This window comes from Tachypleus tridentatus, chromosome 8, assembly GCF_004210375.1.
Source record: "Tachypleus tridentatus isolate NWPU-2018 chromosome 8, ASM421037v1, whole genome shotgun sequence".
NCBI lineage: Eukaryota > Metazoa > Arthropoda > Merostomata > Xiphosura > Limulidae > Tachypleus > Tachypleus tridentatus.
In genome coordinates, this window is record NC_134832.1 from 47850071 (window position 1) to 47975195 (window position 125125).

The following is a 125125-nucleotide window of genomic DNA, read 5'->3' on the forward strand; positions in this document are numbered from 1 at the left end:
CCGATACTGCTCCAGGGTAGCTCAGCGGTAAGTCTGAAAGCTTATAACTCTAAAAATTGTTTTAGTATCCGCACTAGTTATAGCATTGTTTGTCCACAATGTAGCTTCGTGCTTAAAAACAGACAAGCTAAAAATATTTCTCAACGAGGATTTGCTAAAAGTTTATTTACTTGTAATTTTTATCGCAAAGCTACACAATGGGCTAATTTTGCTCTGCCCAACGCCAGGAACCGATTCCAGACCTTGGCGTTGTTAGTCCAAAATCTTACCGTTGGTCTGCCAGAAGTCATCTGTTATTACAGGAACTTTAGGGCCTGGCATGCCTTGGAAGTTAGGGCGAAAGACTCGTAATATGCGGGTCGCAGGTTCGAACCATGTCACCGAACATGCTCACCCTTTCAGACGTGAGGGTGTTATTATTTATCGGCCTATCCCACTTTCCGTTGGTAGAAAAGCGAAAGAAGAGCTGGTGGTGGGTGGTATTTCTTAGCTGCTTTTCCTCCAGTCCTCCATTTCTAAATCATTGGTAGAAAAGCGAAAGAAGAGCTGGTGGTGGGTGGTATTTCTTAGCTGCTTTTCCTCCATTTCTAAATCAGGAAAAGCTAGCACGGCTAACTTTCTATCTTTGTTTTACAGAAATAAATGGACGAATGTATTCTAATCATCTTTGCCGTATTTCATTTAAAGTTAAACAATATTTTCTTTTTCACTTAGGCCCGGGATGGACAAGCGTGTTAAGGCGTGCGACTCGTTATCTGAGGGTCGCGGGTTCACATCCCCGTTGCGCCAAACATGCTCGCCCTTTCAGCTTTATAATGTGACGGTCAATACCACTATTCGTTGGTAAAAGAGTAGCCCAAGAGTTGGCGGTGGGTGGTGATGACTAGCTGCCTTCCCTCTAGTCTTACACTGCTAAATTAGGGACGGCTAGCGTAGATAGCCCTCGAGTAGCTTTGCGAGAAATTAAAAAAAAAAACCTTTTTCACTTAATCTACAGAGCAACAAAGGTTTATTTTACGTTTAAAAAATAATTAAATTTCAACCCAAGTGAAAATGCGTAATTAAGAGGTTTATATAAAAAAGTGCATCATTGAAACTAGTTGGGTGTGAAACGAATGAAATTCTAGAAAGAATCCTGAAGACCTTCAAGAGAACACGTAAATATGTTTCATATTTTGCACATTTAAAGGTGATGTTCAAAAGTTTCGCCTTTTCTGAAAAATTGGTTTCACTTGACCTAATGAAAAGACCAGAGCTGGTCCGTAATGGCCAGGAGGTTAGGGCAAATGACTCGTAATCTGAAAGTCGTGCGTTCGAAACCCGTCACACCAAACATGCTTGCCCTTACAACCATGTGGACGTTATAATGTGACGTTCAATCCCACTATTCGTCAGTAAAATGTAGCTCAAGAGTTGGCGGTAAGTGGTAATGTTTGATTGTTTTTGAATTTCCCGCAGAGCTACACGAGGGCTATCTGCGCTAGCCGTCCCTAATTCACCATGCTGGACCAAGTGGTAATGACTAGCTGCTTTCCCTCTTGTCTTACACTGCTAGACTAAGGACGGCTAGCTTTGCGCAACATATACAAACAAATAAATGAACAATACCTGATTTTTGTTTTAAAGCACCAGATGTTTCGGGTCGTTTATTTTGATTCTCATTTATATTTTATTGTTATAAATAAAGAGACACAAGGTAATACTCACTAATTATATTTTATTTTTTTATTTATGTGGGATATTAGTACATATGTTTGTTGAGCCAGTACGACAACAGGTATGTAAAAATGGTTAAACCGTTTCAACACCCAGCTCCAAACGATACCATTCAAGGGTATGGGCTGACATTGCCCGCGATTGTATATCGCCCATAAAACCAGTCAAACATGAAATTAAAACTAAATACAGAATGAAACCTTTATAAGGTTCCGGTTTTCACCGTTTCATAAACGTTGGAGTAGTGTCACCACTCGTATTATCAACACGTGTGTAGATACTTAGCCGTATGGGCGTACAGTCGCGTAAACCCGTTAGATAAAGTTCAGTAACGTGAACTTGTTAAATATATAACCGTATGGGCGTACAATCCAGTACATTTGTCAGATACTTAGCCGTATGGGCGTACAACATGTAATCTTTTTTTGATACGTTACCTTATAGCTGTACATTTAAGTAAATTTGTTAGATACGTATCTCTATAGGCGTACAGTCAGGTAAACTTGTTACATATATAACCGTATGGGCTTAGAATCATGTAACCTTGTCAGCTACATGACCGTATAGGCTTAGAATCATGTTAGCTTCACGTATCCCATTCGTTGATGATGATTTATTGTCTCTTAGTTTTTAAAAGAAACCGATTTCGGTTTGAGACTAGATGTTAAAGAAATCTCTCTGATAACACTGTACCAAACCACATAATAAACAAATCAACCAGAACTAATATTAGTTTGTTAAACGATAGACATTTATCGTTCGGCTATTCCTGATATAAGTTCATCATATGGATTCGACCGTACATCTAGGACTCAAAAACCGATTTGACAGTTTCGTGTATCTCTTGTAAAGTGTTTAATAAAATCAGTTTATTCAAAAATAACTTCGAACTAGTTTTTAACATGCAAAAAATCGCTTTTATAGTATTTCTATGTGTAATTAACGCAATAAAAATCTATCAAGTCAAATAATTAGGGTAAGGTAAATCGGGTATCTGTGTTATACGCCTCTAAGACATTGTTTAAGAGTGTCGATACATAACAATGAAAAACTGGCGAGAACAAGCTATTTAAAACCTACGAGTTTTCTAGAAATATTTATGTAACTTTTCCACCTATTAAAAATTCAATGTTTATAGCACTTACCCCCAGGAGCTTGATCAAACCCACCTTGAACATAGCGACACAGCACGACAGAAGAGACTAGATAATATGATAGAGAAAAGAACTATACTGGGAAACAGATCTTCCTTGCGCATCTCCCACGTGGGCTACAGAACTTAGCCCCCCCTCTCCTCTGAATTTATACAACAGGTGGGGGGCAGAATCAAATTAACAAACTAACGAGTTTTTCTCACTAAAACAACGGTGAAATTAAAAAAGGTTTTGAACTATTACTTAGAGGATTATTTATTTTACTATCGAGCAAGAAACAAACAACGATGAATACAGACAAAAAGATAAAGAAACTTACATAACTTAACTGAAACTTTAACGTGAGTTAAAGACCCCACTAGTACAGCGGTATGTCTCCGGAATTACAACGCTAAAATCAGGGGTTCGATTCCCCGCAGTGGGCTCAGCAGATAGCCCAATGTGGCTTTGCTATAAGAAAACACATTATGAACTAAAAAGGTTTAAAAATGTGTTTTTTTATTTGTGATTAATTTTAAGATAGTTCAAAATATTTCAAAGCTAAAATCCCTGATTCCTCTCAGGGGGACACAGTGTAGATAAATTAGTATGTAGCTTTACAGTATAAAATTAATAATAACAGCAAAAGAACATTGTTAATCATGGATAACAGCAAAAGAACATTGTTAATGAAGGATAACAGCAACACAACATCGTTAATCGTGGATAACAGCAACACAACATCGTTAATCGTGGATAACAGCAACGCAACATCGTTAATCAAGGATAACAACAACACAACATCGTTAATCATGGATAACAGCAACACAACATCGTTAATCAAGGATAACAACAACACAACATCGTTAATCATGGATAACAGCAACACATTGTTAATCATGGATAACAACAACACAACATCGTTAATCATGGATAACAGCAACACATCGTTAATCATGGATAACAGCAACACAACATTGTTAATCATGGTAGCCACTTAACCTCCGACGTCACCATTACCGTGCCATAATGAAATGTTCTAATAATGTCCAGAGGAACACGATCAGGTGATTGGTTTACCTGGACTGTGAGTACAGGAATTCATGACCTGTTGTCTCAAGCACGCACACCGCAATTTGGGACCGAGAATCTGCTGTATGATGGGTAGTCAAATCTCAGTATTTACTCAGATAACAGTAGCTCAGAAGTTGGCAATGTGTACTGTTGACTCGCTGCCTTCCCTCTAGTCTTACACTGCTAAATTAGGGACGGCGTCAGAAGTTGGCAATGTGTACCGTTGACTAGCTGCCTTCCCTCTGGTCTTACACTGCTGAATTAGGGACGGCGTCAGAAGTTGGCAATGTGTACTGATGACTAGCTGCCTTCCCTCTAGTCTTACACTGCTAAATTAGGGACGGCGTCAGAAGTTGGCAATGTGTACCGTTGACTAGCTGCCTTCCCTCTAGTCTTACACTGCTAAATTAGGGACGGCGTCAGAAGTTGGCAATGTGTACTGATGACTAGCTGCCTTCCCTCTAGTCTTACACTGCTAAATTAGGGACGGCTAGCACAGATAGCCCTCGAGTAGCTTTGTGCGAAATTCACAAACAAACAAACAATAAATACTGGGAAAGGTTTTATGCAGATAGAACATTTTTAAGCACAAATGGCTATCTGTACTCTGCCCACCACCAGGAAGACGTCCAGAAACATACCACTGTGCCCCTGGGGGGCTTACTGTACACCCAAATATTTTCAATAAAACGTTTATAATATATATATACTTTTTGTTTTTTTATTGCACTCCATCCACAGTGACAAAATGACATGTCTACGGACTTACAACACTAGAAACCGGGTTTCGATACCCGTGGTGAGCAGCGTACAGATATCCCCTTATGCAGATAACTTTGTACTTAAATAAAAAAAACAAATACTTTTTTATTTATTATTAAACCGAGTTTCAATAAAAAGCATGTTTCTGAATTTCGCGCAAAGCTACACGAAGGCTGTCTGCGTTAGCCGTCCCTAATTTAGCAGTGTAAGACTAGAGGGAAGGCAGCTAGTCATCACCACCCACCGCCAATTCTTGGGCTACTATTTTACCAACGAAGATGGGGATTGACCGTCACATTATAACACATTCACGGCTGAAAGGACGATCATCTTTGGTGCGACCGGGATTCGAACCCGCGACACTCAGATTATTATTTGAATGTTTGAGCCCACCTGGCTATGCCGGGCTCGATACAAAGAAACAAATACCTTTTATTTATTTATTATTAAAATAATCAAACCAGATTTTTACGAACTTGACACCAAACAGTTAAGACTATTTTTTATAACTGTCATATTCATAATATCTCTAAACAATTCTACATACTTATACATATTTAATATTTCAAATAAATCCTTTATAGAGTTTGTTTTACATTATTAATATAGAAAGGCATGGCATGGCCAGACGGTTAAGGCGCTCGACTCATAATCCGGGGTCGCGGGTTCGAATCCCCATTACACCAGAGATACTCGACCTTTCAGCAGTAGGGACGTTATAATGTGATGGTCAATATTCCATTATTCGTTGGTAAAAGAGCAGCCCAAGAGTTGGCGGTGATGACTAGCTGCCTTCCCTCTAGTCTTACACTGCTAGATTAGGGACAGCTAGTGCAGATAACCCTCGCGCAGCTTTGCGCGAAATTAAAAAAAACAAACAAAACAATTAATATAAAAATAAAAGTAACTGGAAATGTTCTCCCACTTAAAATTAATTAAAATTATTATAATAATGTTTTTTTCATAATCTACAGTATCAAACCTATAATTGTAAAATGCTGGATGCAAAAAACAACTTATTGTCTCATACAGTGTATGACTCAATATTTCGTTATATATAGATGTACAGTCTTAGCCAAATTGTTAATATGCTGTTCAATACTGATGGTATTGTCTACATGTATGCAGTAGTTATTGAGTAAATAAATCCCCAAATAATAACAGAGAAAACAATATCTTTCGAAACAGATCAATGCTTTGTTCAGACAATTTCTCTGTAGTTGATGTAGAGTCATACCTCGTCACGTGTTAGAGGTATAAAACATGAAATTGTTCGATTGTGAAGAAGTGGTATGAATCAAACGAAAATTATCAATACAGTAGGGTACCCCTAGTATACTGTATTCAGAATCCTGAAACGTTGTTGTTTCAGGGTATTCTACTAGTCGACGTCGAAAACTACAAAACAGCGTGTCAACTTACAGTCAGGATACTTGTGACATGTCATCAATTCAGATTAGTCCTGTTTGTTGCTTGTTAAAGCTGATGGTCGGATTCGTTTTTGTCGTTTGCTTGGAGAACACATGAGGAAAGACTGTATTTCCCATACGGAACACACAGGAGGTGGTGCAGTATATGTTTCGGCAGCTTTTCATTATGGTGAAAACTCCTCTTCATTTCCTCCAAGGAAACGTCATTGGCGCCTTCTACGGGCATCACATAGAGACAATATTTCTACCATATACTGGGGCAAGGTTTAACAATAACTATGTGTTCCAGGATGACAATGCCAATGTCCAAAGTGCGCTTATTGTACAAAGTATTTCGAACAGGAGAATGTTACAAAATTTCCATGTCTAGCAACGTCTGCAAGTTGTCATCCTATTCAAAACTGTTGGACAGACTGAGCAGGAAAACTGCTGACCATGGCCTTAAACAAGCTACTGTAGCTGAGTTGTAACGCCTTCTAGTGACGAGTTGGAATAAAATCACGGTGTATTACATCACTATTCTCATCTGCAGATGTCATGTGGCCTGTCATATATTAGTAGAGTATGAAGACGACCAACCAAATACTGGATGTTTAATATGAACTGAATTATACATCTTTCTACAGGCGTCTGATAAAATTGTTTGTTGTTCTAATAAATCATTTACGTGTAATATATTCTTATTATAAAAACAACATATATGGGTGTTTAATATAACACTTATTTCTCAGTATGACACTGTTTACGTATCTGTATTCTATCTTATTAATAAGTTCTTCTTTGATACAAAATATATGAACATTTTGGTCAAGATTCTATATGTATATATAAATATATAGAGATAACAAAATTGTTCTTGCAGACAAGAAATAAGTAATGTGACGTAATATAATTTGTTTTATTCATGAAGATAAAGAATGATCTGTTCGTGGTACATGCTAATTTAGAGTACAGTACCTATATGTCACTTATCTTAACACATATAGTAATTGTTCGATACACAGTACTTATATGTCACTTATCTTAACACATATAGTAATTGTTCGATACACAGTACCTATATGTCACTTATCTTAACACATATAGTAATTGTTCGATACACAGTACCTATATGTCACTTATCTTAACACATATAGTAATTGTTCGATACACAGTACCTATATGTCACTTATCTTAACACATGCAGTAATTGTTCGATACACAGTACCTATGTGTCACTTATCTTAACACATTTAGTAATTGTTCGATACACAGTAGCTATGTGTCACTTATCTTAACACATATAGTAATTGTTCGATACACAGTACCTATATGTCACTTATCTTAACACATATAGTAATTGTTCGATACACAGTACGTTAATGTCACTTATCTTAACACATATAGTGATTGTTCGATACACAGTACGTTAATGTCACTTATCTTAACACATACAGTAATTGTTCGATACACAGTACCTATGTGTCACTTATCTTAACACATACAGTAATTGTTCGATACACAGTACCTATATGTCACTTATCTTAACACATATAGTAATTGTTCGACGCACAGTACCTATATGTCACTTATCTTAACACATATAGTAATTGTTCGACGCACAGTACCTATATGTCACTTATCTTAATACATATAGTAATTGTTCGATGTATAGTACCTATATGTCACTTATCTTAACACATATAGTAGTTGTTCGATACACAATGGTCTCTTGTCTTAATGCGTATTTTTAAAGGGAACCACTTGACTAAAGAAAAAACAAAACCAAACCACGATGAAACTGAACATATTTCTTCTAGCGTTAATAATGCAATAAACAAAAATTTGTTAACCCATCTGGCCATGCCGGGCCATCTAAGATGCAAGCATTTTTGGTGGGATAGAGATTCGAACTCGCAACTCTCGAAAGACGGAGTCGAGTGCCTTAATCACCTGGCTATGTCGGGCCAACAAAAATGGACGATTGAAATTAGAAAGTAGCTACTGATAAAAATATGTGAATATTACAGAAGAAAAAGACTAAAACAAATTTTAATGTTTGCCGATTTAGAGATTCGAGCTCTAATGATTTTCTTCACTGATGTTGTACTGTTATTCAACATTTGGGGGCCATTTTTTTATTTAGCATAAGATGTGCCCTTCACTGTGATGAAAAATACGAAAAACCAATGTTATAAAACGAGTGACTGGTCGTTAGAGTGTTTGACTCGCAATAGATGGGTTATTGGTTCGAATCCCGTCACCGAACATACTCACCTTTCAGCTGTGGGTGCGTCATAATGTGACGGCCAATGAAATTTTTCACTGTAAAAGTGTATCCCTAGAGTCGGCCGTGAGTGACGTTAACTAGCTAAGCCTATTAAGCCTGTAAATTAGAGACGGCGTAGATAGCTCTTGAGTAGCTTTGCGCGAAATTCTAAACAACAAAAGAAAATACTTACTCATAAAAAGAGATGTCCCATGAAGTGTGAAACAGCTCTTTATACGGTGCATGGTCCACGTGATCAGGTAAGAGACCATTAACGCTCGAACGTAGTTATTAAAAATTTCGAACTGCTGATGAGAAGAAAAACAACCAGTGGACAGAATTTGCCATTAGGCGGCTGCTTTTAATCAAATAAGAAAATTAATAGTTACAGTTATAAATACTCTAAGGTGAAAGTTCGGAGCGTGTCCAGAGGACTTTGGACTTTTCAATCCACGGCAATTATGCTAACCACGAGGCCACGATCGACTTGTCGGCAAAAAAAAACAAAACTATTGCACGTTGATATGGTACTGTTTGGACATTCTAACTGTGAAGCTGAAGTGACATATAACTGTGATAACACCAGTAATTTGAAAGTCTTGGAAATAAACAACACCATAATAATAACACTTATTCACAGGATTCTATGTGTCAAATAAATTCAGTATATTTGTTTGTTTGTTTGTTTGGGAATTCCCCAAAAAGCTACTCGAGAGCTATCTGTGCTAGCCGTCCCTAATTTAGCAGTGTAAGACTAGAGGGAAGGTAGCTAGTCATCACCACCCACCGCCAACTCTTGGGCTACTCTTTTACCAACGAATAATGGGATTGAGCGTCACATTATAACGCCCCCACGGCTGGGAGGGCGAGCATGTTTGGCGAGACGCGGGCACGAACCAGCGACACTCGGATTACGAGTCGCACGCATTACGCGCTTGGCCATGCCAGGCCCAAGTTCAGTATAACACTCCTTTACAAGTTCAGTGTAACACTCCTTTATAATTTCAGTATAACACCCCTTTATAAGTTCAGTGTAACACTCCTTTATAAGTTCAGTGCAACACTCCTTGATAAGTTCAGTGTAACACTCCCTGATAAGTTCAGTGTAACACTCCTTTATAAGTTCAGTGTAACACTCCTTTATAAGTTCAGTGTAACACTCCTTGATAAGATCAGTGTAACACTCCTTCATAAATTCAGTGTAACACTCCTTCATAAGTTCAGTGCAACACTCCTTTATAAATTCAGTGTAACACTCCTTTATAAGTTCAGTGTAACACTCCTTTATAAGTTCAGAGTAACACTCCTTTATAAGTTCAGAATAACACTCCTTTATAAGTTCAGTATAACACTCCTTTATAAGTTCAGTGCAAAACTCCTTTATAAGTTCAGTGTAACACTCCTTTATAAGTTCAGAATAACACTCCTTTATAAGTTCAGTGCAACACTCCTTTATAAGTTCAGAATAACACTCCTTTGGAAGTTCAGTGTAACACTCCTTTATAAGTTCAGTGCAACACTCCTTTATAAGTTCAGTATAACACTCGTTTATAAGTTCAGTGTAACACTCCTTCATAAGTTCAGTGTAACACTCCTTCATAAGTTCAGTATCACACTCCTTCATAAGTTCAGTATAACACTCCTTTATAAGTTCAGTGCAACACTCCTTTACAAGTTCAGTGTAACACTCCTTCAGAAGTTCAGTGTAACACTCCTTCATAAGTTCAGTATCATACTCCTTTATAAGTTCAATATAACACTCCTTTATAAGTTCAGTGTAACACTCCTTTATAAGTTCAGTGTAACACTCCTTTACAAGTTCAGTGTAACACTCCTTTATAAGTTCAGTATAACACTCCTTTATAAGTTCAATGTAACACTCCTTTCTAAGTTCAGTGTAACACTCCTTTATAAGTTCAGTGTAACACTCCTTTATAAGTTCAGTGTAACACTCCTTTATAAGTTCAGTGTAACACTCGTTTATAAGTTCAGTATAACACTCGTTTATAAGTTCAGTGTAACACTCCTTCATAAGTTCAGTGTAACACTCCTTATAAGTTCAGTGTAACACTCCTTCATAAGTTCAGTATCACACTCCTTTATAAGTTCAGTGTAACACTAATTTATAAGTTCAGTGTAACACTCCTTTACAAGTTCAGTGTAACACTCCTTTATAAGTTCAGTGTAACACTCCTTTACAAGTTCAGTGTAACACTCCTTGATAAGTTCAGTGTAACACTCCTTGATAAGTTCAGTGTAACACTCCTTCATAAGTTCAATATCACACTCCTTTATAAGTTCAGTGTAACACTCCTTTATAAGTTCAGTATAACACTCCTTTATAAGTTCAGTGTAACACTCCTTGATAAGTTCAGTGTAACACTCCTTCATAAGTTCAATATCACACTCCTTCATAAGTTCAATATCACACTCCTTTATAAGTTCAGTATAACAATCCTTTATAAGTTCAGTGTAACACTCCTTTATAAGTTCAGTATAACACTCCTTTATAAGTTCAGTATAACACTCCTTTAATATTTCACAATACGAGTAAACTTTACAACATAATTATTCTTTCTGTCACATTGGTTTTTATTCGTGAACAAAACATTTAGATAAACATTATAAACACAAATATTTCATAACACATATGACATTTGACTGTATCTAATCATATGTTACATTTAGTTTTAAAAAAGAATAGTTACCCTAACCGACTGTAATTTATCACACGTTTCAACCTATGGCCTGCCAAGACGATCTTTGAATTTGAGGTGTAATAACAAGTCTAATCACTTGTCTTAGTAAATATTAACAAGTGATAACAACAGACTAATCCCTTATCTTACTATATTGACAACTGATAACAACAGTCTAATCACTTGTCTTACCACATATTAACAACTGATAATAACAGTCTAATCGTTTGTCTTACCACATATTAACAACTGATAACAACAGTCTAATCACTTGTCTTACTACATATTAACAAGTGATAACTACAGTCTAATCACTTGTTTTAGTAAATATTAACATGTGATAACTACAGTCTAATCACTTGTCTTAGTAAATATTAACAAGTGATAACAGCAGTCTAATCACTTGTTTTAGTAAATATTAACAACTGATAACAGCAGTCTAATCACATGTCTTACCACATATTACCAACTGATAACAACAGTCTAATCACTTGTCTTACTATATTGACAACTGATAACAACAGTCTGATCACTTGTCTTACCACATATAAACAACTGATAACAACAGTCTCAACACTTGTCTTACTACATATTAACAACTGATAACAAGAGTCTAATCCCTTATCTTACCAAATATTAACAAGTGATAACTACAGTCTAATCACTTGTCTTAGTAAATATTAACAAGTGATAACTACAGTCTAATCACTTGTTTTAGTAAATATTAACAACTGATAACAGCAGTCTAATCACATGTCTTACCACATATTACCAACTGATAACAACAGTCTAATCACTTGTCTTACTATATTGACAACTGATAACAACAGTCTGATCACTTGTCTTACCACATATAAACAACTGATAACAACAGTCTCAACACTTGTCTTACTACATATTAACAACTGATAACAAGAGTCTAATCCCTTATCTTACCACATATTAACAACTGATAACAACAGTCTAATCACTTGTCTTACCACATATTTACAACTGATAACATTTGTCTAATCGCTTATCTTACCAAATAATAACAACTGATAACAATAGTCTAATCACTTGTCTTACCACATATTCACAACTGATAACAACAGTCTAATCCCTTATCTTACTACATATTAACAACTGATAACAACAATCTAATCCTTTATCTTACTACATATTAACAACTGATAACAACAGTCTAATCCCTTATCATACCACATATTAACAACTGATAACAACAGTCTAATCACTTGTCTTACCACATATTAACAACTGACAAGAACAGTCTAATCAATTGTCTTACTACATATTAAAAACTGATAACAAGAGTCTAATCACTTGTCTTACCACATATTAACAACTGATAACAACAGTCTAATCCCTTATCTTACCACATATTAACAACTGATAACAACAGTCTAATCAATTGTCTTATCACATATTAACAACTGATAACAACAGTCTAATCACTTGTCTTACTATATTAAAAACTGATAACAACAGTCTAATAACTCGTCTTACTACATATTAACAACTGATAACAAGAGTCTAATCCCTTATCTTACCACATATTGACAACTGATAACAACAGTCTAATCGCTTATCTTACCACATATTAACAACTGATAAGAACAGTCTAATCAATTGTCTTACTACATATTAAAAACTGATAACAAGAGTCTAATCCCTTATCTTACCACATATTAACAACTGATAACAACAGTCTAATCAACTGTCTTACCACATATTAACAACTGATAACAACAGTCTAATCACTTGTCTTACTATATTAAGAACTGATAACAACAGTCTAATAACTCGTCTTACTACATATTAACAACTGATAACAACAGTCTAATCGCTTATCTTACCACATATTAACAACTGATAACAACAGTCTAATCCCTTATCTTACCACATATTAACAACTGATAACAACAGTCTAATCAGTTGTCTCACCACATATTAACAACTGATAACAACAGACTAATCATTTGTGTTACTATATTAATAACTGATAACAACAGTCTAATCACTTGTTTTAGTGCATATTAACAACTGATAACAACAGTCTAATCACTTGTCTTACGACATATTAACAACTGATAAAAACAGTCTAATCACTTGTCTTACTACATATTAACAACTGAAATAGTCTAATCGCTTGTCTTACAATATACTAACAACTGATAAGAACAGTCTAATCACTTATCTTACCACATATTAATAACTGATAACAACAGTCTAATCACTTGTCTTACTATATTGAGAACTGATAACAACAGTCTAATCACTTGTCTTACTATATTGACAACTGATAACAACAGTCTAATCACTTGTCTTACTACATATTAACAACTGATAACAACAGTTTAATCACTTGTCTTACCACATATTAACAACTGATAACAACAGTTTAATCACTTGTCTTACCACATATTAACAACTGATAACTACAGTCTAATCACTTGTTTTACTAAATATTAACAAGTGATAACAGCAGTCTAATCACTTGTCTTACCACATATTAACAACTGATAACAACAGTCTAATCCCTTGTCTTACTTCATATTAACAGCTGATAACAACTGTCTAATCACTTGTCTTACCACATATTAACAACTGATAACAACAGTCTAATCCCTTATCTTACCACATATTAACAACTGATACCAAGAGTCTAATCGCTTATCTTACTACATATTAACAACTGATAACAACAGTCCAATCCCTTATCTTACCACATATTAACAACTGATAACAACAGTCTAATCACTTGTCTTACCACATATTAACAACTGATAACAACAGACTAATCCCTTATCTTACTATATTGACAACTGATAACAACAGTCTAATTACTTGTCTTACCACATATTAACAACTGATAATAACAGTCTAATCGTTTGTCTTACCACATATTAACAACTGATAACAACAGTCTAATCACTTGTCTTACTATATTAACAACTGATAACAACAGTCTAATCACTTGTCTTACCATATATTAACAACTGATAACATTAGTCTAATCACTTGTCTTACCACATATTAACAACTGATAACAATAGTCTAATCACTTGTCTTACCACATATTAACAACTGATAACAACAGTCTAATCACTTGTCTCACTAGACATTAACAACTGATAATAACAGTCTAATCACTTGTCTTACCACATATTAAGAACTGATAACAATAGTCTAATCACTTGGCTTACCAGATATTAACAACTGATAACAACAGTCTAATCACTTGTCTTACCACATATTAACAACTGATAACAATAGTCTAATCACTTGTCTTACCACATATTAACAACAGATAACAATAGTCTAATCACTTGTCTTACTACATATTAACAACTGATAACAACAGTCTAATTACTTCTCTTACTACATATTAACAACTGATAACAACAGTCTAATCACTTCTCTTACTACATATTAACAACTGATAACAACAGTCTAATCCCTTATCTTAACACATATTAACAACTGATAACAACAGTCTGATCTCTTATCTTATCACATATTAACAACTGATAACAAGTCTGATCACTTGTCTTAGTACATATTAACAACTGATAACAATAGTCTAATTGCTTGTCTTACTCTACATATTAACAACTGATAACAATAGTCTAATTGCTTGTCTTACTCTACATATTAACAACTGATAACAACATTCTGACCACTTTACGTGTTACAAATTTAATAACACGTACAAATTTAGCAGTATTTAAACTGAATGTACCAGCACATGTTTGGGCAACAAAGGACTGTAATTTGATATTTAGCTGCACCATATCGGCTCTGAATTTATTTGTTTTTCCATTCCAAATACTCATCTCATAGAATCATCATCTCTGGAGCAATTTGAGGTCTGATGACAGTTTTCGACTCAGGAGATCGAATCCCTTTTTATATAATAGATTAATTAATTCTATTCTTGACTAACATAATTTCAGTTTGAAGGTAAGCTGTTATAGACCTCGGTGACTTGTTATACCTAGACCACAAAAATATAGTTAATAAAAACGAAAGAAAGGTTACTTGTTGTTTACATCTGTTTTTCTATATTCGCTTTCAAATGGAGAAAATTAATCTATTTTAGAATTTTTAATTTGTTTTAGTTTTTGAAATAATAATGTTTTAATGATATTATCATCAACAAAGTTATCATTTTTATGATTTGTAGGTAATTTGTTTTTTTCGGATATGTTAAGATAGTTTCTTGGTTTGAAATTCGCACAAAGCTAATCGATGGCTATCTGTCCCTAATTTAGCAGTGTAAGACTACAGGGAATGCAGCTAGTCATCACCACCCACTGCCAAATCTTGGGCTACTTTTTTTACCAACGAATAGTGGGATTCACCGTCACGTTATAATGCTCCCACGGCTAAAAGGGTGGGCATATTTGGTGTGATGGGGATTCGAACCCGCAACGCTCGGATTCCGAGTCGAATGCCTAACCCTTTTTAAACTTTCTCCATGCTATTATTGAATGTAAAAGAAAAATGTAATTAAATCAGTCGATATTCTAATAAAATTATAATTTACAAATACATTATATTTAATCTAATTTGGATTTGTCAGTGTTTCAACTAAGCTAATATAACAGGAAGGAAAAGTGAATGTTTGTACTTAAGGCTACGAAACAATAGAATTCACAAGTTGATGGTTGCCTTCAGTCCCTCAGGAATTAAAGTGTTCTCAGTTGGCAGCAGACAAGTTGCTGATAGCCGATGCTAGAAATGGTCAAGGCATGCGAGTCCTCAGTCTTATGACTGGTAACACCAGTTGGCAGCAGACAAGTTGCTGATAGCCGATGCTAGAAATGGTCAAGGCATGCGAGTCCTCAGTCTTATGACTGGTAACACCAGTTGGCAGCAGAGAAGTTGCTGATAGCCGATGCTAGAAATGGTCAAGAAGGCATGCGAGTCCTCAGTCTTATGACTGGTAACACCAGTTGGCAGCAGAGAAGTTGCTGATAGCCGATGCTAGAAATGGTCAAGAAGGCATGCGAGTCCTCAGTCTTATGACTGGTAACACCAGTTGGCAGCAGACAAGTTGCTGATAGCCGATGCTAGAAGAGTCAGTTTGTTCTGAGAAGAGAGAGAATTGTTTGTAGCTTGGTTTGTACAGTTTAAAAATTGTTTAAATTGTTCATTTTAAGACAACTCCTTTCCGATATGGACAGATGGCTGAAGAAACATGCATCACACACGAATACCTCAAGTGACGCATAAATTCAGCTTAGTTCCAGTGAATCTGAGGTTAGTGAAAATAATATGTCAGTTATATATGTTTAAGTGACATGCAGTCTGGTGCCAATGAAAAGAAAGACCCATTGGACTCGACAGTATTGTGATGAGTGTTTGAAGTTTTATAAGTGGTTGTTTTGTTTTTTTCTAATTTCGCACAAAGCTACTCGAGGGCTATCTGCGCGAGCCGTCCCTAATTTAGGGGTGTAAGACTAGAGGGAAAACAGCTAGTCATCACCATCCACCGCCAACTCTTGGGCTACTCTTAAATAAATATTTAAAGTAAGCAAGTGGAAATAAAGTTCCAAATCTAAAACACCTGCAAAAATAAAGTAAAATTACCATTACTTTTACAAACCATCTCTCCAAATAATTGCGGGATATTTCAGTAAGGAAGCACTTTTAGTAGTGGTAGTAATAGTGCCATCAGTAACACTTCGTTTTACTATGAAATTAGGCTTAGCGTTAACAAGTACTGGTAATAGTGCCATCAGTAACACTTCGTTTTACTATGAAATTAGGCTTAGCGTTAACAAGTACTGGTAATAGTGCCATCAGTAACACTTCGTTTTACTATGAAATTAGGCTTAGCGTTAACAAGTACTGGTAATAGTGCCATCAGTAACACTTCGTTTTACTATGAAATTAGGCTTAGTGTTAACAAGTACTGGTAATAGTGCCATCAGTAACACTTCGTTTTACTATGAAATTAGGCTTAGTATTAACAAGTATTAGTACATTAGTAAGGAAGCATATTTTGCTAATATAATAGGTAGGTAAACAACTATTAATAGGCATAAGAAAAGTTTTATTGATAGTAGAACATATTACGTGTTTTGACAGAAGACTTATGTCTTATTCGGGCATAATAAGAAATACAAGGTTTGTGTGACAAAATATCAGCAAAGATCAAGGGTATGAATTATCGTTTGCTTACTTGTTATCAACTGTAGGATATCAGATATAGTTTGTTTGGTCTTTGTTCCTATTAAAGTAGATGAGTTTATGAGCTCACAACGCAAAATACGGGTCTTTATTCCTCGCAGTTAACAGAGAGCGTGTAGTTTTGCACTAAAACAAGCAAACAAAACACAGTAAAACAAAATATTTTTGCCTTGCAAATACAATTATATCTTAAAGCTCTTGAAGAGTTCTACCCCTTCTAACAAAATAAGAAAGAAATTCGTTGTATTTTTATCATTTTAAATAACTGTTTGTTTCTGAGTCTCGCGCAAAGCTACAGAAGGGTTACCTGCGCTAGTCGCCCCTCATTTAGCATTGTAAAACAAGACGGAAGGTAGCCAATCATCATCACTCACTGCCAACTCTTGGGCTACTCTTTTACCAACGAATAGTAGGATTGATCGTCACAATATAATGCCCTCACGACTGAAAGGACGAGCACGTTTGGTGTGACGGGGTTTCGAAACTGCGACCCTCAGATTACAAGCCGAGAGCCCTGACCACCAGGCCATGTCAGGTCTTTTAAATAATAATAATAAAATACTGAAGTTACTGTCCGAGAAATAATGTATCAAGAGCTCGAATACTCGGTGGAACTCCATGGTAACTGATGAAAGTGTATTAAGTCGAAACGTTTATAAGAATTTTATTGTTTTGTGGTTTCCTACAATTTAACGGGAAACTTGTTTTCAGGAGCTCTGGATTACTAAAAAACACATCAGTGACATTTATGGAGTTAATCTGGATTATCTTACAAGTTACTTATCTTTGACCACTGTCACACCTATCACTGATGTTGCTGATAGCCGATGCTAGAAATGGTCAAGAAGGGATGCGAGTCCTCAAGTCTTAGAAATTTGGCGGATTCGTGTTCTGGCGCTTTTTCTCAGTCACATGATACTCAACATAATTATAATTAACATATTTCCTCATTACAATGAGTGACAGAAAATATGTTACTAACAGTAAGTAATACTAGACGCATATTAACGCAGACTAGCGCACAATTGCAAATGCAAAACACTTATAAATTAAACGTGTGCATTACAGCGAAGACGCCTTTCTGGGCTTCCAAACAAAGCATTTCGTTTCATCAGGAACACTCAGGATTTAGCACTTCAATGACCATTTTATGTAACAAGTGGCAGGGATCTGGTCTGAGCATTCCTTTAAAATAGGATAAAAAGATATTAAAGTCATGACAGCGTTTTAACACGTACCTCATATAGAATGTGAACATAAACATACTTATCTATATAACTGTTTGGAATTTCTTTCGCGAAAACCTACCACGAGAGATATCTGCACTAGCTGTCCATAGTTTAGCAGTGAAAGACTAGAGGGAAGGTAGCTAGTCATCATTGCCCTCCGCCAACCCTTGGGCTACTCTTTTACCAAGGAATAGTGGAATTGACCGTCACATCATCATAATAATACTACTATACAATAATAATAATAATATATAAATGAAAGAAACCTATGGTAAACATATCACATTAGCCCAAGCAACGTTATTAAATAGATGTACAAAAAAAACAGCATAAAAACTACCGCAGGTCTTTTAAAATAACATACTATTCTTCATTTGAATGATAAGAAATATTAACTCTTCGATAAATATTCTGAAACAAAAACCATGAAACGTTATTTTCACTGGGATAGTTACAGTGTTGCTATTGTTTTACCACCACATCTGGACATTTACATATGGTACTTATGTCCACTCAATGTTTTAAACCTTCCATATTAACAAAAAAAAAAAAAAAACGGCCAAGCATGGTCAGGTGTGTTAAGGTTTCCGACTTGTAATCTGAGGGTCGCGGGTTCGAATTCCCTTCTCACCAAACATACTCGTCCTTTCATCCGTGAGTGCGTTATAATGTTACGATCAATCCCGCTATTCGTTGGTACAAGAGTTGGCGGTTGGTGGTGATGACCAGCTGCCTTCCCTCTAGTCTTACACTACTAAATTATCGACTGCTAGCGCAGATAAGCCCTCGTGTAGCTCTGCGCAAAATTCAAAAACAAACAAACCCTAATTGTGAACTGGGACAGAATCCTGAGGTTACCCATACAACATTGTTTCAGCTACTCTAACTGGATAATGAGACGTAACATTTATCCTTACAATACACCTACAGTCCTAAAGAAGGGTTGTCGTGGTTGTTGAGGCAACAGATACTTAGATCCACAGTCTGGAATGGTAAGGACCAAGATACGACCATCATCTTTATAACAAAACCATTTGCCCAAAGTGTGGTGTACTACTACTATCATATTTTATTTGCAGTAATGTGATTTAAACAAACGTCATAAAGTCCTGCCCACACTATAAACATTGTGTATGAAGTTATCTTGAGATAAGCCGACTTAGTAATAGCTGTGGTGTTTTGTTACTGTACATTTTACCAAGTTTCTTGCTGTTTGTTTGTTTTCTGAACTTCACGCAAAGCTCCATGAGGGCTATCTGTGCTAACTGTCTCTAATTTAGCAGTGCAAAACTAAAGGGAAGGCAGCTAGTCATCACCACTCATTGTCAACTCTTGGGTTACTCTTTTACCAATGAACAGTGGGATTGACCATCACATTATAATGCCCTCATGGTTGAATATGTTTGGTGTAAGGGTGATTCGAACCCACAACTCTCAGATTATGAGTCGAATGCCTTAACCCACCTGGCCATACTGGGGCCCTTACTTGCTGTACAAATGATCCAATAACTACACCTTTCAATTTAAGTCTTACATGATTGTGTCAGCTGACTCTCAAATCCACAAAAAATTCAAATTATAAACAAGGAAATTTTATTTACATCTCAAAGAAAATCTTTTTTTCTACAATAAAAACTATAGAATTTACTCATATAAAAAAAAAACAACTAGTTTTCGGAAATAATTATTAAATCACAAATGTTTTCATTTATTTAAATCCAAACATGATTAGCAAGTGAACAAAGATATGAAACTGTTTTTTTTAAATTTACATACACACATCTTAAAACCTAAGTTCGAATATTCATTTCAAAGTGATATAATAATGTAATTATGAATTATTAACAATATATGGTATGAATGTGTCTCATTCCATCAGCTCTGAAAGTCTCAAAAGCATAAGCTACTGACAAGGAAGAGCATAGCAAAATAAATTAGAAAAAATAAACAGTGAAGTGTATTTTTTGTGAGTTCTTAATATCCAGTAGACGTACAAGAGCTGATTGTCTACCAAAAGATAAGCTGTTGAACTTTGGTTTTTACTTGTTATACACATATACCAACACAATCTTACACCTCACGAGAAACATCAATCCAGTTTTTAACAAAATTCTGAAGTCACATCACAAGATATTTTCTATAAACTATACCAAGCAGTACAAACTGTTTTCCAATAGATCATTTAATAATAAAAAGTTAAAAAACAAACACTCAAAACATAATAAATTCATGTACATTTATGTTCATCTACAGGTTTGTAAAATCAGTCAAATTACATAGTAAGTCTCCTGTTTTACACATATCATTAAATATAATAATTTAAAAACTTCAAGTCTCCACTAGGGTAATTTGAATTCTTTCTGAAATAATACTACAACCTCATACAAGTGCAATCTTATGGAGTGTGGTGGCTTCTCCAGTTGATTTATCTTGGATTACTCCTGATAAAAGACATCTCATTTGATAGTTTTGTTTCAAAAAAAGTTGTCGTCTAACCAGTATCTTGGACAATGATTACAGAATGGGTTCTCTTACTTTCAAACTATAAAGATAAACAAAATACAACCTTGTACGACCCACTCAGCACAAAGGGGACAATATTTTGATATATGGTTAATAAATACATAAGTAGATTCATTTAGTTCAAAACTAAAGTGGGACTCTCACTACCGAAAGTTTATTCAATGTAATACCTACTGTTCGTGCACCAGACTTGCAGAACCTGGAGGGCCAGGTCTTTAGGTACCCAACAGGACAGAAAAGAACAAGTCATGATGCCACCTTTTGCATGCATATGGTACAAGTTATGAGTGGACAAGTGCAGTTCTTTGGAAAAAGAGGAAAGATTAGCTGAGATATAAAGAATTTTTAAAATAAATTTTATACATTTTACTTCAAAATGAAAATTTAATTACTGTTTAATATCTAAACAACACACGTGTACAAAAATATGTATATGTAAGTATAGAAGCAATTAATGTACACCGGTGAAATAACTTCACAATTCTATGTCCTCTACTACCCTCACCACCTTCAAATATTTGAGCTTTCACCATATACCCCTCACTTGGTATACAACCACATCAATATCAGAAAAAAATAGTTTAAATAAATTCATATAAATTATATTTTTGAAACTACAGTTTACCTATTCAAATTTAGGACTAACGCTAAACAAGGAATTTTAAAAATCATATACGTACACACAATACAAATTTATTATCTTTTCAGATACCTAGGGCTACCTCCTGGAAATATTACCATATGTTGAAACCTGCTCACAAATGAGACTGAACATCTTTCACTTGTATAGATATACATTCTTCATGTACGGGTTTAAAACCAAACTTTTCAATACTATATAATGTATGTTTAAAATCAAACACAAATGTTACTTCTGAAAATAATATACATACATTTTCCTGAATTCTATTTGTTAATATTAGGTATGTATTCTAAAAATTGATCCAAAGTGCTTATATGTGAAAACAATATAGAACTTTGATTCCTACAAATATAATTTTCAATTTCTTGTGAGTAGGCCTCTGGTTAAACTAAGCAAGTGGCTTTTAAACTCCAGTGTAAATCATAAAGATATGATATATTAATATAAAGTACAGATGTAGTGTGTGGACCATGTAGACCTAAAACAAGTGTAGAATACACAGGTAGTGTAAATCATACAGATTTGATACAATAATATAAAGTACAGATGTAGTGTGTGGACCATGTAGACTTAATGTGGGATATAGAAGTAGTGTAAATCATACAGATTTGATACAATAATATAAAGTACAGGTGTAGTGTGTGGACCATGTAGACTTAATGTAGGATATAGATGTAGTGTAAATCATACAGATTTGATACAATAATATAAAGTACAGATGTAGTGTGTGGACCATGTAGACTTGAAGTAATAACACAGATAACAGATATATTTTAAACCATGTAGACTTGGAATAATAGTGTAGATAACAGATATAGTGTGAACTGGGTTTTCCAACATTTGAATTACAGTCATAAACACTGTAAAAAATGTTTTATTTGCTGGTAAATTTTACAGAATAAAATACTGTAAATCTCAGTTAATAAGTAATCAATACTTAAATAAAACAATTCTTTATTACATATTAATACCTCTTGGAACTTGTATTTTCTTTACAAGTGCAACATAAGGTTCAGGAAAAGTACTGACTGAAAGATATGAAAACAGAGCTATGATTAAAAGGTTTACAGGTATGCTTGGAGAAGTTAAACTCATACAAGTGTATAGCCCACAGTAAGTGCTAAGCCACAATTATCTTTCCATATCTTAAACTTATAATTATCAAAATTCAGTGCTTTTAATTCATTTTATCTCCATGTATTATACTACTGAGACATTTAATAACTATTGGCCCATTTCCAATTCCTCCTGGTTTGTAGCTTTTATATCTTTTCATGGGGCCACAACAAAAACATGTTTCAGAACTACTGATATAACTCTGTCAAGAAACAATAACACAAATTTCAAATGTGGTGTAAATTATTTAGACGAAGTAATAATGTATCAGGTCATCCGATAACTAATGTCCGAAAATATAATACAGAAAGTTCATCATCATTTCTGTCTTTGTAGAAAGTTTTAATTACTAAAATGTGTAGTAGGACGTGTATAAAAATGTTCAGACAAATAAAAGAAACTAACCCAACTTCACTTTATCAGATCATTAATCAAATAAACCCTTATGAAGATGGATGTGTCTGAGGAGCACATTAGGCATATAATGCTTTATGAGTTTAAAAAGGCAATAGTGCGGTAGAAACTACACGAAACATTCAAGGTGTTTATGGTGCAGAGTCTCTCAATGAAAGAAAATGTCAAAGGTGGTTTCTGAAGTGCAGATCAGGTGACTACAGGTTAAGTGATGCGCCTCGTTCAGGTCATCCTGTCGAGTTTAATGACAACTTTTTGTTGGCTTGACTTGATAAAGAATGTACTGTAATAGTTGAAAAACTAGCACAGAAGCTTAATTCAACCCATTCAACAGTTCACCGTCATCTGCAACAACTTGGAAAGATGTCAAAACTTAGAAGATGTGACCCTCATGATTTGACAGAAGCAAACCTTAGAACAAGAGTGGACATTTGCACTTCTCTGCACTCTTATGAATGTAACTCTCCGTTTTGGACAGTTTAGTGACTGGAGATAAAAAATGGATATTTTATAAAAACGTTAAGTGCTGCAGACAATGGCACAGTGCAGGTAAACTGGCTAAAGCACAGCCCAAAATGGACCTCCACCCTAGGAAAGTCTTAAGCATTTGGTGGGATATTGTTGGTGTGATCCACTTTGAGTTGCTGCCACTCAATGTAATGATTACATCAGACTTCCATTGTCAACAGTTAGAACACTTGAATGTTGCACTGAAAGAAAAGAGGCCTGCTTTGATCAGTTGTAAAGGTGTTGTGTTACACTTGGATAATTCATGGCCCCATACAACAAGGATCACATCTACAAAGACTGAAGAGCTAGACTGGGAAAAACTTCCACATCCTCCTTATTCTCCAGGCCTTGGCCCATCTGTATATCAGATATTCTGAAGTTTGAAGAACTATCTTGATGTAAAACAGCTTAGAACACATGAAGATGTCAAAACTACCATCTCTACATTATTTTCCTCCAAACCCCAATAATTTTCTAGAAGTGACATTCAAAAGCTTGTGAATCATTGACAGGAAGTAATTAATAACAATAGAACATATATTATTGATTAAATAACATTAAAAGTGTTTGAAATCCTTTCTCTTTTTCTGAACCTAAAACTGGATATTACTTAAGGGATGACTTGATAGAATTCAGATGTAGAGTGAAATATGTAAACTTGAAACTATAATGTAGAATTCAGATGTAGGGTGAATTATGTGGACTTGAAACTATAATGTAGAATTCAGATGTAGTGTGAATTATGTGGACTTGAAACTATAATGTAGAATTCAGATGTAGTGTGAATTATGTGGACTTGAAACTATAATGTAGAATTCAGATGTAGTGTGAATTATGTGGACTTGAAACTATAATGTAGAATTCAGATGTAGGGTGAATTACGTGGACTTGAAACTATAATGTAGAATTCAGATGTAGTGTGAATTATGTGGACTTGAAACTATAATGTAGAATTCAGATGTAAGGTGAATTATGTGGACTTGAAACTATAATGTAGAATTCAAATGTAGGGTGAATTATGTGGACTTGAAACTATGATGTAGAATTCAGATGTAGTGTGAATTACGTGGACTTGAAACTATAATGTAGAATTCAGATGTAGGGTGAATTACGTGGACTTGAAACTATAATGTAGAATCCATATCACTATAAATTTTCAGTCACGAAACTAAATCATTAAAACTATTACAGTTCCATTTAAAATGTCAAAAGAATCGTAAATATTCAGAACTGAACCAAATAAACAGATTAAAACTGGTCTTATAACAAAGTACCAGTTAAGTAAATTTTATAGTTGAAAAATGCTATTCCTCTAAGTGTCCATTTGTTACACTATGTGACACTCAATGACAGATAGTTTTAACCAACTTTAAACCACCAACTCTGATCAAAAAATGTCATTTCACAATGTCAAATAGAAATTTTAAAAACCATGAAAGATAGGAATGTTTGTAAAACATTAACTTTTAAAAATTATTAATTAAAAAATGGCTTCCCATAATTACAATATGCAAGAAATATGTGAAAAATTGTTTTAAATACACATTTCACACTGTTACTTACTTTTTGGAAGAGTTGGTGAAAACCTTAAAAATATTACTATACTGGAAGTAACATTTCTTACTATAGTGCAAGTAAAAGAATGTTACTGTGTGCAGTGATGTTACTACTATTCGTACAGATAACGCCAATCAGCGGATGCTCAGAAAATGTTGAGAAACTCTCCTAAAAACTCTCTCTTTATGAGTCCACCAAATCAGCTTATTGTGAAACTAAAGCAGAATAGGTAGACATCATTTTACTGTGCACACAGTAAAACAATACTGTATTTGTATGAATTATTATGGGATACCATTCACGAATAGCTTCAGAAAATTCAAAATATTAGGCTTACATATCCAAATAGTACTAAAGAACGATATGTTTGAGATATTTGATAGTAAAATTAATTCATCAACAAAGCAGTTGAACAGAACTGTTATAACCAAGAGGAATTCATTAAGAGGTGAAGTGGCTTCCAGATTGGGAACGTGTTACAGAAATGCATACTTCCACTGACCATCAAGCCAGAGAGTCATAGAAGTGAATACACTCAGCTTAACATAACTGTGTGTTTTTTTATAGTGAAGCCAAACTAGGCTACCTGCTGAATCCAATGAGGGGAATCGATTCCCTGATTTTAGGCTTAGCGTAACAACTGTAAAAAGTCAATAAACATGCACATTAATTGTAGAAGTAACTCGTGAACGTCTCTTTAAAAATGTGAGAAAATGTTAGTAAACAACTTTTTTAAAGATTACGTAGGTTAGTGTGTTTTACTTTTAACAGCGAGTCTGCCACAATGAAGTTGGCTCACGGTCAACGATTTAACATATTCAGACATAATTTTATTAGCACCGACAAGAATGTTCATAGGATTCATAGGCCTCTGTTTTCTTTGTTTCATCTTCTGAAAACAAATACTTTATAAGAACAACATGAAGCCTGAATGTCCATTGAAACTGTCCTGTCCACTAAATTTCAAACAATGAAACAATCACAGAAAAAACCTTAAATCCAGCCTTTATCATTTAAACGTTTATTAAGCTAATACTAATAATGTAGACTCACCACTGAAAGTACATGATAAAGTTACCTTGTTACTTCTATACAAACCATCATATTTAAGCCTTATTCACCTTTATTGATATGGCAAGGGAAAGTTTCAACACCACTCTGTAATTTGTAAACAGTATGCCACACTTCGATCTCTTCACACCATTCAATTTCACCTTCGGTTAGAATGGAGATTACATTTTATCTGTTATTTCTTCATGTAACACAAGTTCTTCTTATCTCAAAGTGTAATTTCAGGGTTTTTTTTTAGCTTCAAAACATCATTAATTAAACTTACTTGTTCCACCATTAATTTAATTTAAATTAAAGCATAACTCATAAAATAAATCAGACAAAACAGCATCTGACATGTGCAAACATTCACATAAACATATAGAACTCTAATATTAAATTAATACACACAACGTACGAGTAGGTACAAAAAAACAACACACTTCATCAGCAAGAGTGAAGTGTAATTGCCGCTGTAAATGTGCTACTCTTACAAATAAGTGTGTTAAGACACTTCCACAAACACAGACAAACCTTCAAACAGCGAATATCTGTTCACACAAATAAACCAGTAAAACAGACGTGTAAATAATTAATGTTGGCTTAATTATGTAGTTCTCTAACTTGATTCTAAAATGTTACTTCCATAAAATCAAGTTCTTCCTACACTGCAACTTAAAATAGTTATTCTAATGATATGTCTAGGTTCAAGTATAGAAAAATAAATATACATTAAGGTTGCCACTTGAAATGTATATTAGAAATGAAGAACAATAAACCTGACTTGGATTCTACTCTTTAAAAACAAAACATATGCCATATCTACATATGAAATTCAGGTAACATTTTATAACAAGTATATTACAACAAGCTTATCAGTCATAATTGGTACTTATACCACACCAATTCCTTTATCTTTAATTACAATAATTTATGTTATTTCTTTATTTCAAAGTCACCTACTCCAAGTGTTTCTCTTCAATGTCCACTTTTTTGCCAGGTTTTAAAACATGAAGCAACATCCAAAACTGAAAGGTATTTTTTTTTTAAATATCTTCCTAAATTTCTAAACAGGAACAAGGCCATTTTACAACTAAAACTTTCCCGATATCATTTTGGAATTAATAAAAAATGTTTATGCAAGTTATAGTGTGTCAATCTGACGTTCGACACAATTTGAGCACATCAATTATCGTTACATTGACACAGATGGACAAGAATAATAATGGACTCAATGCTTCCAACACAAACAAGTAAAATCTAGTCACTAAAGACTCAAGGAAAGTTTTTGTTGTGTAAAATAAAACAGTCGTAACACATTCAACTTTTAATAAATATGTTCTTTTACCCACATTCTTAATTTGATAACAGAAATATATACTTGTGTGTGTGTGTGTGTGTATGCATGTATTTATATCTTCATGAAATGGCACCTTTCTCTTTATAATTTGAATACATTGATTTATTTTAAGGCTAAGAAGACTACCAGTGATTCATCGTGTCACTATGAAGAAAAAGTATCTCCAGACATATTTTTATAACTCAGCTATGAATGAGGTAAAGTCACAGTTTCTTTTTATCCTACAAACCCAAACTTCACTGTGTAGCAGTGGTAGAAACAGGTAAGATGACCACATTATATTTCCATAACTTATTCTAAGGCTGACGTCAATTAACCAACTCCACAGAGATCAAGTGTTTCAGACGCTCTAGGTACTGTCCAAACAATTCTACGTCATTGTGACCAGCCCCTTCTACCCACAAAGGCTCTACTGGTCTTGGACATCGTTCATAGATTGCGAGACCATGAGAAAATTCAATCACCTCGTCCTCTGTTCCGTGGATGACCAGCACTGGAGACGTAACTTTGTGGATTTTTTCAATGCTAGCATTACAGAGAGATAAAAAAAGATTTTTACCACAGCTAAACCAAAATTAGCAACAAGTTGAACCAAACTGTCAATAAATACATGTATAATCATATCTACAGATGGAAAATTAACTTAGTTATCTATGAACATGAATTATATCATTAAACATCAGTTAAAACAAGTGATTAATCAAATCTTAATCCATTTAACTTCACAAAAATAATCAAAATATTAAATTTTCTTATCATAATTGATTAATTCAATATTGCTTGCCTTAATTAATTAATTAGCTTCACAACTAATCAGAATCAGTGTTTCTGATTACTGTTTTCAATAATTTCAACTATTCAAGTTCAAATTTCATTAAGCAAACAGCTCTAATAATATCTTAATAGGCCCAGCATGGCCAAGAGTGTTATGGTGTTTGACTCGTAATCCGAGAGTCGCGGGTTCGAATCCCAGTTGCACCAAACATGCTTGCCCTTTCAGCCGTGGGGGCATTATAACATGATAGTCAATCCCACTATTTGTTGGTAAAAGAGTAGCCCAAGAGTTGGCGGTGGGTGGTAATGACTAGCTGCATTCCCTCTAGTCTTACACTGCTAAATTAGGGACGGCTAGCGCAGATAGCCCTCGAGTAGCTTTGCACGAAATTCGAAACAAATTAACAATATCTTAATTTCTATACTCTTTAATCCATTGTAATAAAGGTTATGGTTTTCTCAGGTACAATATAAAGAAGAGTTACTCCAATGATTCCAAGAATAAAAGAATTACCTTAAAGGCAATATTTGCATTAACAAAATTGTTACACACAAATATAAAAATAACAATACTAAAGAAAATTGTCTTATAATGTCTCCTAGAAATCCAGACTAAAATTTCTTATATATTCTCTTTCAACAATTTTAACCATCATATGGATTTCAATGAAACAAATAATTTATCTGCATTTTACTTTTATTTGACACAAATATTTATATTGTTTCTTGTGGTATTACAGTTGTAAATGATCTGTCTCATTGTGACTTTCACGTGTACCATATATTTTCAAACTTGGGTACTGTTGAACAAGAAGGGTGAGGCAGATAAACATCATGGGCAAAACAATGCATTGGAAAAAAAATTTCATATATTACTACATTAGGCAAATTATAAATGAAAATTAAAAGTTTTGATCCTTGTACAACTATAAAGGAGCACACTTTTCTCCGAATATTTCTCTCCCAACAAATCAAATTTATGTACTAGCATTAATACTGCTTATAAGATTAAATTAAGAATTCTTATTTTCCCCCGAGATTGGCAAGAGACAATCTAATTACAGGCAACAAGACTATCAACATATTGAAAGTCTACAGTTTCATTTTGTTACATTCTGAAAATAATAGGATCAAGTGACACAAGCTCAAACTTTGTAAGTAGACAGACTGGACTCCAGTTAAGACTACTTAGTTTTTCCAACTGTGACTGATTTATGGAATAACATGTCAGCAACAATCAAAGCTTACACTTCACGAGTGATTAGCAGGAGAATCAATAATTTCTTGAAAAATAAAGAGTGGATTTAAATTTTTACTTTTCTCAAGTGCGTGCGTGCATGTGTGTGTGAGGAGTCAAGGAGAGCTCTAAAGAAATAAGCAGTACGTTGTTTATCTACATACTTATACAGGGTGTTCGAAAAGTCACCGTGCACTTATATATTTATTAACAGACATGTTTCAATATAGAATAAAGGAGGTAAATATGAATGACAGTTATAAACAATGTTGAAAGTGACCCCTGCTGGCATCAATACAGGCCTGGATCCTTCTTATTTTGTTTCTAAACACCGCTATCAGTTGCTGGCTTGAAATAGACTGAATAAAATATGATTACAAAACTGCACAGTGGCTTTCCAAACACCCTGTATTAAAGTCACTGAGGCAATGCATGCTTGTTTGCTAACTCTTCAAAATAAAAACAACTTTAATTATAGCATCTGGACTAACTGGGTACCGAGAAATTTCTGGAGCAATGTTGAGAAGTAATTTAATTGTTTGATTTCTAGTTACGAGTTTTGTGTATATATGTAAGGAGAGTATTGTTATTTGGAAAGAGATGACTAGTGTAATGTTTAGAAACTCTGAGTCAAATTGACTATGTTTGGTTAGAGTCAAAAGAATTACTTAATTCACATTCTGAACTGGTTTGGGTAGACTGTTGAAGATTTTTGTGACTTCTGGAAGGCTACTAGTGGTGATTGAACTATGAATATCAGATGCAACTGGGATCATGTACTCAAGGACAAACATTTACCAATAATGTTTGTGTGAATAACTGTAAGATCAAATATATATGCAAAAACGGCTTCTTTGGGTTGAGAAAATATTTTACTTAAAGGTCGAAACGTTGTTCGCTCTTCTGCGTAAAATATTTTCTCAACCCAAACGAGCCATTTTTGCATGTATATTTCTCTACAAGTGGGTTTTCTCGACATCACTGTAAGATCAAAGCTTTACTTCCTTCCTCTAGGTACAGTGCAACTTCAAGACAACTGTAATGATTTCTATTCCCAGCCTCAGTAGAGTGGTACATAGTACATAAAGATTATATCATCAACTTTTCAAAATATTGAAAGTAAAAATTGTAATGAGTCCAACTTGATCTTTCCACATACACAATACAACCTTTACTTCTAGACTTGCCTACATAATTGTTTTATTCCTTTCAAACTGACAAAATGTGCATTACATACTCTTTGTGTTATAGAGAAAATAACATCTTAGTTATTCATAACTATTAACAACAGTTACTTCTTCGACAAGGCTTTTCATGGTGGTGTTTTTTTTTTTAAATTAGGCCCAGGTTTGTACTTAAAAAAAATTAAACAAAAAGTGGAAAACAAGCTGAAACCTTCAAATAAATTAATTAATTTAATTAATACTTCACCTGATACAGAACTTACAATACAAACAATAAACTCCTTAGCTTATAATATGCAAGTTTAATTTTAATTCACTAACTGGAATTACAATTAAATGTCAGGAAGACAAACAACTGACCAAAATAATTTTTCTATACTAAAAATTTATTTCTGATAGGTACCTATCCACTCACATAAATACTGTGTTTGTCCAATAATAAGACCTACCCATAAAATAAGACCTAGTGTGATTTTTGGGGATAGTTTTAATATAAGCCCTACCCTTAAAATAAGCCCTAGTTAAGAGTGGTAGGAAGAGGAAATAAATAAAAAAAAATTAATTTATTGATTAGTTTAATAGTTAGTTAATTAGTTTAAGTATTAATCAGTTAGTTTAATAGTTTAATAATAGTTTATTTTAAATGGTTAGTTTAGTAGTTTTACTTTGTAACTTCATTTTTTAATATATCAAAATAAGACATCCCCCGAAAATAAGCCCTAGTGTCATATTTTGGAGTGAAAATTAATATAAGCCCCGTCTTATTTTCGGAGAAACACGGTAGTTACTCTCATTCAATGCTGCCCTCTATGTGCAAAAAAAAAAGTTTCACATGCCACAAGCCTTCTGCTTCCCCTTCACTGGGAATGAGTCATTCCAATATGTCTCATGCAAATTATCAGCTGATAACTCTCTTGTTACACATGTGGCTCCCTCTATTCAATTCTACTTAATTACCACTGAGTTTTGATAGAAAAAAGAAGTGCCAGAATGACACACCTTGAAATGAGAAAATCACATTCAAAGATCGGACGTAGGAAACTGCATGTCTGAACCAGGTACACTCTTTGTCCATCAGAGAAAAGTCTCGCACATATGAGCAAAAAATAGGATGTACACTCTTTGTCCATCAGAGAAAAGTCTAGCACATATGAGCAAAAATAGGAGTGCATCCAAGTAGTGTGAAAAAAAACAAACAGTGGAAGTGCCCCAAGTTAAGAGAGACCAGGACACAATGGACTATACCCAGCAAATCAAATATGTCCAAAAATCATGCTGTGGGGAATTGACATCCATACAGGGGTAAAATTAGGAACATACCATTTTCACCTCAAGTTGAAGAGACCTGTAAGAATCTCAAATCCTCACAACTCCAGAAAAGAGCACATGTTAAGAACATAAAATGATACATCAATCTGGGAAACCAGTATCAAAAGATGTCTACCACAAAGAAATCAGCTTTCTCAACAAAGAAACTGATTCAAATCAACACAGGTGCAAAAACATCCTCAGAATATGATACACTGGCTGATGGAGAGCAAAAGAAATAAAACCATAACAATCCAAAGTATCTCCACCATGTCTCATACCACAGATGGAGTACAACTGATGGGACAATATCAGACATCCTTAATACACATGTAAAGATTTGTGTTGATTGATTCTTCTCTGAATCCAAAACCTGGCCACTGGAAACCTACTGGAGGTAAGATGAGGGATCCCAATCTAAGGGGTGAACTACACTAGATGTCTCAATCTTTGGTGTTCCCAAGCTTTACAGTGAAGAATATGACATCATCAACACCAACAGAAAACCATCACACTACTGTACACTGAATGGTATTTCAATATTGATTTTTTATTTCAGGAGGATACCTCTATGGTCTATAGTCTACTAGCTTGGAACTAGAAATTGGTAGGGACTCTCAAACTCCACTTGAAGAAAGTGACTTGAAACACAAGACAAAGCAGGGATGGGCAGCTATACCCTTGTGCTTTACCCATCTAATCCATGGCACAGGCATATTTATGAAGCAATTCCATCATAATGTTAGCCTTCAAAAGAACTTGAAAAACACCTTACCTCAACAGTGTGCACTGCATGACCATGGAACATAATAACCAAGTTGACATAGATAAACAGTGAGAATTTTTAAAGTTAAAGAATACCTAGTTAGGCAACACTTGCAACAGAGCATTATCCAAATGAATAATTATTATGGAAAGGGTTTGGTTCCTGAAACAAAAAGGAAAGAAGAATAAAAATAACTTACCCAGTTAAAGTCTGAAGAGTGGCTACATGTGAAAGACAATAGCCCCAAGTCAAAGCCTGAAGAGTGGCTACAGGTGAAAGACAATAACCCCAAGAGGAAGAAACTTCAATCCTGTGCAAATATTGAGAAACAAAACATATTAGGAGTGGTCTACATGCCCCATTGAAGAAGTTCCCCAAGCAGACAACAAAGATGAGACGCTGGAGAAAAGGTAATATGTCAAATTTGATAAGACCCCTGAAACAAAGTACAGGAGGATGAAAAAAAAAAATGAAGAGAGGAATAAGACAACTGAATCTAAAGCCAAACACAACTGATGATGGTGGAAAGAAAATGATCTCAAAAAGGACAATTGCATAGACATAAAGAGGAAGGAAAAAGCAACATGGATGGAAAATGTGCACGTAATATAACATCAAGGAGTTCATACAGAACATAGATGTCTATCAGGATCAGGCTGAAGATAAAGGTGGGAGATAGAAAGAAGGAAAATTTGCAAGAGTTACCCCCTAACTGTCAAAGTTTTGGGGGTGAAAGAATATCCAGACAGAGGAGAAGATACGTAAGATCATAAAGAGTATGTGAAACATCAATAGCAAATAAATCAGACAAACAGGTAATGGGAATAAGTTTTCAGGAAAAAGTGAAACAAGGAACACATAGACAATGATTTGAATGGAGGTAAAGTGAGTCAACTGAGGAGCCCACATTAAGATACCAGTCCAGAAGGGCAGTCTGCCACATAGCACAACAAATCTAGAAGGAATATATCAACATGGAGAGCATAAGGAAAATAAATACCCTATGGAATCTGGGAAAACAAAATATGTGAGACAGAGCCAGCCAATAATCAGAAATCAGAGAAACAGACAATCCCTGATTGAAAAGCCAAGTAAAAAACTCAGAAATATGAGGAACAGTTGGCTAATCAGCTGAAAACCTCCAGTCCAGAGACCAACTGCTGAAAACATTCAAGTTATGCTGATAAACTTCCATGGAGGAAGGCAAATGGAACAGACCAGATAAAAACCAAGGATGAAGATGGAGGACAGGAGGAGTGCAATGAAGCACTGATGACCAAGATTGCCAAATGAGGGGAAGAGGAACAGGAAGTAGAGGGATAAGTTGTAGCTGCGTAAGTCAAGGAAACCATGGAACAATCAGAAGGGCTTCACACAGAGTGGTATGGATGATCAAAATCACTCACTGAAGAAAGTTAATGGAAGAATAAACATACAGACATTTGTTGGTTAAACCCTGACTGAAAGCATTGACAGCCATGGTAAAAGTAAGAGGGACTGGACAACAAAACAAAGGTAGTATGTGGTTGAAAAATGTGGCAAAGGCATCGATGTGAGGAGTACCCCACTGATGGCAAAGCCACTGGAAATAAAATAGGATTAAGATCACTTGGTCAAATAATTTTGTCTGGATGAAAAAATTATTCATGAAAAGTTTGAAAATAAACAGAATATGACACAAAATTATATGAATATTTTCTGTGGGTGCCCAGAAAAGAAGATCCAGTGTATAAAAACATAGGGATTGAGAGTAGGTGCCACTTTGGTGATTAAGATAAGCAGCCACTTCGGAATTGTTGGAATGAATATTTGACAAACAATGTCAAAGGATTACCAAAGGGGAAAATATTTGCATAATTAAGCTACCAATGGGTAGTTAGAGGTGTTGTTGGTGTCATGCCAACTTATACAGAAGACGACAACAAAAGGAAATCCTGGAAGAAGGAACAGACAAGGAGTGAAAAGGGCAGGAAAAAGAATAGGAACTTATCTTGGTTCCAATTGTGACAAATGAGCTACCAGAAAACAAAGGATAGAATATGAATTCAGGGATTCCATGTGGGATTTTGAAACATAATCAACATGGTTGAATACATACTGTCAAAGAAATTGGACTACACATAACTCTCTGAGGTAAGTCAGTGACAAATGAACCCAGAAAATCACAATAACAGAGAAACCCTGTGTACAACAAGAGCCAAGGATGACAAATGAGCCAATGTGTAGCCATTAAGAGAGAGCCCATCCTTCAAAAAAACCTTAGGATTTTGTGTATAGTCTCACAAAGGAGATTTATGGAAGATAAATACCACAGAAGTGAAATAAGGGTGAGACAAAGACATGGGTTAAAAGCACCAAAAAATCAGGGAGCATCCCCCAAACTGACAAAATAGTCCCAAATTGCTAAGGGTCCAGAAATTGACAGCCAGCTGTATAGTATACCAAAGCAAACTGATCCATGGCACATTAAGATCACAGGAAGGAAAATGCTCAGTATGACCCATAAAGTCTTGGGAATGCTGGAAGATCTATCATGCAACAAAGGAGCACAGGAATCACAGGAAACCACAGAAAGGGAAAAAAGTCACAAACCAGAGAAATCATGACTAAAAATGCCATATTAGGCCCAGTTGTTTCCACAGGTCAGGCATAAGACAGCAAAATCCAGTGGTGGAAAAAGACTGTCAAAAAGTTCATGAGACCAAAGAGGTTTGACTTGTTTTTGAATAAGTGGAACAAGTTAATGAGAAAGTGGTTGACCTATATAATGGTCAATCTCTCAGCAAACGACTATAGTTAAATCAAACAACAGATCACTCCCACCTGCCAGCAGTGAAAAAATGCTTGTAGAAGATGTGATACTCAAAGTAGTAACATTCACCTTAGAATTTATGGTGAATAATAAGTCAAACAAAATGTCTGATAAGTACAAAAGAGGAAAAAATTAAAGACGTGAACTGAAAATAAAATTTTATAATATAGCATTAGCTGTATAATCAAAAACAACTAATAAAGACCACCACCCTAGAATTATATCTACTGGAGTTACAAAATGAAGCACCCTAAAGCAAAACTTGAAATGTAGAAACACAAATATTGTCAAACGAGAAGTAACAGTCTGGTAGAATTGAAGAGAGGGTGTTGCATATGTGATGAGTGTGTGTAGCACTCCCATTGGTGGAAAGTTGTCATGTGAGAATTTTCATGAGAGCTACATTGGAATGAGTCATTCCAACAACTGAGTAGAGGAAAGGTTACAGACTAGTAGGAGCCAGTGCCAACAATCTAGCTACTTCTGTGTTAAATGAAACATAAGTTTACTTTCTGTATTGTGTTATGGTTCTAATTCATAACTGAATTCTTTATACTGTATAAGGAGAGATTCAGCCACCTTCTCTCCTTTTTATTGGAAATTAATATCTGTTATTTAATGTTGTAAAAGTATGACATCTAAGATAGAAGGGTTCAGTTCTCGCTATTTGTTACAGCAATTAATAACTATTCTTTAACATTTTATAAGCAGGCAAAGATACAGAAAGACATCCAAACCCATTCCATTTTATTAAAATTTTATAAAGTCAAAACAGATACCAAACAACACCAAAAAACTAACATAAAATGTCAGTGTTTTTTTTATTTCATTGGGATATTAATTACCATAAAAAACTTTCCTGAGGTTTTCTAAAATCAACAATGCTGCAATCTATTGCAATCCAGTTACTACTTACTTTTAAGCAACAGAACAAAACCTAAATGTTTCTGAAAGGTAAAGTTTTTTTATTTCCTGTTGCTTTTTTCCAGACATTCGAACAATGTTTTTAAACTTCAAAAGAATCGTTTTCATCAAATACGGTATTATTTAGAATACCTACAACTCTTACCAGACTTGCAACAAAATTGATTTTCTTACTGTTCAAAGTTAGAATTTTTACAGCAAAAGAAGTTTTTTGATACTTCTGATGTATAAAATACATAAAAAACCCAAGCAATACTACTGCATAATTTAGAAAGAAACATCCTGTTCCCTAGTGTTATAATTTTTATTTGGCACAATCATAAATAATAATCATTTTACAAAAACTGAAATGTTTATTTGACAGTTGTTTTTTATTGCTTATAAACCAATCACATTATTATTAATGACTAAGTCTCAAAACTGGTGGAGTATAACTCAACTAATCATTTAAAGATAATGTTATTTTAATTATGATTTTTTAAAGATACTTGAGGACTATACAGTCAGCACTAATCATTCAAAAATACCATATTACGATATTGAATATCTTCTTTGTATTAAAAAATAATTAAAACTATTACATTTTTGCAGGGATTTGAAAACGTAAACTGGAATCTTAGTATAATAGTAAAAATGAAATTAATTTTGCTACTTCTTAATGTAATTTATTATTATTTATTCCATACTGATTTTAAACTTTATAAAGTTATAACCATGAAAAGTTTTATTTCACCAAGTTAATGTTTACTAACTTGCATGTAATTTTACTTCAAATTTGAGCCACTTTATGAATATCACAAAATACTAGGTGTGCTTTCACTCATTTCCTTAATAAATAAATTATGGTTATTCATTTCCCAAGATTTATTACTAAGTGTTTTTGCAAGTGCAAAGATATTTTATACACCCAATATTGTTGTAAATATTCTATACTTGACATAAGACATCAACATCAGACTAATGACATTTTTAAACTGTACATTCTTCATCTAGTCCCATAGAGGTTTTCACAAATTAGAAGATTATAAAACAGTACCACTTCAGCCACACTACAGTTGTCATATTTATCACTGATGACTCATTGTTCTCAATCAACAGCTCTTTACGTTGGCTGTGATACAACAAACAGCAGTTGTTGGAACACTATAAATTTATGCTATCTGTTTGATATAACAGTTGTTATTTTGTGCACCAATTTGAAAGGCCAATATAGGATGATTACAATTACACTTTTCATAAAACATCGGTAAGTTAGGCCTAATACTGTTTATTGAATCCCAACCAGTCTGAGGAGCTTTGAATTCAGCAGAAATAGTCATCAGCAATGGATACAAAAAACATTGTATTATTTGAATATTATTATTTTTATACACACTTAAGATTCTTGAAAATCCATTAGGAACAAGATCAAGAATGTTTATTAACGTAATAGGCCTAACACTAAAGTTTTATGTAAGGTGTTATTATATTCACTTTCACCAGCTTTTAAAAAAGCATATACACCATAAAATTTTATAAACATTAAACTGTCTGGTATAACAAGTCTACAAAATACTGCACCATAATTCTGTATGGATAATATCATGACATTGTACCTAATTTACTATTCTATACACCTATTTAAATTTCAGTGCTCATCAGCAGAGCGTGAGTAAACAAACAACCTAAATAAAATACTACTATATTCATGTACTCATTATATGAGGCAAAACCAGTTTGCTGATCTGAGCTGTGACACTGTGCCTTGAATGGGTAAAAACTGTAGTACACAGCAGAATGTTCAGCCAATCAAAATTGCACTTAGCATCTGTGTTACGAATGACTTTTTATCTTTAACAAAATTTGTGATATACAAAAATCAGTAAAAGTATATACAAAATTGTTTCAACAGACGACTGACAAGAGAATAAATATTTTATTATTTCTAAGCGTTAAACAGTGCAGTTGTGTTACATTACACTTTTCTTTGTACAAAGTTCATGATAGAAAATGTAACTTTATTCTAAATTATTGTGTGGAGTGTCTGAAAGCAGAATTTTCTCCATCTTTTGATATATTTTTCCATTTGATAAACATTTTTAAGACAAACTTTAATGTTACTTCTATACATTAATCTAACTATACTTCAATTATTTTAACTTAAAAAAATAGCTTAAAACTAAAGTTTTAAGATTTTTTGACATTAAGTGTTATTCTTGAAGAAATAAAGGTTATGTTTTTATTTCTGTACAGCTGCAAAGAGTTCTGACTGTTTAAAGCACTTTTTGACGTTTGTTAAGAATTTCTATGCCTATTCTAAAGAACTAATTTTTCCTAAGAGTTCATTACTTCTTAAGAATAAATTATCAATTTCTTGATATTCAAGATGTCCCTTAATTTCTGTATAGGGTCATTCCATGTCATATCATCCAGAGGGCTGCAGGTGACCCCCACAAAATGCCTTGAAAAAATTCACATGTGCTCATCTACCCATATAATAACAAACTGCCAAAGATTATATCAATATCTCTAATAGTTTCTGATTTACAGCCCTGAAAGATTTAACTAATTGCTTTTTATTTTTTGCAAATTCATTTTCAGGCAACTTTGGCTGCTTAAAGCTGCAAGAATAATGGTGGTAGAAGGCTGAAATTTGCTACACTGACTGCATTAATCTCACAGAATTCAAAAATGGTCTCAAACCAAGTGTATCTCTCTTAGGATTTGCATAGTGAGGCAGTAAAATCACCTGAAAACCCAAAATCATAAAAAACATTGGTTTATTTAATAAGCCATAGTTCTAAGACTTAATATGATACAAAGCTGAATGTTTTTTCAAATATCCTATAACATACCAGTTAATAAATCAGCAATTGTTGTAATTAAAAGTCTGTTAGATCTCCTGTAAAAATAGTCCTACTTCAGGCCACAGTTTGACCATGTCACCAGTTATTCAGCCTTTTCAGATTTTTACCATATATTCTTACGTCTCTAAATATGATCTACAAAAACAAATCAGGATGGTGTTCAACCTATTTTTTGAGTTATAATGTTTTAAAGTATCCTCTGACCACACATTGTTTAATTGAAAATAAAAACTTCAGGTGTGTTACTGTGTGCAAATATATCCATACAATTTTAAAAATACCTGTCAGAATTTTATGAATCCCACTGAAATATTCTAACCAGCCTTTCACAATGTTAAATAATGAAGTTGTAAGAAACAAGAACGAATTAATTCATTTCTGAACAAGTTTACTGGCATAACTAGTTAGATCACATGGCAATGCAAATATATTGTGTATGCATTACAGTTATGCAGATATGGCTGAGTTTAAGATTCATAATATAATAAATACAAAGGTAAATCAGACACAAAAAGCACAGTGCTACAACAGGGGATAACTGAGAAAGATTATAGTCACACCAAACTGCAATAATCGTGACAATGAAATGTTTCAAAAACTGCTTTGGTGATAAATTAGCTTTAACAACATCAAATAAACATTGATTTGTTGAGACAGCTTGAATAAATGTCTGAAATTTCAGTTTGGTTATGTTGAGATCACTGACTTAGAACATAGTGGCGAGCACTACTGCCTTGCACGGTATGTGCACTTATCAGACAAAGAATATGTTGGAAAGGAATCCACCTTTCATCTTCACGTAACCTTGCAGGCCATGAGAACAGTTAATTTCTTGATGTCTTCATAAATGACACCAACACATTAGAATGTTCATCTGATCTATCTTTTATGTTTCCCACATACCATTCATGATCGTATATGCATGCCACATATTTTCCTGGCTGATAATTGTCATTGTTATCATTAGACTCTATTTGAGCTGCTGTAGCATCACTTTCACTGCTACTACCAACAGTTACAACTGTGTACACATCATCACCTTCTCATATAGAATGTGTTGGTAGAATAAAGCTATGATGTGACCTAATACCTGCCACAGTTTTGTGTTTTTCATACTGCTCAAGTAGATCAAACTTTACACAATTCTGCAGGACTGATTCCTGATTGTCAAGAGAGAACTGAATGCCCTGAATGTGGTCCTTTGCCCAATGGTACATATCAGAGACACTTCAAATTTGATTATTTATAGGGAATTGAAGGCTTGCACGAACCACCAGTCTCTTCACCGTACCCCCAACTCCATCACATGGACTTTTCCCATGACTGGTGGCAACAAAATGACATTCAGCTGATAATCTTCAAAATGGTAGCAAATTTCAGCCTTCTACCACCATTACTCTTGCAGCTTTAAGCAGCCAAATGTGCCCAAAAATGAATTTGCCAAAAATAAAAAAATTACTTAAATTTTACAGGGTTGTAAATCAAAAACTATTAGAGATATTGATGTAATCTTTGGTAATTTTTCATTATATGGGTAGATGAGCACGTGATTTTTTTCAAGGCATTCTGAGGGGTCACCTGGAAAATTTTCCAAAATCTGGATGATTTGACATGGAATGACCCTTTAGACCTTACTATAGGCTTTACTTAATAAAGTAAATATGTAATTTAAGTTTAATTTATGGTTTCTGTAAATGCAATTTTTAGTTCCATTTTTTAAAAAGATGAAAGTATTTTAACATTAAATTACATCTCTCTGAATATCACATTTTTTCTAAACAAGAATGTATGAAATAAAAGACACTTAAATGAAAATTGCTTAGGACTTAATACTGGTATTTTGTTGTTTGAAGTTATAGTATTTTTACTTTTTTAATAGGCATACTATGGTTTTATTGAGTTGCAATGTTTGTAAACATGTATTTTTCAAATTTACCAAAAAGAAAAGAAAAGAAAATCATATTCAAATCTGTAGTAAGTGTTGATTCTATATTCATCGTGTTCAAATAGTATATATAAACAAATTAGCTTACTGGCTATGTAATTATTTCTAATTTTATTTGGGATATTTTTCAAAATAAAAAAACATTATTTTACTTATAATTGATAGTAAAACATGTTTTCATTAGCAGTTTCATTTATTTACAGACTACCAGTGTGTAAACACACTATATTTTAAAAACAAACATAATGATAACCACATGGCAATACATGGCCAACATTGGATTAATTCACCAAGTAGGAAAAGTCAATGCTATCCTACAATTGTGATAAAATATTTTTTTCAAATGAAAAATGTGTTTTTTGTAAAACATGCAAATCGTAACCTTTAGAAGATGTCTCGATGAAATCAAGGATAATTTAGATTATTTAAAAGAACCAAAACAATACAAATGTAACTTAGAAGATTAATAACATATTAGAATATTGAACTTGTCAAAAATACCAGTTTTGTTCTTTAATTCTTACCTTGCAAGGGGCATATATTAATTGAATGTAATTGGTTAATAAACCCACCAATTAATGGATTAGAAAACACCTTAAAGCATCCAGTTATATTTCCTTAGTTAGTAAACAATATTTTCTTCCTTTCCAATTGTGCAAATCCAATAATGTGACATTACCAATACCATTTCAAGTACTTATAATTATCACTGTCTTGTAACTTTATTGATAGGAAGTTTATGGTGTAACAGGAACTTGGTAACATGATAAATAAAAAAAAAATATATATATGTTACCTTGGAAATGCATCAAAAAACCAAGTTCTTTTGGTATTTGGGAAGGCCACCCTCATTCCAGAAGTCAATGGTGAATGTAGAATCACTGCACCTACTTCATATCTTGCTGCCAAGTCCACAGTTGGGACTGTCCCTATGCTCTGTCCATATAAAATGATATTTTCTGGACTAACATTGTATTTTGTTCTCAATAAATGCCAAGCAGCATCAATGTCACTATACAAATTTTTCTCGCACGGTTTATCGCTACTTATTCCATATCCAGAATAGTCATAACTAAAAATATTACAGTTTATTCTGGAACCCAAACCTAAGTAAAAACTACTCATCTGACCCAGATCGACAGCATTCCCATGACTAAAAAGCACAGTATATCTTGCATTCGGCGAACAATGAACATACATACCTGCTATGCGATTGCCCCTTGTTGTTCGTGTATAAAATACTTCGAAGTTATCAAGTTCTTTTTGGGAATACTGCCACTCAGCTCTATCCGATAGTTTAAGAGTAAATTTAGTTCCAGCTTCATCTGGAATGAAGGAATATGTTGGATCTGGCGGAAGGAAAGCTAATTTGGCAGCAATTCGTGATGGGAAAGGAGGACAACAAAAGAGACAACAGATGTCTCTGAACGACAACCCATTCATTTCCGACTTTTGGCATTCGTCTCCGCTAAAAGACTTAAAATTTCAAACGTATTACGTTAGAGTTATGGCATAAAATATTGATAGATGATATTATTTACACTACTAACATAACAAATAAAAATAAATTTAAACTACCTTTGTAATTGTTATCTTAACCTAACTATATCATTCTTCCACAACACACAAAACGCCCTCTCAGACCTTGCATATGACGTCATAATACAAATACCGCACTGTGATAATATTTGAATATAGTTGGAAGATAAATAATTGAAAAAAATTGCAAACGTTGTTCAAATATCTTACTAGTACAAAAGTATTACGATTAAAAAGTGAAATACCTTTATGAAATATTTTAATGTCGGTATTTACAGCCAACAAATCAAAATTATACACCAGTGTACTGGACAAAGTGTAGATACAATACACAAATTTTTTATAAGTATTTTAAGTTGAATGAATAAGATAGAAATATAAACGTAATTAAATGCACTAGTACAGGATAACTTATTAGAATGAAATAAGTTATCTCCTTACCAACATTGCTGATTCCTTTGGTCAACGATAAGTTTACAGGGTTAGATCTCTAAAATTCAGGGTTCTATAAAGAATGTATGTATCTTATTGTGTAATTATGTGAAGAAACGTTCGTGGAAAATTTGCGTAACAAATGTAGTTTGTGTTTGAATATATAGGTCAGGCACCTTTTTCAGAAAATTTAGCACGTATGGTATAATTTCAGTTTTATAATCAACGTTACGTAACATGTAAGTATTAATCACAATGTAATATTACGAAGAAATATATTTTAGACGCATATGAAAAACGTAAAAAGTATTATTATGAAATATACTCCATGACGCATCAGTTTATTATTTATAATATTTCAGCTGATACATACCTGGCAAAACTTAACAGTAAAAACAATACAGGGGGGCCCGTAAGTCCCTACCCATCCATTTATCTTATGTATCTGTGTGCTGTTCCTCATTCTCGCTGCATAATATTATGCGACGATTATGTCACAATACGCTCTTCAAGTGTAAGTTGGCCTACATCGGCCATATTTCTCTGGAAAAAAAAAAGAAACAAATTTACAATACATGCATAATTGAATATAAGTAATAACATATGGATGGGTAGGGACTTACGGGCCACCCTGTATATTACTCTACGTTAGACCTGTATAGGGTCAATAATAGTGGGTAGTGTTGAAAAATGCAAACTTTCCTTAGGTGTAATATTAACTTAACTCTATCTGTTTTGTTTTTATTATTGGTGTGTTCCAAAAACCTTTTTCTCAGTGGAAATATGATATATGTTTATAATTCTTTTCTCCCTAACTTGGCACTCTTTACTTTCATATACTGTAACCTATTTTAATAATTTAATACGTTAGTACCAATTTATACACAGATCTTAAGATTATGTACCTTTTCTATATTCACAAAATATTTTTTTGTGTTCATTCTACTTATGATTTGTATCTACAGAAATACTGAACACAAGTCTGTTGAGATTATAATGTTATTGTATAGGTCACTGGTTCGACTGTGTTTAGAGTAGTGTGTTCAGTCTTGGGCTCCTTACCTCAAAAAGGGCATTGACTGATGGAAAGGGTTGATGGTAGGACCACTCGTTCAATACTTGGGTTGGAAAGGATGCCATACAGGGACAGTTCAAGATCTCTAATGTTGTTTTCTGTCGGGAAAGAAAGTAGAGTGGATCTGTTTGAGATGTGTGTTAAGGGAGTTGATACAGTGTCAATTCATCATTGATTCTTTTTTCATAAATAATTGGGAAAATGGTAGGACTAGAGGAAAACATGAATAGATTTGGGCAGGTTATGAGTATCTTCAGGTCAGACAATTTTACTTTTTTGATAGGATGATTGATTTTTGAAATAGATTGCTTTCAAAAGTGGTAGATGCAGTTAATTTAAGGTAAGACTTGATAAATACTTGAATGGTAAGGGATGGTTTTTTTAAATTTAGTACATGGGAAAATCTAGATGGATAAACAGGTCCCTTGTTGTCCATGCATTTTATATGTTATATATTAATTAATCCACATATTACATGAATGTTGGTTTGTTTTTTACTAACTAATTATTGTAATGTAAATTGGAGACTAGCAGATGTTTCACAAATACATTTAACTGCCATAAAACATATTATAATAATTGAAACTATCCTTCTCTGACTGGATATAGTTAAACCTTTGATTATTATGATTCATAAAACTAAAACTAAAATCAATACCTGGAAATGAGTCACGTTCATTATCAACTTAAAATGAAAAATATTTGGCAAATTCTTTAATAATTGATTTAAAATAACCTGAAATATAAATTGTGCTCTGTTCTTCCAGTTATATTGATCAAGGTAAATTAAGGACTTGCTAACTGTTTAGTGGCAAATATCTACAAAGAAGTTTAACTGTAACTCACAATCTATTAACAAGGCTGAATGAAATTTCTTGTCGTTTAATGTCTTATATCACAATTTGAACGTGGAAATGCTCTTTGAGGGCCCCACACATTACATGCCTCTTAACTCCCACGTGTTAATTTGCAGCAACACCATGGTCGAAGGATAAACAGATGTGAGTTTTCAGAATATTTATTGTGCTGATCAAACAAGCATCTTGTCTTCAGTTCTGGCAGTTAGGACAGGGAGGTCGGTAATGTCACTGTTTGTTTGATAGGCTAAATGACTTTGGTCAACAAAGAGTGCTATCAGGTGGTTGTGTGAGAAGGACACAAGTCTATCTGTGAACTTGTATAGTCTTAAATGTGCTCTGTCAGGATGAGATCTGACAAAATGCTGGTCAGTCCATTCTATGAGAGGATAGTTCCTTGTTATATTAGTATGAGGCCTATCATATTTCTTAAACAATGCATTGTTTATACAATTTTTCAGGGACTTAGAAGAGTGTATAATAACAGAAATTGACCACACATTTGCCATATCCATTGCTAATGGCACATTTTGCTCAGTCCTGATTATACCAGTCCATCTGGGATGTGACAAACACAGTCATGTTTGGAACACTATTTATATAAGCCATTTGTTACAACAACAGTTGTTATGGTCTGAACTTCCTCTCCAAACTGGCAAAGAATGAATATAATAAGCCTTATTAATTATGATTGTTCTTCAGTAGCTTGGAAAGGTCATTCATACCATAAGTATAACTCTTTGTTCCAGGTGGATGGACAGTGACACCACAACACCATTTCTCATGATGCAATGCCTTTTTACCAATCAGTACAGATGCCATCTAAGAAACACCTTAAAATCTGTCATGTTGAAGTACTTTAAAGTTAGAATGTTCGAAGTTCCTTCATAAGTACCACAAAGTCAAACTGAGAAATTATAATTTGTGCAACAGTTTACAATAGGTAGAATATAATATAATTTAACCTTAAAATTACTGACTTATCTTAGTACAGTTCCATACCAGTGAGGTCCAAGTGTCATTTCATACTGAGTGATTTTGTTATATGCTTGTTACACCAGGTTTGGCATTAATAAGGTACAAGACCAGATTCTTAATGGCAGTAATACTGTTTCGTTTACTTTCTGGACAACAGTAACAAGTTTGTTTTATACTCTCTGTTGTACACCTCTGTTGTTCTTTCCTTTTTTAAAGTCAAAGTAAACTTCAGTTTGTTAATTTTAACCAAATAAAATACTTAATGCATGTGTCAACTAATAAAGCAGCTCCCATGATGAAATCCATACAAGTTTTATCAGCCGAGGTTTTAGTTTTGTTTTCATATGGCTAATTGCAAACGTGTGCATGGTGCAGTTAGAAGAATTGGTTTCATAAAGAGTAAAAAGAAAAGGAATAACAGAGATTAATTAATCAATTATAATTAACAAATTTAGTTGCAGTCACAACAAATGTCTTGTGGAAGAAACAGAGAGAAATGTAATGAACAATATAACATGCTACATTGTGTAGTAACTTCTCGAATGTTCTAGCAAACTGAGCACATGAGGATTTCATGGTTCTTAGAATGGACTAGGAGATTGTATGAACAAAGGAAAAGTGATACAATTTGTTACAATTATATCAAGAACAAATAACATTTACAAACAATATACTTGAAATTTTACACCAATATAATACAGTCATTGTTTGAGGTTATCACAAATGTATCTCTTAACAACTAAGTCATCCAAGTAAACTTAATTTCACATCATGAATCTATTGTACTGTGTTGATTGGTGGTATTTTTCATACAGTGCTGATAAACTGATATGTCGCAGCAGCTCAAAATCTAGGGGTGATAAACAAATTTGACTCGATTTTTTTAAAATCAACATCAAATTGCCAAGAATCACTTATATTTTCTCTACTAGCAAATTTTTTGTTGTCCAATGTTGTTTAAATCCATCAAGTCTTAGCAACATACCTTCATAAAAAATGTAGATTTAAGTTGGCTACACTGTTTGTATAAACATACAAGTTATTTATTAGGAAATCATATGTATTTGTAGTTTAAAAACAACAAGTTTAGTGAAGACATGTCAGTGATTGAATGAAAACAAAATAGTCAAAATGACATAACCCCTCAAATCTTTTATCAAAGTAGTTAAAATAATAATGTTATCAGATAGTGTTTGTCCTTCTTAAACTCTATTAATATATGTATATTTTATTATTTTAGGTCCATCTAGTCATTGTTCTTTGACGAATAAAACAATCAGTATTCTATTTAACACCCGTTGAAAAAACTAGTTTTTAATAAGCTGTTTTTATCTATTATACCATTACATTCACTGGTACCAACTTCAGGGGTTAAGTGGTAACCTCCAGTAGTTTGTATAATAATTCATTTCAATTGTCATTTAATTCTATTTTATTAGGAGTAACTAGGTCCCAAGGACTTGTATTAATGAAGGGTAGTTTAATACAGAGGTTCTCAAACTACGGACCATTAGCATATTTGTTTTTGTTTTGGGGGAGGGACATTTTTTAAAGCTAATTTTATCATTGTTATCCTTGGCTATATATACACATACCACAGTACGGTATTGACTGTATTACCACAAATGTTTAACCCTACCGCTGTGTCATTGTATAGTTTCAAGTCTAAACCACGTCCGTCTGATGATTTATATTTTAATTTGTGATTTCTAAAATGTATTACTGACGTTAAAAAATTCGCTTTATTAAGAAAATTGTAAAGTCATATCCTAATACACAAATATGAGTTAAGACATCCAGTGTATTCTAAAAACTTAAAGTATCAGCCTTAGTTTTCTAATAATTCACTCCGTAGTTAAAAAAGTCGTATTTAGGTGATCGAAGACACACAGCCTCCATGATAATGAAACATTACCAATACTTTACAAATGGAAAATATAGAAAAAACGAACATTTATTTATTTTAATACAGAAAGTTTCTAAGGCACTTTTAAGTATCGGTACTTTTTAATTTTACAATATTTCAATAGATGGATATGTTTGTTTGTTTTAAATTTCGAACAAAGCTACTCGAGGGCTATCTGTGCTAGCCGTCCCTAATTTAGCAGTGTAAGACTAGAGGGAAGGCAGCTAGTCATCACCACCCACCGCCAACTCTTGGGCTACTCTTTTACCAACGAAAAGTGGGATTGACCGTAACATTTTAACGCTCCCACGGCTAAAAGGGCGAGCATGTTTGGCGCGACGGTGGTGCGAACCCGCAACCCTCAGATTACAAGTCGCACACCTTAACACGCTTGGCCATGCCGGGCCTAGATTAAAATGTAACTGTTGAAATAAAACATTATTTTAGATTTTGCAAATTAATTCCTTGTAATATCCAATAAAATAACTATATAAATAGAAATAAACACCAATGCTTTGCCAGCTGTTGTTACAGTACTTTTTAAGCACAAAGCTACACAATGGGCTATATGTGCTCTGTCTACTACGAGTATCGAAACCCGGCATCTTGAAGTGCGACTCCGCTATTATACCACTGTGCCACTGGGGGGCGACAGTTACCTAATAGTGCCTCTTTTTCCAAAATAATAAATAAATAAAGATGTGGGCAATCTACATATAGCTATCTTGAGACACCCAAAGTTAGTTTTCGATGAGCATGATACAACGAAAGCTAGTATGACATAAGAACTTCTGATTCATTGATAAAGCAGAATAACTGAAGTTGTTTTCAGTTTCCATATGAAAATTAAAAGTTTTAAAAGAGAAGTAAGTGTAAAGGAAATACGACATCCCAGTAAACAAAAAAAAGATGTAATTAGCCTGTCAGTTGGTGTAACACTGTAAGAAATTAGTAACAAGTCAATGACACGTTTAAAAATACGACGAAATTCACCAGTGTCGCTATGCAACACACATTCTTGTAAGTACGTGAAGTTACATTCTAAGAAGTGCTTATACCAAAAAGATGGGAATTGTTTAAAGTACGAAGGTAAGCGACCTTTCATTACGCCCCTGATGGGTCAGTGGTACGTGTTCTTACAATGGAAAAAATCCAGAATTTGATTCCTCATCATGGGCAGTATGCGGGTAGCCCATTTGTGCAACTTTGGACCTTAAAAACCATGAACACCATCAGGTCTTACTGTTATGTTAGTGAGTGAACGGTTCTTTTGAGGATTGTTTGTTTTTGGAATTTCGCACAAAGCTACACGAGGGCTATCTGCGTTAGCTGCCCCTAATTGAGCAGTGTAAGACTAGAGGGAAGGCAGCTAGACTTCACCGCCAACACTTAGGCTACTCTTTTACCAACGAATATTGGGATTAGATTGACCGTAACATTATAACACCCCCACGGCTGAAAGGGCGAGCATGTTTGGCGTAACAGGGATTCGAACCTTCGGTCTCAGGTTACGAGTTGAGCGCCTTAACCCACTTGGCCATGCCGGGCCGCGGTCTTTGAGGAATCTGGATTACGTGGTAGGTATGCCATATATATTTACCATGAACTAAGCAATCTTAGAGAGAGACTTGTTAGACAATTTGTTTTATTTTATGAGTAATTCGTTAGCGGAAGAAGTACATAGCACACTGTTAAGTGGTTTCCTTTTCTGAGAAATAAGAGATGCTTAATCATTTCCTTAAAAACCTTTTAAGATTTTTAGCGACCTCGCTTGTTTATACATAGTTCCTGAACCCGTTTCGAATAACTGATTGGTTTTTGTATTACGTGCTCTTTCACTGTTTGATTATAAGCAGTTTCTAAATAAATACGGATGGTTTTAATATCTTGTTTTTCATCCCGGTATGGTCAAGTGTTCAAGGCACTTGACTCGTCATCCGAGGGTGGTGGGTTCGAATTCCCGTCGTACCAAACGTGTTCACCCTTTCAGCCGTGAGGACGTTATATGTGACGGTAAATCCAACTATTCATTGGTAAAAGAGTAATCCAAGAGTTGACGGTAGTTGGTGATGACTAGGTGCCTTTCTTCTAGTCTTAACTGCTAAATTAGGAACAGATAGCCCTCGTGTAGCTTTACGCGAAATTCCAACTAATATTTTTTTTCACTAAGAGTTGTATGTTTAGCGGATTAAATGTTTTGTGATTTTTTTAGCCACGTGATTAATAGTATAATTATTTTAATAAAAAGTAAGAACACGACCACTTACTGGTTAGTATGCAAGTCTACATATCGCAAAGTCAGACATTTTTTTTTTTATTCTCTATGCAGTACAGCACTTTCAGCTGGGTTTGGTTTAATTTAAATATCGCGCTTAGCTGCACGAGGGCTATCCGCGTTAGCCGTCCCTAATTTAGCAGTGTAAGACTAGATGGAAGGTAAATGGTCGTTAGTTCCATAGCCAATTCTTGGGCTGCTATTTTCCAACAAATAGTGAGATTGGCCGTAAATTATAATGCTCCCACGGTTAAAAGAATGAGCATGTTTGGTGTGACGAGGTTTTAATTCCGCGATCCTCAGATTACGAGTTGAGCGCCCTAATCAACTGGTCATGCTAAGCCCTTTCATCTGGAATTCTTTATACAACTAATCCTATTCTTGTGATTGAAGAATGGGTCAAAGTTCTTTTGGTAGTTAGCTAACTGCCCTCCCCTAGTCAATGGTTTGAAAGTTGGGACAATATCTGAGACAAAGAGGTTGCTGACCTTGTATGTAGAATTATACGCCGAATTTTCTACACGTTAAAATATTTTCCTTTGTGAGCTTTCAGTTTTCTTACCGGAACCTCAATCGGGCAGCAAGCCCTTAAAAACAAATTACACAGGTCTGCGATGGATTTATTGTCTTGAACTTTCTACATCAATTTCTGTACGCTGAATCCAGAATTTATATCTGTTGTTCTTCATAACTTACAGAATTTTCACAAAATGTCATATGTATTTTAGCAGAAGTAAATCACTTTTATTGAAATCAGATAAGCTGTGCTTAAAATACCGACAATTACTGGTCATAGATTTCTTTAGACCAATCGCGACGTGAGAGTCTTATCGATTCTTCTAGAAAGCAAACATAACAAATAATAATAATGTTGATTGTGGCAAACGAAACATTAATTGGATCTACGGAAGAGTTTTTCTTCCCAATTTGTAAAACAATTATTACGTAATAGAGAAAAAAATGAAGACTGCTTTATAAATTTGCGCAACTGAATCATAGAAAGTCCGTTATTAAAATCAAACAACTTTTATGAAGTATACATTCGCAGGACTGTGTTATTAACTTGCTAACCTTAAGAATATTATTTACTATTTTGACGTAATTCATTTCTGCACATTATTATTGATTTATCCGCTCTAATTTTACGAAATAATTGAGGTTTGGTTTTTGTTTCCGTTATGCTGTTATTAGTGCCTTTTTCTTTGATTTCCGTGGTTCATAATGTTAGCTCGAATGAAAAATAATTACTGACATTATAGTCTTTAACTAATAAGTTTATGTATTTGATTGAAAGTGATATTGCTAATGTATTGTATATGAATAGTTCAATGAGTATACACAAAGGTTGCATTTGTCATTAATTTAAAAATAAACATTATAAAGTTCCAAATGTGGCTCCATCTATGAACATAATAATTAACCCTACTTTAGCTTGTTCACTGTAATACTGTACTTTTATCGTATGTGTATATATAATTCTAAGTCATATCGAATCATCTTTTCTTACTTATAAGTTACTTGAATATAAACTTAAATCTTTTATTATAAAATAAGTTGAAGTCTTTGAAAGGGTCACTTGCTTTAACCACTTGCAGTAGTGTATTGTACGTCTGTCAGTCAGTCAATAGTCTTTAAAATGGCGTCACATAAATTTGTACTGTGGTAACGTCAGTAAAATGTGCGCATGCTTTAAATCACGAGAAGAGGTCTTCACCTGGCAGGTTAAAACACAGCATGACATATTAACTTCGAAACTACTTCGGCGAAAGTGATTCTACTTTTGTAATTACTCACATTTATAACCTAATTTTTGCATTTGCATTTTGGTAGTTTGTGGTAATTAGTTTTATGAATTTTATGAACGTAATAGAGTTAATGTTATTGAGGCGCCTTTTGAACCATAAGTTATGAAATATTCAAAATAATTATCTATTCAACTACTTTACTCAGTTACAATTTACTTACAATTAATAAACAATAAAAAAATTTCAAAACAACATCTTATGCCTCTGGTGAGGATTGCTTGAACCACACACTTGAACTCGTTCTAGTTAATGTTTGAGGTAAACAAATGTTAGTTAAGCAGCACAAATAACAGAAATAAAAGTCATATAGAATACTTGGAGGTTTCGAAGTCTGACAAGATTATCAGTTATAATCTTTTAATAAATAATTTAAGGTACAAATTCGGTTAACAAAATGTAAAACGTTTAACACTGAGTACAGAAATAGAAGCTTTATTAACTAGGCCTACTTGTGAAATTGTTCGTTTTGTTTGCGTTGCTCGTTAAGTGCCAGGTTAGCTTCGTGTGACACGTGTATAGTTAATTAATATAATCAATTATAACTGTCATAAGACATTAGTAGTACATTTTCAACATTAAAATCTTTGTCCTTTAGGGATTTTTTCCAAGAACTAGAAGAGAATATTAATAGTATTTCAAATTTTAACTTTTAAAAATCCCTGAGGTTGTGTTAAAAATGTTATAGGCTTAATAACTACTGTTTTTGACAAATAACAGTTATAATAGCACTTCGTAAGCTTGGAAAAGGCTTCGCATCGTAACAACCGTAATTAATTACACCGGACAATAAAACGTTTAATATAATTTAAAATTATAATCAGTCGGTAAATTTAAACAAAAGCTTAGTAAGATGTTATTTACCTTTGAAAGTTTTATAATGTTTTTCGAGTTAGAGACGGATGTATGTATTATACTAAAACTTGTTTTACATATAATAGAATTACTTTTATGTCAAAACTCGAAGTCTTTTAATTTATACGGGTGTGTTTGTGTTTTCGTTTTTAGCAAAGCCACATCGGGCTGTCTGCTGAGCCCATCGAGGGGAATCAAACCCCTGAGTTTAGCGTTGTAAATCCGCAGACTTATCGCTGTACTAGCGGGAGGCAACTCATACGGAAACCACGTATTATAACGTTGGGACCCCTCAGTGGCAAAACTGTTGATCTGCAGACTTATACCGCTAGAAATCGGGTTTCGATATTGTCAATGGGTAGATCACAGATTTACCATTGTGTAGCTTTGCGGTTAACTACAAAAAGGCAAAAACACAGGCTGTGATTGGATTTTACAGAGGCGTCGGAACCGCACATATGTAACTTACATAACAACTGTAAGTTATATTATTATATTAATTTTTCGTGGCACACCTCTAATGGTCACTTAAATCGTATTGGACATACAGTAATCGTTGTATAGTGTCCAGATAAATGCATTTTGGCTTTTATGACTTCTTCTATTTCGAGATAACAGATGTGACGTGACGTAACATACAGTGGCTTATTCATATAGGTTAGGCGACGAGGTAGTAACCTAGTACACGCCGTTGTTATTACATGCATAATTACACGTGTCGTAAACCGTGCAGAAATATTGCCTTTGAGTTTAAAACTAAAAAACTAAGTAGATGCTGCCGTGAGGAGTTAATCGGTTTATTATTACGACAAGTTCACAGATTTAGTTACCAGTTCAAGTACTTGTTTTCACCACGACGTCAGTGATAAAAACCAGTCCCTAGCCACGCCTACAGTAACACGTACCTACGGGAGATCTGAAATCGATAGAAACGAGATTCACCTGAGCGTAAATGTCTTGTTCGCACATCCTCGGAGTCAACGATAAAATCAAATCCGCGGAAAATACCCAATTAATCTCCTGCAAAACTTAAAGGCTTTTGTTGAGATGTATGGTAGATCATTGATACAACGTCATCTGTACAAATAATGTGTAAGAAAATAAATATTTCGTCTTATTATAAGGTGATTCGTATATATATGTCTGGATATACGCTCAATGGATCCAGTGATGGAAAACGATACGTGAGGAGTTTTTACTATTATAATCATGAAAGATAATAGTTTAAAAATAGCTTCTAGAATTAAAAGTCTTATATTTATCTCTTTTATGAAAGTTAACATGAAACTGTTTTTGTTCGGTGTCCGGAATTTAATTATTATGATCGGTTTTAGTTAAGGAAACATTGTTTACTAAGTTTATCAAATTTCAAATTGGCCCAGTCTATAGAGGATAGTGGCTGAATCATGAAATACCATACGTCCTACATAGTTACTTGATTGGAACGAAAGATATTCAGTTTTCTAGAGCTGAAATAAAGAGCGTAACATTGCAAGTGTTTAACCTGTTACAGGTTAAGAGACTGTTCTTTATTTTGCTTCTGTTTAACGTAAAGAGTTTTTAACCCTAAAACTAGGTTTATCATGTAATAATATTTATGGTAGATTTTCGACTCGTGGAGATCGGCTTTGAACAAAGTAAGCACTAAATGATGCATGTTTTTTGTTGTTGTTTTTTAATAAAATCTAGATCTTACGATTTTGAATGAATAAAAATTCGTTTGACACCGACACGACGTTTTCCCAGATTTTTGTCTGAATTTATGTAAAGCACAGTTCTAGTGATCCACACTTTGTGCGTTGTTTATATTTAGAAAAAAGCCCAGTCACTGCTTCATTCAAAGCATAAAATTTTTTTATGTCAAAACTCGAAGTCTTTCAACTTGTACGGAAACCAGGTATATAACGTTCGCCACCCCCCCCCCAGTGGCAAAATTGTTTATCTGCAGACTTATACCGCTAGGAATCGGGTTTCGATATTAACAATGGGTAGAGCACAGATTCTGTAGCTGACTCAGCGGCAGATATGAAGGTTTGTCTGTTGTTTTTTTTAGTTTCGCGCAAAGCTACACCAGGGCTATCTGCGCTAGCCGTCCCTAATTTAGCAGTGTAAGACTAGAGGGAAGGCAGCTAGTCATCACCACCCACCGTCAACTCTTGGGCTACTCTTTTACCAACGAATAGTGGGATTGACTGTTACATTATAACGCCCCCACGACTAAAAGGGCGAGCATGTTTGGTATGACGGGGATTCGAACCCGCAACCATCATATTATGAGTCGAGTGTCCTAACCACCTCGCCATGCCAAGCAAGTCTGAAGGCTTATAATGCTAAAGAAAAGCGGGTTTCGATATTCGCGGTGGGCACAGCGTAAATAGCTAATTGTGTAGCTGTACCTCCGCAGGGTTCCCGAAAGTGTGCTGTTCCGAGAGTAAATAAAACCAAAAGTAACATATATTGTTTGTTTTTTTCAAATTTACGTGTCATGCTGTGTTGTAACATACAGAGTACGTAATTCTTCTCGTGATTCATGACATGCGCACGTTTCACCGACATCACTGCAGTACAAATTGCAACGTAATGCGTCTTGTATGTGACGTCATTTTAGTGTATACTTAATGAACAAACAACACACTGCTTTCCGGGAAATAAAACTGATGACGTAATTTACAAAAGAAAATTTAATGGTGACGAACAAAGGAATGAATGTTAGGCTTAGCTGTCTGATAAAACGTATATTTATATAAACAAAATAAATGTGAATTACTTTCAACTTTCGCTATATGTATAGAATGTGTTGGCAAACAATATAATTTTTATAAAAGATTACAGAACGTTCCTAACATATTGATACACTTTGTATATTTAGTGAATCAGTTGATTCAGTAATCTTTTCGTGTTGCTCTGGTTTCTATAAAATTTCAGTGCACAAAAAATATGCCATATGATAGAACAAAACTCGTGTTTTACAGTATTATTGTTTGTTTGTTTTTGAATTTCGCGCAAAGCTACTCGAGGGCTATCTGCACTAGTCTTCCCTAATTTAGCAATGTAAGACTAGAGGGAAGGCAGCTAGTCATCACCACCCACCGATAACTCTTGGGCTACTCATTTACCAACAGATAATGGGATTGATCGAAACATTATAACGCCCCCACGGTTGAAAGGGCGAGCATGTTTGGTGCGACGGGGATCGAACCCGCTACCCGAGGATTACGAGTCGAACGCCTTAACCCACGCCTTTACAGTATTAAATAGACGATAAATATCTGAGGTAAGAATAAACTAGTTTTTATTTGATGTGATAATCATACGAGGAATAGAAGTAAAACACAATGTTGTGAGTTTAATATCCGAGAAACTACCATATTGTCTGAGGGCCACTTCCTATGTTTTATTGTACCTTATGACCCATGAAGGGGTTTCTCGAGGTGTATAATTAAATAAAAATAGCGGTTTCATATTAAAGGGTTTGAAAGCTGTTACAACAAAGAACACGTTAGATAAAGAAAGACTTGCTTGTGGTTGGTTATCGATTTCATCAGACTTTTCTCTTTAAATTCAAAGGCGAAAACATCCACGTGGCAGTTTATTGCAATACTGGTTATGTATTATCGCTATCGTAACTTATATCACATAATACACTTTCCGAAAATGTTGCGTAGAAGATGAGGATGTTTATATGAAAATCGACTCAGGGTACGATCCCTATAGAGATTATTGCTTTTGAATGTCTAACGGTTAATATTACTCGTGGGTTTATACTTGTAATATTTGCAGCGTTGAATGCTAGATGTGTCTACTCCGGGTTTCTGGCCCCCCAGTGGCTCAGCGGTATGTCTGCGGATTTACAACGCTAAAAACCGGGTTTCGATACCCGTGGTGGGCAGAGCACAGATAGTCCATTGAGTAGCTTTGTGCTTAATTGAAAACAACAACAACAACCGAGTTTCTGTTAGAGGTAGTTTGTTATTAAGCGTTTAAGCTACGTATCACGGGTATCAATACCTGGTTTCTAGCGTTATAGGCCCTTATACTTATCGCTGAGCCACTAGGGGGCTTGGAGAAAGTTGTTTCTTTGAATTTCGCACAAAGCTACTCGAGGGCTATCTGCGCTAGCTGTCCCTAATTTAGCAGTGTAAGACTAGAGAAGAGCCATCTAGTCATCACCACCCACCACCAACTATTGGACTACTCTTTTACCAACGAATTGTGGGATTGACCGAAACATTATAACGCCCCCACGGCTGAAAGGGCGAGCATATTTGGTACGACCTGGATTCGAACCCGCGACCCTCGGATTACGAGTCGAACGCCTTAACCCACCTGACCATGCCGGGCCAGGAAGATAGTTGTCACTTTGTACAATATCGAAACAAAAGATAGATCAAGAAAAACGATAGTGTTTCTTTCGACCAAACATCAACCTGCGTGGTATAGTTTGTTTTAATAACAGGAGTGAAAGCTTAGTGATTTTCTACCTTCTACAGTTCCGAGTTTGATAATTCAAATTATCACATATTTTCAATAGAGGTACTGAACTCAACTCTTAGTTCACAATAAATTGTCTTGAAATTTGGTATGAGAGGTACCTCTTGGCACATTGAAAGATTTTTATAATCTGTAATTAGGGGTTTCATTTAATGTAAATATAAGCCACATTTATTTAACTAAAATTTTTACGCACACCTACGCTAAAAGTAACATGAATTATCAGTGTAATATTTTTACCACAGTTTCAGCTATAATTTGAAAGAACATGCAGATATACAAGTATTACTTTGGTCAAGCTAACTACACTAGCAGTTTCTAGAACATGCAGATATACAAGTATTACTTTGGTCAAGCTAACTACACTAGCAGTTTCTAGAACGTGCAGATATACAAGTATTACCTTGGTCAAGCTAACTCCACTAGCAGTTTCTAGCTCATGTTTTCAAGAGAATCATACGAATGGACGGTTATTATTGATTATTTATTGCCAATTTTTCAGCACAAATTTATTTTTGAAATTATCCTAATTAAAGAGCGTTTGATGTCACATGATATTAACTTAAGCGATTAGTATAAATAATGATGCACGATACGACTGTACCGATTGTATGCGGGTGATGACAAGAAACTGTTAATCTAAATTCCATGGCGTTAGTATAAAGAAAGCTGTTACAACTGTTTTAGAGAGGAAAAGGTTACCGTTGTATACTTTAAAGAATCTGGTTGGTTCTGTAAAGATCTTTTCAGGACTATGGAGTTGCGATCCTAAAGCTAATGTTGGTTATTATTGAGTGTCATTTCCTTATTTGGTGTGTTTTGTTGGTTTGTGTTTATGTCAAATTAAAAACACCTTACGTCTGAAAATAAGGTGCGACAAAAAAGGATTGAGGTGCAACTTAAAGGAACGAGATCAAACCTGGTGACCAAACTGATAACTACACTTATAGCATTGATAATAATTTACATAAAATATTTATTAATTACCTAGCCAGGCTGAAATTTTTGTTAAACATTAGGAACGATTACGAGTGAAATAAAGCAGGTGGTCTGACTAACTAATTAACGAATATATGCTTTTAATTTCTTATCAATGTTATAGGTGTAGCTACCAGTTTGGTAACACCTTTATTTACACCTAAAGTATTTTTTGGTTATATATATATTTACTCACAACATTTTTTCCCATAAAAGAAGTCTTGAAGCTTTTCTTAATGACGAGAAACCCACTTGAAATAAAAATGTACCTCAGAACCGCTGGTATGGGTATTAACACTACTACTGATAAGGAGAGAACAACGTTTTGACCTTCCGAGGTCATCTTCAGGTTAAGAAACTCTCGTTCCTAAGACATGTGTCCGGCAACGGTCACTTGCAAACTCTCTCTTTCTTAACCTGAAGATGACCTCGGAAGGTCAAAACGTTGTTCTCTCCTTATCAGTAGTAGTGGTAATATCCATACCAGCCGTTCTGAGATATTTCTGGAAGCTTTTGATATATCCACAGAAATATATACCTAATCTAGTTTCTTGAAGATATCTTTCTTTTGTTATAATCACTTTGATTGGCTTGACAATCCACGTATTACTTAGTCGTATTTATTAGAAAGCATTTTATTGGTTAAAAATTACACACAATTCAAACGTCATATTTTGATACAACAGACAGCCAATAGAAAAATTGCAACTACACAGGTAAGATAAGAGATGATCACATCATTGATATGGTTTGGCACTCTGACACTTACATACTCACACACACACGCACAGATGACAGTTTTGAAAGACATGAAATTATTCTTAACATTGTGTGCTTTGCAGAAGTAACTTCAGCATGTCACTTTAAATAATGTTTCACAACAAATACCACTTACAACTCAGTAAGCCACAGTAAAAAGTGATGACAAAACATACGTAAACTTACGAGATTTCGTACGTTATGGAATATCCGAAAGATTTGATAATTTGTTGTTGTTGTTGTTTTACTAATTCCAGACCTAACTGTAAACGTAAATGGTGAAATAAGATTGTATACATACATATATGTAAATATTTAAGCGTCTTATTAAGGAAAACAAAGTATATATATGTATATATACGTTTATTTTGACGTAAAGATTCCAAATTACGTGTGTAATTGTGAAAAGTGGTTTCAGTTTTATCCCTAAACTGTGTAGCTTGCATGTACCCTAATGAACCCGCATAACAATGTTATATATTATATAATATATGTGATATAATATATTGCCTTCACGACAATCTATCTAATTTCCTTCTTCTCTCTTCGTTCGACCAGTGCACGTGAAAACACGACGTCCAAAATGTCTGATGGTTACACGCAGCCGTTGGTACCAGGGACCAGATAATTTCCGCTTGTCTTCTGTAACAGACAAAGTTTCATCTTTTCAGGATGCACATAAAACTGGTCTAAATTACCTATTCAGCAAATTCAGAGATTTCGTTAGATCTCAGTCAGTAGAAGAGATCAAACTTCGTCTGTTCAAACCCCACCCAAAGATAAAAATCGCCATAAAAGGGAAAAGGAAAATAAAGTGTTTTTTAATTCGTGTGTTTAATGTCACGAGATTTTTATTGGCTATTTTGTGTTTAATGTCACGAGATTTTTTATTGGCTATTTCAAGGATGACCTTTCGTTCTCTCTTTTATATTCACAACTGTTAATAATAACAAAAGAAACAAATATATATAACACACACCAGGCACCTTTGACGTGCATTCTTCATTACCTGAATAGATGTAAGTTCATAAATTAAATACCAAAAGGAAAACTTCGTAAAAATCAAAATACATATTTATGTGCTTGTGTAAAAAAAAAAAAAAAACAGTAACCCAAGTGCTTTCGGAAGGTGATTTTTTTTTTTTTTTTTGCACTGAAGGAAAAAATGTCTTGAAGAAATAAGGGCCTCTATTCAAAAGATGGAGTTATCGATTTGTTTTATCTAAAATCTATTCTCTTACTTGAGTAACATGTATGTACTTTAAAAAGTAAGTAGAATGGTTAGTGAACTGGAATAACAACTCATTTTATAACCAATATATTTTTCTTTAACAAAAAAGAATTCTCGACGACATATAAAGGGAATATAAGACTTTACAGAAGTTAATTTGGAACTTATGACCAAATTTCATTTAAAGATTATTACTTATGTGTCCCGATCCATACACTTAAAAGACAGAAACAACTAATTACATATTTAATATATATATATTTACTTACCTGGGGAGGTAGAATCGTCTTTCACAGCAATACGCTAAAGGGAAAAATTCCATAGAAGAGGTTAAGATATGATTTTAAAGTATGCACATATTATGTATCTTGGCAAAACAACAATATTTCGAACCTTCAAACTGATTGATAACGAAGATTCTTTTTATTAATACGAACATATAAATCACGTTGTTTTCACTCTATGTTTTAAAGAATAAATTATAATTTACTTTGACGATGATATTATTGGTTTTTCTTTTTATCGCTCTCAGACGAAATAAAAAATATTTAGGTTTATTTATTGTAGTTTTTAGTCTACGGTAATTGTTTTTTATTCAACCAGTTTTTATCAGGAAGAAACGAAGATTGTTAAAAGATAAGAATTTGATTGGATTATTAATATCGTTATGAACTTTGCAATTGAAATGTATTTTTGTGTAAAATTAAACTGCTAAGTTTCAGCCAATAGGAGAGGCTTGTCTTTATTTTAAGCTCCCATTAGCTGAAATGTCGTTGTTTTCATGGCTTTAAAAGAAACACACGAAAAACAAAACAAAACATTTCTACTGTAATGACGAAATTAAACTGTAGAGATCCTTCATCACAAAATACTTTTTTAATTACGTAGTTTTATCGAAGTACAGGGTGTTCGGAAAGTCATTGTGCACTTGTATCTTTATCAACAGACATGTTTCAATATAGAATACAGGAGGTAAATATGAATGACAATTATAAGCAATGTTTAAAGTGACCCCCGTTGGCATCAATACAGGTCTGGATCCTTCTTATTTTGTTTCTAAACACCGCTATCAGTTGCTGGCTTGAAATAGACTGAATAGACATATGATTACAAAACTGCACAGTGACTTTCCGGTACTAAAGATTTGTTATGAGTTACATCTAATTTATTTGTTGTTGTTTTTTGTAATTTCACACAAAGCTGCACGAGGGCTATCTACGCTAGCCGTCCCTAATTTAGCAGTGAGGAAATGTATTAGGGAAAAGGCAGCTAGTCATCACCACCCACTGCCAGCTCTTGGGCTACTCTTCTACCAATGAATATTGGGATTGAGTGTCACATTATAACATCCCCATGGCTGAAAGGGCGAGCATGTTTAGTGTAACAGGAATTCGAGCCCGCGACTCTCAGATTGTGAGTAGAGCGCCCTCTACATTTGGCCATGGTGGGTCATAAACTACTGAGGTAAAAGCAAGAGAATATAAAACAACAACAGGGATTATGTCTCGAATTTTAGTCCTAGAAATTATTGTTGAGTTGCCAGGGACAGAAACATTATTTATTTATGTTTCGTTTGGTTGCCTGAAAAAATACCATATTAGAGAAAAACATAAGAAAGATGTCTGATCAAATAGTGGGATTTGACTGTCACCTTTATAACACATCCAAGACCCGAAATTACTGCTACCCCTAATCCCACAAAGAAGATAGAAGCGAACAGTTTCCCCTCAATTTGTCAGTGGTACAGCAGTAAGTTTGAAGACTTCGAACGCTAAAAATCGGATTTTGATTCCCTTGGTGGACAGAGCACAGAGAGCTCATTGTGTAGTATTGTGCTTAACTAGAAACAAAGTTTAGTTGCAAGAAATTCCTTAAGATATACAGCTATTATTTACTATAATTTCAACAGATTTAATTTATTTCTCTGACAATGCAGAGGAAAAACTAAAATAAATGTAATTTTGCTAAAAAACAATTTGAAGAGAAAAGGATGTAACGTATTCAATACACGAAAAAGAATTTTTGGAAAAATAAAAGATTTCTCATCTGGCAAACTTCAATCACTGTTAACTCTATCAAAACTCTTTGTGTTATTTGTGACGTCAGACACGAGGATCGCCATAGATAGAAGTCTTTAGATTGCATAGATAATCTTACCTCCCTAATCACTTGGCCAGTTATTCAGTTTTCTAAGTTAGAAGTTTCTCTGGTTTTTATTTAGTTGGACATGACACAAAAAATATAAAATTTACGGTACGTTATGGAAATAACGTAATTATGTCCTTAATTATTTTCAAAATCTATGAAAGTAAACTTTTATTGAGGTAGAAAACAAAACGCGTTTCCCGTGTAAAAGCCTCCCGCTAGTACAGCGGTAAGTCTACGGATTTGCAACGCTAAAATCAGGGATTCGATTCCCCTCGGTGGGCTCGGCAGATAGCCCAATGTGGCTTTGCTATAAGAAAACACAGACACAAAAACACACATTCCTCTATAAAAATATATATACCCTAAGGATTTTTAAACGCTGGTTATTTTCCCCCATAATAAGACTTAAATTTGATTGAAAAACAACATAATTCTGGATTTATACTGAACTAAAAATGACACGTGAATGACAGCATTATTAACTAGAATAGTTAAATATTATACTATTGATAACACGTCTTGACTGAAATGAAAACAACATATTTTATAAACAAAATTAAACACTCGCCTTCTCAGCGATTGAGACACTCTGGGCTAATATTTCTTTGACATAAGACACTGCATATTCTTGTAGTTCAGTTGACGTAGGAACACTGTTTTCTTCATTCTAGTTTTCAAAAGAAACAACAGCACAAAAAACAGCGTTTCTTTTTTCCTATCGGTTTTGAAAGAAATTGTCTAGTTTTGATATACTTAAATTTAGTTAAGCCTAATTATAACATTATTTAGGGACAACAAATAATTTTAGGAGATTATTTATTTTAAAGTTTTGGACCAGAAACTGGACAGATATATTAAACTCATATGGAAGTGATTATTTTACCATTTATTATCATTAGTGGCTCTAGTTTATCGATAAAATTTTCTATCTGATCCAATACGTTTACGAGCACGAAGACGTCCATGTTAGGGTAAAGTGGATCAGTCGTACAAAGATGCGATATAAATGTATATTAATAAAAAAAAAAAATGTTGAGCAAAAAGAAAACGTTATGCAAGATAAACTCACGTTTTCTGCAATGACAACTCCTTTAGTTACTATATCTTGAACGTAGGATATGGCGTAGTCCCTGACTTCGGTCGGACTTGTAGCCACACATTCGTCCGTCTAGATTGAAGGCAACAATTATATATATATATATGTACTTGTGGCTTTAGACAGACGAGACGCCATTAACGAAATATCTAGCCTATTCTGTCAAAATACTTACGGATATTTTAATGATTGCGCGTGTTTGGGCTTCTGCCTCGTTCTCTGACTCCTGATGATCAGGCATTTCGATTGTTCTTTTTGAACTCTGATAAACCTGACTTAAGAAAGTCGCCACAGTTGCACCCTGGAAAATAACAATACAAAATAATTATTATTTATTGTTATTCATAAATTAAATGTTAAGCATAGCTACACGAGGGCTATCTGTGCTAGTCGTCCCTAATTTAGCAGTGTGAGGGAAGGCAGCTAGCCATCACCACCCACCGCCAACTCTTGGGCCACTCATTAGCTAACGAATAATGGGATTGACCGTAACATTACAACACCCACACGGCTGAAAGGGCGAGCATGTTTGGTGTGACGGAGATTCGAACCCGCGACCCTCGGATTACGAGTCGAGTGCCTTAACCACCTGGCCATGCCAGGGCCCCATAATGGGCTACCTGGACTCTGGCCATACCGGGCTGATTACTTTAATAATTTAATGTCAAATATAGTTAATTAAAAAAAACTAGTGAGGCTTAAAAAGCACTGCGGTCATTGTGAAATATAAATGGGTGAGTTAAGTTTATGTGTATTGTTATTTCAGGTTGGTTGTGAGTGTCACATACGTGCACGGATTTACAACGCTAAAATTAGGGGTTCGATTCCCCTGGGTGGACCCAGCAGATAGCCCGATGTGGCTTTGCTATAATAAAACACACACATATACGTGCGTGTTTACAGAATCTTACTGAGGTAGTTTTGTTTTTCCGAAGATCTGGCGAGACTCGACCCCACAACCTTGTTGACAAACCAGATACTTTATCTAAGTCTCCACCTTTCAAGTGCTCCATCTTACGTTTTTTGTTTCACCGATTGTTGAGAAAAAATAGCAAAATGTAGTTTTGAATGAGAAATCTTTAATGGTGGCATGTAGGCCTTGAAAATGGACTCAGCAGATAGCCTGATGTGGCTTTGCTAGAACAAACACACACACACCTTGAAACTGAGACACTAACGACAGTTAGCTGCACTAGAAAGTAACCGGGACCCAAGTATATTTTTACTGTCATTTTCATTAAAAATAATAACATACAGCTGTGCTATTAGAAATTTATGTGTAAATGTAACTGTAAAACTAATGAGATGTCACATCATTATTGTAAATGTAACTGTAAAACTAATGAGATGTCACATCATTATTGTAAATGTAACTGTAAAACTAATAAAATGTCACATCGTTATGTAAATGTAACTGTAAAACTGATAAGATGTCACATCGTTATTGTAAATGTAACTGTAAAACTAATAAGATGTCACATCATTATTGTAAATGCAACTGTAAAACTAATAAGATGTCACATCGTTATTGTAAATATAACTGTAAAACTAATAAGATGTCACATCGTTATTGTAAATGTAACTGTAAAACTAATAAGATGTCACATCGTTATTGTAAATGTAACTATATAACTAATAAGATGTCACATCGTTATTGTAAATGTAACTGTAAAACTAATAAGATGTCACATCGTTATTGTAAATGTAACTGTAAAACTAATAAGATGTCACATCGTTATTGTAAATGTAACTGTAAAACTAATAAGATGTCACATCGTTATTGTAAATGTAACTGTAAAACTAATAAGATGTCACATCGTTATTGTAAATGTAACTGTATAACTAATAAGATGTCACATCGTTATTGTAAATGTAACTGTAAAACTAATAAGATGTCACATCGTTATGTAAATGTAACTGTAAAACTAATAAGATGTCACATCGTTATTGTAAATGTAACTGTAAAACTAATAAGATGTAACATCGTTATTGTAAATGTAACTGTAAAACTAATAAGATGTCACATCGTTATTGTAAATGTAACTGTAAAACTAATAAGATGTCACATCGTTATTGTAAATGTAACTGTAAAACTAATAAGATGTCACATCATTATTGTAAATGTAACTGTAAAATTAATAAGATGTCACATCGTTATTGTAAATGTAACTGTAAAACTAATAAGATGTCACATCGTTATTGTAAATGTAACTGTAAAACTAATAAGATGTCACATCATTATTGTAAACTAATAAGATGTCACATCGTTATTGTAAATGTAACTGTAAAACTAATAAGATGTCACATCGTTATTGTAAATGTAACTGTAAAACTAAAAAGATGCCACATCGTTATTGTAAATGTAACTGTAAAGCTAATAAGATGTCACATCGTTATGTAAATGTAACTGTAAAACTAATAAGATGTCACATCGTTATTGTAAATGTAACTGTAAAACTAATAAGATGCCACATCATTATTGTAAATGTAACTGTAAAACTAATAAGATGTCACATCATTATTGTAAATGCAACTGTAAAACTAATAAGATGTCACATCGTTATTGTAAATGTAACTTAAAACTAATAAGATGTCACATCATTATTGTAAATGTAACTGTAAAACGTATAAGATGTCACATCGTTATTGTAAATGTAACTGTAAAACGTATAAGATGTCACATCGTTATTGTAAATGTAACTGTAAAACTAATAAGATGTCACATCATTATTGTAAATGCAACTGTAAAACTAATAAGATGTTACATCATTATTGTTTTTCCTAGTTTAATAATCATTTATAACTTTTCTAAAGCTTTATCCATAATTCACTTCATTGTACTGTAACAAACATCAGTGTAATTATAACAATAACACAACTGGTAACACATAAATTTTAGCTTAATACAAAACACTGCTACCGTGTTTCTCCGATAATAAGACCTAGTGTGATTTTTGGGGATAGTTTTAATACAAGCCCTACCCTTAAAATAAGCCCTAGTTAAGAGTGGCAGGAAGAGGAAAGAAATAAAAAAAATTAATTTATTAATTAGTTTAATAGTTAGTTAATTAGTTTGTTTAAGTATTAGTCAGTTAGTTTAATAGTTTAATAATAGTTTATTTTAAATGGTTAGTTTAATAGTTTTACTTTGTAACTTCATTTTTTAATATATCAAAATAAGACATCCCCCGAAAATAAGCCCCAGTGTCATATTTTGGAGTGAAAATTAATATAAGCCCTGTCTTATTTTCGGAGAAACACGGTATGTGTAAAAATTATTGAATTTCAGAAGATTTTGGGTGGTATTTTCTGGCGACAACATTTAATAACAGCGAAAGACGATTAAACAGTACACTTAAATTACTTGGGAGGAAGCCACACCAATTCGAAATCAATATTTAGTTTTGACATATAATAATGTAAAATAAATTGTTCGTTATTAAATTTTATCACTGTGAATACGAACTATGTTACTTAAAAACGAATATTTAGACTTACCACTGTACAGAATAAGTTAATCAATGTAGATCCAATACACACTTAACTTGCTAGCTAGGCCTACTTGTAGTAAACACAAAAAAGCGCAATATTAACTAAGATTGTCTTAGAAAAATGCAAGCTTATTTTCCTTCATATGAGTTAAGTATGAAGATATCAATAAGAAAATGAATATTTGTTCAAACATTACCTATTTACAACAAAAACTTAAAGTTAACTAGCATACGGCCACTACACGTAGGTTACCACAAAGCGACCCTGTATATTTTTTTTAATTACAGGGCAAACGCACTTAACGGTACAAAATAATTGAAGATTTTTTGTCTCAATAAATACAAAACAAAAGAGATGGTGCGTACGTAGTGGAGAATAAATCTCATTGAACTAGGTTAGTTTGTATGTGTTTTCTTTTTCCTTATGTCATTTTGAATAGTGATTTCTTTTTCCAGTGATAACTTTAGTTCTTGGTGAATAATACAGACATTAATTTTCTATGCTAACATTCTTTATACAGATTTGTTTAAAACATCTTACTGTGCTCGAGGCTCTCTTTACTTTCAATTTTCGTTTCTTTTTAGACTGTCTGCACCTCTTTCGTTTTTCTTTAAAAGCTTATACGCCTAAATAAATCAACGTATTGTCTACACGCGTCGCACCTTAACTCTGCTCTCATATTTCTTGTAGCTGTATAACTCGATATTTATGAACTTCTTCAGTTTGTCGTGTTTTTATTTTGATATATTTCAGGAACGTTCTTTCAGATAGACTCTATCGCTTGTATGCAGTTATATGCTAGTACATAACTTGCGATCTCAACTAAAACAAAACGTGATTCGAAACTCATTTACATGCAAAGTATAAACTTTAGCAACGTAATTTTGTTTAGTAACTTAGTCTAAACTAGAGACCACTGTACAATCTGTAATTGTCAAATTATTATATTCCCATCAACACTTAACCACGGAGAGTACTAAGAACTCGTAACATAATTCATGTTAGTTTTACTTTAATTTTACTCATAAAGCTTTCACCAGTCTGTCTATATAATGTTTCCTTGTTTTCGCAATTTGTTTTGCACACTATTTTTTCTTTTTGTGTTACCTTACGTTATAAAGCAAATTATTTAGCACTGTTAGTTATATTTCTTCCCCTCGGTGGACTCAGCAAATAACTCAATGTGGCTTTACTATAAGAAAACACACTTACACACAGTTATATTTCTACCACTCATTGAACAAATTTCTGGGCTTTTGCTTTTCTTCACAATACTGTTTCACATTACTTCTATTGAATATTTCACAAACGTCTAGAACACAACGTAAAACGTTTTGCGCGTGCGCAGAAACATAAAGCTTACGTCACAATCACATTGTTTTCTAATCCAGTATTCCTTTTTTGTTTTTTGTTGATTTTTTCCAATAATTGTAACAGAGTTACCGTTATACGTTTATTGTAATACTTACGTGTATTTCAGTTTGATGCACATGCCGTATATTGTTAAATGTGTATTGCGTAAGTCCTACCTGTTCTCTAAATTTGTAGAATATTCTCGAGAGCAAGAATCAACAGTATGTGGTTAACGTGTTTTCGAACATTGTTGAACGTTAGATAAACTCATGGGATTGGTATATAAAACCGACGCGGCGAGAAACAATTATTATTATTTCGTCAGCTACAGTTAGTATACTGAAAGCCTCGGAAGCTACAATTGTGATTAACGCTTATTAATCGGAAAACTACAGAAAATATACAGGAATGTTTACAGATTTCGAACATTACATACCGTTCAACTTTAGTGAATTACTTTGGACGTTAGTATTTCTAGGAGAACATTAAATATCTTCGTCGCTGAAAAGTCAGCTTGTACTGCTGTGAAGCCAGCCAAGAGAAGACAACGTCAGCTGAGGCGAGTTGTAACTAAATGAACTTAGAACTAATTTCCTTGTCGTGGACCTGAACCATCGATAAAGTGGTCAGTCTATACCATATAGAAGACTCAGAATAGTTTGTATGTTTGTAAAACTTCTTGTATAGAAATCAATATTTGTGATAACCACTATTATAAATTGTATTGTTGGTTACAATACAATAAAAATAGTACAATAATACAAGTTGTTGGTTGCAAAAGATACAATACTGAAACGATAAGTCTCTAAGCCTAGTCATGTGAAATAGACAACCAAAGACTAACCACAAATCGAGAAACAGAAAGTAGCCGAATCTATAGGACAAAACACAGCTGAGAATATCTCAAACGAAATAAGAAATTCATAGTTTAAATAAACCATTTCAAAGTTCCACAGATTTATAGATGGGAAGCCTTGTAGTATGTCGATTCACATGAGTTCTGCAGCTAGCATTGTTCTACTCGATGTAGTACTGAAACAAGTGAAAACTGCCTCAGATATAAAAAAAAGAGGAAGTGCTGTGAATGGCAAGTGGATGTAAGTTACCAGCAGGAAGATAACACTATGTAACACAAATTGGATAGTGTGTGTTATTTCTTAATTGCTTATGTTGTGAAAGTACAGAAAATGGCCATTATTCCTTTCAAACTTTGCTTTTGTGACCTGGATAATGAAATTTAGAAATTAACCTATTTTCTATGTAAAAAACGGACAAATTTGTACATTTTCATTTACATAAGGTCTGAATAAAACAACATATGAATCACGATTTACATGTATTTATACTAAAGTTGAAGAAAAATGAATGAAAATGTTTAGAAGTAGTTTATTGAGATTTGTGACTGTAATGTAAATCACTTTCACGTATCAGCCCCCAAATATAGTCTCCCATCATGTGTTTGTTATGCGCTCCTTGGTTCAAAGTCAAGTATATCTTGGTGGAAGCGCTCGCCTTGCTCCTCTGAGTATGCTCCCATGTTCTCCTTAAATTTATCAAGATGAGCATCAATGATATGGACTTTCAGGGACATCCTGCAGCCCATTTCCCGTAGTTCTTCACTAGAGCTTCAACCAGTTTCACGTAATTTTCGGCCTCGTGATTGCCCAAGAAGCCTCAAATCACTGCTACAAAGCTGCTCCAAGCTTTTCTCTTCCTGCTGAGCTTCTTGGAAAATTCTGTGCACTCTAGGATCTTCTTTACTTGTGGTCCAATGAAGACACCAGCTTTAACCTTTGCCTCAGACAGCTTAGAAAAGAAATCTCAAAGGTACTTGAAGACTGCAAACTCCTTATCAAGAGCTGTGACAAATTGTTCCATAAGACCCAATTTTATGTGCAATGGTGGGAACAACACCTTCTGGAGGTCCACTTATGGCTCACACTTGACATTGTGCCTCCCCACAAAGAACTTGGTCCGTTGTGGCCAGTGCTTCCTGTTGTAGTGCACTGCGGTGTCCATGTTGTCCCAAAAGTAAAGATAACAGGTAAACTTGGTAAAGTCTCCTTGAAGACCCATCAGGAATGTCACCATTTTGAAGTCTCCGATAACCTCCCAGCCATACTCATCATGCCTCAAGGCTTCTAGCAAGGTCTTGATGCTGTTGTATTCCTCTATGAGGTGCACTGAATGAGCCAGGGGGAAAGTTCTACAACATTCTAGAAAGTTCTTGAAAATTCTTGTAGGTTCAAGAAAATTCTCCATCAGCTACTCAACTTTGAATCTACCTGGAATGTTCTGGAAAAATGGATAAATTTTAAACTTTTATTACCAAGGTCATAAAAGCAAAGTCTGAAGAGAAAAATAGGTCTTTTCTATTTACTTTAGGCATAAGCAATTGGGAAACAACACTTTCTGTCCAGGAACAAGAAAAAGTAAACATTTTGCTCCATAGTGTAATTAGAGATTATCTGCAAAGTGTGAAACTTCTTGGTATTTCATGATAATTTGTACTGAGTACATACTTAGAACATATTTCATGAACAGACATGGATGAGCAGTTAGGGAAGCTACAAATGGTTTCTCTGTTTGTGACCAGGAAATTCCTGTGTGCTACATGACAATTACTGCTTCAGCGATTGGAATTTCTCATTACAACAAAGAGACCAGTCATTATTTTACAGAGAATTAAATTACTCATACTAGGTCTTGTTAAAAAAACAATTTGCATTTAATAACTAGACTATAATAGAGTCAAACACTGCAGAATTTGTGGTAGATTAATGGTTGGTAGAACTCTCAAGGAACTGAAAACAAAGCTGTTATCATTAGAGCTATGAACATAAAACCATAAAATGTGAGTTAAATCTGGATGGAACATTTCAAGTTGAAAAATGATGTGAGAAATTTCATGTTAATCACTTACATAAAAACATCTTATTACCTTATTTACAAGAACTGTTTACTAAAAGTTGTGGAGGGCTTCAAGTGATTAGTGCCAATGGTTACGTAACATACACATGGAATATCAAGACATATCCTTCAGTGAACTTCAAGACCTAGAACGAACAAGTAAAATGTCTCAAAATATTAGCCAGACAAACTACACTTGCAAAATAGGATGCGAATTTCAAAGAGATAAAAGCCATTAAGGAACAAGGAGTGATAAAACCTAGTACTAGTCCTTGGAGACTCCCTGTCGGAGTGATAAAACCTAGTACTAGTCCTTGGACACTCCCTGTCGGAGTGATAAAACCTAGTACTAGTCCTTGGACACTCCCTGTCGGAGTGATAAAACCTAGTACTAGTCCTTGGACACTCTCTGTCGGAGTGATAAAACCTAGTACTAGTCCTTGGAGACTCCCTGTCGGAGTGATAAAACCTAGTAATAGTCCTTGGAGACTCCCTGTCGGAGTGATAAAACCTAGTAATAGTCCTTGGAGACTCCCTCTCGGAGTGATAAAACCTAGTAATAGTCCTTGGAGACTCCATGTCGGAGTGATAAAACCTGGTACTAGTCCTTGGAGACTCCCTGTCGGAGTGATAAAACCTAGTAATAGTCCTTGGAGACTCCCTGTCGGAGTGATAAAACCTAGTAATAGTCCTTGGAGACTCCCTGTCGGAGTGATAAAACCTAGTAGTAGTCCTTGGAGACTCCCTGTCGGAGTGATAAAACCTAGTAATAGTCCTTGGAGACTCCCTGTCGGAGTGATAAAACCTAGTAATAGTCCTTGGAGACTCCCTCTCGGAGTGATAAAACCTAGTAATAGTCCTTGGAGACTCCCTGTCGGAGTGATAAAACCTAGTACTAGCCCTTGGACACTCCCTGTCGGAGTGATAAAACCTAGTACTAGTCCTTGGAGACTCCCTGTTGGAGTGATAAAACCTAGTACTAGTCCTTGGACACTCCCTGTCGGAGTGATAAAACCTAGTACTAGTCCTTGGAGACTCCCTGTCGGAGTGATAAAACCTAGTACTAGTCCTTGGAGACTCCCTGTCGGAGTGATAAAACCTAGTACTAGTCCTTGGAGACTTTCTGTCGGAGTGATAAAACCTAGTAATAATCCTTGGAGACTCCCTGTCGGAGAGATAAAACCTAGTAATAGTCCTTGGAGACTCTCTGTCGGAGTGATAAAACCTAGTAGTAGTCCTTGGAGACTCCCTGTCGGAGTGATAAAACCTAGTAATAGTTTTTGGACACTCCCTGTCGGAGTGATAAAACCTAGTACTAGTCCTTGGACACTCCCTGTCGGAGTGATAAAACCTAGTTCTACTCCTTGGAGACTCCCTGTCGGAGTGATAAAACCTAGTACTAGTCCTTGGAGACTCCCTGTCGGAGTGATAAAACCTAATACTAGTCCTTGGAGACTCCCTGTCGGAGTGATAAAACCTAGTAATAGTCCTTGGAGACTCCCTGTCGGAGTGATAAAACCTAGTACTAGTCCTTGGAGACTCCCTGCCGGAGTGATAAAACCTAGTAATAGTCCTTGGACACTCCCTGTCGGAGTGATAAAACCTAGTACTAGTCCTTGGACACTCCCTGTCGGAGTGATAAAACCTAGTAATAGTCCTTGGACACTCCCTGTCGGAGTGATAAAACCTAGTAATAGTCCTTGGATACTCCCTGTCGGAGTGATAAAACCTAGTACTAGTCCTTGGACACTCCCTGTCGGAGTGATAAAACCTAGTACTAGTCCTTGGACACTCCCTGTCGGAGTGATAAAACCTAGTACTAATCCTTGGAGACTCCCTGTTGGAGTGATAAAACCTAGTACTAGTCCTTGGACACTCCCTGTCGGAGTGATAAAACCTAGTACTAGTCCTTGGAGACTCCTTGTCGGAGTGATAAAACCTAGTAATAGTCCTTGGACACTCTCTGTTGGAGTGATAAAACCTAGTACTAGTCCTTGGACACTCCCTGTCGGAGTGATAAAACCTAGCACTAGTCCTTGGACACTCCATGTCGGAGTGATAAAACCTAATACTAGTCCTTGGAGACACCCTGTCGGAGTGATAAAACCTAGTAATAGTCCTTTGACACTCCCTGTCAGAGTGATAAAACCTAGTCCTTGGACACTCCCTGTCGGAGTGATAAAACCTAGTACTAGTACTTGGACACTTTCTGTTATACTCGTCAGGAAGAAGAAGAGTGAATGCAATATTGAAAATTAATTTGATCCAATAGTGTATTGAAAGTAGAGTTAATTCCTAACGTTGTGTATGGAAAGTGGATATTGACAAATGAAAATTGGCGAAGCAAGTTAGGTAAAGACAACCTTTACAGCAGAAAATTGTTTGTAACAACTTTTTATGTTACTATCTTTAGTATGTAATGTTTTTGGTTTGGTTTCAGTGATTGATGGAATATTTTGTATTTAAACTATCTTGAAATGTCGTATACATCTACTTGGATGACCTAAACACAAATGTGAAGACCTTTAAATTATTTTTATAGACGGTTGAAGATGATCATGAATTAGTTGAGGAAAGAAAAACTCGTGCTGAAAATCCCAAAACATGTACGTTATTCTATTAAACGGTAAAGTTTTTAGTTGAAATAGTCAGCAGAAGAGGAGTGTCTAGAGATCCATCAAAGATTAGTTCTTTCTACAATTGGCCAAGGACAAAAACTTGTATAAGATAAAAATAATTCAGTTATTTTTCTACTATTTTCATTTTGTAAAGTTTTATTCTGACGTAACTCGTCTTCTACAAAACGTTTTGAAAAGTCAAATACCTTTGAGGTCTGCTGAATTTAAAAGAGGATCCAACATACTGAAGGAAGTGACCATAACTCTGATACTGGCACGCCCAATTTTCAAAGATCCACTCATTTTAGATACAAACATCACTGATTTAGCAGTAAAAGTAGTTTTGTCATAAAAATAACAGAGAAAAACGTGATTGCTTACTATAGTGTGGCAGATAATTTCATAGAAAGTAGGCAGGAGATAGATCGAAAATAGTCACTAAATGTTCTTCGACTCCTGAGTCACTTCCATCATTATCTGTATGGATATACCAACGTACTCCATAGTGATCATGCAGAATTGATATGACTGGTAAAGGTTTGCAACCCAGTTGGCCAAATAGCAAGATGACCTCAAATATTCAAAGATATATGATGGAAAGTCATTTTCTAAGAATTGACGTCAAATTGTAGTACATTCTAATGTAGATTATATAATGGTGTTCCTTTAAGCATTAGTTAGATGAATTGAATCTAGGTAAAAAGTGAGTTGTTCCAAGACTGAATCTGTGTTAACCGTTGCACCAGTCAGTATAGGTGAGTTGATTTAGTTTTATATTGTGCAGTAAAGTCTCAGTATAGCTGAAAACTTAGGCCTACAAGTTACACCTTGTGGGCATTCAAATGATTGGTTTGTTTCGAATTTCGCGTAAAGCTGCACGAGAGCTATCTGCGCTAGCCGTCTCCAATTTAGTAGTGTAAGACTAGAGGGAAGGCAGCTAGTGATTACCACTGACCGCCAACACTTGGGCTACTCTGTTACCAAAGAATAGTGGAATTGACCGAAACATTATAACGCCTCCACAACTGAAAGGACGAGCATGTTTGATGTGACGGGGATTCGAACCCTCGACTCGTACAAAAGAAGAAATAATTAAATCATTCTCCTGAAGTGTTCTAGACATCGAATTATTTTCACCTCACAACAAAACCCAACATCTGTACTTCTTCTTACTTACTTATCTTTAATGTCATTCATTGTCATTTTTTACCTTTTTTAAAATCTTTATCATTTCCTTGTATACATGCATTACTTTCTGGTCGTTAAATTTCATCTCAACGATTGTTTTTTACCTTTTCACAAAAAAATTCAATATCTCCGATTGTTTGTTTTTTTTAATTTCGCACAAAGCTACTCGACGGCTATCTGTGCTAGCCGTCCCTAATTTAGCAGTGTAAGACTAGAGGGAAGGCAGCTAGTCATCACCACCCACCGCCAACTCTTGGGCTACTCTTTTACCAACGAATAACATTATAACGACCTCACGACTAAAAGGCCGGACCATCTCCGATTGACACACGTGGAGAACTAGTAAACACTTATTTTGTTTGAGTTTTTTGCAGTAAAACTCCTTCATAAAATTATTTTTTTTTTTTTATATACATGCGTTTTAATGTGCAGGTCACGAAATTAATGGTATAACCTGAAATGTGCTTACTAGAACTTAATTTTCCACGAACTATTTATGGATTCGGGAGTTCATTATTTTAGTTGAGCAGTAACAAATTATCTTATCTTCATTACTAGAATCTCTGTGGCTATCATATGTTTATGTTGAGGTTCCTTCGATTCGTTGCTATGGTAACCAAAATGTACATAATTAATCAGTCATACGATAGCAACTGGCGCAGTCGAACAATGGATGGGCTTTTTTGTCGCAAATTAAAAAAAAAAAAATTAGGTGTTTGAACTGAGAAAAATATCTTACACTGGTTTGTTTAACCTTAAGAAATATTTATTAGTTTTTACAGTCAAGGACCCTAAATTTTAGTAATAACGAACTTTAAAGAAACCAGTATCAAATAGTTTTATCAATAGGACCCACTGAACAGAAACCAGTATAAAAGTTTTATCAATAGGACATACTGAACATAATTCACGCCTTGATAGACCTCAATAAAAACAAAGATGAAAAAATTCTATTTATATTAAACGATATGAGAAACAAAGTAGTGTTAAAATCTAGTGTTAAACGTTATATAGCCATCTTTGTACGTTATTAAACACAAAGTCAGACAATAGGCACTCTATTCTGTGCCAATCACGAGTATTTAAACCCTATTTTTAGCAATTTAAGCCTCCAGTTTTAATGCTGAGTCACTGAGGCCAAGTAGCCGATTTCGGTCATGGAAAAGTTCCGTTCACAACTCTACATTTTTAGTTTAATGAAACAGTATTTGTAAAAAGTGTATAAGATGTCCGTCATCTCAAGTTTTGTACTCGGCAGTTTATTTAACAGGGAATTATGTATATGTAAAAACATACACGCTTTCTACGCAATTTTATGTTTTTAAATTGGTCAGGTACGCGTCAGTTTGCATTTATTTTATATTCATTTTACCCACGCTTTGTATTTTATTATACATAATTCTCCGTTTTCCTCACTTTTTAAAGAGAAATTCGTAACCAGATTAAAATGCTCGTTATCGCAAAAAATAAATTCTGAGAATTTTAACTTTCAGAAGACAGATCGCTACCGATCTGGTATACTAGCCAAAAATTATTCATTTTTCAGAATATTGTAATTTTCTTCAGGCTCAAATACTATATTTAGCTTAAGAAAAAATTAAACTGGATAACTGGGTATTTCTTCCTCCTTTATGACAGACCGTAAACACAATTATGTTTACAGTAGCTCGGGTACTGTATTTCTGTATATTTATTTTCCCTTTTCGTCCCATTATACCGATAAGAGGGCATTCTTCACGAACATGTTTTTCTTAAAAAAAAAAGGCTTAACGTGCATACATAAATCTCAGTTACTTTGCCACTCGTTTAGTATAAACTTGGAAATTTAAAGCTTGATTTAATAACCTATGCGCTGAAACTAGGATGTTATGGATGGCGTGTCCAATATTTCAGTAGTCCTTGTTTTGATGATACCTGGTTCGCGGTCCGTTGACGTGAAAACATGATCCATAGGTTAGGGCCGTGTTTGTGCTTTTGATCAAACAAGAGTAGCCTAAGAGTTAGTGGTGGCTTTTAGACTATTGTCTTCCCTCTAGTCTTTATGTTCAAAATAAGGGATGACCATGCACAGATAACCCTTGTGTAGCTTTACACAAGACATATTAAACAACCAAACCTAAGCAAGGGTGATAATCACTTGTTGAAGAACAAAATAAATGATACGATTTTAAGCGCCGAAAACCAGCGAAGATAATTATTAGGCCTAACTCTCGTGATAAAAATCGCTGAAGTATTAGGCCTACTGAGATAATATAATAATAACTTAGTGAAGGAAATAAATATATCATAAATTATTTTCTAGTTTTTTTTTTTGTTTTGTTTTGCCAGACTAATAAATAAACATTTCCATGAAGTTTAAATATATCTGTTTACAAAACTTTAAATAAAATCGTACAGATAGGTTTCGTACAAATCATAATTACTCAAGAGGGTACAAAATCGTTCACGCTTAAACTAATTTAAACTATTATCATACGCTCAATAGGCCTAATGTTTATGTAGTTTTTATGAGGACTTTCAGGCTTATTAACTTCAACGCTTCACCAATTTCTAAATATAGTTTATTTGAAGCTAAGCACAAAGACATAGAAGCAAGTTATCCGAGTAGCGAAGCACGACTCTCAACGTAAATCGGCAGACATGCCGCTGTGCTACTGAGGAACTATCTCATTAGTCTGTTAACTTTTTCGAAATGCACATAGAGAAAGCGTTACACATAAGCGATACAGTTCGTAACAATACTAGAGACTGGAGCTTACATAGCACCAAGTCAAAACAAACTGAATATTTACACTTACGGATAAGCACGTAATATAACAAACGCTGCACTCATGTTAAAGTGTTTAATCGGTCAATTACACAGCGGTTACAACTGTATTCAAGATCTACGTTATGTATTAAAGGAAAGCACTTCAAGGCTTCTTGAATTTCAACAAATGGTAAAGAATCACAGCTTTGTTCTATTCTAACCTTTATTTAAAGAACACACCGCAGATTTGTTTCCGAAAATTATTTGAAGACTTAAACAAAAAACAAAAAATCGTGACTTATTAACGTATTCGAATTTTTTTTTATCCAAGCGAATACATTATAGACCCGAGTGAAAACCATTTAACGTCCATACCTTGATTATACGAGATTTTAAAAATCGATAAAACAATTCAGTTGCTAGACTATAAACAATTAAAGCTTATTTATCACTGATTTTATTCTTAAACAACCACTAAGTGAGACCTTCTTTTATTTGCTTTGTTCTTTCAAGCTACACTAATGATCTGTGAGTTCGAAAAATCCAGTCTACTGCACCTAAAATTGCGAATCAAAGAATAGGTTAAGCCTCTTTGTTATCTATTAGTCACTGAAATTCACGTTTTTTCTCACCAGGTTGGAAACCAAGGAATACATATATTTGTTATTTTTATTCTATGTTTTTCTTTCTTTGAGGGGGGGGAAGAGGGAAGCATACTTCCCACAGAGGTTCAGCGGTAAGTTTGAGGGCTCATAACGCTAAAAAGAATGTATTTCAAAACTGTGGTTGTCAGAGAAGAGATAGCCCATTGCGTATAAAAATACATATTTTGGAGGTTTTCTTCTTTAAAAAAAAAAGGAACCACCCTGTAGAATCGAACCTTGGATTTTAGTGTTATAATTTTACAAACATGCCACTGTCTCACTGGACGACAGAGGATGAAATAATGATTTTTTCTTTTTATCTGCTGAAAGTATACACCTTTCTTTTTGGTACTTTTACTTATATACCTAGACTTCTATAATTTATTTCAATAACTAAGATTTGATTTATTTTGAATTTCGCGCAAAGCTACACGAGGGCTAGCTGCTCTAGCCGTCCCTACTTTAGCAGTGTAAGATTAGAGTGAAGTAATCTAGTCATGATCAACCACCGTTAACCCTTGCGATACTCTTCTACCAACGAATTGTGAGATTAACCGTCACATTATAACGCTACCAAAGTTGAAAGGGTAAGCTTGTTTGGCGGGACAAGGATTCGAACCCGTGGCCCTCAGATTGTAAGTGGAGCGCCCTCTACACTTGACCATGGCGGGCCATAAACTACTGAGGTAAAAGCAGGAGAATATAAAACAACAACAGGGATTACGTCTCAAATTATAGTCATAGAGATTATTGTTGAGTTGCCACGTGACAGAAACATTATTTATGTTTCGTTTGGTTGCCTGAAAAAATACCATATTAGAGAAAAACATAAGAAAGATGTCTGATCAAATAGTGGGATTTGACTGTCACCTTTATAACACATCCACGACCCGTAATTACTGCTACCCCTAATCCCACAAAGAAGATAGAAGCGAACAGTTCCCCCCCCAATTTGTCAGTGGTACAGCAGTAAGTTTGAAGACTTACAACGCTAAGAATCGGGTTTTGATTCCCTTGGTGGACAGAGCACAGAGAGCTCATTGTGTAATATTGTGCTTAACTAGAAACAAAGTTTAGTTGCAAGAAATCCCTTAAGCTATACAGCTATTATTTACTGTAATTTCAACAAATTTAATTTATTTCTCTGATAGTGCAGACGAAAAACTAAAATAAATGTAATTTTGCTAAAAAACAATTTGAAGGAAAAAGGATGTAACGTATTCAATACACGAAAAAGAATTCTGGCAAACTTCAATCACGGTTAAACCTATCAAAACTCTTTGTGTTATTTGTGACGTCAGACACGAGGATCATCTATCCACGAATGGCACAACAAATAGATATTTTATATCCCTAGACAATGTTACATTATAGGCTAGGAAGATTCACCCAAAACTCTGTGGAGAATGTTCTAACATATAGCGAAAATCGTGTTTGAATTAATAAGATAATTTGTATGGATATACGATGCTTCGGATTATATAAGTCCTCTCGAGTGATCTATTGTGAAATGCAAGAAAAATAATTTAACCTTTGACGAACGCAGACACACAAAACTCTGACATAAATTTGTCTTATTTACTTAATTTTGCGGAGAACTACCTCAGAAATGTCTGCATTAGCCGTCCTTAATTGTAAGAGGTTTATATTGCTTATTTTTAATAAACACAAAGCTGTGCAATGGACTGACTGTGCTGTGCCCATCGCAAGTATCAAAACCCGATTTTTAACGTTATAAGCCGCACAGACTTACCGCTAGACCAAAAGGGAGTGGTAGGTGTTGAATCAGTCATCACCCAGCGACAGCTCTTGGGATACTTTTGTCTGAGAGAACAGTACGATTTAACAGTCACTCTTATAACGGCCCCAAAGTTTAACACATGATCGTTATTTTGGTTATTTTGCAAATACGGAATAAAAAAACCATGAATTCTCAACTAAACACTTCGCCGTGGTGACCACTGAGCACCATTCAACCTCAGTGAGATATTAAAATTAAAATATCTTGCAATAACATTACGAGTCTGTCAGCTGGCACCAGAAATGAAAAATCTGTGTCATCGATATTCGTTCCTTTCTTAAGTTCACACAGTCGTATAATCACGTTTATAATTTAGCTTAGTTTCCTGACTAAGAGCTAAATTACAGTAGCTGTTGTTAAGCCTACATTCTCATTACATGTCATTTTAGTAGAGAGCAGGCGAATTTTTTTGTAAAATAAATAAATTTGGCTGCGGGTCTCACAATTACACGAATATGAAAACTATTAGTTTTTGGTGCTTATTTTTTATGACTGTAGCATAGATTGGAATTTTTTTTCACACACAGAAACGTTAGTGGTATTATTAAAAAGTTACATCGAATTCAATTTTTAATCTTCAACATTCAGTGAAGATGGAATCCCATAACAAATGAAGACATTCCTGAAAATGTTACTTACGATATCCTAACTCAAATATAAGTGTCAGCTTCTTCTTCTGTGGACTACGTCCAGGGTAGTTGATCATTTCAGTGCAGTTATTTCAATTTTCAAAAACCTTATTATTTTGACCACTGTTTATAAACTTTCGATGTCATTCATTCGTAGTCGTGTAGCCGAAAACGTTTTATGATAATTATTTTTAAATTAAAAAGTATATATATCAACTTTGATTGAAATTAGTGTATCTATCATTTATGTTAACCAGTCTCGACTAACTGTTTGTACTAAGTTACTCTAACTTTCGGTTATATTGGTTAATTTCACATGCTATTTGTATCAAGTTACTTTAGCTCTAAGCTAAATAAACCAAAGTCAGAATTGGTGACCAGGAGTCCTGCTAATTAAAAGAATATTCATTTATCTTCTTATGGAAAAGTCCTTAACTTTCTGTTATTAGAGTAGCAGTGGGAGTGGGGTGGGGGCTATTACAAAAATATTTTTTTTATTATTGAGATACATAAATCCCAAAGAAATATCAGCTATAAGGCCTATTAAGATTTATTACCAAAGCAAATCATATTTAAATTTGAAAAATATTGATTCAGTTTCCATTTAATAATTTCTAATTCAATTAAACATTCAGGGCAAACAGTTGTGAAACTGGTGCTAAAATCTTCAAATTCGAATGCTTATGTACAGCTTGTAGGTCGATTGTTTATAGATTTATTTTAAGCAAACTTCAGAAGAGAATGGAAAATATCGAATACTGATTTTCTAAAAGGACACAAATCGTAACTCCAATGGGGGTAGGCAGGTGAAGCTTTCTTAATGTGTGTGAGGGATAACCCCTTCCTTTTACCGGTTTCTTTCGCGTGTCAGCAAATAGGTATGAGGTCAAAGAACTCTATTCAAACACTTTAGAGTTACTCAACATCAAGATATTGAATTGTCCACGCATTGATTTGTGTTGCAACACACGTACAAAGTATTGTGGTCAGAAAAATTACCGACTAAAATGTTAGTGTGTTTTGACAAGCTGCTTAGATGTACAGTGAGTTCATTAAGTTATAAATGAAAACTTTCTCTGCCTAAAACGTCAATGCCTAACCACTAAGACTGATTTCACAAATACCGAGTTAAATAAAAAGACAATACATCACAAGATCACGTGACTGACAACTGTTATCGTGTCATTGGATAATCGCTGCGAAAATTATTTCAAAAACTGTGTTTTATGAATAACATTAAAATTGAGTAATTTAATTCTCTAGTTTTGTTATGTTCTCTAAGAAAATATGCCATTAAAGTCATGTTAATGAAAGTTCAAAATGATTTAGAAATGAGCAGATCTCACTAATCCATTCAAATAAACTCTTAAAAATGTGTGCAATACAATAATTATTAATAAGGACAATGCATAAATAATAACTAACCAATGTCCTTATTATATCAAAGTCAAAAACAACAACATTTATTCTGTTCGAGAGAACAAGAGACAATGTTTATAATTATTCTGTTCTAGAAAACACGAAACAGTGTTTATAAATATTCTCTGTTCTGGACAACGTAAGGCAATGTTTATAATTATTTTCTGTTCAAGATAACATCAGGTAGTGTTTATTACTATGCTTTGTTCTAGAGAACACAATACAATTTTTTGTAATTATTTTCTGTTTAAGACAACACGAGACAATATTTATTACTATTCTGTTCTAGAAAACACGAAACAGTTTATGAATATTCTCTGTTCTAGACAACTTAAGGCAATGTTTATAATTATTTTTTGGTCAAGACAACATCAAGTAATGTTTTTATTATCCTTTGTTCTAGAGAACACAAGACAATTTTGTAATTATGTGTGTAATACAACAGTTATTAATAAAGACAATGCATAAATAATAACTAACCAATGTCCTTATTATATCAAAGTCAAAAGAAACATTTATTCTGTTCTAGAGAACAAGAGACAATGTTTACAATTATTCTGTTGTGGAAAACGCGAAACAGTGTTTATAAATATTCTCTGTTCAAAAGACAATGTTTATAATATTTCTATGTTCTAGACTACACAAATCGGTTCTTAGTTATTTGTGGTTATTTAAGGAACTTAAACTTATCCTCATTGCCTTGTCACATAAAATCTTTAAACGACTTCATATTCTTGTTAAATCATTTTCCGATATTAATTTAAATAACAGTTTGTTTTGAAACATTACAGACACTTGTGCTCACATTTTAAACCTGTATTTGTGTTATATTTATTTGGTTGAAATCTATGTCTCTCGGCAGAACAGGGTTAACTTTATTATAAATATCCGGGGCTTGCATCTTCGCAACGAGCAGATAACCCTATTTACATCGTTGCATGAAAATAACAACCCTTTACTATTTAACATCATGAACACGTTTACCATTAGGTCTAAGATCGCTTCATAATCTCCAACTCAGAGGTTTCCGATATCTCTCTCTTTTTTTTTTTTCTCTCTTCAATATCATAATTAGTGGTTCTTTTTCTCGCTATTTTTCCCCGTATTTCAGCCATCTTGATATACCTGACTAATTTACTTGTTATTAAGTTACTTACCCGGGCCTTTTGCGTTATTTTTCCCCTTATTTCAACAATCTTATTTTAATATTCATAAATAAATACATTTTGGACGATCATCAGAATCTGTAATTTCATTATTTCCAAGTAAAAATTTATATAGAACTCCGAGTTATAAGTTTCTTTTGTACTCTGTTATAGAAAACAGAAGAATTTATACAGAGCTAACAACTGAGCTGAGGTATAATACAAAATAAACTCGGTTGACGTGAGTGTTCTCTGAAAGAAAACGGCACAAATAAAGACGCTTTGATAAAAAATTAAGGTCACACAAAAACGACCTTTATAGTCCAGATAATTACAAAAGAGGCTTTAAATATGACCAAACCAACAAATAAAAAAACTGTCTTCACGTGATTAAAGAATAAAAAAATATCAAATTGAGAAATCATAAAAATAATTTACCGCAATATATCAAAGAAACTGCACTGGAAAGAATATACGAAAAAAACAACAACAACTGAGAAAGTCTAAATGTTACAGATTTTGTATTCAACTGTTGTTTGTAGAATTCTCGCACAAAACCACTCAATGGTGGATATCTTCACAAATTGCTCTCTAACTTTGAACGACTAGACTAGAGAGGAAGGACATTCAATCAAAGCATTTGCTGCCAATCTTTGAGACTGATTTAAATAATTGACCTTAACTTTGAACAACTAGACTAGACAGGAAGGACATTCATGAAAAGCATTCGCCGACAATCTTTAAGTTTTTTTTTTTTTTTTTTCACTGTTACACATATAAGGCACTTACAGTTCTAAAGTATGGATCGTGGTTTTGCGACAGCAGGACACCAACCACAGACGTTCGGATTTACGGTCCGAACATGCTAACCACTAGGCCACGTATTGTCATCACATTCAGACTTAAAGATTATAAAAAATATTAGGTTGTAAACGTGTGTTCAATGAGGACCTAAATGAACACCTAATATAGCTGGCAGTTGAAGAGATAGTTGTTGTCCTGAGGACATCTTTAAGTAATTCTTCGAGTTGTTGGCGACATTGAACAATCCAATGAACACCTAATAGCTTTCATTGACGCGTATAAATATACTCCTGGTAAATTTGTGTTATTTTAGTAAAATATTTTGAATTATAAAAGTGTTGTTTTTGGAAGACTTGGTGGTCAGCGGACTTGACTCTAATTTGGTAATCGCTAGTTTGAATCCATTTACCAAACATGCTAGGCTTTTAAACCATAGGGACGTTGTAAAATGATGGTCAATCACACTTTTCGTTGGTAAAGAGTAGCCCAAGAGTTGGCGATGGGTGGTGTTGACTATCTCTCTTCCCTTTAGTTTATCATTTCGTAATTAGAGACAGCTAGAGCAGATAGTTCATGAGTAACTTTGCGGGAAATTCCATTAACAATAAAATAATTGTTCAGAAAGTCGTATCTATATGCGTGTGGAACACATGTCAAAAAGTTACTGTTTTGGAAAAAAATGATACCTGATGCATTGAATGCGAGACAACATTCTTATCAAACGTCGTTTGAAATACAAGTGACAAGCTAAGGCTTTAAGCATATATATATATACATGATCTATTATAATAGCCATTTTCTTTGTAAATATGACTGGATAAACGTCAAAGAAAAACTCGTAACATTTGATGTTATTGTCGTGTTCACTGAATTTCATTATCTCCGTGGTAACGAACGTGTGAAAACTACGTATGTTTACGTATTCACTCACGCTGCTTTAGGAGAATTTGGTACTAAAATAGACATAACAACACATCTTTCGTTTCCTACTTACAAACGGGAACAGCATCTATTTATATAATGTATTATTTATAACTTGTTGGGTCTCTTTCTCGCGGTGTAGAGCGTACACAACATATTTACGAGATTCTAATTTACGTCTTCATAAAAACAAAAGACTGGTTAAAAAACGCAACCAAACAACTCACCTATAAAACCTTCGAAGCGGCCCTGTTTGCTAGCTAGCTCACCTTGTTGTGAGCACCAGTGGGCGTTCACTCACATTTTGAGTGCCGCTGCTGTCATTATGGCCGCTGCTTTCCGTTGCTATGGTAACCTCATCTAGTTCTCAGCTTGGGAAGTCTCTAGCATGTTGCTTCGTTCCAAGGGTTTCGAGGGCTCTAAGGAACACGGTAAACACTGGAACCTTTTATTGCACGCTCCAGTATATGCGAAAACGAAAGAGGTTTTCTGAAATCGCAATACGATCTGTCAGGGAACAGAGGTTCTAATTTCGTGATAAACAAACGAAAAACAAACAAACAATATTGTAAGAACCGCTGAAATCGATGTGATTATAACAGATCTTAATCAGAGAATCAAAAGTGGGTAATTTAAAAAAAAAGAACTTTATCTCGTGGAAACCAATATCCTGAGCCTCCTTCTGTGACGTAAATCTTTTAAACATTGTTACTACCATGAGACCGTCATAAAAAGATAAGTCTAGAACCTCACAGAGCGAGGTCTGTGAACGAGAATACTTCCACAGAGCGATATTTAAGACACTTCAGTTTTCAGGAACTACAAAAACAGTCCCTGAATTACAGTTTTATTTTATTATTTTCTCAGAAACTGAACGAGTGTAGTTTAAAGTTTATAACAAAAGTCGAAACAGCAGCCTAAGAAAAACGGAAAATAAGCATTTTGTCCTGTAAAAATAATTAACTGTTTCAACACATGTATATTTTTATGGCGTTTAGAGACATTAAACAAATATCTGTTTTAGTTAACTTGTATACAGAATAGCATGAAACACTGTTATTAAATTATCTGTACAGACGGTACCTCAAAAATACTAGGCCCGGCATGGCCAGGTGGGTTAAGGCGTTCGACTCGTAATCTGAGGGTCGCGGGTTCGAATCCCCCTCGCCCTTTCAGCCGTGTGGGCGTTATAATGTGACGGTCAATCCCACTATTTGTTGGTAAAAAGAGTAGCCCATGAGTTGGCGGTGGATGATGATGACTAGCTGTCTTCCCTCGAGTCTTACACTGCAAAATTAGAGACAGTTAGCACAGATAGCCCTCGTGTAGCTTTGCGCAAAATTCCAAAAACAAACAAACAAACAAACAAAACAAAAATACTAATTTACTACTTGAGTTTTGAGGGACTGTGGTCTGACCATTTGTCACAGGCATGTATAGCTACAACTTATGTGTTAAAACTTACTTCGGGTACTTCAACACATTATGCTGTGTGCATGTGATATTTGTAGTTAGAATGGCTCAAGATTCAATCTCATAGTATTAAAGTTTCAAACTGTTTTAGGGGGAAGCATCCCCCCAAACCATCTTAGAACTAGAAATGATTCTGAAATCAACTTAAAACACTTTCATTTAAATCCGAGAAGATAAAACTAACTCAAGTTTTCGTCCCGTCGCAGCACATAAAGATCAGTCATTGTGTTTATGTTACAACACTGATGTGTCTTGTAAGGACCTATAATACTACATTTCAAAGCCAAATTACTGTTGTTATTTTTATTCAAACAATGTCCTGTCTTAATCTTTAATTTTAAGAAAATTTAAAGGTACGTTGATTAGTCACATTATTAGGACTCTGAGTTAATACGAACACTGATTGGTCACATTATTAGGACACTTATTTAACATAAACACTGATTAGTCACATTATTAAGATACGGATTTAACACGAACACTGATTGGTCGCATTATTAGGACTCTGATTTAACACATACAGTGATTGGTTACATTATTAGGTCTCTGATTTAACACATACAGTGATTGGTTACATTATTTGGACTCTGATTTAATACATACAGTGATTGGTTACATTATTAGGACTGAGGTAACACTAACAGTGATCGGTCATATTATTAAGACGCTGATTTAACACGTGTAGTGATTGGTCACTTTACTTGGATTCTGAGTTAACACTAGCATTGATAGTTACATTATTAAGTCCCTGATCTGGTATTGGATCGAATCCCTTTTCACAACCTGTACAACGCTGGAAAGACATAAATTTTCTACCTCTTAGTTGTCTTCCTGACAAGACAAATAATTCACAAATATCTCTAGCGGAAGAGTTCACCTTAAAGGTGCTCAATATTGGATAGAGTGACCTCCATCAGCTAAGCGAAATGTCTGAAGTTACGGTCATTTTCTCTGAACCGATTCGACCATTACAGATATGGGGTTTGTTGCGTAATTTGTAAAGCTGTTGTTCGTTAGGGTAGAAATGGAACACTGTGAAGTATAGTCATGGTCATGAATAACCATTAGGAATGCTTTGTTCAACCAGGCCAGTTGGTTAAGTAACTAAGCTCGTAATCCGAGGATCGCGGGTTTGAATCCCATTCACGTTAAACATGCTGGCCCTTTCAGCCGTGGAGGCGTTATAATGTTGCGGTCAATCCCACTATTCGTTGGAAAAAGAGTAGCCAAGAGTTGGCGGTGAGTGGTGATGACTAGCTGCCTTTCCTCTAGTCTTACACTGCAAAATTAGAAACGGCCAGCGCAGATAGCTCTTGTTTACCGTTTTGCGAAATTAAAAAGAACAAACAAACAAAAATAGCCATGTGGCCTAACTTTTGCGATAACATTTTTGACTACTAGTATATAGTTTCACAATTGAAAAATTTTATTTCCTGAGGAAAAAAATATGGGAACTAAATTCGGAAACAAAAGAAAATTCTATTTCCTAAAAAATCACATTTTACCTTACAGAACACCCTCTCTTGCACGTCCTGCGTATTAAAACAGTACTAAAATGTAGACAATTAAATAATTCTTTAAAATATATTTAAAACAATATTTTATAATGAAAATGAAATAAAATACGCCAATTTAATGTTTTGTTTCCAGAAAACACACGAAACGAAAGGAAACTGTGTGTTTTCTATCTTTGCTACTTTCACAATAGGAAAACCAAAATAATGGAATAGTTAAACTCCTAAATAATGTTATTTTAATTTTTGTGACTGAAAATTAAAAAAAGCTCTATTTATCATAACAGGTGTCAAACATGTCGAACACAGATAATTGGTGTTATTTTCAATTAATAGAGGGCACTAAAGTCGAGTGGAATGAGAGCCTCGCTCCGAAATCTTAATTTGAATTTGTAATACCCGTATTGATATTTCACATCTCTAGTTATGGCTTACAGTACTTTAGGCTGAAAAAATTCGGTCAAAAATGATAAGAAGTTGTCATTATGAAACATTTTTTTTTTAGTTTCTCTGATGAATTTCTGACAAAAACAAAATTGAACTAAAAGTGCGGTTGACAACAAGAATGAAACATGGACAGGTAACAGACCAGAAGCTCCCAATTTAATAAACTGTCACACAAGAAAATATACATTAATCAAATGTACTGAACCATCACTTGCTTACCCTTGCTGTTAACAATTTCTATTTTCGGAAGTTTTCACAATAATATCGGAAGTAATCTCACTAATATCGGAAGTAATTTCAATACTACCGGAAGTAATCTCAACAGTATTGAAAGTACGCTCAATAATACTTGACAAAGATCGCCTAACTTAAGATATTTAGCTTAAGCCTAAATTCACGCACAAGATTGTCAGGACAAAATAATTTTTATAAGTTTACTAAAAAACACACAACAATCGTCTATCGGCAAAATTTTATCGATGTTTTGTTACTGATTTCTTCAAATAAAAAAAGTGACACCATTACAAAGAAATCTCTGTGTAAAACGTCCAATGAAGAGCGAATGGCAAATGGACACAGTTTCTTGACCGTATAACGGTAATGAGTTTGACATCAAATAAAAATGGCTTCTGGTCAATGTCACTTCTTAGCAGTGGGCAAGAAGATAGACAAGGAGGATATAAAAACAGATATCAATGTACGTATGTACATATAATCATATAAATGTGTATGCTAGATATAAAATGACAACTTCTGGCTGAAGGTGGCTGTTACAAGATCGGTCAAACGAACTTACAAAAATGTGTGAATAAAAGGTTCATATTTTTCCTTAAGAAAGACTAAGTGGTTCCTCTCTCTAACCTACACACAAGTATATTCTTTCAAAAGTTATGATTTGATTAAATACAACAATAGAGTGAAGTAATTAGAGATATTTTTATAATTAGCATGAAGAGTGAAATACGCAGGTGTTTAAGAATTATGACACATTTTAGGAGTTAAACGAAATCTCCAAGAAACATTTCTTTATTTTACAAATTTCTGTACCATTTGCGTTTAATACTGTTCGTATTAAACAGTATTAGGCCCTATAAATAAATTAGTTATTTTAAAAATAAATATAAATAAAAACTTGTTCATTGATTTTTTTTATTATTAGTTTAGCTTTCTAGAGGGAGTTTTTGTTTATTTTTTGAATTTCGCGCAAATCTTGTGTGTTTTCTTACAGCAAAGCGCCATCGGGCTATCTGCTGAGCCAACCGAGGGGAATCGAACCCCTGATTTTAACATTGTAAACTCAAATACATACCGATGTACTAGCGGGGGACCGCGCAAACCTAGTCGAGGGCTATCTGTGCTAGACGTCCCTAATTTAGTAGTGTAAGACTAGAGGGAAGGCAGCTAGTCATCACCACCCACCGCCAACTCTTGGGCTACTCTTTTACCAGCGAATAGTGAAATTGACCGTCAGATTATAACTCCCCCATGGCTGAAAAGGCGAGCATGTTTGGTGTGACAGGGAGTCGAAACCGCAACCTTCGGATTTATTCAGTGATGTCGAGAAAACCCACTTGTAGAGAAATATATATGTAAAAACGACTTGTTTGGGTTGAGAAAATATTTTACGTAGAGGAGTGAACAACGTTTCGACCTTCTTCGGTCATCGTCAGGTTCACAAAGAAAGAGAGAGGTGACTGACCGGAAGCTGACCACATGTTTGAAAGGGGTTGTGTAACTGAGTTTCGGAATATAGAGGGCAGTATTAGATGTTTCAATATATAATTTTATTTATTTTATTATATTAATATAGGTATAAAGGTGTTCCTTTGTATTGGTTTATTTTGGGTTTAAGTTGTTGTATAAGTAAGGCTTCTTTAATTTTGCATTTGTTTATGTTTGTTTCTTTATTTAGTATTTGAGTGTTTTCTATGGTTATGTTGTGTTTATTTGACTTGCAGTGTTCGAAAACGTGTGAAGGTGACTTTTTATGTTCTTTAAATCTGGTTTCCATTTTTCTACTTGTTTCTCCAATATAGAAGTCGTGGCAGTTATCACATTGTATTTTATAAATAATGTTGGTGTGGTGTTTGTCAGTGTAGTTTTTACATAGTATAGACCCCAGTTTTGTGCCGGGTTTTTTGAATAAATTTGGTATTAACTGGAATGTCATATTTTGTTAATAGTTTTTGCCAAATGTTGGTTATTTTTCACCTGATGTCGGGAATATATGGTATTCAGCAGTATATGGTTTCGTGATATATCGTGAGATATATTTACTTTTGTTGGTTGATTTAGCTTTCTGTCTACGTGTGTACGTATAATGTTTTCTACGGTTTGTGGAGGAAACTTCTTGATGTTGATGAAGTATTGTTTTATTTTGTCTAATTCATCGTTAATTTTATCTGGTGAACATAGTTTTACGGCTGTGTTTATTTGGTTTCTTAGTATGTTGAGTTTTTGTTTTGTTTCATGTGCTGAGTCCCAAGGAATGTACAGTCCCGATGATTGTCCATTACGACCAATAATGTCCACATATGAATCGTTTAATTACAATCTTGGTAAATACATAGCATGGGCATTCTCCAAATATGTAACATCAGCCAGCTCATTCATCAAAGACTCTTTTAATTTCAAGTCTAATCTTAATCAACTTAATCATGAAGCCTTAATGGCCAGTTTCGATGTTATATCCCTCTTTACAGAAGTTCCAACCGCTGAAGCCTGCAAGATAGCCTTAGAACTCTATATCCGAGACCCTAACCCAACTATAGAAATTCCCAGTAACCAGTTAGCAACCCTCATAGAATTCACCACGATAAAGACAAACTTCATGTTCAACAACCAAAACTATATACAAACAAATGGCCTAAGCATGGGCAACCCAGTATCACCAGTTCTAGCCAATATTTTTTATGACACAAGTTGAAACACAAGCAATTAACACAGCATTACATCCACCACTATACTGGTACAGATATGTAGATGACACGGTTGCGGGATTCAAATCTACAGAACACATACTTAATTTTTTCAATCACATTAACTCTATACATCCCAACATTAACTTCACATGTGAACAGGAAGAAAGCAATCAAATATCATTTCTTAACCTCAAAATTACAAGAACTGACACACAATTCAAAACAGAAATCCACCGAAAAATCACCCATACTGGACTATACATTCCTTGGGACTCAGCACATGAAACAAAACAAAAACTCAGCATACTAAGAAACCAAATAAACACAGCCATAAAACTATGCTCACCAGATAAAATTAACGATGAATTAGACAAAATAAAACAATACTTCATCAACATCAAAAAGTTTCCTCCACAAACCGTAGAAAACATTATACGTACACACCTAGACAGAAAGCAAAATCAACCAACAAAAGTAAATATATCTCACGAATCAAAAAGTCACGAAACCATATACTGCTGCATACCATATATTTCTGATATCAGCAAACAAATAACCAACATTTGGCAAAAACTAGTAACAAAATATAACATTCCAGTTAATACCAAATTTATTCAAAAACCAGGCACAAAACTGGGGTCTATACTATGTAAAAATTACACTGACAAACACCACACCAACATTATTTATAAAATACAATGTGATAACTGCCACGACTTCTATATTGGAGAAACAAGTAGAAAAATGGAAACCAGATTTAAAGAACATGAAAAGTCATCTTCATACGTTTTTGAACACTGCAAGTCAAATTAACACAACATAACCATAAAAAACACTCAAATAATAAATAAAGAAACAAACAAAAACAAACGCAAAATTAAAGAAGCCTTACTTATACAACAACTTAAGTCCGAAATAAACCAATACAAAGGAACACCTTTATATCTATATTATAATATAATATAATAAATAATAATAATAAAAAATATAATATAATATAATAAATAATAATAATAAAAAATAAAATAAATAATATAAAATTTATATTCAAACATCTAAGCACGCCCTCTACATTCCGACACTCATTACACAACCTCTTTCAAACATGTGGTCAGCTTCCGGTCAGTCACCTCTCTCTTTCTTTGTGAACCTGACGATGACCGAAAAAGGTCGAAACGTTGTTCACTCCTCTACGTAAAAAATTTTCTCAACCCAAACGAGCCGTTTTTACATATATACTTCGGATTTATTGTTAATATAAAACTTTCAACTAATTTGTCAAAAGTGAAAATAGTCAGAAATAGATGGCAGCACAAACCTAGGACATTCAGGAGCAAGTAAAGTTACAATTGTTTATTATTGTACAGTTTTCAACCAAGAAAATATTTCCAAAAAAATTCCTCAATTAGGACAATGAGTAGTATCCCTACAAAACAAATCTCACGCTTTCAGTGTATACTATAAATGGAATACAACAACGTGATAACTTCTTACACATTCAATAACTACACTATACAACATCCCTTGTATTTAGATTCGTTACGTTTAAACATGTTTAATAAAGCGTCTTTAATCTAATATTTTGTAGTTTAGTTCTTAAAACATATTGAAAAAATCTGTTTTGAATTATTTTAATATTAAGATTTACGTAAACGAAGTTCGCCTCATTTGAAATCATTTCTGAATATTCTTCCAATATATCAGTTTTGAATAAAGGTTGAAAATTGTTTAAGTTTAAATTTTCAACACTTATTCAAAACTTAGCTTTAATTAAAATATGGTTTACCTTAGTAGTAAAATTATATAACAATAAAATGCGTACAATAACGAATTAAAGGCTACAACTGATTCAAAGACAAGTATATTATGTATTTAAAAACAACTGTAATGGATAGAGAAGGCATTATGTGAAGGAGCGAACAACGTTCTGACCTTCTTCGGCCATTATCATGTTCACAAAGAAAGAAAGGATTACTGACCGGTAGCTGACCAAATGTTTGAAGACAGTTGTGTAACTGAGTGTAGGAATGTAGATGGCGTGCTTAGATTTTGGATATATTTATTAATATAGGAAAAAAGGTGTACAAAGGCAGGTATAGTAATAATTAAATTATATTCATTGATGCACATAATTCTCACTAGATGACAATAGCATATTTTTGGCATTATCCAATGTAATTGGAGAAAATATCCGCTGAACCTCACGAAAGAAAAATAGAAAGTGTAAAATGTTTAAAAAAATTAGAAAATAAAATTATTAGAAACTTGTATGTTCTTTCTAACACTTTCAAACTTAAAGTCATTAAAATTATTTATCTTTTTTGACTAATTTTTAAAGATATGGGTGGTTTGAAATACCACCACGGGTATTGCAAGGTGGTCTTCAATAGTATATTAGTGAAGACATATCGCTGTACCACTTTGAGACTCTGAAGCATGTGATTTACTGATAAATTATAATTATTAATGTTATTTGTTATAAGATATTTAGCTTAGACCTCTGATAAAGTTAATTAATAATTAAACAAATGCCGAAAAATATGGTCTTTTTGTCCAGTTAGATAAATATCTCTCTTTACTGTTTTATTTCCTGTAACTCTGAAGGTTATGACACGTCTTTTTCGTTGGTTTTTTTTTGCATTATAATCGAAAATGAGCATTTCGTAATGGAGTCAGAAAGTGGAAGATGTAAACATGGTATAATAACGTAACATTCAGGTTTAATAGCTAGTTTTAGTTGCTATTTCTGACTTTGTATGTTAAAAACAGGGCATTTCCTGTAATGCTGTTAGTTAATAAATAGTATACTAGATGGTGCCACAAGCATAAAATTTTGTTTGTTCTTTCCGGGTCCGTTTTTGTAATACGCTTAGTTGACTAGTAAAATTTTTTGCTTGTTTTTGGGGTGTTTGTTGCACATCTATATTCATTTCAATCGAGCAAACTTCAGTTGACGTAAATGAACATGGGCAAACATCACTGGCTCTTCTGTCTCGCACTATAACCTATTCACTTTTCTACAAGTTGTCTCTATTATATTTAACAAAGAAGGCTACAATTATCCAAGTATGTTGTTTAATTAACTTCTCGCATTATTTATGTATTGAATCAGATACGGCCGTGGTCTACCAAGTAGTAGGCTCAGACTGTGAATTCACTACATCTGATTTGCGTCTTACGCCGTATAAACTTGCACTGTGGGGGCGAGGATTCGTAATAACAGGTGCAGTGAGTAGGGTTGACCAGCTGCCTTCCTTCTAATCTACATCTTCAAAACTAGGGACGGCTAGCACAGATAACCCTCTATGCGAAATTCAACAAACAATATATATGTATATGTATATATATACACTGGTAGCAGGTTTTTATTTGATAGCAATATAAATTATGTTTTTTTTTTAACTTGGTGTACTTAAAAATATTCAAACCGGTTACTGTGTAATAAAGTACTTGTTATTAGATATGGTTTAATCAACGTGGTTAACATAAATTCTTGTGAAACCCACATCAACGTAAGAGTTATTATTAACTGGTAACTACACTACTTTAAATGTATGTTTGCTTCAATACAGTTAACTCTTTCTGGCTCTACCTGCCATACAATATGGGTGTTTATGGGGTGCTTGTTAGGTAGCAATGAATACGCCTTAAAATTGGAGGTCATCTTATCGAGTGCCTACACTTCCTCAGATTTAACATGTTGGATGGGGTGCATGTGAGCTTTCTAAAGTTTCGTTTGGTTTGTTTTGAATTTCGCGCAAAGCTGCACGAGGGCTATCTGCACTAGCCGTCCCTAATTTATATAAATTAAAAAAAACAAAATTAGACAATAACAAAAGCAGGGGGAAATTATTGTTAACCTCATTGAACATTTATCGTAGACTTATTGTTAACCTCATTGAACATTTATCGTAGACTTATTGTTAACCTCATTGAACATTTATCGTAGACCCATTGTTAACCTCATTGAACATTTGTTGTAGACCCGTTGTTAACCTCATTGAACATTTATTGTAGACCCGTTGTTAACCTCATTGAACATTTATTATAGGCCCATTGCTAACCTCATTGAACATTTATTGTAGACTTATTTTTAACCTCATTGAACATTTGTTGTAGATTTCTTGTTAACCTCATTGAACATTTATTGTAGACCTAATGTTAACCTCATTGAACATTTATTGTATACCCAATGTTAACCTCATTGAACAGTTGTTGTAGACCCATTATTAACATCATTGAACGTTTATTGTAGACTTATTTTTAACCTTATTGAACATTTGTTGTAGACTTCTTGTTAACCTGAATGAACATTTGTTGTATATTTCTTGTTAACCTCATTGAACATTTATTGTAGACCCATTGCTATCTTCATTGAACATTTGTTGTAGACATATTGTTAACCTCATTGAACATTTGTTGTAGACATACTGTTAACCTCATTGAACATTTGTTGTAGATTTACTGTTAACCTCATTGAACATTTGTTGTAGATTTAATGTTAACCTCATTGAACATTTGTTTTAGACTTACTGTTAACCTTATGGAACATTTCTTGTATACTTATTGTTAACCTTATGGAACATTTGTTGTATACTTATTGCTAACCTTATGGAACATTTGTTGTATACTTATTGCTAACCTTATGGAACATTTGTTGCATACTTATTGCTAAGCTTATGGAACATTTGTTGTATACTTATTGCTAACCTTATGGAACATTTGTTGTATACTTATTGCTAACCTTATGGAACATTTGTTGTATACTTATTGCTAACCTTATGGAACATTTGTTGTATACTTATTGCTAACCTTATTTATCATTTGTTGCATGCTTATTGCTAACCTTATGGAACATTTGTTGTATACTTATTGCTAACCTTATTTATCATTTGTTGTATGCTTATTGCTAACCTTATGGAACATTTGTTGTATACTTATTGCTAACCTTATTTATCATTTGTTGTATACTTATTGTTAACCTTATTTATCATTTGTTGTATACTTATTGCTAACCTTATTTATCATTTGTTGTATACTTATTGCTAACCTTATGGAACATTTGTTGTATACTTATTGCTAACCTTATTTATCATTTGTTGTATACTTATTGTTAACCTTATTTGTCATTTGTTGTATATTTATTGCTAACCTTATTTATCATTTGTTGTATACTTATTGTTGATTTTAATGAACCCTGATCGACAGTTCTGGTTACGCTGTAACACATGCGTATTACAACAAGTGAAATAACATTTGGATAGGAATTAATTTCGCAAATGGAATTTTATTTTAAAAAAGCAGGAAAGGTGATAACAACTGAACATTTAAAATATCATTATATCTGTCAGAACAATTAAAATATTATTATATCTGTCAGAACAATTAAAATATTATTATATCTGTCAGAACAATTAAAATATTATTATATCTGTCAGAACAATTAAGTGTAATCATGTTTTCAAAGTGTAGAAAGAGAGACAGTGTTCATTCTGTACTAAAGTCTAATGATGTTTTCAATGTGTAGAAAGAGGGACAGTGTTCATTCTGTACTAAAGTCTAATCATGTTTTCAAAGTGTAGAAAGAGGGACAGTGTTCATTCTGTACTAAAGTCTAATCATGTTTTCAAAGTGTAGAAAGAGGGACAGTGTTCATTCTGTACTAAAGTCTAATCATGTTTTCAAAGTGTAGAAAGAGAGACAGTGTTCATTCTGTACTAAAGTCTAATCATGTTTTCAAAGTGTAGAAAGAGGGACAGTGTTCATTCTGTACTAAAGTCTAATCATGTTTTCAAAGTGTAGAAAGAGGGACAGTGTTCATTCTGTACTAAAGTCTAATCATGTTTTCAAAGTGTAGAAAGAGAGACAGTGTTCATTCTGTACTAAAGTCTAATCATGTTTTCAAAGTGTAGAAAGAGGGACAGTGTTCATTGTGTACTAAAGTCTAATCATGTTTTGAAAGTGTAGAAAGAGAGACAGTGTTCATTCTGTACTAAAGTCTAATCATGTTTTCAATGTGTAGAAAGAGGGACAGTGTTCATTCTGTACTAAAGTCTAATCATGTTTTGAAAGTGTAGAAAGAGAGACAGTGTTCATTCTGTACTAAAGTTTAATCATTTTTGCAAAGTGTAGAAAGAGGGACAGTGTTCATTCTGTACTAAAGTCTAATCATGTTTTCAATGTGTAGAAAGAGGGACAGTGTTCATTCTGTACTAAAGTCTAATCATGTTTTCAATGTGTAGAAAGAGGGACAGTGTTCATTCTGTACTAAAGTCTAATCATGTTTTCAAAGTGTAGAAAGAGAGACAGTGTTCATTCTGTACTAAAGTCTAATCATGTTTTCAATGTGTAGAAAGAGGGACAGTGTTCATTCTGTACTAAAGTCTAATCATGTTTTCAAAGTGTAGAAAGAGGGACAGTGTTCATTCTGTACTAAAGTCTAATCATGTTTTCAAAGTGTAGAAAGAGAGACAGTGTTCATTCTGTACTAAAGTCTAATCATGTTTTCAAAGTGTAGAAAGAGGGACAGTGTTCATTCTGTACTAAAGTCTAATCATGTTTTCAAAGTGTAGAAAGAGGGACAGTGTTCATTGTGTACTAAAGTCTAATCATGTTTTCAAAGTGTAGAAAGAGGGACAGTGTTCATTCTGTACTAAAGTCTAATCATGTTTTCAAAGTGTAGAAAGAGGGACAGTGTTCATTCTGTACTAAAGTCTAATCATGTTTTCAATGTGTAGAAAGAGGGACAGTGTTCATTCTGTACTAAAGTCTAATCATGTTTTGAAAGTGTAGAAAGAGAGACAGTGTTCATTCTGTACTAAAGTCTAATCATGTTTTCAAAGTGTAGAAAGAGAGACAGTGTTCATTCTGTACTAAAGTCTAATCATGTTTTCAAAGTGTAGAAAGAGGGACAGTGTTCATTCTGTACTAAAGTCTAATCATGTTTTCAAAGTGTAGAAAGAGGGACAGTGTTCATTGTGTACTAAAGTCTAATCATGTTTTCAAAGTGTAGAAAGAGGGACAGTGTTCATTCTGTACTAAAGTCTAATCATGTTTTGAAAGTGTAGAAAGAGAGACAGTGTTCATTCTGTACTAAAGTCTAATCATGTTTTCAAAGTGTAGAAAGAGGGACAGTGTTCATTGTGTACTAAAGTCTAATCATGTTTTCAAAGTGTAGAAAGAGAGACAGTGTTCATTGTGTACTAAAGTCTAATCATGTTTTCAAAGTGTAGAAAGAGAGACAGTGTTCATTGTGTAAAGTCTAATCATGTTTTGAAAGTGTAGAAAGAGGGACAGTGTTCATTCTGTACTAAAGTCTAATCATGTTTTCAAAGTGTAGAAAGAGGGACAGTGTTCATTCTGTACTAAAGTCTAATCATGTTTTCAATGTGTAGAAAGAGGGACAGTGTTCATTCTGTACTGAAGTCTAATCATGTTTTCAAAGTGTAGAAAGAGGGACAGTGTTCATTCTGTACTGAAGTCTAATCATGTTTTCAATGTGTAGAAAGAGGGACAGTGTTCATTCTGTACTAAAGTCTAATCATGTTTTCAAAGTGTAGAAAGAGGGACAGTGTTCATTCTGTACTAAAGTCTAATCATGTTTTCAAAGTGTAGAAAGAGGGACAGTGTTCATTCTGTAAAGTCTAATCATGTTTTCAAAGTGTAGAAAGAGAGACAGTGTTCATTCTGTACTGAAGTCTAATCATGTTTTCAAAGTGTAGAAAGAGGGACAGTGTTCATTCTGTACTAAATTTTAATCATTTTTGCGAAGTGTAGAAAGAGAGACAGTGTTCATTCTGTACTAAAGTTTAATCATTTTTGCAAAGTGTAGAAAGAGGGACATTGTTCATTCTGCACTAAAGTCTAATCATGTTTTCAAAGTGTAGAAAGAGGGACAGTGTTCATTGTGTACTAAAGTCTAATCATGTTTTCAAAGTGTAGAAAGAGGGACAGTGTTCATTCTGTACTAAAGTCTAATCATGTTTTCAAAGTGTAGAAAGAGGGACAGTGTTCATTGTGTACTAAAGTCTAATCATGTTTTCAAAGTGTAGAAAGAGGGACAGTGTTCATTCTGTACTAAAGTCTAATCATGTTTTCAAAGTGTAGAAAGAGGGACAGTGTTCATTCTGTACTAAAGTCTAATCATGTTTTCAAAGTGTAGAAAGAGGGACAGTGTTCATTCTGTACTAAAGTCTAATCATGTTTTCAAAGTGTAGAAAGAGGGACAGTGTTCATTCTGTACTAAAGTCTAATCATGTTTTCAATGTGTAGAAAGAGAGACAGTGTTCATTCTGTACTAAAGTCTAATCATGTTTTCAAAGTGTAGAAAGAGGGACAGTGTTCATTCTGTACTAAAGTCTAATCATGTTTTCAAAGTGTAGAAAGAGAGACAGTGTTCATTGTGAACTAAAGTGTAATCATGTTTTCAAAGTGTAGAAAGAGAGACAGTGTTCATTGTGAACTAAAGTCTAATCATGTTTTCAAAGTGTAGAAAGAGAGACAGTCTTCATTCTGTACTAAATTTTAATCATTTTTGCGAAGTGTAGAAAGAGAGACAGTGTTCATTCTGTACTAAAGTTTAATCATTTTTGCAAAGTGTAGAAAGAGAGACAGTGTTCATTCTGAGACCTGAATTTATTGGTTTCAGTATTACGCTAGAATCATAAATAACGTTACAGATATTGTTACTTATGAACAAACGTAGAGCACTGATCTTCACTTACAGTCAAGTCCGATACAAAAAATAGTTCTTGTCACAGAAGCAACGTTCTTTTAAAAGTCCCTTTAACGAAGTTTTTCGAAAAAGAAAGTGTTTTAAGAGGCACTTTAGAAAGTAGTCTTGTGTTTTAGATGCTAATTTAGCAAACGTTTAGCGCAAAATTGTGGAAGGCACTGCCATACACTTTCTCCTACAGGTGGCGCTGTTTACCGTGAAACATCCGAATTGACACAAGACAAAAAAGGAAACTGTTGAAATAGATACGTTAAAAGTCTAATTTAACTTTGGATCTGATAATCACAGATACTTGTTAATTTAATTATATATTTCTGGACACAGCTGTTAACAGCCTGTAACTTTAGCTTTGTACCCTTCAAAGTTTTATCACGCTTTGGGCATGCATAATGTAAGTGCTATGCCATTTTCTTGTAGCCAGGAGATTTATCTTTGACCACCATCAACGGCCCGTTAGCCCCAGAAAGGAGACAGTCATGTTATTCGTAAAGCAATTTTTTGGGGTCGAGATTACAGTTTGTTTGTTTTTTAAATCAGGACCGTCATAAGACTCCAGCAGTATAGAGTGGAATGTAAGGGAGGGAAACCTGCAACTTGTCCATCATTACGGCTGGCTGTAAGCCGATCTTTACGGTATTTGACGAGGTGACCTCTCGACCCCAACGAGTCACATGTCTAGATATGGTTTGCTATTACGACTCGAGAGGTCGCTGCGCAGTCACCCGGACTTTCTCACCTTCCTCTACCATATAAAAAAGAAGAAATTCAAGAACTTTGTTCACTTTAATACAAACACACGACTTAATTTGTTGTTGACAGGAACGTAGTTCTACCCTAAACTGCACGTGGTGATAAACGTCATTGATTAAAATCCAGTTCGAGGTTTTGAGATGATGAACCAAACCAGATTTACCCGCGGGAGTATTGTTACATAATCATACCTTTCCACGTATTCAAAACCTAGAAAAATAGTAAACTATATAAAGATTTGATATCGGCCCGGCATGGCCAAGTGGGTTAAGGCGTTCGACTCGTAATCCGTGGGTCGCGGGTTCGAATCCGCGTCGCACAAAACATGCTCGACCTCTCAGCCGTAGGGGCGTTATAATGTGATGACGGTCAATTCAACTATTCGCTGGTAAAATAGTAGCCCATGAGTTGGCGGCGGGTGGTGACGACTAGCTGCCTTTCCTCTAGTCTTACACTGCAAAATTAGAGACGGCTAGCGCAGATAGCCCTTGTGTAGCTTTGCTTAATATTAAAAGACAAAAGACTTCATATACAAAATAAGCTAGGAACTAAATATTAAATTAAATATGCCAATCTTTTATTTTGTTGTTAGGCTCACAATGGGCTATCTTGTCTACCCCGAGTATCGAACCCCGATATTTTAACCTTTCAAATATTCAGGGTTACCGCTGAACTACTGAGAGTTTCTTTTAAAATTTCGCACAAAGCTACTCGGTAACCATTTCTAATTTAACGGTGATTGACCAGAGAGAGGGCAACTAATCAACACCACCCACCGCCAATTCTTTGGCTACTCTTTTACGAATGAATAATATGGATTCACTGTTACCTCATAACGACCCTAAGTCAGAAAAGGTAGTAATTTTTGGTGACGATAAATCAAATCCGTGTCCGCAAGTCATGAGTCCTTCCCCCTAACCACCAGACCATGCCAGGCCCCACTATGATGGGAAGGTCTAATTTAAGTAGGATTTTTATTTTCTACTGTTCTTTATTGATGACTTGCTAGTCTCTGTGTGTGTTTAGATGAACTGGAATTATACATTAGCACAGATCTACCTATTATAAAGTGATCATGGAGGTTCGTCGTGGTCTTCTAGTTGGTAATTAACACTGTTTATTCATAACTGTAATTATTATTGTATAATCTAAACAGCTATAAGTAATTATAAAATCAATTTTTTCTTGTACATAACATTTTAAATATGTGTGTACAAGACAGGTATATTGTGATAGTTTAGTTTTCGCTACATACAGAACAATTCACTTTACTAAGTTTTCATGTACGAGATCGATCATGTAGTCCTTCAAATTCTAAGCTGGACCATTCTCATTTTCCTGTCTGTTACATCGTAGGTTGTGGTGTATGTTCATCTTCCAGTCTTTTACACCTTCTGATGTATTGTATTCTAACCTTTTATTTATTTACACGCTGGGTTCTACTGTATTTTAACATTTTAGTCCATTACACCCTGTGTTGTACTGTATTTTAACCTTTTAGTCCTTTACACCATGTATTGTACTGTATTTTAACCTTTTAGTCATTTGCACCCTGTGTTGTTCTGTATTTATAGTTTTAGTCCTTTACACCCTATGATGTACTGTATTTTAACAATTTAGTCCTTTAGACCCTGTGATGTACTGTATTTTAACCATCTATTCCTTTACACCCTGTGTTGTACTATATTTTAATCTTTTAGTCCTTTACACCCTGTGTTGCACTGTATTTTAATCTTCTACTCCTTTACACCCTGTGATGTACTGTATTTTAACCTTTTAGTCCTTTACACCCCTGTGTTGTACTGTATTTTAACCTTCTACTCCTTTACACCCTGTGATGTACTTTATTTTCACCTTCTAGTTCTTTACACCCTGAGTTATACTGTATTTTAACCTTTTAGTCCTTTACACCCTGTGATGTATTGTATTTTCACCTTCTTATTTTTTACACCCTAGACTCTACTGTATTTTAATTTTTTAGTCCTTTACACACTGTGTTGTCCTGTATTTTAACCTTTTATGTTTTTAGACCGTGTGATGTACTGTATTTTAACCTTCTATTCCTTTACACCCTGTGTTGTACTGTATTTTAACCTTTTAGTCCTTTAGACCCTGTGTTGTACTGTATTTTAACTTTTAGTCCTTTACACCCTGTGTTGTACTTTATTTTAACCTTTTATTACTTTAGACTGTGTGAGGTACTGTATTTTAACCTTATAATCATTTACACCCTGGGTTCTATTGTATTTTAACCTTTTAGTCCTATACACACAGTGTTGGACTGTATTTTAACGTTTTAGTTTTTACACACTATGTTCTATTGTATTTTACTCTTTTAGACCTTTACACACTGTGTTGTACTGTATTTTAACCTTCTATTCCTTTACACCCTGTAATATACTGTATTTTCACCTTCTGGTCCTTTACACCCTGTGATTTACTGTATTTTCACCTACTAGTCCTTCACACCCTGTGTTGTACTGTATTTTAACATTTTAGTCCTTTACACCAAGTGATGTACTGTATTTTCATCTTCTAGTTCTTTACACCATGTGATGTATTGTATTTTCACCTTCTTATTTTTTACACCCTAGACTCTACTGTGTTTTAACCTTTTAGTCCTTTACACACTGTGTTGTCCTGTATTTTAAACTTTTATGTTTTAGACCGTGTGATGTACTGTATTTTAACCTTCTATTCCTTTACACCCTGTGTTGTACTGTATTTTAATCTTTTAGTCCTTTAGACCCTGTGTTGTACTGTATTTTGAGTTTTAGTCCTTTACACTCTGTGTTGTACTTTATTTTAACCTTTTATTACTTTAGACCGTGTGAGGTACTGTATTTTAACCTTATAATCATTTACACCCTGGGTTCTATTGTATTTTAACCTTTTAGTCCTATACACACAGTCTTGGACTGTATTTTAACGTTTTAGTTTTTTACACATTATGTTCTATTGTATTTTACTCTTTTAGACCTTTACACACTGTGTTGTACTGTATTTTAACCTTTTATTTTTTTAGACAGTGTGATATACTGTATTTTAACTTTCTATTTCTTTACACACTGAGTTGTACTGTATTTTAACCTTTTAGTCCTTTACACCCTGTGTTGTACTTTATTTTAACCTTTTATTTTTGTTGACCGTGCGACGTACTGTATTTTAACCTTCTCTTCCTTTACGCACAGTGTTACGCACAGTGTTGGAATGTATTTTAACGTTTTAGGCCTTCACACACTGTGTTCTATTGTATTTTACTCTTTTAGACCTTTACACACTGTGTTGTACTGTATTTTAACCTTCTATTCCTTTAAACCCTGTAATGTACTGTATTTAACCTTTTAGTCCTTTACACCCTGTTTTGTACTGTATTTACCAATTTAGTTCTTTACACCCTGTGATGTACTGTATTTTCATCTTCTAGTTCTTTACACCCTGGGTTCTACTGTATTTTAACCTTTTAGTCCTTTACACCCTATGTTGTACTGTATTTTACCTTTTAGTTCTTTACACCCTGTGCTGTACTGTATTTTAACGTTTTTGTCCTTTAGACCATGTGATGTTCTGTATTTTAACCTTCTATTCCTTTACACCCTGTGATATACTGTATATTAACCTTCTATTCCTTTACACCCTGTGATGTTCTGTATTTTAACCTTCTATTCCTTTACACCCTGTGATGTACTTTATTTTCACCTTCTAGTTCTTTACACCCTGTAATGTACTGTATTTTCATCTTCTAGTTCTTTACATCCTTGGTTCTACTGTATTTTAACCTTTTAGTTTTTTACACCCTATGTTGTACTGTATTTTACCTTTTAGACCTTTACACCTTGTGCTGTACTGTATTTTAGCGTTTTAGTCCTTTAGACCCTGTGATGTTCTGTATTTTAACCTTCTATTCCTTTACACCCTGTGATATACTGTATATTAACATTCTGTTCCTTTACACCCTGTGATGTTCTGTATTTTAACCTTCTATTCCTTTACACCCTGTGATGTACTGTATTTAAACCTTCTATTCCTTTACACCCTGAGTTATACTGTATTTTAACCTTTTAGTCCTTTACACCCTGTGATGTATTGTATTTTCACCTTCTTATTTTTTACACCCTAGATTCTACTGTATTTTAACCTTTTAGTCCTTTACACACTGTGTTGTCCTGTATTTTAACCTTTTATGTTTTTAGACCGTGTGATGTACTGTATTTTAACCTTCTATTCCTTTACACCCTGTGTTGTACTGTATTTTAACCTTTTAGTCCTTTAGACCCTGTGTTGTACTGTATTTTAACTTTTAGTCCTTTACACCCTGTGTTGTACTTTATTTTAACCTTTTATTACTTTAGACTGTGTGAGGTACTGTATTTTAACCTTATAATCATTTACACCCTGGGTTCTATTGTATTTTAACCTTTTAGTCCTATACACACAGTGTTGGACTGTATTTTAACGTTTTAGTTTTTACACACTATGTTCTATTGTATTTTACTCTTTTAGACCTTTACACACTGTGTTGTACTGTATTTTAACCTTCTATTCCTTTACACCCTGTAATATACTGTATTTTCACCTTCTGGTCCTTTACACCCTGTGATTTACTGTATTTTCACCTACTAGTCCTTCACACCCTGTGTTGTACTGTATTTTAACATTTTAGTCCTTTACACCTGTGATGTACTGTATTTTCATCTTCTAGTTCTTTACACCATGTGATGTATTGTATTTTCACCTTCTTATTTTTTACACCCTAGACTCTACTGTGTTTTAACCTTTTAGTCCTTTACACACTGTGTTGTCCTGTATTTTAAACTTTTATGTTTTAGACCGTGTGATGTACTGTATTTTAACCTTCTATTCCTTTACACCCTGTGTTGTACTGTATTTTAACCTTTTAGTCCTTTAGACCCTGTGTTGTACTGTATTTTGACTTTTAGTCCTTTACACCCTGTGTTGTACTTTATTTTAACATTTTATTACTTTAGACCGTGTGAGGTACTGTATTTTAACCTTATAATCATTTACACCCTGGGTTCTATTGTATTTTAACCTTTTAGTCCTATACACACAGTCTTGGACTGTATTTTAACGTTTTAGTTTTTTACACATTATGTTCTATTGTATTTTACTCTTTTAGACCTTTACACACTGTGTTGTACTGTATTTTAACCTTTTATTTTTTTAGACAGTGTGATATACTGTATTTTAACTTTCTATTCCTTTACACACTGAGTTGTACTGTATTTTAACCTTTTAGTCCTTTACACCCTGTGTTGTACTTTATTTTAACCTTTTATTTTTGTTGACCGTGCGACGTACTGTATTTTAACCTTCTCTTCCTTTACGCAGTGTTGGAATGTATTTTAACGTTTTAGTCCTTTACACACTGTGTTCTATTGTATTTTACTCTTTTAGACCTTTACACACTGTGTTGTACTGTATTTTAACCTTCTATTCCTTTAAACCCTGTAATGTACTGTATTTAACCTTTTAGTCCTTTACACCCTGTTTTGTACTGTATTTACCCATTTAGTTCTTTACACCCTGTGATGTACTGTATTTTCATCTTCTAGTTCTTTACACCCTGGGTTCTACTGTATTTTAACCTTTTAGTCCTTTACACCCTATGTTGTACTGTATTTTACCTTTTAGTTCTTTACACCCTGTGTTGTACTGTATTTTAACCTTTAGTCCTTTACACCCTGTGATGTTCTGTATTTTAACCTTCTATTCCTTTACACCCTGTGATATACTGTATTTTAACCTTCTATTCCTTTACACCCTGTGATGTTCTGTATTTTAACCTTCTATTCCTTTACACCCTGTGATGTACTTTATTTTCACCTTCTAGTTCTTTTACACCCTGTGATGTACTGTATTTTCATCTTCTAGTTCTTTACACCTTGGTTCTACTGTATTTTAACCTTTTAGTTTTTTACACCCTATGTTGTACTGTATTTTACCTTTTAGACCTTTACACCTTGTGCTGTACTGTATTTTAACGTTTTAGTCCTTTATACCCTGTGATGTTCTGTATTTTAACCTTCTATTCCTTTACACCCTGTGATGTACTGTATTTTAACCTTCTATTCCTTTACACCCGATGATGTACTGTATTTTCATCTTCTAGTTCTTTACACCATGTGATGTATTGTATTTTCACTTTCTTATTTTTTACACACTAGACTCTACTGTATTTTAACCTTTTAGTCCTTTACACACTGTGTTTTCCTGTATTTTAAAGTTTTATGTTTTTAGATCGTGTGATGTACTGTATTTTAACCTTCTATTCCTTTACACCCTGTGTTGTACTGTATTTTATCCTTTTAGTCCTTTAGACCCTGTGTTGTACTGTATTTTAACTTTTAGTCCTTTACACCCTGTGTTGTACTTTATTTTAACCTTTTATTACTTTAGACCGTGTGAGGTACTGTATTTTAACCTTGTAATCATTTACACCCTGGGTTCTATTGTATTTTAACCTTTTAGTCCTATACACACAGTCTTGGACTGTATTTTAACGTTTTAGTTTTTTACACATTATGTTCTATTGTATTTTACTCTTTTAGACCTTTACACACTGTGTTGTACTGTATTTTAACCTTTTATTTTTTTAGACAGTGTGATATACTGTATTTTAACTTTCTATTCCTTTACACACTGAGTTGTACTGTATTTTAACCTTTTAGTCCTTTACACCCTGTGTTGTACTTTATTTTAACCTTTTATTTTTTTGTTGACCGTGCGACGTACTGTATTTTAACCTTCTCTTCCTTTACGCAGTGTTGGAATGTATTTTAACGTTTTAGGCCTTTACACACTGTGTTCTATTGTATTTTACTCTTTTAGACCTTTACACACTGTGTTGTACTGTATTTTAACCTTCTATTCCTTTAAACCCTGTAATGTACTGTATTTAACCTTTTAGTCCTTTACACCCTGTTTTGTACTGTATTTACCCTTTTTAGTTATTTTCACCTTTACACCCTGTGATGTACTGTATTTTCATCTTCTAGTTCTTTACACCCTGGGTTCTACTGTATTTTAACCTTTTAGTCCTTTACACCCTATGTTGTACTGTATTTTACCTTTTAGTTCTTTACACCCTGTGCTGTACTGTATTTTAACGTTTTTGTCCTTTAGACCATGTGATGTTCTGTATTTTAACCTTCTATTCCTTTACACCCTGTGATATACTGTATATTAACCTTCTATTCCTTTACACTCTGTGATGTTCTGTATTTTAACCTTCTATTCCTTTACACCCTGTGATGTACTTTATTTTCACCTTCTAGTTCTTTACACCCTGTAATGTACTGTATTTTCATCTTCTAGTTCTTTACATCCTTGGTTCTACTGTATTTTAACCTTTTAGTCTTTTACACCCTATGTTGTACTGTATTTTACCTTTTAGTCCTTTACACCTTGTGCTGTACTGTATTTTAACGTTTTAGTCCTTTAGACCCTGTGATGTTCTGTATTTTAACCTTCTATTCCTTTACACCCTGTGATGTACTGTATTTAAACCTTCTATTCCTTTACACCCGATGATGTACTGTATTTTCATCTTCTAGTTCTTTACACCATGTGATGTATTGTATTTTCACTTTCTTATTTTTTACACACTAGACTCTACTGTATTTTAACCTTTTAGTCCTTTACACACTGTGTTTTCCTGTATTTTAAAGTTTTATGTTTTTAGATCGTGTGATGTACTGTATTTTAACCTTCTATTCCTTTACATCCTGTGTTGTACTGTATTTTATCCTTTTAGTCCTTTAGACCCTGTGTTGTACTGTATTTTAACTTTTAGTCCTTTACACCCTGTGTTGTACTTTATTTTAACCTTTTATTACTTTAGACCGTGTGAGGTACTGTATTTTAACCTTGTAATCATTTACACCCTGGGTTCTATTGTATTTTAACCTTTTAGTCCTATACACACAGTGTTGGACTGTATTTTAACGTTTTAGTTTTTACACACTATGTTCTATTGTATTTTACTCTTTTAGACCTTTACACACTGTGTTGAACTGTATTTTAACCTTCTATTCCTTTACACCCTGTAATATACTGTATTTTCACCTTCTCGTCCTTTACACCCTGTGATTTACTGTATTTTCACCTACTAGTCCTTCACAACCTGTATTGTACTGTATTTTAACATTTTAGTCCTTTACACCCTGTGATGTATTGTATTTCAACATTCTATTTCTTTACACCATGTGTTGTACTGTATTTTAACCATTTAGTCCTTTACACCATGTGTTGTACTGTATTTTAACGTTTTAGTCCTTTAGACCCTGTGATGTTCTGTATATTAACCTTCTATTCCTTTTGCCCTGTGATGTTCTGTATTTTAACCTTCTATTCCTTTACACTTTGTGATGTACTGTATTTTAACCTTCTATTCCTTTACACCCTGTGATGTACTGTATTTTCACCTTCTAGTTCTTTACACCATGTGATGTATTGTATTTTCACCTTCTTATTTTTTACACCCTGGATTCTACTGTATTTTAACCTTTTAGTCCTTTACACCCTGTGTTGTACTGCATTTTAACCTTTTATGTTTTTAAACCGTGTAATGTACTGTATTTTAACCTTCTATTCCTTTACACCCTGTGTTGTACTGTATTTTAACCTTTTAGTCCTTTAGACCCTGTGTTGTACTGTATTTTAACTTTTAGTCCTTTACACCCTTTGTTGTAATTTATTTTAATTTTTTTTACTTTAGACCGTGTGAGTTACTGTATTTTAACCTTATAATCATTTACACCCTGGGTTCTATTGTATTTTAACCTTTTAGTCCTATACACACAGTGTTGGACTATATTTTAACGTTTTAGTCCTTTACACCCTGTAATATACTGTATTTTCACCTTCTGGTCCTTTACACCCTGTAATTTACTGTATTTTCACCTACTAGTCCTTCACACCCTGTGTTGTACTGTATTTTAACATTTTAGTCCTTTACACCCTATGATGTATTGTATTCCAACATTCTATTTCTTTACACCCTGTGTTGTACTGTATTTTAACCATTTAGTTTTTACACCATGTGATGTACTGTATTTTAACCTTTTAGTTTTTTACACCCTGTGATGTACTTATTTTCACCTTCTGGTGCTTTACACCCTTGGTTCCACTGTATTTTAACCTTTTAGTCCTTTTGCACCCTGTGCTGTACTGTATTTTAACCTTTTATTCCTTTATACCCTGTGTTGTACTGTATTTTAACGTTTTAGTCCTTTAGACCCTGTGATGTACTGTATTTTAACTTTCTATTCCTTTACACCTTGTGATGTACTGTATTTTAACCTTCTATTCCTTTACACCCTCTAATGTACTGTATTTTTACCTTCTAGTTCTTTACACCATGTAATGTACTGTATTTTCACCTTTTAGTTCTTTACACCTTACGTTCTACTGTATTTTAACCTTTTATTCTTTTACACACAGTGTTGTACTGTATTTTAAACTTTTAGTACTTTACACCCTGGGTTTTACTGTATTTTAACCTTTTAGTCTATACACCCTGTGTTGTACTGTATTTTAACCTTTTAGTCTTTTACACACTGTGTTGTACTGTATTTTAACCTTTTAGACCTTTAAACCATGTGATGTACTGTATTTTAACCTTCTATTCTTTTACACCGTGTGTTGTGCTGTATTTTAACCTTTTAGTCCTTTACACCCTGTGTTCTACTGTATTTTTACCTTTTATTCCTTTACATTCTGTGTTCTACTGTATTTTAACCTTTTAGTTTTTTACACCCTGTGTTCTACTGTGTTTTAACCTTTTAGTTCTTTACACCACGTGATGTATTGTATTTTCACCTTTTAATTCTTTACACCCTGGATTCTACTGTATTTTAACCTTTTAGTCCTTTACACCTTGTGTTGTACTGTATTTTAACCTTTTATTTCTTTAGACAGTGTGATATACTGTATTTTAACCTTCTATTTCTTTACACACTGTGTTCTATTGTATTTTACTCTTTTAGACCTTTACACACTGTGTTGTACTGTATTTTAACCTTCTATTCCTTTACACCCTGTAATATACTGTATTTTCACCTTCTGGTCCTTTACACCCTGTGATTTACTGTATTTTTAAATACTAGTCCTTCACACCCTGTGTTGTACTGTATTTTAACATTTTAGTTCTTTACACCCTATGTTGTACTGTATTTTAACCTTTTAGTCCTTTAGACCCTGTGTTGTACTGTATTTTAACTTTTAGTCCTTTACACCCTGTTTTGTACTTTATTTTAACCTTTTATTACTTTAGACCGTGTGAGGTACTGTATTTTAACCTTATTATCATTTACACCCTGGGTTCTATTGTATTTTAACCTTTTAGTCCTATACACACAGTGTTGGACTGTATTTTAACGTTTTAGTTTTTACACACTATGTTCTATTGTATTTTACTCTTTTAGACCTTTACACACTGTGTTGTACTGTATTTTAACCTTCTATTCCTTTACACCCTGTAATATACTGTATTTTCACCTTCTGGTCCTTTACACCGTGTGATTTACTGTATTTTTTAAATACTAGTCCTTCACACCCTGTGTTGTACTGTATTTTAACATTTTAGTCCTTTACACCCTATGTTGTACTGTATTTTAACCTTTTAGTCCTTTACACCCTGTGTTGTACTGTATTTAACCTTTTAGTCCTTTACACACTGAGTTGTACTGTATTTTATTCTCTTAGTCCTTTACACCCTGTGTTGTACTTTATTTTAACCTTTTATTCCTTTAGACAGTGCGACGTACTGTATTTGAACCTTCAAATAGCTTATACCCTGGGTTCTATTGTATTTTAACCTTTTAATCCTTTACACCCTGTGTTGTACTGTATTTAACCTTTAAGTCCTTTACACCCTGTGTTGTACTGTATTTTAACCTCCTATTCCTTTATACACAGTATTGGAATGTATTTTAACGTTTTAATCCTTTACACACTGTATTCTATAGTATTTTACTCTTTTAGACCTTTACACCCGGTGATGTACTGTATTTTAACCTTTTATTCCTTTACACCCTGTGTTGTACTGTATTTTAACCTTTTATTTTTTAGACTGTGTGATGTACTGTATTTTAACCTTCTATTCCTTTATACCCTGTTTTGTACTGTATTTTAACCTTTTAATCCTTTACACTCTGTGTTCTACTGTATTTAACCTTTTAGTCCTTTACACCCTGTGTTGTACTGTATTTTAACCTTTTAGTCCTTAATACCCTGTGATGAACTCTATTTTCACCTTCTACTCCTTTACACCCTGTGTTGTACTGTATTTACACACTGGGTTGTTCTGTATTTTATCCTTTTATTTTTTTAGACCCGGTGACGTACTGTATTTTAACTTTCTATTCCTTTACACCCTGTGTTGTACTGTATTTAACCTTTTAGTCCTGCACACACTGAGTTGGACTGTATTTTAACCTTTTAGTCCTTCACACCCTGTGTTGTACTTTATTTTACCCTTTTATTCCTTTAGACCGTACGACGTACTGTTTTTAACCTTCAAATAGCTTACACTTTAGGTTCTATTGTATTTTAATCTTTTAATCCTTTACACCCTGTGTTGTACTGTATTTAACTTTAAGTCCTTTACACCCTGTGTTGTACTGTATTTTATCCTTCTATTCCTTTACACACAGTGTTGGAATGTATATTAATGTTTTAGTTCTTTACATACTCTGTTCTATTGTATTTTACTCTTTTAGACCTTTACACCCTGTGATATACTGTATTTTAAACTTCTACTCCTTTACACCCTGCAATATACTGTGTTATCACCTTCTGGTCCTTTACACCCTGTGTTCTACTGTATTTTAACTTTTTAGTCCTTTATACCCTGTGATGTACTGTATTTTAACCTTTTAATCCTTTACACCCTGTGTTGTACTGTATTTAACCTTTCAGTCCTTTACACCCTGTGTTGTACTGTATTTTAACCTTTTAGTCCTTAAACTCTGTGATGTACTGTATTTTAAACTTCTATTCCTTAATACCCTGTGATGCTCTCTATTTTCACCTTCTACTACTTTACACCCTGTGGTGTACTGAATTTTAACCTTTTATTCCTTTAGACCGTGTGATATACTGTATTTTAACCTTCTATTCCTTTACACTATGTGTTTTACTGTATTTTAACCTTTTAGTCCTTCTATACAAGTGTTGTAACTGTATTTTAACCTTTTAGTCCTTTAGACTCTGTGATGTTCTGTATTTTAACCTTCTATTCCTTTACACACTGTGATGTACTGTATCTTAACCTTCCATTCCTTTACACCCTGTAATGTACTGTATTTTCACCTTCTAGTTCTTTACACCATAAAATGTATTGTATTTTAACCTTCTATTTCTTTACACCCTGTATTGTACTGTATTTTAACCTTTTATTTTTTTAGACTGTGTGATGTACTGTATTTTAAACTTCTATTCCTTTACACCCTGTTTTGTACTGTATTTTACCTTTTAGTCCTTACACCCTGTGTTGTACTGTATTTTATCCTTTTAGTCCTTAAACCCTGTTTTTTACTGTATTTTAACCTTTTAGTCCTTTGGACCCTGTGATGTACTGTATTTTAACCTTTTAGTCCTTTACACCCTGTGATGTACTGTATTTTAACCATTAATTTTTTTACACCCTGTGTTGTACTGTATTTTAACCTTTTAGATTTTTAGACCCTGTGATGTGCTGTATTTTAAAGTTCTTTTCCTTTACACCCTGTTATTTACTGTATTTTCACCTACTAGTCCTTTACACCGTGTGTTGTACTGTATTTTTTCCTTTTAGTCCGTTACACCCTTTGTTGTACTGTACTTAACCTTTTAGTTCTTTACACACTGTGTTCTACTGTATTTTAACCTTTTCGTCCTTTACACCCTGTGATGTACTGTATTTTTACCTTCTAGTCCTTTACACCCTGTGTTTTGCTGTATTTTATCTTTTAGTTTTTACACCCTGTGTTGTACTGTATTTTAACATTTTAGTCTTTTACACCCTGTGATATACTGTATTTCAACCTTCTACTTCTTTTACACCCTGTTATGTGCTGTATTTTAACCTTTAAGATATTTACACCCTGTGATGTGCTGTATTTTAACCTTCTATTCCTTTACACCCTGTGATATACTGTATTTCAACCTTCTAGTCCTTTACACCCTGTGGTTGTACTTTATTTTAACCTTTTAGTCCTTTACACCCTGTGTTGTGCTGTATTTTATCTTTAATTTTTACACCCTGTTTTGAACTGTATTTTAACCTTTAAATTTTTTAGACCCTGTGATGTGCTGTATTTTAACCTCTTTTCCTTTACATCCTGTTATTTACTGTATTTTCACCTACTAGTGAAATACACCGTGTGTTGTACTGTATTTTATTTTTTAGTTCTTTACACCCTGTGTTGTACTGTTTTTAACCTTTTAGTCTTTTACATACTGTGTTCTACTGTATTTTAACCTTTTAGTCCTTACACCCTGTGATGTACTGTATTTTAACCTTCTATTCTTTTACACTGTGATGTACTGTATTTTAACCTTTTAGTCCTTACACCCTGTGTTGTACTGTATTTTAACCTTCTATTTCTTTACACCTTGTTTGTACTGTATTTTAACCTTATAGTCCTTTACACCCTGTGATGTGCTGTATTTTAACTTTCTATTTCTTTACACCTTGTGTTGTACTGTATTTTATTATTTTAGTCCTTTACACCCATTGTTGTATATTATTTTCACCTTCTAGTCCTTTACACCCATTGTTGTATATTATTTTCACCTTCTAGTCCTTTACACCCTGTGTTTTACTGTATTTTAACCTTTTAGTCCTTACACCCTGTTTTGTACTGTATTTTAACCTTTTAGTCCTTTACACCCTGTGATGTACTGTATTTTAACCTTTTGATCCTTTACACCATGTGTTGTACTGTATTTTAACCTTTTAGTTTTTTACACCTTTGTGTTCTACTGTATTTTAACCTTTTAGTCCTTTACACCCTGTGTTGTACTGTATTTTAACCTTTTAGTCCTTTACAAACTGTGTTGTACTGTATTTTAACCTTTTAGTTTTTACACACTGTGTTCTATTGTATTTTACTCTTTTAGACCTTTACACACTGTGTTGTACTGTATTTTAACCTTTTAGTCCTTAGAACTTTGATGTACTGTATTTTAAATTTCTATTCCCTTACACCCTGTGATGTACTGTATTTTCACCTTCTTTTCCTTTACACCCTGTGTTGTACTGTATTTTAACCTTTAGTCTTTTACACCCTGTGTTGTACTGTATTTTAACCTTTTAGTCCTTTACACCCTGGTTTCTACTGTATTTTAACCTTTTTTTGTCCTTTACACCTGTGTTGTACTGTATTTTAACCTTTAGTCCTTTACACCCTGTGATGTACTGTATTTTAACCTTTAGTCCTTTACACCCAGTGTTGTATTGTATTTTCATTTTATAGTCCTTTACACCCTGTGATGTTCTGTATTTTAACCTTTTAGTCCTTTACACTTTGTGTTGTACTGTATTTTAAACTTTAGTCCTTTACACCCTGTGATGTACTGTATTTTAACCTTTTAGTCCTTTACACCCTGTGTTGTACTGTATTTTATTTTTACCTTCTATTCCTTTACACCCTGTGTTGTACTGTATTTTAACCTTTTAGTCCTTTACACCCTGTGATGTACTGTATTTTAACCTTCTATTTCTTTACACCCTGTGTTGTACTGTATTTTAACCTTTTAGTCCTTTACACCCTGTGTTGTACTGTATTTTAACCTTTCTAGTTCTTTACACCCTGTGATGTACTGTATTTTAACCTTCTAGTCCTTTACACCCTGTGATGTACTGTATTTTAACCTTTAGTCCTTTACACACTGTGTTGTACTGTATTTTAACCTTTAGTCCTTTACACCCTGTGTTGTTCTGTATTTTTTTTTTTAGTTTTTTACACCTTGTTTTGAACTGTATTTTAACCTTCTATTCCTTTACACCCTGTGATTTACTGTATTTTCACCTTCTAGTCCTTTACACCCTGTGATGTGCTGTATTTTAACCTTCTATTTCTTTACACCTTGTGTTGTACTGTATTTTAACCTTTTAGTCCTTTACACCCTGTGTTGTACTGTATTTTAACCTTCTAGTCCTTTACACCTCTGTGATGTACTGTATTTTCACCTTCTAGTCCTTTACACCCTGGTTTGTACTGTATTTTAACCTTTTAGTCCTTTACACCCTGTGTTGTACTGTATTTTAACCTTTTAGTTCCTTTACACCATGTTTTGTACTGTATTTTAACCTTTTAGTCCTTTACACCCTGTGATGTACTGTATTTTAACCTTTTAGTCCTTTACACCCTGTGTTGTACTGTATTTTAACCCTTTAGTTTTTTTACACCCTGTGTTGTACTGTATTTTAACCTTTTAGATTTTACACCCTGTGATGTACTGTATTTTAACCTTCTTTTCCTTTACACCCTGTTATGTACTGTATTTTCACCTACTAGTCCTTTACACCCTGTGTTGTACTGTATTTTAACCTTTTAGTCCTTTACACCCTGTGTTGTACTGTATTTTAACCTTTAGTCCTTTACACCCTGTGTTGTACTGTATTTTAACCTTTTAGTCCTTTACACCCTGTGATGTACTGTATTTTAACCTTCTAGTCCTTTACACCCTGGTTTGTACTGTATTTTAACCTTTTAGTCCTTTACACCCTGGATGTACTGTATTTTAACCTTTTAGTCCTTTACACCCTGTGATGTACTGTATTTTAACCTTTTAGTCCTTTACACCCTGTGTTGTACTGTATTTTCACCTTCTAGTCCTTTACACCCTGTGATGTACTGTATTTTAACCTTTAAATTTTACACCCTGTGTTGTATTTTGTATTTTAACCTTTACATTTTTTTACACCCTGTGATGTGCTGTATTTTAACCTTCTTTTCCTTTACACCCTGTTATTTACTGTATTTTCACCTTCTAGTCCTTTACACCCTGTGTTGTACTGTATTTTAACCTTTTAGTCCTTTACACCCTGTGTTGTACTGTATTTTAACCTTTTATTCCTTTACACCCTGTGTTCTGTATTTTACTGTATTTTAACCTTTTAGTCCTTTACACCCTGTGATGTTCTGTACTGTATTTTAACCTTCTATTTTTTTACACCCTGTGATTTACTGTATTTTCACCTTCTAGTCCTTTTACACCCTGTGATGTACTGTATTTTAACCTTTTAGTCCTTTACACCCTTGTTGTACTGTATTTTAACCTTTTAGTCCTTTACACCCTGTGTTGTACTGTATTTTAACCTTTTAGTCCTTTACACCCTGTGTTGTACTGTATTTTAACCTTTTAGTCCTTTACACCCTGTGTTGTACTGTATTTTAACCTTTTAGTCCTTTACACCCTGTGTTGTACTGTATTTTAACCTTTAGTCCTTTACACCCTGTGTTGTATTTTGTATTTTAACCTTTACACCCTATGTCCTTTACACCCTGTGTTGTACTGTATTTTAACCTTTTAGTCCTTTACACCCTGTGTTCTACTGTATTTTAACCTTTTAGTCCTTTACACCCTGTGTTGTACTGTATTTTAACCTTTTATTCCTTTACACCCTGTGTTGTACTGTATTTTAACCTTTTATTTTTTTACACTGTGTGATGTACTGTATTTTAACCTTCTATTCCTTTACACCCTGTTTTGTACTGTATTTTAACCTTTTAGTCCTTTACACCCTGTGTTGTACTGTATTTTAACCTTTTAGTCCTTTACACCCTGTGTTGTACTGTATTTTAACCTTTTAGTCCTTTACACCCTGTGATGTACTGTATTTTAACCTTCTAGTCCTTTACACCCTGTGTTGTAACTTGTATTTACACTGTGATTACTGGTTGTTCTGTATTTTATTTTAACTTTTATTTTTTTTTACACCCTGTGATGTACTGTATTTTAACTTTCTATTCCTTTACACCCTGTGTTGTACTGTATTTAACCTTTAGTCCTTTACACCCTGTGTTGTACTGTATTTTAACCTTTTAGTCCTTTACACCCTGTGTTGTACTGTATTTTAACCTTTTATTCCTTACACCCTGTGATGTACTGTATTTTAACCTTCTAATTCCTTTACACCTTTAGGTTCTATTGTATTTTAACCTTTTAGTCCTTTACACCCTGTGTTGTACTGTATTTAACTTTAGTCCTTACACCCTGTGTTGTACTGTATTTTAACCTTCTATTCCTTTACACCCTGTGTTGTACTGTATTTTAACCTTTTAGTCCTTTACATACTGTGTTCTATTGTATTTTACCTTTTAGTCCTTTACACCCTGTGATGTACTGTATTTTAACCTTCTATTTTCCTTTACACCCTGTGATGTACTGTATTTTCACCTTCTAGTCCTTTACACCCTGTGTTGTACTGTATTTTAACCTTTTAGTCCTTTACACCCTGTGATGTACTGTATTTTAACCTTTTAGTCCTTTACACCCTGTGTTGTACTGTATTTTAACCTTTTAGTCCTTTACACCCTGTGCTGTACTGTATTTTTACGTTTTAGTCCCTGTGATGTACTGTTTTTAACCTTCTATTCCTTTACACCCTGTGATGTCTGTATTTTAACCTTCTAGTCCTTTACACCCTGTGTTGTACTGTATTTTAACCTTTTAGTCCTTTACACCCTGTGATGTACTGTATTTTAACCTTCTATTCCTTTTACACCCTGTGTTTTACTGTATTTTAACCTTTAGTCCTTTACACCCTGTGTTGTATTGTATTTTAACCTTTTAGTCCTTTACACCCTGTGATGTACTGTATTTTAACCTTTCTATTCCTTTACACCCTGTGATGTACTGTATTTTAACCTTCTATTCCTTTACACCCTGTGATGTACTGTATTTTAACCTTCTATTTTTTACACCCTGTGTTGTACTGTATTTTAACCTTTAGTTCCTTTTACACCCTGTGATGTACTGTATTTTAACCTTCTAGTCCTTTACACCCTGTTTTGTACTGTATTTTAACCTTTTAGTCCTTACACCCTGTGTTGTACTGTATTTTAACCTTTTAGTCCTTTACACCCTGTTTTGTACTGTATTTTAACCTTTTAGTCCTTTACACCCTGTGATGTACTGTATTTTAACCTTTTAGTCCTTACACCCTGTGATGTACTGTATTTTAACCTTTTATTTTTTTACACCCTGTGTTGTACTGTATTTTAACCTTTTAGATTTTACACCCTGTGATGTACTGTATTTTAACCTTCTTTTCCTTTACACCCTGTTATTTACTGTATTTTCACCTTACTAGTCCTTTACACCTGTGTGTTGTACTGTATTTTAACCTTTTAGTCCTTTACACCCTTTGTTGTACTGTATTTTAACCTTTTAGTTCTTACACCCTGTGTTGTACTGTATTTTAACCTTTTAGTCCTTTACACCCTGTGATGTACTGTATTTTAACCTTCTAGTCCTTTACACCCTGTGTTGTACTGTATTTTACCTTTTAGTTTTTACACCCTGTGTGTAAATTGTATTTTAACCTTTTAGTCCTTTACACCCTGTGATGTACTGTATTTTAACCTTCTACTTCTTTACACCCTGTGTACTGTATTTTAACTTGTATTTTCAATCTTTTACACCCTGTGTATGTACTGTATTTTAACCCTTTAGATCCTTTACACCCTGTGATGTACTGTATTTTAACCTTCTATTCTTTTACACCCTGTGATGTACTGTATTTTAACCTTCTAGTCCTTTACACCCTGTGTTGTACTGTATTTTAACCTTTTAGTCCTTTACACCCTGTGTTGTACTGTATTTTAACCTTTTATTTTTTTACACCCTGTGTTGTACTGTATTTTAACCTTTTAATTTTACACCCTGTGATGTACTGTATTTTAACCTTCTTTTCCTTTACACCCTGTTATTTACTGTATTTTAACCTTTAGTCCTTTACACCGTGTGTTGTATTGTATTTTATTTTTTTAGTCCTTTACACCCTGTGTTGTACTGTATTTTAACCTTTAGTCTTTTACACCCTGTGTTGTACTGTATTTTAACCTTTTAGTCCTTTACACCCTGTGATGTACTGTATTTTAACCTTCTATTCTTTTACACTTTGTGATGTACTGTATTTTAACCTTTTAGTCCTTTACACCCTGTGTTGTACTGTATTTTAACCTTCTATTTCTTTACACCCTGTGTTGTACTGTATTTTAACCTTTTAGTCCTTTACACCCTGTGATGTACTGTATTTTAACCTTTCTATTTCTTTACACCTTGTGTTGTACTGTATTTTAACCTTTTAGTCCTTTACACCCTTGTTGTATGTATTTTAACCTTCTAGTCCTTTACACCCTTGTTGTATATGTATTTTAACCTTCTAGTCCTTTACACCCTGTGTTTTACTGTATTTTAACCTTTTAGTCCTTTACACCCTGTGTTGTACTGTATTTTAACCTTTTAGTCCTTTACACCCTGTGATGTACTGTATTTTAACCTTTTAGTCCTTTACACCCTGTGTTGTACTGTATTTTAACCTTTTATTTTTTTACACCCTGTGTTCTACTGTATTTTAACCTTTAGTCCTTTACACCCTGTGTTGTACTGTATTTTAACCTTTTAGTCCTTTACACCCTGTGTTGTACTGTATTTTAACCTTTTAGTTTTTTTACACCCTGTGTTGTATTGTATTTTACTCTTTAGTCTTTTTACACACTGTGTTGTACTGTATTTTAACCTTTAGTCCTTTACACCCTGTGATGTACTGTATTTTAAATTTCTATTCCTTTACACCCTGTGTTGTATTTGTATTTTTACACCCCTGTTGTTTTTCTTTCCTTTTTTTACACCCTGTGTTGTACTGTATTTTAACCTTTTAGTCTTTTACACCCTGTGTTGTACTGTATTTTAACCTTTTAGTCCTTTACACCCTGGTTTGTACTGTATTTTAACCTTTTAGTCCTTTACACCTTGTGTTGTACTGTATTTTAACCTTTAGTCCTTACACCCTGTGTGATGTACTGTATTTTAACCTTTAGTCCTTACACCCTGTGTTGTATTGTATTTTAATTTTTTAGTCCTTTACACCCTGTGATGTACTGTATTTTAACCTTTTAGTCCTTTACACCCTGTGTTGTACTGTATTTTAACCTTTTAGTCCTTTACACCCTGTGATGTACTGTATTTTAACCTTTTAGTCCTTTACACCCTGTGATGTACTGTATTTTAACCTTTTAGTCCTTTTACACCCTGTGTTGTACTGTATTTTAACCTTTTAGTCCTTTACACCCTGTGATGTACTGTATTTTAACCTTTTAGTCTTTTACACCCTGTGTTGTACTGTATTTTAACCTTTTAGTCCTTACACCCTGTGATGTACTGTATTTTAACCTTTTAGTCCTTTACACCCTGTGTTGTACTGTATTTTAACCTTCTATTCCTTTACACCCTGTGTTGTACTGTATTTTAACCTTTTAGTCCTTTACACCCTGTGTTGTATTGTATTTTAACCTTTTAGTCCTTTACACCCTGTTTTACTGTATTTTAACCTTTTAGTCCTTTACACCCTGTGTTGTGCTGTATTTTAACCTTCTTTTCCTTTTACACCCTGTTATTTACTGTATTTTCACCTACTAGTCCTTTTACACCCTGTGTTGTATTGTATTTTAACCTTTTAGTCCTTTACACCCTGTGTTGTAACTGTATTTTAACCTTTTTAGTTCTTTACACCCTGTGTTGTACTGTATTTTAACCTTTTGTCCTTTACACCTTGTGTTGTACTGTATTTTAACCTTTAGTCCTTTACACCCTGTGATGTACTGTATTTTAACCTTCTAGTCCTTTACACCTGTGTTGTATTTTATTTTCACCTTTTAGTCCTTTACACCCTGTGATTTCTGTATTTTAACCTTTAGTCCTTACACCCTGTGTTGTACTGTATTTTAACCTTTAGTCCTTTACACCCCTGTGATGTACTGTATTTTAACCTTTTAGTCTTTTACACCCTGTGATGTACTGTATTTTCACCTTTTAGTCCTTTACACCCTGTGTTTGTACTGTATTTTAACCTTTAGTCCTTTACACCCTGTGTTGTACTGTATTTTAACCTTTATGTTTTTACACCCTGTGATGTACTGTATTTTAACCTTCTATTCCTTTACACCCTGTGTTGTACTGTATTTTAACCTTTAGTCCTTTACACCCTGTGTTGTACTGTATTTTAACTTTTAGTCCTTTACACCCTGTGTTGTAATTGTATTTTAACCTTTATTCCTTTACACTGTGTGATGTACTGTATTTTAACCTTTTATTCCTTTACACCCTGTGTTGTACTGTATTTTAACCTTTTAGTCCTTTACACCCAGTGTTGTACTGTATTTTAACCTTTTAGTTTTACACCCTGTGTTGTATTGTATTTTACCTTTTAGTCCTTTACACACTGTGTTGTACTGTATTTTAACCTTCTATTCCTTTACACCCTGTAATGTACTGTATTTTCACCTTCTATTCCTTTACACCCTGTGTTCTACTGTATTTTAACCTTTTAGTCCTTTACACCCTGTGTTGTACTGTATTTTAACCTTTTAGTCCTTTACACCCTGTGATGTACTGTATTTTAACCTTCTAGTTCTTTACACCATGTGATGTATTGTATTTTCACCTTCTTATTTTTACACCCTAGACTCTACTGTATTTTAACCTTTTAGTCCTTTTACACCCTGTGTTGTACTGTATTTTAACCTTTTATGTTTTAGACCGTGTGATGTACTGTATTTTAACCTTCTATTCCTTTACACCCTGTGTTGTACTGTATTTTAACCTTTTAGTCCTTACACCCTGTGTTGTACTGTATTTTAACCTTTAGTCCTTTACACCCTGTGTTGTAACTGTATTTTAACCTTTATTACTTTACACCCTGTGATGTACTGTATTTTAACCTTATAGTCATTTACACCCTGTGTTGTATTGTATTTTAACCTTTAGTCCTTTACACACTGTGTTGTACTGTATTTTAACCTTTAGTTTTTTACACATTGTGTTGTACTGTATTTTAACCTTTTAGTCCTTTACACACTGTGTTGTACTGTATTTTAACCTTTTATTTTTACACTTTTAGTCCTTTGTGTGATGTACTGTATTTTAACCTTCTAGTTTTTTCCTTTACACCACTGTGTTGTACTGTATTTTAACCTTTTAGTCCTTTACACCCTGTGTTGTACTGTATTTTAACCTTTTATTCTTTTACACCGTGTGATGTACTGTATTTTAACCTTCTCTTCCTTTTACCCTGTGTTGTACTGTATTTTAACCTTTTAGTCCTTTACACCCTGTGTTTCTATTGTATTTTAACCTTTTAGTCCTTACACCCTGTGTTGTACTGTATTTTAACCTTTTATTCCTTTAGACCCTGTGATGTACTGTATTTTAACCTTTAGTCCTTTACACCTGTTGTTGTACTGTATTTTACCCTTTAGTTCTGTATTTTACACCCTGTGATGTAACTGTATTTTCACCTTCTAGTCCTTTACACCCTGTGTTGTACTGTATTTTAACCTTTTAGTCCTTACACCCTGTGTTGTACTGTATTTTAACCTTTTAGTCCTTTACACCCTGTGTTGTACTGTATTTTAACCTTTTATTCCTTTACACCATTATGTTTTGTAGTTGTATTTTAACCTTTAGTCCTTTACACCCTGTGATGAAACTGTATTTTAACCTTTTATTCCTTTACACCCTGTGATGTACTGTATTTTAACCTTCTATTCCTTTACACCCTGTGATGTACTGTATTTTAACCTTCTATTCCTTTACACCCTGTGATGTATTGTACTCCTTTTAGTTACTTTTAAACCTGTGATGTATTGTATTTTAACCTTTTATTTTTACACCCTGATTGATGTACTGTAGTTTTACACCTGTGATGTACTGTATTTTAGTCCTTTACACCCTGTGTTGTACTGTATTTTACCTTTAGTTCTTTACACCATGTGATGTATTATTTTAACCTTTTAGTCTTTACACCCTGTGTGTATGTGTATTTTAACCCTTCTTCTTTACACCTGTAGACCTGTACTGTATTTTAACCTTTAGTCCTTTACACCCTGTGTTGTACTGTATTTTAACCTTTTAGTCCTTTACACCTGTGTGTTGTACTGTATTTTAACCTTTAGTCCTTTACACCCTGTGTTGTACTGTATTTTAACCTTTTAGTCCTTACACCCTGTGTTGTACTGTATTTTAACCTTTTATTCCTTTACACCCTGTGTTGTACTGTATTTTAACCTTTTAGTCCTTTACACCCTGTGTTGTACTGTATTTTAACCTTTTAGTCCTTTACACCCTGTGTTGTACTGTATTTTAACCTTTTAGTCCTTTACACCCTGTGTTGTACTGTATTTTAACCTTCTATTCCTTTACACCCTGTGATTGTACTGTATTTTAACCTTTTAGTCCCATTTACACCCTGTGTTGAACTGTATTTTACCTTCTAGTCCTTTACACCCTGTGTTGTACTGTATTTTAACCTTTTAGTCCTTACACCCTGTGTTGTACTGTATTTTAACCTTTTATTTCTTTACACCCTGTATTTTGTACTGTATTTTCACCTTCTAGTCCTTTACACCCTGTTTTGTACTGTATTTTAACCTTTAGTCCTTTACACCCTGTGATGTAATTGTATTTTAACCTTTTTAGTCCTTACACCCTGTGTTG

At 34.0% G+C, this 125125-nt stretch overlaps 2 protein-coding genes and 1 long non-coding RNA gene across 4 annotated transcripts; 1 reads left to right on the forward strand and 2 right to left on the reverse strand.

The window, feature by feature from the left end:
- Positions 1–20059: 20059 nt before the first annotated feature.
- LOC143222345 (alpha/beta hydrolase domain-containing protein 17B-like) lies at positions 20060–43540 on the reverse strand. Of its 2 annotated transcripts, none has more exons than XM_076448772.1 (3): positions 43439–43540; positions 42255–42934; positions 20060–28187 (listed from the first exon to the last, which is right to left on the reverse strand). In XM_076448772.1, exons 1-3 carry the CDS (start codon positions 43442–43444, stop codon positions 27971–27973), a joined length of 903 nt encoding a protein of 300 aa, XP_076304887.1. In that variant the 5' UTR covers positions 43445–43540; the 3' UTR covers positions 20060–27970. The 2 variants fall into 2 exon arrangements, with proteins under 2 accessions (XP_076304887.1, XP_076304888.1); XM_076448773.1 differs by lacking the exon at positions 43439–43540 and adding an exon at positions 43037–43109.
- On the forward strand, positions 43284–60238 carry LOC143222347 (uncharacterized). Its single transcript, XR_013012190.1, has 2 exons — positions 43284–43668; positions 59964–60238. It is a non-coding gene; the product is annotated as an uncharacterized LOC143222347 (long non-coding RNA).
- LOC143222346 (uncharacterized) lies at positions 59266–86164 on the reverse strand. Its single transcript, XM_076448774.1, has 6 exons — positions 85781–86164; positions 64056–64181; positions 63854–63952; positions 63353–63451; positions 60906–60939; positions 59266–60047 (listed from the first exon to the last, which is right to left on the reverse strand). The coding sequence occupies exons 2-6, from the start codon at positions 64119–64121 to the stop codon at positions 59932–59934; spliced, it is 414 nt and encodes a 137-aa protein (XP_076304889.1). The 5' UTR covers positions 64122–64181; positions 85781–86164; the 3' UTR covers positions 59266–59931.
- Positions 86165–125125: the final 38961 nt, after the last annotated feature.

Excerpts from the sequence above, each read along its gene's own strand:
- LOC143222346 (XM_076448774.1), bottom strand. The coding sequence starts at position 64,121 with ATGCCTGATCATCAGGAGTCAGAGAACGAGGCAGAAGCCCAAACACGC. Across the intron at positions 63,452-63,853 it reads GAGTTGTCATTGCAGAAAAC|AATGAAGAAAACAGTGTTCC; the intron begins GTGAGTTTATCT and ends TTTGAAAACTAG. Across the intron at positions 60,940-63,352 it reads GTGTCTCAATCGCTGAGAAG|CGTATTGCTGTGAAAGACGA; the intron begins GCGAGTGTTTAA and ends TTTTCCCTTTAG.
- LOC143222345 (XM_076448772.1), bottom strand. Across the intron at positions 28,188-42,254 it reads TTTTTTGATGCATTTCCAAG|CATTGAAAAAATCCACAAAG; the intron begins GTAACATATATA and ends CTGTAATGCTAG.